The following is a 143,128-nucleotide window of genomic DNA, read 5'->3' on the forward strand; positions in this document are numbered from 1 at the left end:
TGAGTTTGGGGAATAAGATGGCACACGTGGCTTCAATTTCTTTTGGAATGGTCTGCCTGCCCCAGGCAGGCTGTGTTCATTTTCTGATGCTGTGTAACAAACTACCACCAATGCAGCAGCTTAATGCAATGCACACATGTCATTCCAGAGTTTCTGTGGTTCAAGGCTGGGGGCATGGCTTAGCTGGGACCTCTGTGTCATTCTGGCAAAGTTGTCATCAAGGTGTCCGCCAGGGCATTTTCCCTTGGAGGCTCAACTGGGGAAGAATCTGCTTATTTTATCTGCGTTGTTAGCAGAGTTCATGTACTTGAAGTTGTATGCCTGGGAGCCTGGCTTTTGCTGGCTATCAGCTGGTCATGGGGGCTGCCCGCAGTGTTGCCACATGGGCTTCCTCAACATCGCTGTTTCCTTCCTCGGGCCAGCAAGGAGAATCTCTTGATTAAGCCTGCTATGATAGAGTCTTCTGTCAAGTTATGTAATGGTGGAATGACATGCCATCAGCTTTGTCGTGTAATGCAACCTAATCGAGAGAGTGACAGTCCATCACCCTTGCCGTATTCTACTGGTTCAAAGCAAGGCAGGTCCTACCTACACTCATGGAAGGAATTACAGAAAAACAGGGACACCAAGAGGCAGAAAAGCACAGAGGGTCACCTCAGCGCTTGACTCTATGGAAGCATGTGCCATACTCTGCTTCTCTATCCAGAGGTTTATAGGAATGGCCCCCACAGGGGAGCTGCTGTCACAGATTGCTGCGTGGTCCTGAGGAGCTGGACTGTATGGATGGAGGTTTCTGGGACTTGTCCCGCATAACGACCAGCCAGACCTGCACGTACGCAGGCAGGCTAAGGAATGTTGTTTGTGAGACTCCTACGGCATGAGTGACCTTGGGAGCCTGGTTAGTTGATATTTATCTGGCCTCCAATTCAGAACCGGCCCTTCTGGTCTGGATGCCAAGAGCTATAAATCTTGCCTTCTGTCGGCTCTTATCTCCAGGCTCTGCTGACCCTCCAGAACGGAATCTGAGAGAAGAGCAGACATCCATAGCCCAGGCTCCCTGAACATGTAAAAACATGATAACATAGAAATGCTGCCTCCCCTAAAACTTCGTTTGCTGCCCACAGAGGCAAACGAACCTTTAACTTCAAACCCTGTATTTGCCCTATAAATGCGGCCCTTCCGGGGATGGTCAGTGGGAAGTGTCACTTAGGGGAGGACACTGTGCCCAGGCCTCTGAATCTGGACTCCAGCCCTCTGTCTCCACAGGGCTTCCTCAGCTAATGAGGTTGGATGTTTTAAGTTCCTGATTTGATGTAACTCTGCCTTATTCATATTTACTGCTTACTATTGCCCTCATCTATGTGTACATTTCCCTTTTTTCCTTTCTGTTTTTACTAGGTCTTTATAATATCAGTAAAGTGTTTTTCCCTTTCGAAACCAAAAACATGGTTGTTGTGCATCTTTTTTCAGAACAGGAGTAAGAGGTTGGTGACTCTGTATAATTCAGGGATTAAAGTATTAGAAAACTCATCGTTGTCACAACTAAGCCACATTCTCCAAACAAGCTTTTTATCAGTAATATGGAAACTATTTTGATTTCCTATTATATAGATGATTCTAGAGTCTCTCACATAATTTAGAAACCAGTTGGAGAATAAATGAATGCTTTGTTTCTACTCCCGCAAACCCAACATCCCTACCATTATTCTCCACAGAGAAGACAGAATGATCTCTTTAAAAACTTAAATTATGGGGGCACCTGGGTGGCTCAGTGGATTAAGCCTCTGCCTTCGGCTCAGGTCATGATCTCAGGGTCCTGGGATTAAGCCCCACATCTGGCTCTCTGCTCAGCAGGGAGCCTACTTCCTCCCTCTCTCTCTCTACCTGCCTCTCTGCCTACTTGTGATCTCTCTCTGTCAAATGAATAAATAAAATCTTTAGAAAAAAAAACATAAATTATGGATATCAGGAAGAGAACAAGAAAATATTATGAACAACTTTATGTCAATAAATGCAACAACTTAGATGAAATCGACAAATCTCTTGAAAGACACAAACTATTAAAGTTCTTTCAAGAAGAAATGGGTATTCTTATATCTAAATAGATAGTTGCCTTTTTTTCTACAAAGAAAACTCCAGGCCAAAACTATTACTACGAATTCATACTAAAGAAAATGAACTTAGACCCATATCTCACACCATAATAGAAATTAACTCAGAATGGACCATAGGCCTAGTGCTCTCTCTTCCTACAAGGATATAGATCCTATTGGATCAAGACCCCATTTTTATGACCGCACTTAGCCTTAATTACCTCCTTATAGGCCCTATCTCCAAATACAGCCATGTTGAGGTTAGGACTTCATCATATAAATTTTAGAGGGACACACTTCAGTCCACATAGCACATAACTGGAGCATAAAAACTGCAAGATGAGCCTGGAACATCTTGCTTTTGAAAAGTGAGGAAGTTCTCAAAGAAAGAGAAGTATCAGAAATATACAAAAACCAGTTTGAAGGGGATCATAATGACCAAATCTGGAAAAAAAATGAGCACGAAACGAAATAGTATGCACCTAAAACTAAAATAACATTGTATGTTAACTATACTGGAATTAAAAATAATAATAATAAAATTAAAAACACTTATATCTTAAAGAAAATAAAATTACTTGAAAGACAAAAAAGAAAAGAATTAATAAAATAGGAGCACCTGGGTGGCTCAGTGGGTTAAGCCTCTACCTTCGACTCAGGTCATGATCTCAGGGTCCTAGGATCGAGCCCCGTGTTGGGTTCTCTGTTCAGCGGGCAGCCTGCTTCCCTTTATCTCTCTGCCTGCCTCTCTGCCTACTTGGGATCGCTCTGTCAAGTAAATACGTAAAATCTTAAAAAAAAAAAAAAAAGAATTAATAAAGTAAAATATTAAAATCCTTTGGAAGAAATAGAAAACAATGAGTCACTGATATAAATAAATAAATAAATAAAGGAAGGAGATATTACATTGTTTCTAAATACCTTCTCCCAAAATACTAATTTCCAAAGGGAGAAAGAGTAGCTTTATGGAGGAGAAGGCTGATAGACCCCACTTTAATCAAGTGATCAAAGTTAACATCATTGGTAGCTGAGTGAATAAAAATCCTGTGCCACCTATAAGATGCACTGAGAAGAACATAACATCACTTCTGTGATATTTGTACAAAAGTTTCATAACCTAAATACAATCATGAGGAAACAATAGTCGAACCCAAGTTGAGAATATTCGACAAAATAATTGGGCTGTAATCTTCAAAAGTGTCAAGATCATGAAAATCAAGGAAAGATTGAGGAAACCTTTAGATTAAAAGAGACTAAATAGACATGACAAATCATGCAACATGGGATCCTGAATTGAATCTTTTTGCTCTGATGAACTCTACTGGAGCTACTGGAGAAGCTTGAATAGGGTAATTACGGCAATTCAGGCAAACTAAGACATCATGGAATCAGCCATTTCTCTAAGAAGTCCTAGTTCCTTTACATGAGAATGATATTTGGAAGCCACAGTCTGGGTGCTGTGTGTGCTCATTTCAGTGGAGGTGTCGCTGGTCTCAGCTCACAGCCCTAGAGAACACATGCACGTGCTAGCATGCACACATTTCAAGTCCCAAATCAATGTTCATTTTGGTTTTCTCCCTTTCCGAGTTTGTAACTCCCATGTCCAATAATGAGAAAACTAGCTCTGTTAGGCTTAAATCTTAATTTACTTGTTTGATCAATTTCCCTACATGTAACCAATCTCCCATCCCTAGTGGAAGGATCCCTTCCTCACCCCTTTTGAGCTCCAGTGCAGAGCTTGCACAACTACCCCATGTGGATGGCTTCTTCAGCCTGTCTGGGCTCCAAAACTGCACACTGGTCCACCCCTTAAATCAAAACCTTCCTCATTCCTCTCAAGCTCTGATACTCATGCTGGGATGTCCCAATCCCCATGTGAATATCCTTCTCATTCCTCTCAGACTCTGACACCCTGCCCCGGGTCACCTTTTGATTCAAATGTCCCCTTCATCCTACTCAGCTTAGGACATGCTGCACTGGGCTATACCCCGTGTGTGTACCATCCTGACTCTCTTGGAGTCTGACATTCTCTCCTGTGTGGACACTCCTTCCTTACTCTGCTCAGGCTCCATTATCCTGTGCTACCCACTCTCTATTGCTGTCGCTGTCCTCAAGCTCCGATACTCTGCACTGGATACTCCCACTTCCCGGTGTAGACAACCTCACTTTGATCAGGCTCTCCCATCCCACTCCGTGACAACACAGATACCTCCCCTCCTCCAGGCAGACATCAGGTTTGTTTGGCCTGTCTAATTGCCGAGTTGTTCTGGAAGGCAAGGGAAGAAGCAGTGGAAAGAGGAAGAGGAATCTCTTATCAACTTTTGGACAACTTCTTCATCTTTGGGAAATTGAGTCCTGCCTCTCCAAGACAGAGCCAGAAATTCAATTGCCTCTTCCAGCCTCCCCTGAAGCTCAGGCACGGATACGTGACTCTGCCAACTAGCTGGACCCAGGTGAGGTTTAATTCAGAAGCGAATGACAAGAGAAAACAGAATCTTCTCCTCCCCCTTCTCTTCTCCTTTGGTCCCTCCTCTTTCTCCTCCTCCTCCTTCAGTGAGAGTGGGGGGGGAGTCTCAGCTTCTCATGGACAGCAATGGTTGCATTCAGTTCTCTGTATCATCAGGGAGGCTGGGACAGTGGTGTGTTCCTAGGAAGACCCCGCAGGGGGTTGGAGGCTAATTGTGCAGCCTCTGAGCCCACTTTCCAGCTCTTCTAGAGATTCTTTGAATTCTCTGAACTTTTTAATAATCTCCTTTTCTGTTTAACCTAGTTAGCATAGTTAACTAGGTTAAAACATAGTTAACCTAGTTTAGTTGCACTGTTTGCAACTAAAACACTGATTTTTGTCTCTCTTATATCCCGGATGATGACACATAAGTATTTGTTGATACATTAATTCTGAAAAACTTCACTTTCACAAGGGTCTCTTCTCCACTGAGTAATGTAGAAAACAAATATTTACTAAGTCAAACAGGCCGTTTAGTCAAATAAACAAGTTGTACCTAGCACTCTAGGACTTCAAGTAAATAGGATCTATGAGGCCAGTGATACTGAAATGTCCTTAAAGAATATTCCACACTTCATTGTTTTCAAATCAGGAAGGAGTACCTATTAGTATCAGTGAGAAGATTTGCTTTTTCCCCAAAATGACTGGGCCTTTCCCAGGGAAATTCATATTTGGTATTTAGTAGGTTTGAGTTGGGGGCCCAGGAATGTATGCTTTTTTTTTCTTTTTTTTTTTAAGATTTTATTTATTTATTTGAGAGAGAGAGAGCACAAGCAGGGGGAGTGGCAGGCGGAGCAAGGAATCCCATGTAGGACTCAATCCCAGGACACTGAGATCATGATCTGAGCTGAAGGCATTTGCTTAAGCAACTCAGCCACCCAGAATTTATGCTTTTTGAAAGCATTCTAATTGATTTGGATTTACCACCATGAAAGAAACAACTGAACTAAAAAGGCATGTAGGTCACAGAGATTGTGGGAAGAACTCTAGGTTGAGAGCTGGCTCAGAGGCTAGGCAATCAGATCAAGAAGTCAGGAAGGGGCACCTGGGTGGCTTAGTGGGTTAAGCCTCTGCCTTCAGCTCAGGTCATAGTCTCAGGATCCTGGGATCAAGCCCCGCATCGGGCTCTCTGATCAGCAGGAAGCCTGCCTCCCCCACTGCCTCCTGCCTCTCTGCCTACTTGTGATTTCTGTCAAATAAATAAGTTAATTAATTAAGAAAAAAAAAAAGAAGTCAGGAAAAGGGGTCCAGTGTCAGCTTAGCAGCAGTTGACAACCCTCTAAACACTTGGAATTAAGGTTGCCTCAGAGATAACTAATAAAAACAACTTCTAATGGATATGATTGTAGGTCTGTGAAAATAAGTTACAGGGTGAGACTGAAAAATTTGGGAACACCCAAAAGTCCATTCAAGAAGGACTCTGGGGGTAGGCCTGAAATATGACTATAACCTAACCCAAGGATTAGGTTACATTATTGTATTATTTTATCCATTATTGTATCCATTTTATTATTGTATCCATTTTAAAGAAAATGTGTCCATACTGAAGAGGATTACTCAGGTTCCAACCAGAGTATCACTGGCCACTTTGGGTGGCCTCTGCACCCATTAAAACTTCCTAGAGATTCTCATAATCTGTATTTCTCTCTACTCATTATGGCAGCTGTTCTTTGCAAAGCTCTTCTCACTCTCCTTCCAGAACATTCCGACCCATCTGGCTTCTTTTGCACTTCTCTCTATCCCAACCCTCTGCCTCTTGCCTTCCGAGCCTCTCTTTTCTTTACTGGTGCCATGCCTCTTGTAACAAATCTGATTGACTTTTACATTCTTTATCCCACCCATACCCTAAGTAAAAAAAGGGGGTGGGGATTTTCTTAGAAGGCAGAGGGATGGGAAAGACTGTGAAGACATTAACATTTTGTCCCTATCTAAGATATGACTTTGGGGTGCCTGGGTGGCTCAGTGGGTTGGGAATCTGCCTTCAGCTCAGGTCATGATCCCAGGGTCCTGGGATGGAGTTCTGCATGGGGCTCCTTGCTCAGCCGGGAGCCTGTTTCTTCCTCTCCCTCTTCCTGCTGCTCTTCCCATTTGCGCATTCTCTCTCTCTGACAAATAAATAGATGCAATCTTTTAAAAAGTAAATAAAATATGACTTTGTTAGTTAAGGTTCTTTAGATACAAGTAACCCAACCCAACTCAAGCTAGTTTAAGTCAAAATGAGAAGTTACTGGATTCATGGAATCCAAAAGGGAGTTGACAGTCGAGGTGCCTGGGAATAAGGGAATAATGCTAAGCAACTCTAGAGGCTTAACATCAGATATTTGTGGGTCCTTCTTCGAGAGCAGGGATCTCAACATTTTCCACTGTGACTCACTGAAGAGAAATGGAAACCTTGAAACCTTTCAATTATTCCCAATAGCCAGAGGACAAAAGTCAGTGCAGGCTGAATTATCTCCGTACTCATAAAAATCCAAGGGACAATATGCATGCATTTGCATATGCATACATAGAGGCATGATGATGCCATTTGAATTATAATGCATAGTTTTAAAGTCTTATTATTGAAAAATGATAGGTCCAAAAGATCACTACACACAACAACCACAATAAACTAAACTGACAATTATAAGCTCAATAATCAAGAAGCCAAGTTTATAGTAATTTATAATTAATGTCATTTATAATTAATGATCAATGTAATTGAGTCATCAAAACCCACAGTCGATTCTAAACAACACCAATAAAGCACTGATGGTAAAGTGTCATTACTCCAAATTGCAGGAATTCAGCTATCTGGGTGCCTGTGCTGTGAGAGCATCACTTCATTGCCAAGTTGGCCCGGCAGACAGCTTCCCCAGCACATTGACGAATTAGGGTTCTCAGAACACCCTTCTAACAATCACTTTAGTTTATGAATCCCAAGTTTTAGTAACCCATAGTGACCCATTCGGCAGATTATTAGAAAATAGTCCCTCATTATACAGAAAAATTTATGGCAGTATATACTAAAGTCATTTGCACATAAGAATATGAACGGGGTTGGGGGGGCGCCTGGGCGGCTCAGTTAGTTAAGCATCTGCCTTCAGCTCAGGTCATGATCCCAGGGTCCTGGAATTGAGCCCCGCATCAGGCTCCTTGCTCAGTGGAGAGCCTGCTTCGCCCTCTCCCTCTGCCTGCTGCTCCTCCTACTTGTGCTCTCTCTCTCTCTCTGTCAATTGAATAAATAAAATCCAAAAAAAAAAGAATAGGAACAAGGGCTTGCACTTCGGGTCATTTTGAGGCTCCCCAGGTGTTCCCATGGTCCTTTGGGAGCCACAACTCTGGAAATCTGCCGTAATTTCCAGCTACTAATAGCACCTCTTCTTCAGACCAAAATCTCCAAATCCCAAAAGAGATTCACATTGGCCCATCTTGAGCCAGGTGTCCAGCCTGGAAACCAACCACCCATGGGGTTGGAGAGAAGGGAGGAAGGAACAGGACCTCTTAATAGAAAGCAGTTTGGTTTGTTGGCACGGCCCCAGGGGTGTGGAGGGCAATTCGCACAAAAGAGCACTCCACAGCGGACAGCATCCACTAAAATAACACCATCAATAAAAACTGAATTAAGGTCAGAAGGCTTACACCATGTCTTAGACATCCAGAGGGAATTGGATTCTTTATTTTGACTCCAGTGTGAAAATGCTGTCTCTCAGCTTCTGGAGTCTTTTTCCCACTCACCCCTTTTCTACTGCCCCCCTTGGAATCATATGGTGGTGACCTTGGTTTCTGGAGTCTCCAGGGCTTTGTCTCTGGCTCCAGTTATGGTCACTGCTTGCAGTGCTGAAATCTGGCAACTAGGAGGATTTGTGATCTGGTCCCTCAGGCTGTTCCGGGCTCTGTGTTTCTCCTTGGCAAGCTCAGCTCCACATTACAGTTGCTGGCTAGGTGGGGATCCTTCTGAGCTTCTGTCATGTGCCCTTACTGGCTCCCCAACCCTGGGGATCCCTCCTAATCTTCTCTAGACCCTCATTCTGCCTGACGTAGCTTGGTTCTCATTAGCTATGCTTTGACGCATGAGGTCTCTCTGTCATTAGTGCTTTTCGTTCTCTGGATGTTTCAGGTCAGTCCTAATGGTCGTGTGTGTGTGTGTGTATGTGTGTGTGTGTGTGTGTGTGTGTGTGTGTGAGTGTGTGGTGTACGGTTTGCATGGTGTGTGTGGAGTGTGTGATGATGCATGGTGTATGTGTGTTTGAATGGTGTGTGTGTATGATGTGTGGTGTAAGGGGTGTGTGTGGGGGGGGCAGTTTTCTCCTTCCTTTCCCACCTCCTCTTCCCATAATCCCTCAGGACTGAAAGGAAAGGCTTTTATCACTTTCTCTCTGACATATCCCCCGTCACCAATGAGAGAGCTTCATGGCTTCATCAATACTCTAAGAGCCTGTTCTTGATACGCTAAAGAGGAAGATAAAAGAATTTTGAGAACGATGCTTACTGAATGCTCGCTATGTCCCAGACACTTTCTAACTACCTCTAAGTGGTACAGTGCTTGGTAGCTAGAGGGAACCCAACTTGTTGAACGCACGTTTTCTGCGTACTAGCTGATTAAATGCTCCAAACAGTCCTTGGAGGTAAGTATTATTACTCCCATTTTACAGATAAAGAGAGTAAGTCATAAAGAGATACAGTAATTTGGGGGCACCTGGGTGGCTCAGTGGGTTGAGCCACTGCCTTCGGCTCGGGTTGTGGTCTCGGGGTCCTGGGATTGAGTCCCGTGTCGGGCTCTCTGCACAGTAGGGAGCCCGCTTCCTTCTCTCTCTGCCTGCCTCTCTGCCTGCTTGTGATCTCTCTCTGTCAAATAAATAAATAAAATCTTAAAAAAAAAAATAAATACAGTAATTTGCTGAAGGTATCATAACAGGTAAATGGAAGAACCTGGGTTTGAGCCCAAATACTGTACCTGAGAGTCTGTCATTTTAGCCAGTTGGTGATTGTAACTCTCTCAGACAGGAGCCTGGATCTAAAGATAAATGTCTTGCTGAGAAATCTCATTTTAAATGCCAATAGCAGAATATTAATTCTTTATTTCTTTTTGCCTCCTTTTGTAACAATTTAATCTTTCCCCTGGCAGATGGGTGCTTAGGGCTAACCACGGGAAGGCTGGCTTTCCTCTGAAAGGCGAATAGAGGAAAACACATTAATAATTTTTCAAAATACTGCCCTCTTGCTAATCATAACGACAGCAATAAGGACATAGAAGCATAACAATAGTAATGTCATGGGGCAAATAGGGACGGTATCCATCTAAGCACTGTTTTGGGAAATGAGTTCTTGGCCAAGCAGGCGTACGCTCAGATCTTCTTGACAAGGGCCACTTCTGAAGCCACGAGAGGTCCTCAAGCTACTCAGCTCAGAGATCTGCTTCTAGACGGTGAGATCCAACTGCTTGGGGATTCGCTGCTCTCAGAGGACTTTCCGGCCACGTGGCCTCTCGCGTTTCTCACCTACAGGGAGAAGACACCCTGGCTAGGTGCTCTCGAGTCTCTGGCCAGACTGACAGTTACATTTTCTGTGGTGACCAAATAGATGGTGACACAAGCTGCCCCTGGAGGGAACCCCCTATTGGGTTCTAAAAAAATCGAATCTCTGAATCAACAAGGCTGAGGACCAGACATGGGGAGCGGCACCTTGCAGGGGACCACCCCCCCCCCGCCGCCCCGGGCAGTCAGGCATTCCTAGTGGTCCCCTTCTCTGTCTCTGAGTCTGGGGTCCCCTGAACAACAAGCCAGAGACTGTTTTCCCTGGGAGGTTTTCCTAGAGAGTGGGGGCCAGACAGCCTAGTGAGAGAGGGATGGAGAGACCTCATTCAAATACGTCCTGCAGGGCAGGCCAGCCGCTTCCTGGTGGCCTGATTGTGTGGGGCTTATCTACAAACTCACCTGACAGACATCTCCGAGCTGTCTACCTGGAGGAGAAAGAGAAAGGTCTCATGCCTCAGCAGCCATCCTCTCTGGTCAGAGGTCCGTCCCTCCAACAGCTGGCCAAAGAGAAGTCCCCAGCATATACAGACAAGGAAGTCACCCCCAGGATGCCAGCCATGCTGTGTGGACAGCTGTTGGCTTCAGCATGAAGACTCTTAGCTCGCAGAGGACCAAGACTGCAGGAAAAGGCAGGGTGAGGCCAGCCGTGTCTGAAGAGGAGTGACAGCAGCACCTACCTTCTTTAGACAGCTGCACCACCAGCGGTGTGAGCTCAGGAGGGTCACTTTACACCTCAGGGCTTTGGATTCCTTATCCATGAAGATTGGGGGGACCCGGGATATGAGGCAGTAAACTCGGTCATTAAAGCTCCTTTTGACCCACACTCCACATAGGACAGAACTTCCAAATAGGATCTGAGGAGAAAGAATGGGCCGGGGAGCAGACAGGTGGGGAGGAGCAGGCCACCTGGGGAAGGTACATCTTGGTGGGGGTGGGGGGGTATGTGAAGGGGTGGGGGGGTGGGGAGACAGCTGAGGCAGAAGATGCGCAAAGGCTTAAGGGACATGGGCACAAGGAAAATTCAGTTTGTGTAGAACTGTAGGTGATCTGGGGATTGAGTGGGAATGACAGTCTCTAAGGGTAGAGGTGATAGCCTAGGGCTGGGGTACCCTCCTTAAGTGGAAGCTGGCTGGGGTCCTCCAGGAACAAGGATGCATTGTGGAACTGCTGGGCAGTGTAGCGAGTGAGGAGGACACCAACACCCTCTAGGAGGGCCAAGAGGAGGCCCCCCATCATGCTGAGTCTACTATGGCCATTGGGCCACTGCGGGCTGCCAGCACTGCCCCGGTCAGTTCTCGGCTTGTGATGGAGTTCCAGGGATCTTCTTTGCCCTGTGGCACACCAGGCCACAGTTGATGGTGGAGAACAGCCTCCCCCCACACCCCGCAAAGCTACCTCCAGTCCGGGGGGCTCGGATCCCCCCAGCGTTGACACACTAGCTCTCAGTCAGTGCAAATTTTGACAGGGGCGTTGTGGAAGGCCTTGATGGCCTGGAGGATTCCACCGCCGATGAATCCATAGGGAAAGCAATCTACTACCATTCACCAGGGGCGAGGATCCCGAGTGTACTCCTCCACCGCGCTGGCGTCCGGCTGCATGGTCTGGCTCGGTTCAAGCTCTCTTTCCACGATGCAGAAGTAAGGCAAGGATGTGACTGTCCAACCAGACGCCATAGTGCTTAGTCCACTTGTCTCTGGCTGGGCCCAAAGGACTAGCTCTGGCCAAAAGAACCTAAGTAGAAATGATGTATCTCATTTTTCAGCTGAGGGGATTATCAACGGTGCTTCCCCCAACTGCCTTCCCTTCCCTAGCCTCCAGAGGCTTTAAGTTCAAGATGGCAGCATGATAGCAGGCCAGGGGACCTGGATCCCCAAGCCCTTGCCTGGAAGACAGCTGCCCAGGAACATTGTCATCCGACTTGTCACAAGCAAGAAATACATTTGCCTTGTGTTAATCCAATCATATTTTGCAGTCATTGTCATGGCAATTAGCCTATCCTATCTAGGACAACTATACTAGGAAATTCCAGGAAGCCGCAGAGCAGAAGCTCAGCTATTTGGTAATCCATAACTTGGGGAAACCCAAGGATGAGTCCACTCTTCAGTCTTGGGTGATACTGATTTTATTTATTTACGGAGAGATGACCACATGCCAGACCCTTTTCTCCATTCGGGGGATGCAATGCTAGGATGACACAGCCCATGGTCCTGTGTGGCTTACACGGAAGAGAAAGATAACAAGCTGACATACTAAGTGTATGACTTGTAGGATCAAAGCACAACTGGACTTTGTCTTGCCCTGCCTGTCCGAAGTAAATTCAGTGGTGGTGAGATTTTCAAGCAACAGAAATGTGGGCAGATCTATTTTTTTTTTTAAGATTTTATTTATTTATTTGACAGAGATCACAATCAGGTAGAGAAGCAGGCAGAGAGAGAGGGGGAAGCAGGCTCCCCACTGAGCAAAGAGTCTGATTGGGGGCTTGATCCCAGGACTCTGGGACCATGACCTGAGCTGAAGGCAGAGGCTTTAACCCACTGAGCCACCCAGGAGCCCCAATGTGGGCAGATCTTGCAATTGTTCTGTCCACTCCTAGGTCGTAGACAGTTCTTCCTCTTTAAGTTGTAAAAGAGCCTCAGTTTAATAACTGGAATTCCTGGCGCAAGATAATAATTAAGTTCTTTGATTTCACCCGAAGGTTGATGGCTTCTGGACTCAAGGGAAAGGGGCGAAGCTGGCACCTGCTTTCTCGTATTGCAGCTTCTTCCCATTCTCAAGTTCTCTGGTGTTCTGCTCTTTTCAGGTGGGAGTTGTGTGCAGGAGGGGCAGGAGGGTTTGTGGTAAGGGGGCAGAGCGGTTCTTTCTAGACTGGGAGATTTTGTGTCCCCTGGGCTTGGCAGATGGTTAAAAGTGACTCCTTCTTTGGAGACTGGGAGTTCTTTTGGCCCAGGTAGCTTTATCTTAATGGTGAGGGGTATTTTCTACTCTCCCTTGGCCTGTAGGAACAGCCTTCATGCTCAGCTTCTTGTTGCTGGGATCCCTGCACCTTCTAGAAGCCCACATTGGGCAGAAACCCAGAAAACCCTTTTATGATTTTTTTCTTGTGGTTCACATTGGTCCATAAGAAAACCTCAAGCATCACTGATCCCAGTGGGTTCTGGATGTGTGGACTGAACCCAGGGCAGCACCCTCTATCCTCTTTTCCTAGATTAACCACTTTAGGTTTCTCAGGTGAGTCAATATCTGACACCCCTCCTCCCCTCTCACCAGCCTGAGAGATCATACCACTCAGAGAGTGGTGCTTTTTCTTTCTTTCTTTTCTTTTCTTTTTTTTTTAAGATTTTATTTATTTATTTGATAGAGAGAGAGGGAACATAAGCAGGGGGAGTCAGAGAGGGAAAGGCAGACTTCTCACTAAGCAGAGAGCCTGATGCGGGACTTGATTCTGGGACCCTAAGATCATGACTGAGCTGAAGGCAGATGCTTAATGACTGAGCTACCCAGGTGCCCCTGAGTGGTCCTTTAAAACCCTCTCTCTCCACACTTGGGGGATGTGGCTGTCACCATCTTATTGCCCTTTCCCTTGGGTGGAAAGAGCTGGCTCTCTTAGGACAGCTCCTTCCAAAGAAATCCTCTACAGATCCCTCCTTCTTCATTTTCTTTCTTCCTTTCTTTCTTCCTCCCTCTTTCTCCTTCTCCGCCTCCCTCTCCTTTTCCTCCTTCTCCTCCTCCTCCTCCTTCTTTTAAAGATTTTATTTGAGAGAGGGCGAGAGAGAGAGAGAGAGAGAGAAAGAAAGAGAGATCACAAGCATGGAGAAGGGTTAGAGAGAGAAATAGACTCCCCGCTGAGCAGGGAGCCCAACGCAGAGCTCGATCCTAGGACACAGGGATCATGATCTGAGCTGAAGGTAAAAGCTTAATGGACTGGGGCACCCAGGCATCCTCCTCCTTAATTTCCTTACCTCTTTTTTATATGCTTGATCTGGCTGAGGGGACCAACAATCACGGAAATGTTCTTGGCAATTGCCTTGTAGATTTTGTAGACAGCAATCTAGCTTTAAAATTCATGTCTATTGTCTCTTGGTGTTTTTGGTGGAAACTTCTAGTTTAATGTTGGGTTACACAGGTAAACAGACAAAGAGAAGGTAATTGAAGGCAGAGGCTTAACCCACTGAGCCACCCGGGTGCCCCAAGAAGGTAATTGTAGCTAGTAATCAGCTGCATAAAGAAATGAAGTCGGGGTGATGGGACAGAAAGTGGCCCAGGAGAAAAAGAGCCAATTTAGAATGTGTAATCCAGGAAGGCCCTTAGCTTTGCGAAGGTGGCAATTTGAGCTGTGACCCGAAGGACAAGGAACCTGTTTTATCCAGATCTGGTTATGTCCTTGGAGAGAGGGGAGAAAGTATTTCAGGCGGTGGGAACCGCAAGTGCAGAATCCTGGGTGGGAACAATTTGGTGTGTTCCAGGAAGGCCCTAGGGCAGGACTGAATCAGCAAGTGAAGAGACAATTGGAGAAGCAGGCTGGGCCAGGATCCTGCCGGGTCTCGGGTGTGGCAAGGGCTTGGGATTTCATTCTAACTCCTGGGGAAGCAATTGCAGGGTTTTGAGCAGGGAATCAACTAATCTGCTTAAAGAGATCAATCAAGGGCATGGAGAGAAATGAGGGGAAACTATTTTAAAGTAGAAGAACCTTAGGACAGCTGGGTGGCTCAGCTAGTTAAGCGTCTGCCTTCTGCTCAGGTCATGATCCCAGAGTCCTGGGTTTGAGTCCCGCATTGGGCTACTTGCTCAGCGGGGAGCCTGCTTCTTTCTCTGCCTCTGCCTGCCACTCTGCATGCTTGTGCTCTCTCTGACAAATAAATAAATAATCTTTTTAAAAATTTTTTTTTATTTTTTATAAACATATATTTTTATCCCCAGGGGTACAGGTCTGTAAATCGCCAGGTTTACACACTTCACAGCACTCACCAAAGCACATACCCTCCCCAATGTCCATAACCCCACCCCCCTTCCTCCAACCCCCCTCCCCCCAGCAACCCTCAGTTTGTTTTGTGAGATTAAGAGTCACTTATGGTTTGTCTCCCTCCCAATCCCATCTTGTTTCATTTATTCTTCTCCTACCCACTTAAGCCCCCATGTTGCATCACTACTTCCTCGTATTAGGGAGATCATAAGATAGTTGTCTTTCTCCGCTTGACTTATTTCGCTAAGCATGATACGCTCTAGTTCCATCCATGTTGTCGCAAATGGCAAGATTTCATTTCTTTTGATGGCTGCATAGTATTCCATTGTGTATATATACCACATCTTCTTTATCCATTCATCTGTTGATGGACATCTAGGTTCTTTCCATAGTTTGGTTATTGTGGACATTGCTGCTATAAACATTCGGGTGCACGTGCCCCTTCGGATCACTACGTTTGTATCTTTAGGGTAAATACCCAGTAGTGCAATCGCTGGGTCATAGAGCAGTTCTATTTTCAACATTTTGAGGAACCTCCATGCTGTTTTCCAGAGTGGTTGCACCAGCTTGCATTCCCACCAACAGTGTAGGAGGGTTCCCCTTTCTCCGCATCCTCGCCAGCATCTGTTATTTCCTGACTTGTTGATTTTAGCCATTCTGACTGGTGTGAGGTGATATCTCACTGTGGTTTTGAATTGTATTTCCCTGATGCCGAGTGATATGGAGCACTTTTTCATGTGTCTGTTGGCCATCTGGATGTCGAACTTGGCAAACTCAACACCCAAAGAACAAATAATCCAACCAAGAAATGGGCAGAGGAAATAAGAATCTTTTTAAAAGAGCCTTAAAGAACATAGTGAAACAAATGTATAGATCTGAAACCACGCCCTATAGTTAAGGAGGTTAAAACTCACCAGCAAGACTCCTACTGACCCGTCTTTCTCTTCACAGAAATGCTAATCTTATCTTTTATTTATTAATTCTTTTTTTAAAAGTAGGCTCCCAAGGTTGGGGACCTTGGGAGTCATGACCCCTGAACTGAGACCAAGAGTCGGACATTTAACCGAGTCACCCAGGTATCCCTAACCTTATCTTTCAGAGACAAACCACAGGAAGAGCCTAGGCTAGTTTGAGCTCAACCACACACAGCGGCGCAGATGATGGCTTGTCCCAGTTACCTCGGCCTCGTTATAATGTCACAATTTTGGCCCAAGGAGGAGCACGAGCTTCATTAACATGACCCCAGATGCATTATAGGCATGTGTGCTGCCTGCCTTAACTTGCTGTGAGACCACTCCCCTTTCTGAATATCCATCCTAACCCCAAATAAAAGGAACCCGGGGCACCAGGGTGGCTCAGTCGTTGGGTGTCTGCCTTGGGCTCCCGTCATGATCCTGGGGTCCTGGGATTGAGCCCCGCATTGGGCTTCCTGCTCAGTGGGGAGACTCCTTCTCCCTCTCTCACTCCCCTTGCTTGTGTTCCCTCCCTCGCTGGGTCTCTCTCTGTCAAATGAATAAATAAAATCTTAAACACACACACACAAAGGCACCCACTCACACTTGCTCGGGGAGTCAGGGTTTCGGAAGTTATTCCCTGTGGTCTCTCTATTTGCTGCCAATAAAGTCTCTTATTTGTGATAAATCCACCTGGTCTAGTCTCACGGAAGAGCCAACTCATATTAGTTCTGTTTTAGACCTAGGCTGGATCCCTATTCAAACTAGCTGTGAAAGAGATCTTGGAGACAACCGAGGAAACTTGGTATCCGTTGATTTTAAATAATTATTCTTAATTTTGGTAAGTGTGATACTAGCATGACCCTTAGGTTAGAAGGAAGTCTGTATTAGTTTGAGAGGCATAATGCACAGGTGGTTATGGGTGATAGGCCATGATATCTAAGACTTGTCTTGACACATCCCACATGCACAAAAATCAACAAACCTTCATGTTAGGCGGTGCCTACGTGGGGGTGTCTCTTGACCCAGTGGGGGCCCCCAAATGTGGGGCGATGATTGGCAGAAGCGGGTGGCACGGGGGTGGGGTGGTAGTGGAAGAATTCACCTGAGGCAGAACAAAGGAGCTACAAGGGTATGGAATCACCCATGGCAAGGGAGCCGTGGGCAGGACAGCGGAGGAGAGTGGTCTGCAATGAGGCAGTGGGTGGGGGCCTTTTTAAAGGGAGAAGATAAGGAAGTATCTTCGGCAACAGGTGGAGTCCTCCCTTTTTTGGTAACTGTGCCTGGTTGTAAGCAGCCCATTGGTCAGTGTGGGCCTATGGATATGCTGAGGTGGGTTCTCTGATGGTCTGGTCTGTATCCAGCCCTTGGTACATTCCATTGCTCAAGCCTGTTTGCCTAAAAGTAGTCTCTCCATTTTACTTTGCTCTCTACTTAGGGATGCTTTTAAAAATGCATGTTAAACATTACAAAGTAAATAATTCGGCTGTAGTGTGGAGAACGGGTTGCAGGAGCAAGAGGGGAAGCAAAGAGACCAATCAGGAGGCAGTCACCCAAAGAAGGGAGAGAACAGATGGTGAATTAGAGCAGAGTGATCCAGTGTAGATGGAAATAAAGACAGAGGTTTTAGAGATAAAGTCAACAGAGCTTGCAGATCCCACAGGACGGCAATGGTGGTAGCCTGGGCAAGAATAACAAGAAACTGACTGGGGGGCCAATGAGAGAGCCCATTATTCCAAACCACTGCTTGCTTTCTCCAATCTCTGCACTAGACTGGGTGGGGGGAAGTGGGGAACTAAAGCTCTCCCAGTTACTTCTGTCTCATGTCAAATTTATACTCTTGGATTTGGGGCTGGGCTGAACCCAAGTCAGCAACGCAACCATGAGGAGCTCGCAAAGAGGCTGGGGAACAGGAGGACTGGCTCAAACGTTTAGAATACCTAGAAATTCTGGAATTGTATGAGGTGGGCAACTGGAAGAAATCACTACCCGTTCAGAGTTGTGGTCCTCAACCTTCAGGAAGACCTCTTGGTTTATCCGCTCCTGGAATGAATGGGTTTTTCCCCACTAGGCCATACCAGGTGCATTTCAGCAGTGGAGTCCAGAAACACAGATCTCAACCCGCCTCTTGGTTGGATCAATTATGCAAACCCCCGTCTAGCTGCTAGAACACTATGTCAGCACTTAGAGAGCTTTAATTCAGCCATAAGTGCTGGTCCCAGCAAGGGACCTGCCGGCCTGTGATCTGCCCAGGGGCAAAGCTGTTTGTTGGTAGTGATTTGTTTGGGGTGTCATTCTTTTCTTTTCCTTGCGGTACAACCCAGAAGACAAATGGAGATGTGTGGCTGTCACTGTGGATCTATCAACGGCTTGAGTTTTCTGGATAGAATCTTGTTTAATGGAGCCAGCCCTTTCTTGGCCTTTTTCCCCTGTGTGTGAAGCATTTGGTTGCTAAAGTGCTCTGATGTCCTCACACTAAAATACACACACAGAGAATACAGAGAATTCTTACTGATCACTATGAGCAGAGTCTCTGAATGGTGCTTGGAATACAGTTGGGGTGGTGTTGAGTGAGATGGACCGACCTCATAGGCAGGAGCTGCTTGCCCTATTCTGTCTTCCACCATCCTACTGGATCCTTGATCGCCCCCGCTTTGGTTGGCCTTCCTTGTCATGCTGTTTTCTAGAAAACCATGTCACCCTGTGCCTAACTTTCCCTTGGCCAATAATTTTTAGCTGCTTATTGAGCTGGTGGTGTTTTATCTAATCCTTGCTCAGCCAACCCGTGTGTGCTGCCATTAGAAAATGCCATAAATCATCACGTAAGCACCATAATATCCACTCTAATGGTTAGAACACAAAGTGGTCCTCTCCCTTGTGACCAAGTGGCAGCTTGCAAGATTCTGGAATAGGTCCCCCATTGTCTTCTTATCAACTTCCGGTGTCTGCTGAGTTAGAGTCTTGCATCTCACTACTCAGAGCGCATCTTTCTTTAGAACCTGTCCATTCCCGTGCTTTCTCTGCTCCCAGAGATTGGCACCTGCTCCCCCAGCTGTCACTTATGGATTTCCCAGTAGGAACCAGTCCTTGCAAGTTGACGTCAGATGAGTCATTTCATGCAGTTGAGCCATATTTCCTTCTTGGGCAAATGAGAGTAACATTCCTCCCTTCCTCCATTCTTGGTGTTGTGCCAGGGCTGGGGTGTGTGTGTTGGGGGAGGGATGAGGTGGCTTGGATGATCCAATAAGACATGACTTGTGAATACCTTTTACAAGATATAAGACCCTGCACAAAAGCTGGCAATCGTAATAACAAAAAGTGTCGGTAGAACTGGGAAGTATACACACAGCAGCAGATAAATGTGTCTTTTTGATTCAACAAAACTGCATCGAGCATATGCCCAAGCACTGGGCTGTATAGAGATAAGAAAATAGGTGTTTACAATCCAGAGTGATGAGATCTATGGTAACGCCAAGCCCCGTATGAGAGTGCACGGAAAATACCTCTAACCTGGACTAAGGAAGGTTGGAGAAGAACCCCTGGAAAAGGTGTTGGGCACCTGCAAAGCTGAGCGAAAAGAGAGACTGACAACAGTGGCTTCCAGGAAGGGGAAGCTGGCTCTTAGAGTGAGGTCAAGCAGCAGGGCTAGTGGGGTAGTTGGAGTCGAGATTATGGAGGGTTTGGAACATTTTGGAAAGGTCCTAAGAGTGACATGATCAGAATTGTCTGAAAACCATCTGGGGAATATTTTGGGAGGAAGAAGATCAGTGAGAAGGCTACTGGGATAAGCTACTTAAAAGTTAATGACCGCATGATCTAAGACAATGATGGACAGTTGAAGAGAACTGGATGGATTCAAGAGATGTTCAGGGGGTACAATCCATGGCATTTTTTGTTGGACTCACATAAAGATGGGAATAGAAGGGACGGTGAAGGGTAACACCTATTTCTAGCTCGGATGGTGGTGCCATTCATTGAGATCAGGATTGTGGAAGAAGAAGAGTTGCCATATATAAAGACGATCATTTTAATGGGTGCAACGATTCATTTCCAGGGGCTGTGGATTCCGTGTAGAGATAGACATAGTCTTTGGATAGTCTGCTACTTGTTCCATGATGCTTGCTCCAGGAAGGAACAGAATTACAGACTACATGGTCCTCATATGACTGCCAACGCCAACTAGAAATGGAAGACAGGTCAGACACAAAGGCAGTGAGTACATTGGCTGACCGGTAAATTTTTGTGTGTGGTCTGGCCCAGTTATCCAAGCTACGCCAATCAGATTTTGTCTCTGGAGAGTTTCAACCAAGCCACTGAGTACTGCCAGTCATTAATGGACATTGGTGTTGAAAGGTTTTAGAGTCAGAGGCCGTGGTAGCAGCCACTGGGGCCACACGTAAGGTGTTGGGAGGGTACTAAAGGTTTCAGTGTTAAATAAACTCACATTTAATTCTTTCTTTCTTTAGTAATTTCAAGTGTTTAACCAGAAAAGTTACAATTAGAATAGAAACTGGTACCAGGAATGGGGTTCAAAGTGATAGAGCCCTAATACACGAGACTAGCTATGGTATTGTTGGGATGAGATACGATACAAAACTGTTTTCATTATAGGCTAGGAAGTTTGCAGTCTGTGGTTTCTGGTGGAAAAACAACTAATTAAGTTGTCATCTGCTGTCCCTTGAGACTCAGACCATATGCATACCAAAGGTGAAGCTTTGGGAAGCTTGATGCCTGAATGTAAGGATAATGAAGCAGATTATTTATTGCTTATAACCTTAGATAATGGCCAGCAGCAAAGAGAGAGTTTTCTGTCCAGAATGCCTGTCTAGGAGCAAATAAGAAAAACAGGGTGATTATGTAATTCTGGTGCAGAAAGCCCATTTTGCCTCTAGCTGGAGCTCTCTGATTACTTCAAGCCAAGCCCAGAAACCAATGGGCCTTGCCAAACTGTGGTCTGGTCCCAATTTTCTGCCTCATTGAATTTCTAGTGACAAAGTTAAAGCTCTGATTGACAAAGATGGATGTTGAGACCATTGGAAAGGCATTATTTGGGAGGAGAAGTTGCTGGGGATCATGACACCTCCACAGGCCCTTTTCAGTATTTCTCACTCCATCTTCCCCACGAGAGAAGGGGAGCCTTCCCACTGAGAGGCAAGTCTCACAGTGAGGGTTGGAATATGGATAAGGACAGACAGACTAGGAAAGATAAACCACCTTCACCTACATCCTTCCTGTGCCATGTACTATCTGCTATCGAGAGGACAGTCAGCTGGAAGAAGCTAATCCTGGGTTCTAAACAACAAAAGATTTGGGAGCCTGGTTCTCAGGGTTCATTTGGGCTGGTAAGAATAGCACCCCTTCCAAGGACATCGGGTTTACTCTGACAGTCAGGGGTCCCCTGTGGCTACAGGGTTTGACATACACTTGGACCAGGAGCCACTGTGTGGTTCTTGCCTCAGAGCTCTCTTCCTTTTCTCTAGTTTTCTCTTTCCTTCTCCTGCTTTTCCGGGTAAATTCCACCCCACGGCTGTCATCTTGGTTTTCCTTCACGGCCGATGTTGGGGAGATGGCAAAGGTGAAATTTACCATTTCATTCATAGATTGTAAGAGAGTAGGCAGGTACATTGGGACAGGATCCCACAGAATGAGAAGAGGGATGGACTGCCCCTGAATATTGTGATGCTGAGGCCGGTGGGCACCCGCACAGCCGTCTCACGACACTCCCTGACTCCAAATGGGGAGCAGAATGTGACTTCACATGCTGGTGGGCAGGTGCATGGTTTATAGCTGTAAACGACTATAAAGCTGATTTAGAGTTGTAGATGGGATCTGGTTAGATAAGAGTATCTTTGCAAGTGTCTGAATAGGGAGCAAGTTACATGTGCCGGCAGGGCAAGCAGAAGAATAAAATTGATAGGCTTTTATTATTTGTCCCTTCCAGTGGTGCCACCAGGGACAGCTCTAGAAGCCACATGATCCCCTCCATGTCTAGAACCATAGCTATTGGACCTGCCATAGACCTCTAACCCAAGGGGCCATCCTGTGTCTTTTGCTATCTGGATCAAATGGATAGACTCATCTCAGAAGACTCTTCCTCCCAACACTTGAACAAGGAGACATGGAATCTCTCACCATTGGGAGTAGGCTCTAGACCCAAGTCTATATATACTTGGAGTCTTATATACTTGGAGGGTGATAAGTAGGCAGGTGGTGGGGTGCAAGAGAACAGAGCAGACCTTGGAGCAGGAAAGAGAGTCACTGCTTCTGTTCTTAATGGGTTTTCCCCAATATTAAGTGTAGACTGTCTCGGATCTGGCAAGGAGTTCTGTCCTTGGAGTTCATTGAATTTCTGCTTTCTTAAAATAAATCCCAAACTGTAGCAGACATCTAGAGTTCAGGAGAGAGATCTGGACGGGAAGTGATTTTTGGGCCCGTCTACATTGCCCCGGAATGAAGACCATGGGAGATGATGAAATCACCCAAGGAAGGGATGAAGGGAAACAGACAATGTTGCTATTCTGACATTATAAATACTTTACCCTTCAGGCTTGAAAAGACACATAGTGCTTGTGTATATTACTCTACTTACCCTTCTAAACAACCCTGTGAGATCGCTATCATTATGATCCAATTTTTACAAACAAGGAAAGGTGGTTAAAGGGCTCAGTCCCATTGCTCAGGTCACATAGCCGATAGCAACAGCAGTGATGGGCCTGTCTTCCGGCTGGTCCATGTTTTAGCTGCCATTCTCCCCTTGAGGTGGGCACCACTGCCACTGCCTGATATTTAGAGAAGCTGGCGAGAGAATCAGAGAAATGAGGGATACTTATCTTCAGAGCCCCCTTGTTTCCCTTTGTGGGTCTCACCCTCCCTGGCCCCCATGACCTGCTCTATCTACAGCCTCTCTTGGGGAGACGGCTGATGCCGCATCATCAGAGCAGGGAGGGGTCTGTGTTCCCCATTACCTCTCCCGAGGTCAATTCCCAGGGCCTCAGGGCTGTGTTGAATGCTCTCAAATTCTACTGGTTGGGGTGGCTAGTGGGGAGATATGGTAAGTAGTATTTTGTGGAAAAAAGGGTTACAGGATCAGAATCAGATCGTTGGGGGAAATCCTGATTTAAAGCAACACAAAGACTCCTTTATGCTGTTTTCAGAGCATTCAATGTGTTAACGTGCATCTCCCCGAGGGACCTATCATCGGAAGACTTGCCCAAACTTACCTGACTGTAGACTGACTTCCAAATATGGTGGTGTTCAAAGGAAGGGGAGAAAGAGCGAATGGAGGCAGGAGGCCAGAGGCTTACAAAAACATCTCACACCTACCTCCAGGTTAGTGTCACCTGCTCCCTGTATGCTGGGGGCTGGCCACAATGGGACGTCTCCCCTGATGTGTGTGGGCTTTTGTGTGTCCCTGCATCCATGCAGGTAGGCGTAATTCCTGCCTCTCAGCTCAGAGGCAGGAACCAGATTGATTTTTATCACGTAGCTCTTAAGGTCTCTCATCCGCTAATACGTGTTCGGGTCTCTCTGGGGACTCCTTGCTCAATAAAGAAGCACAGCCCACCTCTCTCAGGCTCCAGTTGGTTGGGGTGCAGCAGAGGCCAGTGGGGAGCTTATTCTCATCCTTCCTTCCAAGGCCAGGAAGGAGAACTGGCAAGTTAAGAAGGTACTCACCCCTACTGCAGACCTTGACCCTGGGCGGCCTCTTTCTTGGGCGTCCCCTACCTAGTGGGGATGTGTTGGGAGAAGCCTTTGCAGAGAACTTCTAATTGACACCCTCTGTTTATTTTTGCACCCCTAATTACCCTTTCAACTTGCCATGGTTTATTTTTAGAGGTTTCCCATCCACCTCATTAACAGCTAGTAAGAGCTCCTGTCTCATATTTTTACCATTCCTACCCTTAATTAAACACAGTGGCCTTTGTTATCTCTGAGTAGTGGCCTTGTTAGAATTTAAATAGGATCACTTGCAGCTATTCTTAACTGCTTTTTTAAGCATTCCATCCCTTTCCTCCGCCCCTTTTGTGCACCACTGGGCTATCTAGAGCCCTGTCTCCCTGGGGCTTTCTGTTCCTTTGGTTTAATTCCTTTCATAATCAAGAGCTGGACTGAGCTGAGTGTGTATCAGAAGGTTTGGGATCCTGGCTGTTTTCTGTTTGGTGGGTTGGCTTTGTTTTGGTGTTTTTCCATTTTTGGTTTTGTTTTTTGTTTGGTTTTGGTTTTGATACCCTTGGCCTCCTTCCTCTCCCCCACCCAGGGTGAGGGAAGAGGTTGGTTGGGCTTTTTTCAAGCTTTGCCATCCAATGTGTGAACAGAACAGTGATACTTAATTAAATGCACACCAGGACTCAGATCCCTGACCTTACACCTGCTGATCCTCCCACTTCATCAGGAAAGCGCTGCCTAATTACCTTTTCCTGCTGGCCCAGTTTGTTTTCAAACCTTTGTAGTGGGACTGGCCAAAATATTGAAGGCATTATCGTCCGAGGCACCTGCTCCCAGGTACCACCTTGCAGGGAGAGGGAGGCTGGCGGGTGCAGAGGCAGTGCTCTGTCTGGGGATACACTGGCATGGGACCAGGTGGCTGGGATAGGAAGGAAGCTGTTTCCCCAGCAGTGTTTGGGGTGCTGGGGAGGAACCCACACTTTGGTCAAGGAAGCGCAGTGGTCTGTCCTTTGTGGCCTGGGCTCAATCTGCCTGTGGAGCTAACAGACTCTCTGGCAAGAAGAGATAAACATGTTGTTGCCCCAATGGCTCAGGGAAGCCAGTGGGGTACAGGCTGGGGGCACCCAAGCCCTGCAGAGGCAGGACAGAGCAGCTGGGGACAGAATCCCCTTGGCCTGAATCCTGGCTCTTCCCTTTGGCCTAGGGCAAGGGACATGACTTCTCTTACTTGTTTCCTTGTGTGTTATGAAACAATACTTATGTTACCTCCCTCATGGCACTGATGTCAGAACCAGTCAGCGAATGCAGGAGAAGAGCCTAGTGTGGAGCTTGGCCATTGACCAGACATTGACCAGAAGATAGCTGCTACTATTAATGTTAGTGTTATTGGAAAACAGTGGCCACTATAATCCTCAGGGACCACTCCAGACCACTCTGGGCAGTGGAAGTACTTCCAGAACCTTCCAAATACGGATTCTCTTTAGCCTATTGCTCCTGGAAATGACCCTGTGTTCCATGGATGGTGTAAGATAATTCTGGGTCATTGTGAGGGTATTGATTTTAGCTTATAGGAGAAGTCATCTACCCATTCATTCACGTTCCCAATTTACCCAACAAACATTTACCAAGCACCTTCTATATGCCAGGCACTAGGCAAAGTACAGTAGGGACATCAGCTCTCAAGTGGCCTCTACTCTTTTGGGGAAGACCCTAACTGTGATGTATATAAGAATGAAATGTCTTCTAGAAAGAAGAAGCAAACATTGGACTTACAGGGACAGAGAAGAAGGAACTGACCTGGGTCGCGCAGAACTCAGGGAAGATGGAGGGAGGACACTTGGGCAGGAATGTGAAGGACAAGAAAGGTTTTGAGGGGCAAAGCAAAGGTGGAAGAACGCTCAGGACGAGGGAACAGTGTGAGCAAAGTCGTGGCAAAGTGGAAGTGCATGGGTGGTTGGGAAGTGCCGCCTGTGTGGAGAGAGGAGGTGAATGTGTAGGGTCACCTGGCACTGGCCTTGAACGCCACAGTAAGGAATCTGAAGGACCTGGGCAGGGGCATCAAAGAGAAGTGACATTGGACCTTTGTCCCAGAGACTTTGCTAACCAGGATTGTGTAAACATAGACTGGGTCTCGGGCTCTCATGACCTGAAGAGCCCTTTCATTACTGGACTCCCCCAGGTCTCACAGTTTGAATTCACTTGTGTGACAAATCATCTCCACAAGGCTGTATTGAAGTAAATGTACCATTTCTAGTAGTTCTTTTAAATACTGAGGATCCCTGGATAATCTGAAAGGGTCACTTTGGGAACCAAAGTGGGTAGAGAAGTCAAGCAGTAGAGACGGGCTGGCTCCTTCGTCATCAGGGTCACAGGTGCAAGGACAGAGCCCCTTCTGAAAGGGCAGTTTCTGAAAGGCGGGACAAGTATGAGATGGACTGTGGGTGGAATGGACAGGACTTGGTGAGTGACTGCGCCAAGGAGAGGGAGGAGTAGAAAAGGATTCGGAGGCCCTGGGCCTGGGGGGGTGAGAATGTTAATGGTGCCATCACCTAGACTGGGAGCCAGAGAGAGGAGCATCAGTGGAGAGCAGAAGGTTCACCCGTGGTCATCCGCCTGGAGATCTCCAGCAGGAAGCTGAGCGCTTTCCAGGCATCTCCGGACCTTTTCTCATGGCAGGAAAACTGAGACTCAACTGCCTTCCCATCCTCAGACTCCGGGCACAGGACTCATGGGTGGCACTACACCCCCCTCTCAGGCTCCCACCTTCTCTCTTACCTTCTGTTCCCTGATCACAGGTCAGTCCATGATCGCAGAAGCTGCCCTAAAACTCTCTAGTGTCTGTCCCTTGGGGCTTGGGTAATGCTTGCTGACTCTAAGAAGGAAAAGATTGGGTTAGGGAGAGGGGAAGAGGTGCGAGGCCAGGGTCGCACTCTGCCATAGCCTCCTGGCCCCTTTTGTGCCCAGGCTGCGGTCAGCTAGCTTAGAGCAGATGCTCTTGGTCAGGGTCAGCCTGGCTGCCTCTGCTTTGGGTCTGCGGCGACACAGGACAAGGGTGCGGGATTGAAAGCAGCTGGCCTGCCCTGCTATTGTCGATGGCTGAATTGTAATATCATGGGGCTGATTACGTGAAGGGAGGCTGTTAGAGCTTCCACACCGGGTGCCTTTGCTGCTAACCCCCACTCCTGTTCACACTGACAGCGTGCTGCCCATGGTGCTGGGGCGGCCAGAAGGATACCCAGGGTGGGAGTCATCCCTCCCCAAGACTGTCCAGGAAGAGCCCTCTGTGACTACCTTCAGTGTGGAATTCAGAACGCAATCGCCTGTGAGCTGGGTCTGGATCAAGGTCTTCACGATTAAGAACAACTGTCCCACTTCAGGTAGAGCCAAACCTCTAATTCTGGAAACAGCTGCTCCTCAGAGCCTGGGCCAGGGTTCCTGGCACCAGAATCACCTGCCTGCTTGTTGATACATGTATTCCTACGTCCCAACCCAGGTTTAGGGCCACAGGATGTCTGTGGTAGCTATTTACACTTTTAACAAGCTTTCCAGGTGGTTCAAAGGCACAGTGAGGGCTGAGAGCCACTGCTGGAAACCATTATCATAACCATTACCCTTGGGCTTCTTGAAACTATTTTCTCAACCACACACTTGCTATTCTGAGTCTGGGTACTTGACTCTGGTTTTGGCCAGTGTGTCCTCCCTGGCGGGAGATACTTCCCCTCTGACAGGCTCTCGTGATGGGCCACCTGAGTGTGTAGGGCGGTGGGAAGGAGCCAAATAGTAGGAAATCTTTGATCCTTGCCACAGGTGGAGGACAAGAACACATACATGCGTGGAAAAAAAAAAAAAACAAAACAAGACAAGGCAATGTACACCCGCACACGTGGTAAGGGAGTCTGTGCCAGGAACTGCTTGGGAACGTGGTGGGGGACACTCCCCCATGTGCCAGGCTGGGGAGGCTTTTCCAAGAGGAGGGGCTGGAATTAGGTCTTGAAGAGTAAATGTTATGTTTATATCTTCCAGCGGAGGGGAGGGCATCCTGATGGCAGAGTCTGCATAAGGACAGCATGATGAGAGGTGGGGTTGCCTATGGAAACGGTGGCAGGGACCTGCGAGGGGCCCTGAAGGCCAGATGAAGTCATTACCATTTCATGTAAGGCAAAGCCCCTGATGATACTTAAAATTTTATGCAAACTATAATCATTCCTTTCCCCCTACCGTGGGCAAAAGGGGAGTACATTTTGGAGTAATGGTGCAATGTGTACTAAAGGTGTTGGAATTGGGGTACCTGGGTGGCTCAGTCGCTGAGTGTCCGACTCTCTATCTGGATTCAGGTCATGATCTCAGGGTCTTGGGATCGAGCCCCACGTCGGGCTCTGGGCTCAGTGGGCAGTCTGCTTGTCTCTTTCTCTTCCTCTCTCTCTTCCTCTCTCTCTCTCTCTTTCTCTCTCCCACTGTCCCTCTCCTTGCTCTCTCCCCCTCTCAAATCAGAAAATCTTGGGGAAAAAAAAAAAAAGAGGAGTGCCTGGGTGGCTCAGTGGGTTAAGCCTCTGCCTTCGGCTCAGGTCATGATCTCAGGGTCCTGGGATCGAGCCCCGCATCGGGCTCTCTGCTCAGCGGGGAGCCTGCTTCCTCCTCTCTCTCTGCCTGCCTCTCTGCCTACTTGTGATCTCTGTCAAATAAATAAATAAAATTTAAAAAAGAGAGAGAGAAAGAAAGAAAGAAAGTGTGTCAGGGTAATGAAATTACCAGGAAAGTGGAGACTGGCTTTTTAGGGGCTGAGAAGTAGTTGTCCAGGGGCTGAATCTGATGAATATGCTAGTGCATTTTTTAAAAATTTCAATTTAAATGTCTTTAGATAGAGCTTGCTCCCTCCAGTGCCACAACCTTGACTTACAGCTTCACATATTTATGCTATCTGCTCAGCCGCCGCGGTTTCCGAATTTCCAACCCCCAGATCGGCATAGAGGAGGGTGAGAAGTGGAAATCCCAAGCAGCAGAGGCCATGGGGGTAACCCAGGAGGGCAGTGATGAGGGTCTGGGGAAGGGGGCAGCGAGCCAACGCAAAGAAAGAAAGAAATGTGGTGTCGTGGCTCAGGCAGGGAGAGAAGAGAGTTCCAGGATTAAACCCATGGGGGAGGGCTATTGAAGTTCACAGACGGCAATGGGGCCCGCTGGGCTGCCGCGGGACGTCCAAGGGCCTTGCTTAGGGCAGGTGGCCCCTGGGAGAGTCATGGCACCTGGGGATGGACGAGCAGCAGCACCGAGGTTGGAAGTGATTTGGGGAAGCAGGGGCAGAAATGGTGTAGAAAGTTGGCGGGGAGGCCGAGGACTGGGCCTGGGGGCCTTCTCACTTCTAAGGGTATATGCCTAAAAGTTGGGGTGGCAGCAAAACTGGCTCCATGGCAGAGGCCAGAGTCAGGAGAGAAGCTCCAGGAGGGAGGGCAAGTACATCTCTGCAAGATGGACTGGAACGCTTGCCGCATGGAGCCGGGCTTTGTGAACTGGTGGGAAGGCAGCAGGGGAGGGTGTCCCGGTGGTTTGGCTCTGCTCTAAGTGAGAGCACACATAGGTGGTGGGACTCCTGTGTGTTTGGCTTCGCCTGGGGGGCTGGCATGGACTGCCTGCACAACCTGGCTTTGAACCAGACAGTGGAAGGATGGCTTCCTCTGACATGTCACCGTGTGCTCTGTGTGCTCCCTGAAGAACCCAGCTTGGCCAAGACTGAGCTGTTGTCTTTTATCCTGAGCTGGCTTGCCCCGCCCTGCTCCCAGGCAGCCTAGAACACCACGGCCTTCTCTGCTCCGCAGGCCGGAAGCTGAACTCCGCTAATGAGCAGGGCTTGCAGAACTTTGAAGTCTGCCTAGCTCACTTAAACCACCACCAGCTTGTTTTCCATTTGGCTTTTAATGGCTCCTTCACCTTGCTTCTTGGCACCCATAAAGTAGGCGAGATTGGCCGCTCAGCTGTGGATGAAAGCGGGGAAGCTCACGTTGGGGGTTCGGGACAGAGTTTGGGATGAAAACTGCTCAATGCCGCTTGGCTTCGTGATTTTCCCCCAAAGTGAAAATCCAGCTGGTTTGTTCCCCAGTTTGTCTCTGAAGCAGGATCTGGTATTTATAGAGGACTGCACCAAGGGCCAATCAGCTCAGAATGGAAATTCCTGAGCCTGGAGTTCTCTGGAGCCACTGGCTCTTGGCTTTCTCTCTCCCTGGAGTTCAGCTAAGGTTTTCTCCTGAAAACATAAGCTCTGAGAAGTTTGACGAGGCATAAATGCAGGATCTCCATGAAAACATGGACGTCTTTCTCTTAGCATGGGTGTGTTGTGTGTTTTTTATAGCTAGTGGCAACAAGATGGGCGAAAGGCAAGGAGACAGGACCATGGGGGCCCCAAGGAGCAGCTGCAGGCTTGGGCTCTCCACGGGTGACAGGCATTATCCCCTGTTCCTTCCGCCGCCAGGACCTCCTGCTTCTGAAATTCTATGCCCGGGCTAACCCACTGGGCAGAAACCTGAATGGGTTGTTAGCACAAACCTTCCAGCTGTAAGGCAAAGGGATGGCGAGATAGCTGACATTTCTAAAGACAGCTGGAATGAGTGAGATATCGACGGACACATTCGTTAAATGTCACTACTTTTGTTTTCTCTGCAGCGTTCAGGGCTTAAGTTATTCCAAATTAATTACCCAACCACTTGATTTATTCTGTACATTCCCCCTCCCTGCTCCCTCGCACCCTCCCCAGATTTCAAAGCAGCGCAGTCTTATTCCCTGTGTTCTCCAGCTATTCGCTGCCAAAGGTGAACAGGTTTCTAAGGAGGGAGGCCGTGGTCCACACAGCACTGGCTTCTGAGCTATGCTCTTGGGCTGCAGACCAGAGCTAAGTCCGCCCACTCTGCCTCTGTCTTGTAGACAGTGGGGTGGGTGGGGATGCTGCGGGGCAGGAAGAGGCTCAGAGAGTTTACATGACTTGCCCAGGGTAGACTGAGGAAGTTGAAGAGCCAGGGCCAAACCCAGATCTTCTGGCTCTTGAGTTTACCAAACGTAATGGTGTTGAAGAGTTGAATCCGTCCCACGTGGCAAATGTGGCAAGATATAGATTTACAGGTCAGGTAGCCACCAGGATGGAACAGAATGGAAAATACCATTCTGCCCTAGCTTCCTGGCCGGGGAGAGAGCAAGCCAGGAGCATCAGGGCCGTCTGACGGTTCAAGATCAGGAGGCACAGGGAGAACCTCTCTGCGTAAGAAGCCAGGTATATTTGGACCATCTGGAAAAGAAAGCCAGTAGTCATTGAAGGAGGACAGTGTGTGGCGCTTGTCTAGATCTTCGATTTCACCATCCGCTTTCACCGCAGTGTGTCTTCGTCAATAATTTCTCTGGGGAGATGAAGGACCACAGCCCTTTCAAATGTGATTAGCAAGTCCTCTGTCATCTCCAGGCCTCATGTTTCCAAAAACACTGAGAATGCCTAGCCACGGGTTTTCATTCCTCATCGTCCCAGCTCTGTCCCAGCTCCGACACAGACCGAAGCCGCACAAAGTGAAGCCAGAGAGAAAAGAAGCAATGCTACATATTTTGGGATGCCCGAGGCGCCTGCCCACATGGGTGTTCTGTGTCTCTCTGGATAATCCCTGATGTGTCACCAAACTTACCCAGTCTGTACCGAAAAAAAGAGTCACCTCAGGGGAAAAGAGTCACACATCTCCCCACTCTGTCCCCAGGACCAATTTACTGCCAGGGAGCCATCCTCCGCTGAGGCTCCTGCAGGAGGAGACTCAACCCTCCGGCACTGAATGTGAAGAGATTCAAGAAGGCAGGATAGCTGAGCTAGCCCGTGGGCATTCCTGAGTTTGCAGAGCACCTTCAAACACTCCTAGTTCTTGTGTCTGCCCCCTCCCATGGCAGCTTATTTCCCTTTATATCGAGTCTGATGGCATAGGCTTTGTTTGGAGCTGTGTATTGTAGAGTGACGAGCCTTCCTGCCATTTCTGAGCTTTCTGGTAGAGCTACTAAGTTACAGCAAGACTTTGCTCTTCCTGGCATTGGCCAACACAGGACACGTTTATGGGGTGACTGACTCGGGTTGAGGGTGATGAGTGGACTCCATAATTCTTTTTTTTTTTTTTTAAAGATTTTATTTATTTATTTGACAGAAAGAGATCACAAGTAGGCAGAGAGGCAGGCAGAGAGAGAGGAGGAAGCAGGCTCCCTGCTGAGCAGAGAGCCTGATATAGGGCTTGATCCCAGGACCCTGGGATCATGACCCGAGCTGAAGACAGAGGCCTCAACCCACCGAGCCACCCAGGCGCCCCAGACTCCACAATTCTTTAGCTATTCCTGAAGGAATAGCCGGGGGACGGCAAATGAATGTGCATAAGTCCTGGTTCACGAATAGGCCATTGCAGGGCTGTCTCCTGGAAGGAATGAGGCTGGGATCTCGGAGGGTACACTTAAGGTTGCACTAGGAAGGGTATACACATAGGTGGGTCGCTTAGGCAATCCTTCTCCAGGCTTACCACATTGTAGTAATTGCCTCTTTGTGTGTCTGTCTCCTCCTCTGAATCATGAGCTCCTCGAAGAGATGTGTTTTCTTAGAAGGCAGCTCAGCATCGTGTTGATCAATGATTAAGCATCACGCTTAAGCAGGTGGACAATGGGATTTAGGTATCTGGATTTAGTTGTATGACCATGGGCAGGTTTCTTGACCTCTTAGAGTTAAAGAGAAAATTAAGTGAGGTAATGGATATAAAGCACTTAAAACAGTGCCCAGCATAGAAGCGTGTAGTGTTGGCTAGTTATTATTAATTGCTGTGTCCTCAGCCTAGCGCCTTATCTGATATATACTAGGTGCTCAACAGGTTTGTTGAGTGAATCCCTCCGCTCATTCAGAAAAAGAGATGAACCTACATTCATGGGAGTTAGTCTTCTGAAGTTTCTTGAGTGTTCTAGGGCCAAGTAGGGCAGGAGAGAGAAGCTGGGAAGTAGGGTTGTGTTTGGTTGGCACGTTGGGAGTTGGTCCAAGACATTTGCAGTTGTGGGAGATGAACTCCATAGGAAATTGGCAAGAATTGGGTAAAAAGTCTAGTTAGCTGGTTAAACCTCCATCACTGTGCTCGGTCCTGCACCAAGTAGCACAACATATGTTTATCAGCAAAAGCCCCAGAGATGAGGATGTGTTTGCAGACAGAATGTCAGCAAATGGCACCTTATAGGTGATTCCTATAGGATATTTTATAGTGTCCTCAAAAATTGAAACCCTATGAATATATCTGAAGCTATCAATGGATTCAATACAATCCCTCTCAAAATGCCCCCCCCTTTTTTTGGTCGAAATAGCATCCTAAAATTCATAGGAAATCTAAGGGACCCTGAGAGGTCAAAACAAATCTGAAAAAGAACAAAGTTGGAGGATTCATACTTCCTGATTTCAAAATTACTACAAAGCTACAAGTAATCAAATTAATATGATACTAGTATAAAGGCACACATATAAACCGATGAAACAGAATAGAAAGCCCAGAAATAAACTCTCACATATAGGTATGGTCAAATGATTCTCAACAAGGGTGCCAAGATCATTCAGTGCGGATAAAGACAGTCTTTGCAACAAATGATGTAGAAAAAACTGGATATCCATGTGCAAAAGAATGAAGTTGGACCCTTACCTCACAACCTATACAAAAAATGGAGTGGATCAAAGACCGAAGTGTAAGAGCTAAACCTATAAAACTCCTAGAAGCAAACATAGGGGCAAAGCATCATGGCACTGAATTTGGCAATGATTTTTTTCTGGATACGACCCCAAAAGCATAAGTAATAACAAAAAAAAAGTAGGTAGATCAAACTACCTCAAACTTTTTAAAATTTTTGTTCATCAGAGGACATGATCAACAGCAACCCACAGAATGGGAGGCAATACTGTATTTGTAAATCCTAAATCCGATACAGGATTTATATATCAAATATATAGAGAAATCCAAAAACTCAACAACAACAAAACAAACTAAAAAATGAGCTATAGTGTAAAAATCTCTATATTGTACTCCTGAAGCTAATATAATACTGTATGTTCACTACACTGGAAGTAAAATTTAAAACTTAATAAAGTTTTTTAAAAAATGAACAAAGGACTCGAATAGATATTTTTCCGAAAGAGATATACAGATGGCCAGTAAAGATACTTGACATCAAAACTTTCAGTTGTATAACAAATAAGTCATGGGGATATATAGTTAATAAACCTGTATTGCATACTGAAAAAAAAAAGATACTTGACATCACTGATCATTAGGAAAATGCAAATCAAATCACAGTTAGATACCATTTCACACCATTCTGATGCCTGCCATCAAAAATATATAAAATAACAAGTGTTGGCGAGGGTGGAGAGAAATTGGAACTTTTGGGCACTGCCTGTGGGAATGTAACATGGCGCCACCGTTATGAAAAACAGTATGGCAGTTCCCCCAAATATTAAAAATAGAATGACCATCTGATCCAGTAACTCCACTTCTGGGTGTACACCCCAGAGAAGCAGAGACAGGAAGAGATCTTTGTATGCCCACATTTACAGAGGAATTATTCACAATAGCCAAAAGGTAGAAGCGACCCAAAGGTCCACCGACAGATCAATGGAAAACAAAATGTAGTATAGTCATACAATGGAATATTATTTGGCCTTAAAAAGGAAGGAAATTATGACACATATACAACATGGGTCTACCTTGAGGATATTCTGCTAAGTGAAATAATCCCGACACGAAAGGACAGATACAATATGATTCCACTTACATGAGGTATCTGAAATAGTGAAATTCATGAACACAGAAAATAGAATGGGGTTGCCAGGGGCTGGGGATCTGCTGTTCAATGGGTACAGAGAAGAGAAAAGTTCTGTGGAGGGCCAGTGGTGACGGTTCCCCAATAATGTGAATATATTGAAAGCTGCTGCATTGTACAGTTAAAAATGGTTAAAACGGTAAACTGAAGATAAGTATATTCTACACCCCTCACACCAAAGGCAAGAGCAGAGGCGAGGGGAAGGAAGACGAGGATCCCTGCCAGCATGGGGGGGAGCAGACTTGCGACTCAAGCGATGTCCAAGCACTTTGGATGAACTTGTGAAGAATCATTTTATGAGGCCCTTGACTGATCTGTTTTGTTCATCCCCATCCTCATTGATCAGCTTTGCTTGGGCACACCTCCATTATCATTCACATCACTTTCTTTTTCCTTGACCTCTAAATCTTGATGGTTCCCCAAGAAGCCCTCTTTGAGACTCTCCTTGTCTGCTTGTACCCATGTGGTTGTGTCAGACTCTTGGCTTCACATCTCGTTCTGGTGCATAAGCTTTCTAGAAATTAACATCTCATGCCCGACCTCTCTGCCAAACTGCTTCTCAAACTACGGCCGTCTGCTGCTTATCCCTTCTGCATCTCAAATTCAGTTGACCCAAACCCGACTCATTGCTGAGCCCAGAGCTGATCTGTTGAGTCTCCAGGTACTATGGAAGGCTCCCTCATTTTTTTGGTGCCTCAAGTGTGAGAACATTCAACTCTTGAATCTCCCTTCCTTATCCCTGCCTTCCAGATCTGCTAAGCCGTCAGCCCTGCTGTGTGGTCCACCTGTGTCCACTGTGTCCTGTACAGGTGCCCTCGTTTCCCTGTGTGGGACCTCTGTCTAGCTCAGCCCTCCGCCCCCTCCTGGGTGAACGGCTGTAACTGCCTGCCAGCCTCTTGGCCTCCAATCTCGCTGGTGGGCTTGCCATGGCCATGCTGGGAGGGCTGCTGTGAGCCAGCCAGAGGAAAGCCATGGGGGGTTCGGGGGGAGGCCAGTCCTGTTCCCCTTCCTAGGCCATCAGACATCTAGATGGGGCTCACTGCAAAGAGGACTGGGCCACAGGACAAATCACGAAGTCCTGAGTGGGCTGTGGCTGCAAAACTTCCCGGGGAGGGGAGGCTGGGTGAGTGGATGATGTGGACAGCTAGACAGTCTCAAAGTCAGGCAAAGCTTGCAGTTCGGGGGGGATTAGCCCACCCAGGAGCAGAAGCCGAGCCAGCAGTGGAGGGAGGAGGGGCAGCGGGTCCATTTCGTGGAGGCACCTAGCAGGAACGAGGCAGGGGCCAGGTCTGCAGCCTGGTGGCATGGTGTATAGGCCCCTCAGCCCAGGATGTGTCCCCTCCTCACACCTTCCTGTATCCCAAATCTGAAGCGGTCATTCTGCCCCGCTGTGATCTGCTTTCTCAGAATTCTGGAGCCTTCTATTTCATCTCCCGTCCTGTGCTCACCACTTTCTATCTCGGACTATAATCACTTACGCTGCCAGTTCACCAGCCAAAAGCTTTTTGCCGGCAGCATGCGAGTCTGAGGCTGGCCCAGTCCTGGGGCTCCATCTAGTCCTTGAGTTCACTCAACAACTAATGGACTGTAACTTCTCTTTGTTTCTCTGACTCGGCCAGGGGCAGCTGTCACCCTCCATGGGGCTGCTAACTTCACTGTGGTCATCCCAAGCACTGGACAGTGATTTCCAGTTCTTCTTCCCCTCGGGTGCTTGAACCCCTGTGTTCTGGGAGGCCCCATGAGTAGTCGTGGGTCATGGACGGGGAGGGAAAGGGACACGTGTCTTCTCTGGGCCACAGTGTTGAGGCCAACAGAGAAGCTTCAGAGTGCTCCTTTCCCTCGGGTGTGGCAACTAGCCATGTTGGAGATGTCAGCTGCTCTGTCATTCTGAGTTCCCCTGAAAACATCTGATGAGCAGCGATCCCCTTGCCGACCTGCGACTGGCATGGGCACGAATGAGAAGCCTTTGTTGTTCCCAGCCACGGAAGTCTGAAGGTTGTTCCGGCTGCCTGACCCAGCCCAGCCAGCCAGACCCATTTGCCCCATCCCGGGATCCGCTCCAAATAGGAGCAGCGCATCACGGCGCCCCCCCTGCTGATGGGCGACCCCTTGGCCCGGGGAAGCCCTGGGAGGCTGTGGGTTTGGGAAGCAGAGTGCTTCCCTCACCACCTGGGCTCTCTCCACGGCAGCTCACTGCCGAGTGCCAGTAATTTAGATGCAGATGTGCAAGAGCGGACAGTACCTTCCACGTTCCTCCCTATGGGCTGCTTCCTAAATTAATTAAAAGCTGGGGGTGAGCACAGAGGATATTCTATTAAGTCAGAATGTTCTTTTTAAATGTTCAAGTCTGCAGCAGGATTTTTCTCCTCACTCGGCCAAGTGGTGTTTTACGAGAGTTAGCGGGATTCCTCCCCTGGTGGGCGGAAGTGTTGCACTTTCCGGCGATGAGCGTGCAACCCGCTTCCCTAGAGAAGCCTGGGCATCTGGAGGGGCCGCTCGCCGAGCTGATCAGCTAGGAAACAGCACAGCCCCACGCTCCAAATGCTCTGCGAGCCATAAGCCTGGCAGAACACAGGTGGATTTTAGCTTCGTGGGGTATGCAGGTATTTTCTGGGCAGCACAAAAAACAAACAAGCCTTCCACGGGAGCTCCGATGGAAGGGAACTGGTTATCTACGGGAAACAACGCTTAAAGACAAAAGCGGTGCGGTGTCCTGTGTGTATGCGGACGGCTGAGCCTCAGGAACATATGATGACAAGAGAAACGGGCAAGACACAGAGATTTAATTGAAGAAAAACTCCAGGCTGTGACGGGGCGGGAAACATGAAGCGGTACTTAACAACATAATTATTTAAATGATGTTGCAATTAATTAATATCCTGAGTATGCAAAGGAAGGGAGGGCATCTTTCAGCCCAGAAAAACTGCTGAATAAAGAAGAGAACTAGGCATTTTTTAAAAAACATCAATATGCAAAAGGCCTTGGTTATCATGACTTCAGCAAAGCTCAAAACACCAACCCAAGAAAAAGGCTTCTTGTGGCAGAGAAGCTAACAAATGAATCGACTTTGTATTCCATTTTATTCTGAAACTTGTAATTCATTTTACTCTCATCTGCGAGGAAGAAGTATTGGGCTAGATAATGATGTTGACAGGCATTCAGATTCATTCATGCTTTGGGTGGAGGACTAGTCCCCCCAGAAGACACTGGGGGTGGGGCTCCTGGAGCCAAGAGCCTCCCTGGGGTGGGCTTCCCAGCATGTAGAAATTTACCAAGACTGCTGCAGTGGGAGCGGCAGCAGCTGGGTAGGTAGTGTGGGGCTGACTATAATCTGCTCAGGAAATGATTTCCCAGAACCACTGGGAGGTTCACTTGTGTGAGTTAGCTGCTTGGACATAGAAGGGATGTCTGAGAGCAGTAACTATTCCACGGATCACCCTCCCTCCTCCAAGAGTTCAGTGGTCATCCTCATGTGTCCAGGGATATGAAGATGGCAGCTGGACGTGCGTTTTGAGATCACTTCCGGAAAGACCCTCTCACACTCATTTCTGGGCTGCTCAGGGCCCAGGAAACTCAACTGTCCCCTTCCTAGTTGCAGGGACCCCACAGCCTCTGCTCAGTGATCGAGATGGCCATCTTGATAAAGTCAGTCTGGAGTCAAGAGACAGAATGAAGTTTATGGCCTGCTCTGAGTCTTGTCGTGACTGGGTTTTTGTCTCACTCTCAAAAGAACACCCAGCTCAGTACAGCCTGACAAGGATGGCCTCTCAATCACAAGATATTTGGGGAGAAAACTATCTCTATACCAATGACACATTAACTCCTAGCCTAAGGCTCAGTACAGAGTGGAATTTGGTGTATCTGCCTTTGCTTCTCTAAGCTGAAAACTTCTCTGGCCACAATATCCTGGTCATCCTCTCACCCAATCTGAACTTTGGGTAGAAGATACTGCCCACAGTTCTACCAGCAGAGAAACCTGATAACTTGGCTTAAGGGGAGGGTTACTTTATTGAGTTTCTGCTCCTAACGCACGCGACATAAAGACTAAGACACAAGGTGCGTGAATAGCTTTTCCCTTCTTGACCTTCCCCTGGTGGAAGAAGGGCTTCTTCAGCAGACTTGCCTCTTGCCAAGTCACACACACAACTCTGGAAGCTGGCATTGTGTAGTCACAGATAAAGTACAAACTCACCTCCACAAATTTACCAGGGCTCTACAGACTGTGAGGAAATCAAGCGAGTTATATGTGGTTGGTGGGGAGACCACTACGAACTCAACAGAAACGTACCATTACAATACAGAATAGTTGAAACTTTCTTTTTTTTTTTTTCCTAAACTGAATTTGGCCTAAGATAGAGATCTAAAGGGCATGGGGGGAAAGCGTTCACTACCACTAAAACAAACACTGAAGTACTTAGTAATCTATTGAACTAAAGTTTAAGATGAATACTGTCCCAGAGTCAAGGGGGCTGAAATAGGCTTAAGCTGGCTTTGTTTCAATCGAGAAGATTCTCTTCACAGAAAGATGGATTCCAGCTGTGACTTGGATTAAAACACCCCATTCCCCACAGAACATTTTATGCAGGTGTTTCTTTGATCTGTGTAGGCATTTTTACACAGTTGCTCGATACTTCATGGAATTCATAAAGCTACGCACGACACAGAAGTCATTCTGAAACACGTGTGCCTTCTCTTCTTTACAACGGAGGTTACTTTTGAGAACAGAGACCCCGCGTTCAACCAAATACGGTCATTAACTGTGGTGTGCCAGAAAACATTCGGCATGTTTAGATTCAGCAGAATCATTCCTAAAGAGAGGGGCTGAGTTCTCAGGAGAAGTCAAGACATTTTCAAATGATGAGGAAAGTCGACAAGAAGTGGAGGCAGATGGGGACACAAGGAGCCCTGCACGACCAGCGGAGCTGCGTGGACACCTCGGAGCACTCGTGATTTCACCGTAGGACCGGGAGTCTGCATCGCGGTCTGTGTCACGGGAGCAGAGAGCTTCCAAGGGTCACAACTAGAGCTTTGTCAAGGCTCTTGGCCTGGTTTGCTCCTTTCTGCAGGCTACTGCAGACAGAGCCATGGCTCCATCCCACGTCCTTCTCCTCCAGGGTTGTGGCACTTGGTGGAGACACAACACTGAAGGAAATCGCACCACCTCCCCAGAAAAGAAGACTATTTTACATTGTATTTTATATGAACCAGCTTCTGGGCTCTCTAGTCTTCTTTTTCTCCTCCTCTTTCCCCCTTCTCTTCTTGGCAGCAGATCCAAAAAAAGCGAAAAACCACAGAAAACATCACCTTGAGAGACAAGAAAGACGAAGACAGGTCTGGCCACGCGGCCAGGGTCGTGGCCTTGACCCGCGCAGGAGCCGTTAAGACTCCTGCGGCGGCTGCTGCGGCCCCTGCGCGACACTGTGTTTGGACAGTTGAACGAGTGCAAAATGAGCGCCGCTGAGTCCCGCTGGTGTCGCCCAGTCGCACAGCTCATGGTGTGGGAGGTGGTTTCGGAGACGGGCACGAGCTCTCGCTGTCAAAGCTGGCAGCCCGGCCCTGCCACTGTGGAGAGGGGAGAAGGCTGGTTACCGACGGCCGAGGGGACTGGCATTTCAACTGTTGAAACTTCTGTGGCCCATGCACTGAATTCACCCTTCCCAGCTTTTCATAAGCTCACTTGAATTTTGCTGTCAGCCATGCAAAAACAGAAGGAAAAGAGCTGTAGAGCTTCCCGTTTGGAATACCTGATTTTTTTTTTTTTTTAAGACCTACTGCAGAGGTAATGAACACTTTCTCCACTGTGTGTGTGTGTGTGTGTGTGTGTGTGTGAATGAGATGCTATGACTGGGCCATTTCTGAGTGCTTCAGCCATTTTTCACACTGAAAATCGGATTATGTTAGCAGCAAAAGAGGCCGTCTACAGAATGTGCCCTTACTGCCAAGAACCCACGTCCATGAATTATTAGCAATTTGTTTGGGAGCTGTTAGTGCAGCTACAAACCTGATATCGCTCTAGCATCCAGCTCTCTTTCTCAGGCTTAATGCTTCCTGTGGGCATTCACACCCAGCTTGTGAGGAGCTGGGGGTATGAGGCGGGCAGCCCCTCGCCCCCTCGGGACCATCCCTTGCCTTCTCCTGACTCAGAGGTTGCCCTGTCAGCCCCACCCTGATCCTCCTGTCAAGGTGGGTGATGTAAGGAGGCATAACAGAGCGAAGAAGAGGCTGAGAGTGGATGGACCCGCACCTGAGCCCTTCGACCCATCCTTAACTGAAAAGCCAGTTGTGCTGGGGCACTGTTTTCTGGGCAAAGATCTGACCCCAGGAATCGTCTTGACCCATCTTGGGGCCATGTAACTTCAAAGTGAGGCACTGTTCACTCCATCCTTCCTGGGAGCTGAGGAGACCCAAACCTCTCCCAGGTGCCCGTGGGACAGGGCTCCAGAGGGAGTCAGGGAGGTGGTCACGGTGGTCTTTCTGAAACGAAGTACGGCCTCCTCTGCTGCCCCTGAGCTCTGGTGATCTCCACGATGGAATGATGGGCTGAGGAGAAGCTTCTCTCTGCATGAATGGGGGCGGGAGGGGGAAGGATGCCGTGCTCCCCACAGCACAGCTGTCTCTAGACAGAGCTGAGCCACCTAAGGAATAGAATGTTTGCCAGCCAGTGTTTCCTACTGGAAATCCATGGCGCTGAGGAGAGACCCCAACCTGCGGGACATCTCCACGCTCCCACTTCTACAGAAAGCCTCTGTCACCTTCCCCAGGCTCGGTCCCTTCATGTCCCTGTACAGGCCATCTGGCAGATCTTCACAACTAACCCCATGCTGGGCCATCGGGTACGGAGGAGGACCACCACTATGTGCTCTAGACCTGAGCAATCTTAGCATGCCCGACCTAGGGGCAGGCCCAGGGCGCCCTCCACGCAACTGTCCAGTTCTCGTGTATAACAAAACCAAGACACAAAGAAGTCAAGACACCACTAGTTAGGGGCGGAGCCAGCAGGTGAAACCAGGTCTCTTAACTCCCAGCTCGATGCTCCCTCCACTCCCTCCTGCTGCCAGCTTCGGTCCAGCCACAGCCGGAGGAGAAGGAGATGCACGGGGCAAGAGGAAACCTAACATCTTAGGGGCCACACCGGGTACTTACTCCTAACTCCAGGTGACAGTCTCTCTGGATGCTTGCAGCGTCCACGTGAATGAAATCACAACCGAGGGTTTCCCTGGTGAAATATTTTAAATAAATAAGTGCCTGGTTGTTGAGCCCATGGTGACTTCTGACTCAAGTGCCTCTTAACCAGAAGGCGACACAAGACGGTCACCAATGCTCTCCTCTAACACACCTCTGTCCTAGGGGATCTACTTTCTCTGTGCCAGCCTTTAGGGCCGCTGCAAGTTACACAGTGATTCCTGGCTTCTCCCCTGGTCAAGCATGCCACTTAAACAATCTTAAACAATCTGATTGATAGGCCAATGCAGAGGAGAAAAAGCGAAGTGGCCACACAGGGTACCTTTTTTTTTTCCTTATAATAGCCCAAGTCACGCGGAGCGTAACTGTCCATCCAGGACACATGCAGAAGGCACGCTGGCTTCCCTGCCAGCCCCTGACTGTTTCTGTGAAGACAAACAGAGGAAGGAGATGGGGTTCGGGGACAACGGGAAGGTGAAGGACTCCCGCGGGCTTAGCATGGTGGCTCTTAAGTCAAAAAGACTGGCCTCCCTCCCCTGGTGCCTGGGAAGGTGATTGTGCCAGGACGCCTGTGTTCCTTAAGACCTTTTGTTGTTCTGCAATGGGGTCACGCTCAGACAGATCTGAAATCTCTGGAAGCTGATCTCCACTTGGCCCTTCATGATAGAACACCTTGGAGAAGGCTGCTGATCAGCCTTGGCTCTGTGTGCGGAAAGAGCAGTGACACGCAGCACCAGGCAGCAGTGCCTGGAGGGAAGGGGACCACTGCCACCGCTGCCACCAGGGAAGGACGCTCGCTGGGGCTTAATACATTTCTACCCACTGAAAACATCCCAGCAGGGGAAAATGCCTTTTCAGTTCGTTTGTTCCACTCAACCTTATTTTAAAACCCTAAACAAGTGGGCAAGTAGGGTGCCCTCTGTAAAAAAGAAATGATCACGGCACTCGAAACTTCTCGAAGGAAGGTACAATCTAAATAGAGAGTACTTTATAGATGTGAGTACTTTATAGATCTTCCTGGGAGCGGGAGAGTGAGACTTCTGTATATAGGCTATGAATGGGAGAAGCATGTTCCAGGAGCAAGTCTCTTGTTCAATGTCCAGAACTTAACCAGGGAGGCAAGATGAGAGCTTTAAGGGTGATTGAGGGGGGAGGTGTTCGAGTGCAAAGCATCACTTGAGCCCAAAGAGGGTTTACTTCCTATCTGCCTGGTAGGGTTTTAAATGCAGTTTTATAAAGATACTCAAATTGTGGGTGCTAAAAGTGTAGGTGAAATCCTAGGTTGCCAAGATGAATGTCATTTTCAGCTTCTTCATACAGAGAAATGATCCGCTGAGCACAAAATGGTAGGATAATGAGAGGGGGAGGGGCGGGCTCGGGAGCTTGGTGTGCGAGGTCAAGAAAAAAGTAAACCCAAAGGATATAAATCAATTTATTCTCTTTTCGTTTTCCATATACTGTTACTTTCCCTTTACTGTCTCATCAAATATTCATTTTCAAGGGCTTGATTCTACTTTATCTTTCTTTCTTTTGTAGTCTGGACTGGTGAGTCAGAGTTTTCAAAGGAATGGGACTCGGAATCAATTATTTGGCTTAATTAGGTTGTATTCACCGTAGAGTGATTCTGGAACCAAGGGCCGGCACCTTCTGGCCTCCCTGCCCACACCCCCAACTCCAGCCACCACAAGGCCGTTAGCTTCAGTTTGTGCGGACAGGGCAGCCCAGTCACATGGGGATGATTATCTTTCTGAGCTGGTGCCATGGGAGTACTCACTGGTTCTATCCCCCATCACTTAGGGTCAGGGTTTCCTAGAAAAGCAGAGATGACAGGAGCCGACCCCCTCATTCACCAACCAAGAAACTGGAGAGGGGGGACAATGAGTTGCCTAAAGCCCTACAGCCCATCAGCTTACATGTCCCTGCCCCTAAATCACTCTGAACATTTTGGTATGCTTATTCTACTCTTAAATATCTCCAAGGGATTTAAGAGGGGGGAGGGGCACCCTTCATTGACTGAATCAGGCCTGCGTTCAGTGAGGCACAGGGTGTGGACCCCAGGTCATCTTCGGTTCCTTCCAGGAGCTGCCTCCTGTGGAGTCGGAGGGTGGTCGTGGGTGCCTCACCTACACCCTGTAGGGAGTCTTCTGCCTAAGAGGGGACAGAGGCTCCCTTGGGGAAAGGGAGCTGGAGAGCTGAAGGACAGGTCTCTGTCATCCAAGCTTCACCACTGTGAATCAAGGCAACCCCAAGACAGAACCAGGAGCCTTCCGGTGAACAGGAACTTTGTGTGGATGCCTTACTTCTCCATGCTCGCCCCAAAGACATGCCTACCACAGTAGGTAAATCAGTTAGCCTGGCTCCCAGAGCCCTCTCTCCCTCAGAGCCCTCAGTTTCTCCTAAGACCACTCACACCGCTGCAAGCAGGGAGAGACAGGCCTGGCCACACCGAGAAGAGAAGGCAGAGCTGCCAGGTCCTCTGGCTTTGCTGCTTGTGCCTTTCCCATGTCCCAGAGCCAGAAGAAGGGATTACAGTTAACCCTTGAACAACACTGGGATTAGGGGCACTGACCCTCCACACAGTCAAAGATCTGCTATGACTTTGACTCCTCCAAAACTTAACTACTCATCACCTACTGTTGGCCAGAAGCCTTACTGATAACATCAGCAGTCCATGAACACATACTTTCTGTGTTATAGGAAGTCTATACTATATTCTTACAATAAAGTGAGAGAAAAGAAAATGTCATTAAGAAAGTTGTAAGGGAGAAAAAACACATTTACAGTGTTGTTCTGTATTTATTTAAAAAAAAAAAAATCCATACACACATGGACCCGCACCATTTGAACTATGCTGTTCAAAGGTCCACAGTCCTCTGTTTTTAAGGTGACTGCTTTTAAGCTGAGGGGCCATGTGGTTGGTGTAAGAGTTAAAGCTTTATTTATTTTGTTTATTAGTCGATTTTCCCATTTTAACCTCTGGACTTCCTAGGCTTGAAGCCTGGGATGAACAAACAATCACCTATCTTTTTAGGGTATGGATTGGGGTATGAGATCCTCAAAATGAGGTTTCAGGCTCACCTGGCTACCCCCACATCCCAACCCTTTGAGAAAAAGCAGGCCTGGGAGCCACCAGGATGATAATTCGCAGGATCTTACACTGGTGCAGTTTGGTGAAGGGGGAGCCGGCTGTAAAGATCACGGGAAGGGACATTTTCTTTTGCCACTGAGAGAAATGACTGTCTGGAGATTATACAGCAAGTCTGAAGGGGCCGAGTTTGGAGCCCAAGGCACAGGACTCCTGGGTAGTGCTCCACATGTTCCATCCCTGTTAGGATCCCGTCAGATAGCGTGACGCCTGGAAGCCATGCTCTCTCCAGCCGCGGGAGAACCAGCTTTCACGGCAGCAGGATCTCGTCTCTGGCCATCCCCATGGAGGCCATGAAGACTGCCTGAGGACAGCCTGGCTAGAGCCTCAGGGAACATAGTGATTCAACAAGGGTAGAATTTCTTGCCAAGTTCTGAGCTCACCCTCGTGGGGCTTTCTCCCAGAGGACCGAGTTGGCCCTGGGGCTCTGTGAAAGCATTCCGGGCCTGGCACCGGGGAGCCGCTGGGAGGGCTTCCTCCCGGTTTTAATTTTCCATTTAGGACTCAGTGTCACTTTCAATCTACTCAGCATCAGAGGCTTTCTGTCAGGCAGCTCCCCCCACCCTTCTCCACCTCCTTCCTGCCGCTTCCGCGCACCCCGGGAAGGAGCAGCGCAGGCGAGGTCACACAGCGCCGACTGCCATTCTCCAGCCCGCGTGGCCATGCAGCAAACATGCCAAGGGCCGAGCACGACCTCACCCACCTCTTTGAAGGATTTCTTTACCTCCACCAAGGAGTGCCAGTGTGCGATGGGCTTCCGCGGGTATGCCAGCATCTCGTTCCAGTGGTCCCGGCCCAGGCCCTCAGCATTGATCCCCACACGGCAGACTCCTATGATCTCATTGTGGCCCACTCTGGGGGAGAAACAAAGGGCCTGGAGCTGGTGTCTGGACATGCTACCAGAAAGGGAAGTCCAGGGGTCTGGGATTCTGCCTGGCGGGGCTAACTCAGAGTGCTGAGCTCTGGAAATAGCTGCTTGGCAAGGCCTCTCTCGGACTACCAGCGGCAGTGAAGCTTTGCCCAGCCTCCTTGGGTGGACATTGACTCAGACAGATGAGAAAAAGGTTATAAACGCCTTTGGGATCTCAGGAAATGGTGGGCAGATGGCCTGACTTTAGGGAACAGGAGAATTTCAGTCTTTTCTCTTCTTTGACTCAGCTAGCACATCACACCCTCGCTCGAGACATCGGCATTTGGATATAAATCACCCTGCTCTAAGCACCATTTCTCCATACCCCCAGTGGTTAGAATGTGATTTACTCACTCAGCAAGAATATCAGTCTTCACGCAAATATGTTCAGCGAGTACCTAGTATGCCCGAGAACTTGTGTGCTAAAAATCCTAGATGAAGGCTTTACTGCATGTTTGTTTTGTGGGGTTTTTGTTTTTTTGTTTTGTTTTGTTTTGTTTTTAATTTCCCCTCCTTCAGCTGGAGTGAACGGGAGAGGAGTCATGGTAGCTCGGGGCAGAGGTTTGGGGGCGGGGGGTGTTGGGAAACATTTTTGAGCCAGCCTTGATGGAAGAGAGGATTTGGGTAAGTGTAAGAGAAAAAATCCATGCAAGGAAGGGGAAATGAAGTTGGATGATGATGCTGGGTCCAGATTCTGGAAGGTCTTGAGAAACCAGGGGAAGGGCCTGGATTAACAGGAACCACAGAGGGTTCTGAAGAAAGTGGTTTTTAAGGAAGGCGAGCCTCCGGTGCACTGGCTGACTTGAGTCAGGGAGTGATGGAGGCCGTCTGCTGGGAGGCTGCACAGCTGTCCGTCAGGGGGAACGGTAGTAGCATAAGAAATGGAGAGGAGAGGTGCTCGGACTTGGTGCCAGATGGAGGAAAAGGAATCAGCAGGAGCGCATTCAGGGAAACTGATGGGTGGAAATGGGCCTGCTGGGAATCAAAGCATGAGCTTCTGCTCAAGGGAATCCAGGCTCTTCCTCAAACTTCTGCACCCTTCTTGGGTAGACCCAGACTTGAGGCCAATGGGCTCCTGAAACCCAGCACTGCCCTGGCGTGGAAAGAGGCAGGAAACCTTGGCCCTCCGGGACCCTCACCTACCGATCATAATCCATAACCGAGATGAGCAGACTGACTTGATCCATGTTCTCGGGGGGGATATCAAAGATGATGGCTTCATTGTAGACAGGATTTAGAGTGTTTTTCTTTATGGTCGTTTTCTTCTTCTTCAGTCTCCGCCCGTCACAAAGCAGGGACACTTTGACATATGGATCTGCACCAGTGGGAGTGATGGTAAGGGAAGGGAGCATGTTAACCAGATGTCCTGGAACATCATTTGCAGCAGAGGGATGGAAGCCATGGACCTACTGTTGCTCATCGGATGGTACCAATGGGTTGTTAGGATAATTAAACCACCTTGTATTTATGCAGCGCACCTGTCTCTGAGGACACTTCGTGCTTCATAAAACACAGAGTCTTTAGCAACCTCAGGATTATTGGGAGAACGCCTAATGGACTTTCACCAATGGTGAAGTTGGCCTCAAATCAGACAGGACACCTGCCTGTGGGGATGCGGTTCACGGCCCCACCTCCCAGCTCCATGATGGCCAGCTGGCTCCGAAGGGTGGCGAAGCTGAACAAAGGCACCCTTCCTTTCACCTGCTTGGAGTCCTTTCCTCTGGGGGTTCATCAGCATTATTAACCAAAGGATAAGGGGAGGGGGTAAAAACAGAAGTCGATGACACCCAAGGAGTCGCAGCTGTCAGAGTAAAGGCATGGTGACAGTCGCAATGCTGTTGTGTCCTCCCACCTGACAAGAGAATTATGGGTCTCATTGTCCCAGCAAGCTCATTTCCAGCTGGCATCAAGAAGGACCCTGCTCTCTGCTTCCCCGGAAGCCGTTTCCTGCCCACTTTGGGGCAGAGGAGGAGGACGGAGCTGTGCTGGGGCCCAGAGTAAGGCGGGTTCCTGAGATTCAGGGCAGCCCCGTGACATTTCACTGCCCAGTGGGACCTTGGATCCTCTCCATTGCCAGAGGAGATAGCTTTTTACTGAGCCTCCACATGCCCCCCTCCCTGTCCCTTCTTTAGCTTTCTGAATACATGTTTCATGGTCACCCTTCTACCCTAAAATTTCCCACTCATCTGAGTGAAGGGACACCTATTGTAGCTCATAGCACAGGTGTCTCAGGCACCATCATAATTGTTACTTATGCGTCACAGCTCAAGAAATGGGAGAGCGACTCACAGGTAATAACAGCTTCTGAGATGCTGATATACTGAGACACCTTCTTGCCTAGGAGCCAGGGTTCCTGGGAAGCCATGGGGGCGGTGGGGGCCGGGGGGGAGGGGGTTGTGGGCCAAGTGGCTGCTGCCTGGAACCTTGAGGCCCAGGCACATGGTTCTATCTCCTGGCCGCTGAGCACCTGCCAGGCCCTCACGCTCCCTGGACATCGATCACAGGGCAGCTGAGGCACCCAGCTCTGGGGAAGCTAGAGAGAACTATGACATGTGAGTGGAGACACCAAGCCTTGAAGGCATTGCTGCAGACACCCAGAGGAGCTGTGGACTAACTAACATGACAGGGCAGCTATGCCTTAACCATGGGGGCACTCAGGTTTACGAGGGAGCTGGCAAGACTGTGATTAAACAGTGGTGTTTAATCGACCTGCTGTTTCCAATGACCCATTTGGAAGGCCCTGCTCTCGGGGGTGTTGTCAGTAAAAAGGAAGGTGGGGTTCCTAGAACCTCTGTGAGACAGTGTTCTGATGTTGGAGGGCTCTATTCTCTATGGATATGCCCAGGGCAGGGTAGAGGTCCGAGCAGTCAGGTGGAGAAAGCTTGTTACAAGACCCATCACTAACACGGCAACGTCTACACTCCGTAAAGTGGACAGTGCCTTGGAAAGCGTCTTCAGGCTTGAGGCTGCCCGAGTGCTTTCCTAGCCCTTGCCATGCCCATTCCCATGCATTCCCACAGCCCAGCGGTGTCCCATACCACCTAGCTTGGAAAAAATATGCCAGAGCCAACTGTCCCAGAGGCCACTAGGCAGATAGCTGGCTTATCACCAACTGGGAGAGTCTCAGCTTCCTTCCCCCCACCTCTGTTCACTCCTACGAGGCATATCCATTTATAAAACTCAGTGGGTGTAGCTCCCTTGGAGAGACCATCAATCTCGTGATTGTCCAAGAGGCTAAGCAGAGGGATGACTGTTCCTTAGCATTCTCTGGGGCCAAAAAGTATGTGGCTTCCAGCGGAATGCTGTCTCTGTAAGACCTTGGAGGTTGTTTGCTCTCTCAGAGCCTATGATGGTCCATGCAGCTGAGGGAGGGGGCACAAAGCCTGGCCGTACCTTTCACCCCATTGTCACGGGAACCATTACAGTCTAGCATTCAGTATGTGCCAGGCACTGTGCTGAGATTTATGTACCTTGTGTCTTTTTTTTTTTTTTTTAAGATTTTTTCTTTATTTTTCTGACAGAGATCACAAGTAGGCAGAGAGGCAGGCAGAGAGAGAGGAGGAAGCAGGCTCCCTGCAGAGCAGAGAGCCCGATGCGGGGCTCGATCCCAGGACCCTGGGATCATGACCTGAGCCGAAGGCAGAGGCTTAACCCACTGAGCCACCCAGGTGCCCCAGTACCTTGTGTCTTTTAAGTTTCCCACCAATGCTATAGAATATCTATCATCATCATCCCCTTTTACAGATAGGGAGATGGAGGCTGGAGAGATTCAGGAACTTGCCTCAGATTTGAACCTAGATTGTCTGACTCAAAAGTTTACATTTTAAACCACTAGACTCAAATCAGTAAAGACCAGATGTGGGAAAGATGGGTGCTGTTGCTCACCACCCTTTTGCGGTGTCCTGATCCTTATTATTATTTTGTGATCATTCTAGTGGATGGGCTTAGAGAATTGACTCAGGACTAGTAAAATCAAGGAGACTAGGTAGACCCTCAGGTTTGGTGGTCAATGTCATAGAAATCAAGAACAGACAGTGAGCTCCACTCACTCCCTGCTTTAGCCCAAGATCCAAGCAAGTCTGGACCGACGGCAACCTCAGACTCATCCTCAAAAATAAGAGATCCCGTTTGAGAGGCCCCCGGCACACATGCCCCATTGTTTCACCCTCTGACAAGGCTCCTTGCACTATTCATTCATTCATTCATTCAAAATATATTTATCCAAAGCCTAGTGTGTTGCATGCTCTGTTCCAGACACTTGCTTACATCTGTGAACCAAACAGGCAGAAATCCCTGACAAAAAGAGGACCCCTGAATTTTCAGAATCAAACTGAGATTTAACAGCAGATTCCAAACCCAGGTAGAAAAGAGGGTCAATTGCAAGAGGAAGATTAGAATTTAGCGTGAGAAAAATCTCTCCCCCCAACCCTCTGATGTGGAACGGCCGTTACGATTACCTCAGTGGCTTTGCCGTAAGCTCTCTCTCTAGCACATCCATTTAATTACACCAGAGAAGATAGTGTGGGGACTTAGGCAGCAAAATCCTATTTCCCTCAGCAGCCTTGACAGTCCTCAGCAAATTTCTGTCCCCAGCATGCACTTATTTTGATATTGAAATGAAATCTACATTGGCTATATTTTTGGAGGACGCCGACTTGGTGGGGCCTGAGAGCTTTGCACACGTCGGGAGAGGCTCTTTAAGCCCTTCCCGGCATCCTCCCCGAAGTGCAGTGGGAGCTCCAGCAGAAGGAGCATTAGGGTGGACGCTACCTTGGGGAGCTTTCGGCCTGGAAGACACAAGCGCTGCTCAGAGATGGGGGGCTGGGAGCAAAAGCTCCGAGGGAGTCAAAGCGGCAGCAGACACACATTACCTCAGCGTTTTCCAACTACCTTTCCCCAAAACCTAATTTTTCAAGGTCTAATACCTCATCTTCTTCCAGCTACACCAGGTCATACATGGGCCCGGAGGTTTGCAGCTGGACCATCCCCTCTTTATAGTCACTGTGCTGATACTAAGGGGTTTTCGAGGAAAATAAATAATGAATGAATAAAAGGAAACCGGCACCTCTGGAGTGACACTGCACATCTGTTTCATCAGAAGAGCCCCTTGGGTGATGGGTCTAGGGAAACAAGCCTTTCCCTACATTTGCAACTCTGAGCACAGCCCAGGCTGTTCTGCATGTCTGCTCTTTGGGATATTTCTCGGGCTAATGTGAGCCGACAGGGGGAAGGAGGCTCCTGGGACTCAAACAATGCCTCTGTTGAATCAAAACTCCGATTCTTCCTCTGACAACGACTTAAAGAATGATGGAAAGGATCACGACTTACAGAATCACAGAAAGGATCAGTCTCTGCAGTGGCCCCCAATCAAGCATGTCCTCAGTTGCTAGAATGGGACTTATTCTGTACCTAACAGTAATCCTGGTGCAGGGGCTGGGGCCACGAGCCCTGCAGAAAAAACTCAGATATAAATACACTTGGCTTTGCAGGGGCTTTGCCCCCTTGACTAGATCTGTGGGGCTGCCGCAGGTCCATGCGGACCTACAAACATTTGCACGCTCAAACTTGACAAAACCCTTGAAAGTCCTGGGGCCTCATGTAACTAGAAAGAATTTCCCGTTTTTTTTTTTTTGTATTTGTGTTTGTTTTGTTTTTTGTTTTGTTTTGTTTTGTATGTTTTCCCCTATGTGTTTATTTCTTATTCTCTCTCCTTTGCGGGAAAATGACAGGAGGAGCTAATGTCAATTGGCAGGCCACTTGGGGAGAAGAGGTACCTGAGTAGCCTGTGATGTCCATTGCCTTGAGGTTCCGACATTTGATCACTGTGAGGGTGAGCCGGCCTGCTGTTGGCAGGTAGCACAGGGAGAACATGATCTCTCCCAGATCCACGCTTTCCTGCAAAAAAGCAGACAAGAGGGCACATGAGCGGAACACGGCTCCCAGGGCCGCTGCTGAGGGCCACTCTGGGACCTAGGAGAAGGCTCTTTGAGGCAGAGTGCCTTGTCTTTTGGACCTGAGGGTCTGGCCTCCATGCTGGGAGTAACTGGGAATAAAAGACAATGAGAATGATGTTCCTCTTCAGTTGAATCTGCCCTGTGCATTGTTCCTTCTCAACTCTGCTCAGATGCTGGTCCCAGTCCTCGCCATCCTGCTGGGTCCTGCCCTGCACTCCATTGGTCCTTGGCTGCAGCCTCCAGACCAGCAGCCCCGGAGTGGCCCAGTCCTATTCCCCTCCAGTTTGCCCTTCTCAGCCACTGGTCCCCTTTGACTCCACACCCCAGGCCCTGCCTGGCTGTGGGCATGACAGTGTCCCACACAAGACACACTCCGGCCAGCCGGGGCTCTCTCCTTGCAGGTCTGCCGCCAGCCCCCAGGCTCAGTTGTCCCTCACCAGTCCCTCTGCCCAACAGCTTCCCCACCTCTCCGGAGAACCACCCAGCACTCTAACCTCCAGGCCTCGGCACGAAAGCACAAAGGATCGTGACCTTGCTCAGGCCATGCTGCCTAGCAAGGAAATGTACACTCCCCATCCCGGGTCTGTGCCAGGCCTCGGATCCACCTTGTCCTTTTCCCTCAAATGTGATCATCCCTCGAATATGACCCGGCAGGGAATATAGCACCTCCTGCCCCCAGGGGCACCCAATCCTAGGAAGTTTCTCAGTAAACTTCAAAGAGGGTAAGAAGAATGTCTGTCTGTCCAGTGAAACAGCACTTGGCTGGACTGCTTCTTCTCCCTGCTCCCCACTTGATGGAGGAGGATGCTGTTGTTGCCAAAACTACCCCCAGGCTCTGAGGCTGGTCTGGTGCACCCCTCCCTGGCCCCCAACCCTGGGTGAAGGAGGAGGGCAGGGTTTGGAGGGGCTCTGATTTCAGATGGGGCCATCCGCTCACTAATTCATTCATTCAGTCAATCAACAAATGTTCACTGAGCGCCTGCTCTGTGCCAGAGTTGTTCTGTGTGCTAGAGATACGGGAAAAAAACAAAATACACAATCCTCCCCCCCACCCCCGCCCCAACTGCCCTGCGGAGCTTACATTTTATTCAGGCAAAGGACAAGAAAAAAGGTAAAAAGTTAGACGGTGAAAAGTATCGAGGAGAAAAATGTAAGGCAGGGAAGGGGGATGTGTCATGCTCGTAGGGGAGGCCATCGTTGTTTGAATTTTAGACGGGTTGGCCAGGGCAGGCCTCCCTGAGGAGGCAAAGTGTGAGAAAGAGAGCAGTCAAGGGTGACACCAAGGTTTCTGTCCCTTCTTCTCATGAAGAACCCCCCTTGTTCAGGACTCCTAGAAACACCTGACACCTGGCCCCAGCTAGAGATGAATCCAAGCCTCTCACCGCCTTCCAGAGCATATGGTCCCAGGGCTCTCCTCTAGGCAGGATGGGTGCCCACCCTCGCTCTAGCGCAAGACTCAGCCTTGGTCTTTTTATTTGTCTCCACCGTTGAATCCCAGAGCAGCAGAAGGGGAACCCCCCAGCGTCCCAGGAGTGGGGCTGGGGGGGCAGCCCGTAGAGGTACACTCCTTAGAGGTGGGAACCCCTCCAGCACACAGAACCCCACAGCAGTGCAGAGCCAGCGAGCTGACACCCACAGCCATGAACTCTCATGTGCACAGCAACTCTGTGAGGCAGGAAGTGTCCTTATTCCTTCCACTTTACAGGCTGAAGACCTCAGTGTTCCAACACAGGTCTCAAAGCTCTGCCCAGGCTTACACCGCTGGTGGGAGACGCAGCTGGACTCCCGACTCTTAGGAGGGCACTCCTCCCACTCACTTTATCTTGGAGCACCGTCGGGCTCACCCAGGGAGCACCTCAAGGGGACCCTGGCTCCTCTAGCACTTGGCTCCATGCTCTGTGGAGATAGAGTCCCCCCTCAGCACACACACGGTCTTGGGGGGTGTACAGTTCGAAAAAGGTGTCAGGGTCCCCATCTCCCTGACATTGAGAAGCACTCCTTCCAGGGCTCTCCTGGCTAAGATAGGGCCTTGAAAGGGCCACCTGGCTAAGACAGGTGTGTCTCCTGTCCCCCTAGTCCCCTAGTCCAAGGAGGGAGACAAAGGAAATGGCCCTGTGACATGGTGTTGAGGAAATGCAACCTTCCCCTCATGTAGCAGGTCCCTGGTGCAACTGGCTGGAAGTTCTACCTCTGACCAAGGCACTGAGGCATGAGGGGGGCCCCCAGCTCCCTTTATTTCCCTCATAAGCCTCGTAGGTTCATTCCTACCCTAAGCTAGAGAAACCTTTCAGACTCAGTCATGTGTCTGCCATATGCCAAGTCTTTTGCCAAATCATCTCAGTGAGTCTTACTACAGCCCCCCAAGGTAGGTGCTCTTATCCCCACCGCAAACAGGAGAAAAGGACTGTTTGGTGAAGTTAAGTAGCTTGCCCAAGTTAAGCCACTTGCGTGACTAGTGAGTGCTCTGGTGCCAGTTTTTACGGATCCAGGCTGCTGCTCAAATACCCTCCGGGGCTCCCCCTGTTCGGCTTCTGGAATCAAGAAGCTTGCGTCTTAGCTTGCATTGAGGGTCCCATCTTACTTCCTCACCTCACTTCCTCTCTACTCCTCTACACCAACCCTCCATTCCACAAGACTGGTGGAGCTTCGGTCCCTTTTGCCAGAATGTTTCTCCTCTTGTCCTGGCACAGGCAATGCTATGCATCTTGCAGGGGTCCTCACCCAGGGTCCAGCCCACGGAGAGCACCTCACCCCCCCCACCCTGGCTGCACCTTCTGCCCCTGAGTCACGGTGTTACCAAGTCCCCCCCTCTGCTGCCCCCGTGCCCGCCCACTAACCTCTGGTGACTGGAGGCCCCTTTGGGTCTAGCTTTGCTTTACACCGACCCCTGCTTCAGAAGTGGCCACGTGTGAGTGGAGCTCCATGAACGCAAACTGAAACACAAGGCCCTATCTTAGCCAGGAGAGCCCTGGAAGGAGTGCTTCTCAATGTCAGTGGCCCCTTCTGAAGGGGCTGATTTCCCTGCCACTGTCCCCCTACGATGCAGAGTGGCCCTTTCAAGGGCTGTCTTATCTGGGGGAGTCCGAGCTGATTTGCTTTGGACTCGGGAGACTGGCTTGGGGTGTGGGGGAATCATGTGCAGCTCTCTGCACTGCTCTCAAGGATGGCTCCCTCCAGGGGAGCACCAGCCCAGCAGGGCCCCCTCTTTTCTTGACAGGACAGTGGCATCTGGGCAGCACAGGGGTGCTGAGTCTATGGCGTGGTATGGGGCTCCCTACCCCCATGGTGGTCCCTGCTTCTGACTGTGAACTCCTTTCTTCATGCACAGTAAAGAAAACAAGCCAAAATCTGCCCCCATGACTTGCAGGCAGAGAGACAACAGGAGCGAAGGGGCATGCAGCTGGACCCAGGACCTTCTGCCGTGGGTGACTGGGCCTCACGGAGCCCGACCGCAAGTTGGATGCCCTTGGCTCAATGGACGGAGGGGGGTGTTGTTCCCCTGCCCATACAGGCAGCAGAGGACTGGCCTGTTTGATAAAGGAAAATAAAGAGGTTACTTTTGAGTAAAGAGAGGGATGGGGGGGCTAAGCAAACACAGAGTCAGCATCTCCTGGCAGTCACCTCCTCTCTGGGAAGCTGGGCCCCAGCTCGGCCCCTTGGGTGGCCTTGCCAGATCCTTGCTCTGCCCCACCCCCTCTCTTAGGAGGTTTCAGCCCCAGATCCTATACTCCTTGCCAGTCCTTTATGCTCATTAATGATGCCTGAGACTTTGGCTTTAATAAAACCAGGGTGACCAGGGGCTGCAGAACAGCCCGCACATTATTGCTTTCATCTTCACTGGCTGTCAGGGGAGGCCGCCTTAGGGCCCCTGATTGGAAATGAGCTCCCCAGTGATGGAGAGGTCACTGCTGTCCAGAACTTGGCAGAAACCAACTTGGCCCTCTCAGCTGCTAACCTGCAGGCTGAAGGGGGTGGATGGGGGTCCAGGAGCACTGGCTCTCAGTCCTGGCTAGAGTTTGGAGAGGGCAGAGAGCCGCAAGATTCTGAAGGGTCCCTCCATGGCACACCACTGCTCTTGTGGGTTGGCCGGTAGGCTGTCTGCAACAGTCTCCTCCTCTTTGATGCGCTCACAGAGCCCCAAGCACAGAAGAGAATTCCTCTCTGGGGGCTGCCCAGGAAAAAAACAGTGAACCACAAGTCAGGAGCCACCAATCAGCCACGAATCCTTCAGCCACCAATCAGCCACGAGAACTTGGGCTCGTCCTTTCACATCTCTGTAACATGAGAGGATCGTCCTAAACATTCTAGTCCCTCCCTGCCAGCCATAAAAACCAAGGATCCACACTGGAAATCCTACGATCAACATCACCAGAGGAGACCACCCTCTGCCTGACTGTTGTCTATAACCTGCCTCAAGGAATCTAGCAACTTCGCCTTGAAATCCAAACGCTCTCATTCCTTCGGTCCCCACTACCCCCAAGTGTTTTAGTCTTTTCCGGTGCTAGCCACCTTCTCTTCCTCCCAAATAGGCAGTGAGTGGCATCCATGCTCCGGGTCTGTCTTGGGAATCCAGGATAAGCGAAGTAAGAGCCATGCTTCCCCATCTCTTAGAGAACGCTTGTCTCTTAATCATTAAGTGGCCTGTCGGAATCTCTCATCATCGGCAGAGAAGTATCTGCTACACTTTTAGGAAGGCCACAAGAGACCGAAAAGGATCTCTGAAGCACAGGGTAGGAAGTGCGGCTAAGCTACCCCAGGGCAGGGCGGCCTGCAAGAGAGACGGGGTGGAAGCCACTTGCCTCCAATAGGTAGAAAAACATCCAGGGAGCAATCCCTCTGTGAAGGCCTGCGGCTTGGAATCGGGGTAGAGCTGAGTCGGAGGTGGAGGCTGGCTAGCTCTTGGGGCTGGGCCCTTTCCTCTGCCCCCAAAGTACCCCAGACCTCCTCTTCCGTAGCCCAGGCCACCACCCTAACTTTCCTATCGCTCATGCAGATTCTGTGACAAATGCTCAGTTTGTCTTAGATCGTGGGCGCTTTGAGGGCAGAGATGGGGGTCTCTGTCGCACCCAGTCCAGGGCCTGATCCACAGTAAATGCTCAGTAAGTACTGGCTGATGAGAGAAAGGCTGAGAGTATGGAATGGGGCTCAGTCAGCTCAGGGCGGGAGGTGGGGGACAGGGGTGGGGGGCGATCCAAGCTCCAGCTGTGATGTTAATGAGCAGTGCAACTGACTTTCCCAGTGTTGGTTTCTTAATCTGTAAAATGGGGCTAATAACACAGCAGCCACCTCTTAAGGTTGTTGTTAGGATTCAATGACGTCATCTGTGTAGAGTGCTTGGCGTAGTGCTGGGCTCAGAGCAGGCTCTCAGTGACTGTTCGCTGCTATTAAAATTATTACTTCCATCTTTGCAAATATTATAAAGATCTCCCAGTCCTGGGGCAGGGACAGGGAAGAGAAAGCATAGAAGAAATCTGCTGGTGTGATCCATGCTTTAAGACAGGCTTGGGTGAGATGTAGGGGGAAGGGGCGAAAGAGGGAGTAATAAAGTGCCCTGGGGTTACAGGGTAGGCTTCCAACAGGGTCTTTGGCAAGCTAAGCCAAAGGAAAACGAGCAGAGGAAAACGAGTGAGGCCATTCCAGGCTGAGGCGGGGATGTGAGAGATTCTGGATCAGAAGGTGAGATGCAGGGTGGGGACTTCCGCACGTCCATGCTTCTGCCTTGCTCTTGCCACTGCCTGAAATCATCTGTCCCTACCTCTGATGTCCCTGCACGACACTCATCTTTCCAGGCCAGCTGCTCTGTTCCCTCCTCTTCGGTTGCCTACGCTCACCCCCCCCCCCGGTCTGACTTGGGGTTCCCAATGCCTCTGAGTTGAAAGATCAAGTGTTACAAATGCCTTGAAGCAAAGGCAGCACGTTTCTGAGACAACGATCAGCAGGTTCTAGTGACCCGCTGGATGATGGGGCTGCAGGGGCGGAGAGCAGAGAGTGACACCCCGCCTGCCCAGCGCCCCTGGATCCCAGGGGTGGGCGTGCTCCTCCTCAGCAGCTTCCAGGACTCCTGCTGTGAGCGGGGGGTGGGTGCTCGGGGAGGGACTGAGGCTGAGTTGGCTCCCTCCCTGCCCTTCCTCAGGCCCAAGCTTCTAGGGCTTTGGGGAGAATGCTGGGGGTAGCCAAGATGGAACGCGAACAAGGCTGCTGTGATGCTCGGGTTCCCTCCAGGGGGCTAGGGCAGCTTCCATTTGTTCTGTGTTCCATCTCTGCCTGCTTGTTCTCTCAAGTGCTTTCTGCCCCGAGGGCTTTGCAGCAATGTGAATAAATGATCTGGCAGGAGAGAGATGCCTTATATGAACTCAGTGGACTCCAGCTGCAGCCTGTGGCGTGGACCCTGAAAGTCCTGGATGGCCCCCGGGAAAGAGGGAGACCCTCCGGCTTTTGGGGGGGCAGGGCGTGCAGGAGGAAGTCAGTGAGATGCTCAGGCTGAGCTGGGTCCCTGGGACCTGAGAGATTAAAGCACATGGCGGGGGGAGGGGGAGGCAAATGTTGCCGTATCTGAACATCTTCAGGGAAACAGATGGTTTTATTTAGGAAACTTTCTCAGCCTCTCTTCCATGAACCTGCCCTCGAAAAGAGGTTTAGTGTTTCACATGCACCATTACTTTTGGGCAAATATCCGTGAGTCAGAATCACACTGGGAGGTACAGATCTCTTCCTAATGACTTTTTAAAAGGTGGGCGGAAAGGGAGAGGGGCTGTGAGGGGGTGGAAGGAACTTGAGGAGAGTAGAGTTTGGGAAAGTTCTAGAAGAGATGGAGGCAATGTCTGGTCAAGCTGGAAAGTCTGCCGCATGGGGGCTTGTCCATGGGAGGCCAGGGACTCTGCTCTGGTCTTCCACTGGCATCACATTCATGACAGGAATAAATGGCACAATAATGAAGTTAACAATGAGAATGGGTTCTTCCTTTCTAGCCTCCAGGTGTCCTGCTGTGTGGTTATCAAACCGCCTTCAGTCCTCCCCTCCCCCCCCTGCCCCCCACCCAGAGGGTGGGCATCTTGGCTGTGAGTGATCTAATCTCTGCCCCAAGCAGGGTGGTGGGGGCAGGGGCTCTCAGCAGGAGGGAAGATGCCCTGGTCCCAGGGCCATTCTCTCCTGGGGTAGCTGAGGGGCATTTCTGCAGACAGGTGCCCTGGGGATGCCTGTGGGCAGGGCTTTGGTCTCCGTCACAGCCACATGCTCGCATGGCCGGTGACAGGGACTTTAGCTTCCTCGTTTCTTTGCTGAGCTGAGGGTTCAGGTCTTTACCCCCTCCTGCTCCGACACACGAGAATCTCTCGGTCTCACCGTGGTGTGGCTGCTGTGTGAAGAGGCTCTCGGCAGCCGCTCCTGCCCTTGACTCTCCTGCCCTGGGGTCTCCTCCCACCTCTCTGGCTTCTCCATCCCAGCTCCTGCTCCATCCTCCTCCCATCCCTGCCTCTACACTGTGGAATTCTAAACCCCCATTCTCTCTCTCTGCTCATCCATAATGTTAATGCCCATTTGCATTCTCAGGACTCCCAAATTTATGGCCCTTTTCGGACCTCTCCTCTAGACTCCAGACTCATATATCCAACCCAACGTCTCAATGTGGACGTCTCCCAGCAATCTCAGATCTCTCAGATGTTCAAAGGTGAACTTCGATCTGCCTTGTTTTGCCCAACGGGGGAAAAACCCCTGCATCTTCCCAGTTGCTCGGGCCAGAAATGCGACAGTCTCGTCAATGCCTGCCTTCTTCTCACCTTTGCATGTAGTCCCTCACCAAGCCCTGTCAATTCCACCTCCAAATTCAGTCTCAAGCCTGCCCACTTCTCTCCATCTCCATTACCACACAAAGGGCAAACCCATCTCTCACCTGCCCACTTACAGCCGCCTCCTAATGGACCTCTCTGCTTCCCATGTTCGCGCGTCCCACTTTCCATACAGCAGCCTGAGTGTTCTTGCAAAATTGTAAGCTCGAACACGCCACTCCTCTGTTTAAAACCCTCCAGTGTCTTCCCCTTGCATTTGGAATAGAATCTAAAACACTTATCAACACCCACAGGGAGGGCCTTACCTGATTAGTGTCCAAGTCCCCGCCCTCGCCCTCCCGCAGCAACTGAAGCGTTCCGGGGTCTCCCCACTCCTGGGACTCCTCACATTCTGCTCTGTCCATCTGAACATTCTTTCCCCAAGCTCTTCACATGGCAGGTGTCCACTCACCCTTTAGGCCCCTTCCTCCCAAGCCGCACCCCTGCTCTGGACAGTGTGTTCCCGAAGGACAGGGACTGAGTTTTGCTTCATCAGGAGTAGGACAAGGGTGAAGCAAAAAGGGAAGGAGGCCCTCCCTCTCAGGTTCATGCATGCCTCCAAGAGTGAGGGCCTCCTTCAGTCTTGTCCCCCCTAGGCACCTTGTTTCCCTGACCCTAGTCCTGGCTCCATATTTCACTCCCCACTGTATTCCCAGGACTTAACACAGTGCCTGGTACATAACACATGCTCAGCAAATAACCACTGAATGAATGAACATCTTAGCTTTGTGGGATGTACCCGGTTAAGAAGGTGGTGAAGGGGGTGGGAGACAAGAGTGGACCTTGGTTAATCTCAGTCTCTGGTCTGTCCAGGGGGGATGCCCCCTGGGTAACTAGATGGCTTCAGGGTTGAGCCTCATAAGGTACACCAGACTTTCCTCCAGGGAAGAGGAGACTTGATTCTTGAGCTGTGCCCAAGACAGACTGAGTCAGGACCTGTGAAAGTGGGCTGTGAATGACTGAGAAACTCCCCAGGTCATTCTTGGATATCCTCGGTTTGCAGCACAAGGGGAATGAGGGGATTCTGAAGCCACCGTAGATCAGACCCTAGCAGAATCCCTGTGAGATGGAATATGACCAAGTCATTTGGTATTAATGGCACCAAGCAAAAGTTAGGAGGATGGAAGGGCCCCTTCCCTTCTGTTGGGTGCAGACAAGGGTTCTGATGGATCAAAGCCATGCGAGATCTTCCTGGAGCAGCGTGTTCACTCTTGCTCTTCACCTTTCCTCAATGCACCATGCATCCCCCAGATAGCTAAGTTTTAGCAAGAAGGCGCCTGTCCCAAATTTAGAGTTTAAGAAACCTGGGTAGGGCTTTAAAGATGTCTGACACTAGTCTGTAAATAGTCCTATTGCAGTAGTTTTCCAAGGGTGTTTCCCTGACCAGCAGCATTGGCAGCACTTGGAACTTGCCAGAAAAGCAAAGTATCACCCCTCCCTGCCCCCGGCATGAGCACCACTGCCTTTTCCAGTTAGCAGAACCAATCGCCTTTTCCAGTTAGCAGAACCACATGCACGCTGTGGCCAGGATTTTGAACTTTCTTTTACTTCTTTTAACCTACTTCTCTTGGTGACCAAAGCCAAAGTCAAGAGAGAAGGCGACTAACAGATAGGGAGCGTTTGGATACTGGACAGATATGTTCTTCATCGCATTCATATCACATTCCTTGCAAGAGCCCATGACCATTGCCATCTTGAGGTTCAGAGAGGTTAAGTAACTTGCTAAGCTCTCGGAGTAATTGGCCGAGCCTGGGTTTGGACTCCTGTATGCGGACACTGAAGACTTTGCTCTTCCTCACCCCGTCACTCAGAATCCTCTGGAACTGTGCACGCGCCACTCACTCCCCTCCACCCTGCCTGCAGAAAGCTGGACTGGCGGTAGGCAGAAGTTCTTGTCTCCAAGCAAGGACCCGAGGCTTTCTCTACACGTCTCTACCCCCTGAGCTAGGGTGCAGACACCGGGACTGGGAGGGGGAAACCTTCAGGTGGAGAAGTTGGTCTCCTGCAGAACGGAGCTATTTTCCCTCACTTTCACCTTCTTGCTCCCCTAGGTTTTGGGTAAGGGGCTGGTTTGTGGTCCCTGTGGGTTTCCCAAGAGAAGTGCAGGTGCCATATCTGGAGATTCATGCCCTTGATGTGGGATCTTTGCCGATCCAAGCAAGGCCACTCCAATCACATTCTAGACAGCGAGAGATCACAAGTGATCGGTCAACTCATCCAGTCCCAGCTTCTAAGCAGGACTTCTAAACTCAACAATGAAGCCCCCATTTAAAAACATCTCACACTTTTCTCAGTCATTCCACTATCTTTGAACTCAGGAAATTCTCCTTGATGTCCAGGTCTTTCCTTCCCTCGCTGAGAGGGACTTCCTGGAAGAGCACAGCCTGGCATGGAGGCAAGGCCATACCCCCTGGCATCCCAAGGCAGGTACACCCTTCCCTCCCAGTTCCCGCCTACGATTGCATTATGATGCAGACATTACGCCCTCAGGGTCTGGAAGACTGTGTCAGTTTTCACTGTCTTCTCTTCTCCAAAGCCCAGAAACTCAGTGTCTTTGGCCTTCTACAGTTTCCAGGCATTTTAGTGGCCCTCATGTAGACCCAGAATATTCAACAAAGAACTCTTGACTGGGGGTCTGGTGGGAAACTAGGGTCTTGGTTTGTCATCTCACCAGAGGGGGAGGAAATCACTAGTCTGCTTCAAGGGAATTAGTATAAACAACCCAAGTGGGGAATGTGCAGGGTTTGGGGCATAGCCTGGGGTTCAAGTCCTGGCTCTTCTGTTTCCCGACTGCATGACTGTGAAAGTCATTGAACGTCTTTGACTTCGTCTGATCCTGAGTATCAGCCATTCTCAGGGGTCTCCCCCCGGGAAGCTGCTGTAAACCCTGATCTGGAGACAGAAGAGGAGACCACAAGGTAAACTTTGCCAGTGGCCAGGAGAACTACTGAGGTGCATACGCAGCAAGCAGGCAGAGTATAAACCTCTTACTCTCCAGCCCCACTGGGGCAGGTGGTGGCCCTGCAGCCTAGGGACAGGCTAACCAAAGCCCCCCTGGGAGGCTGAAGGGCCATGTGTGCCCCCTGGACATCTGGGTCAGCAAGAGAAGAAGGCGGGGAAGCCACCTTGGGCATGTTCCTGGTTGGAGGGCGGCCATGAGGACACCTTCTAGCCTGGCTCTCAGAAGCCAGCTTCTAGCTTTGGGGCCCACATGAAGCCATGCCAATTTGTAGGAGGCCTCGTTCCTCTCTCCCAGCCTGGGCTTCCCCACCCATCATCACCTGCAACAAGCAGGGTGAGGGAAGACATCTTGTGTGTCCTCTCAGCCTCCAGGTTCTTCCGCACTAGGATAAACTTAGAGCCGGGAGGATTGGGTTCTAATCGCAACCCCGCCACTAACCCGCAGAATGATCTCGGGCAAGTCACTGTGCCTCCCAGAGCTGCGGTTTCCTTGGCTGTGAAATGAAAGCATTGTAGAGGCGGCCTCACCTTCTCATCATAAAAGGGGGTTAACGGCTGAATGATGTGTGCACTTTCCCCTGCAGGACAGACTCTTGGAGCATTTCTGCAAACTTCCAACCCCCCTCCTGCTTTGTCCTGCCGCAGAGCTGCTTCTGGCAGCTGACTTCTACCCTCTTCGAGCAGCATTCTGACAACACATCCCAGGAGGGAGAAGCCAGTAGTGGGGGAGGCGGCCAAGGGAAGGGGAGGCCCAGCTCCCCGGCCCCAGAAGATGCCCGCAGTGCTCTGCACTGGCTGCTTGTTTGAAACCAGACCCCAGGCCTCTCTCTCTTCCCTCTCTGCTCACCCAAGAGTGCAATGATGAAACACCAAATTAGCTCCATTATTGTAACTCCTCCAAAAATTATAGGTCGTGTGTTCTGCCAGAGCCAGCTAATGTCTCCCACTGGTGAGCAGGTGACACTAATGGTTCTCCCCTCCCTTCCAGGCATCAAGTGGAGAGGGGTAAAAGCAACATGAGGGTCAGACGAGGAGGCAGCTTGGAGGGTGTGGGAATCCAGAGAGCCCGGGCTCCTGCCTGCCGCCAGCCCAGAGCCACCGCTAGTGGGTCCCTGAGCCCCCCAGCAGAAGCTCTTCCAGGTCTTTCCTTCCCTCACTGAGAGGGACTTCCTCTTGGCACTGAATGAGTCTGGAAGAGCACAGCCTGGCACGGAGACAAGGCCGTACCCCCTGGCAGGGGCTGGCCTCAGCCTCTGGGCTGGGCATCCTCGGGTTCCTATGGCTGCTGAGGCTGCTGCTAAGGAGGCAGCTGCCCCATGGATGACCCCATGTCTTGGGCTCCTTCCCCAGGCCCTAGGCCCTTGCTGCCCAGAGCTTCCTGCCCTCCCAAACAGCAGCCAGTGCTTCCTTCTTACCCCTGCCTCCCTTCCAGCCTCCACCTGCGTCTCCTCCTACCCCAGAAAGAGCATCTCCTGTCCTGTCAGCTGAGGCCACGCTTCCTCAGGTGGGGAGGACCCACATGGGAGTGGAAACACCGGGTTCATAGGCAGACCCAGGCTCCTTCCCGCCAGGCCAGGCCAGGCAGTGAGAAATGACAGAGCCTGTGTTCACTGCCATCCACATGGCTCACGGCCCTGCAGAGTGCCTGACGACCCTTTTCTAGCCCAGTGCCTTCCTAAAGACGAGGGTGGGATCTGGGTCTCTAAAGGATTCCTGAACCTTCTGCAGTTAGCAGTTCCTGAGTAAACCCCTCTCTGTGATAATCAGGGTAAGAGCTCAAGTGGCCTCAGATAATAAAGATCCTCTCTCATTTTACAGACCAGGGAAACAAGGCTTTGAAGGGCCGTGTGGCCCAGGTGACGCTAGATGGGGTTTCCTGATATTAGACCACTTTGGAACCCCTTCCTCTCACTTTCCAATTTCACCCCACATGTATAAATTGAGCACCTACTAGATGAAGGGCAAGGGTTAAGGGTTAAGGATTGCAGGGGACATACAAACAAATGAGATTGAAGGGTGGCAGAGGGGCGAGAACCCCCCAGATTCCAGAGACTGCCCACCTCTACCACAGTTAAGGAGGGCTACAGGGAAAAACGTTCAAGAAACTCCTCACAGCTGACACTCACTGGGCACCTGCGTGAGAACGCTGCGTGTTTATGAGTAGGAGATATTCTTACCCACATTGTACAGATAGGGAAGCAAGCGCAGAGATAGCAACCAGAGATTTTAACTGAAAAAGGAGGGTCATGTGGCTCGAACCCACACACCCTCTGTTAATGACCAGGCCAAGCCAGCTTGATTTTGTGCAAGGCTGTCACAGGGATCAAATTCATTACACTCATTACCCAGTGTTTGGGTTTCCCCTAATACTTCTGGAGTCCTGATTGAGGAAGGCATGACAGTGCTTTCGTACACTACCCCAGCTCCTCATTTTCATAAACCTTTTCAAGAGATTCTCGTTTGTCACAACAAATTTAGGAACTAGATCTTACGATTACCGCCACATTGCAGATGAAGAAACTGAGGCCTCGGTGGGGGGCGGGGGGTGCTAACAAGGTTTTGGAATTCAATGGCCATGCCCTGGACAGACCTCGTGATGTTCATTATTCTCTCCCGTGCTAAGACCAGGACTAGCTTTGTTTTCCCCAAGCACCCAGTCTGTATTTACTTCATGGACACAGAATTCCGGGACTAGGTTTCCCTCTTTGCGTTCGCAGCTAGAGTGCTTAAAGGGAGCTGTGTGCATGACGGCAGGGCACGCGTACGGTGGCCTCTCTGAACTTCAGGGGACTGTCTTGCGTGGATCCCTTCCCTAACATTTGCATGCCATTTTAAACTTAGCTTTAATCGCATTATAGGTCTCGTGGGCTAGCTAAATCCTTTTTGGAGCAGCACAAAGTCACGGACAAAAATAAATGACAGTTTCTAGTACTTGCTGTGCAAGACTTCAGATGGTTCTCTTTGTCTCTCTTAGCTTATTTTCTCTATCTGCAGAATTAAAGACTTGTTGAGGATTAAATGAGACAATGTGTGAAAAGCCTGGTCAATTCCATAGTGCCATATAAAGGTAATAAAATAGACCTGTCAGTAACATTGTTATTAATAACGTGATGGGTCCTTGCCCCTGGGCACTTGCACCATTTACGTTCTGGACCCTGGTGAAGAGGGGCTTGCTGGCTGGGACCCAGTCCCACGTAGTGGGAAGGCTCCCACAGCTGTGATGGGTGTCGCCGAGGGGCCTGATGCTGCTCTGATGGGGGAACAGAGCTATACCAGACCTCACACCTCCCGTACCTGGAGGCAGGCCTCGGTTAGAGCTGTCCCTGCTGCGCTGCCCACTGACGAGCTGACTGGGGTCCCCCAGGGGAAGGCCAGCAGTTCACCGTGACGTTGTAAGGCTCCCCAGAATCCTCCAGGCTTGTGTCAGCCTCGTCAAAAGGGAAGAGGAGACTAGCACAGCCACTCCTACTGCTCATACCTCAGGAAATGAAGGCGTTCATTAATAATAGATAAGGAGGGGCCACAGTCTATGGTGAGAAGTAGGCCTGGGGCCCACCAGACCCGTGAGCCCGTCATGACTACCCTGAGCCTCAGACCTACAGGCCTAACCATCTCTTTCCTTCTGTTCCCCACACACGTCCTGCCCTTTTCCCCAGCATTCTTCCAGAATCACTTAACCCCAGAAACTTCCAGAAATCCCTCACTGAGCCAATGCAGCCGCACTTCCTGAGTCTCCAGCACATCCCTGCCTCTCCCTGCATCCACGTGATCTTTCTAAGAAATAAGACTCTGCAGTCCGTGAAAACAGTAATGGTGGTTACCTTGGGACAATGGGCTTGGGTGAGGAGTGTTTCTTTTTTGTGTGGCTTTCCGTATTTTCCAAAGTATCTGAAACATTGTAATAATCTGCCTTGAGGCAAGAAAGGAGGAAATATCTTACAGCTATCCAGCCTTTAAAGACAATGATCTGTTTGGGTTTTCTGTTTTAGCATCTCACAGCCACATGACTCCAAAAATTTCCTCAGTTTGCCTCATCCATAAAATCAAAATAGGGATTTCTTACTGTTTCAGGAGGTTAAATGAGGTAATAAACTCAGACGATGCTTTGGAAACATGTTAGGTATTCCTGCTGTTAGCATCGGGGGCTATAATCTATGGTAAGAACCCAGGAAGGCCCTTTCTCGTTGATATCTAATACCTCCTCATCACAACCGTGTGAAATACAGGTAATTTCTCAGTTTTACCAGTGAGGAAACAGAGAGGTAATGTGATCCACCCGAGGCCACTCAGCAGAGGCAGGATTCATGCTCCGGTCTCTGGCCTCCAAGTCCGGCTGATCTGAGAATCCCTCAGGGCGGGCTCCATGTCTGCCCAGTGGGCCCATCTATGGGTCCTGACCGACGGGCCTTCACAGACTGCTTGGCCTTGAACAGATGCCTTCCCTGATCCTAGGCTTCCTCACCAGTGAAACCAAGAGGTAATCTTTATCCTCTTTTATCAACCCGTGGGAGATACAACCTAGAGCAGAAGCCACCATGGGCTTTGATAACCACCTGTCCGGGTATATAATAAGCTACATAATCTTTAGGACACAAGGTGTCCCCCAGATTATCCTTTTTTAAATGTGATTTCTTAGGGCCACCAAGAGTGTCCCACCCGGGACAGCCGGAGCCCTGGGAGCAGGGAAGGGATGCAAAGCTAATCAAGCAAGCTTGCGTCAGGGACCCAGAGAGAGAGAGACAGAGTGTGTGTGTGTGTGTGTGTGTGTGTGCACGTGCGCACACGCGCATGTGCAGGACAGGCTGCAGGGGTCTGGCCCAGGGAGGCCCAGGCTGACTCCAGCTGGGCACACGGGAAGTGGCAGGACTCTGCTGCACATCACCCTTCTTATGTCCTGCAAGAAGGGACAACTGCTCAGCCAGAGTTCTTCTGTAAACAGTGCCCAAATAGGGGTGGGGGATTATTTTCTCTTAGGGAACACTCACTCCCTAAAGAGAGCTGGGTGGCTGCCCAGTCTTGGATAGGATTTACTAATATATTTAAAAAAAAAAAAAAACAAAAAAAACAAAACTCTGTCAGCAGGAATTGGAATTATAAAGGCACTTGCTGCTTGCCTTTCCCCCTGGCCTCTTTTTTACCCTAGAACTACCAGAAAGGCCCAGAAGCAAGAAGGAAGTTCAGTCTCCTGGTTTCTCCGCTGAAAATGCACCTCGGAGCCCTAACCGCCGCCTTCAAAATGCCTGGGGAGGGCAGCTGGCGGGCTCCAGGATTCTCCCCGTCCCAGCCCTCTTCCTTGCTGCCCTGAGGCTCTCAAACTTAGCTGTTCTAGGCCCTTCCCTCCTGCGTGCCTACCTTCGGCTAGTTGCAGCTGAAGTAGTGGGGAGGGTTCCTCAGAGTGTCACTCCAGCAGGGGCCTTGGGGGATTGACTTGGATGGAGATGGTTTCTGGGATGTGGCGAAGTATTTTTCAGCAGGTGCCTCAAGTCCCAAAGCCAGCCTGTCCCCAGCTCGTGGAGAAGGGCAGTGCCTCTCACGTTTGCATCATGCCATGCCCCCAGAGCTGTTTTTGTCTCTGGAAGTTGGACTGTTCTTAGCACATGGTCCCAATTGTGTCACTAAAGATGTGAGTCAGTCAAAGACTCCGGGAAGGCGTGGACTCCACCAAGAAGAGGTCCCTAGACAAGGAGCCCTCCACCAGTGCTCTTCAAGGGGGTGGGAGGAACAACTCTCCCCATCCTGCCCCTCAAAGACGGGGCTACCTTATTCAGAGGGAGGGGCTCCAGAGAGGACTTGCCAGGGGAGTAGGGGCTGAAAGGGTAGCTCCCTTCTTGCCCCCCTGAGTGTTCCCTTCTTTCCTTCTGGGCTTTCTCTCTGGTCTAGCCGCTCCCATCAGGTTCTGCCCACACACTCTCTTTAAAGCTCCAACCCAAGTACAGACCCCAATCTGCTCTAATCCCGGCTCCCAGCATCTCCAAAGTGGCTTGGCCATACACAAAGCAACTTCTCTAAATACTGAGAGCTAACAAAAGGAAATAACCATGGGCAACACAGGTGGAACGTGGGGCTCTAGCCCCAAAGGGCTGGGACAGCTTCCCAGACCCCTCCCTGGGTTTGTCCCTGGCAGCTTCTGCCTGTTTCTGGAGAGTGGCATCCTTGCTTTTCTCAGCATTCATCTGTGGTCTCCTAACAGCCCATACCCTTCCCAGCTGAGGCCCTGCCCAACAAGTCTGTCAGTCTGGGGCCTCCCTTTCAAGCCTTATCCTTGTGGGAAGAGCTGTTTCCTTCTCAACCCACAGGCAGAACTGGGAGCGTGGAGATGGAGGGTGGCTTCCCCTCTCCCATCTCGGTGGTAGCTCCACCTAGTTCCCCAAAGAGGGGCTTCTTCCTGGGTCTGTAGGGATGGCCCCGCATGCCCTTTTGTGGGCTCACAGAACGCCAATGGCCAGAGAAATTCTTAGGTAAGGAGAGAAAACAAATGTTACTTAAAGCCTCGGTTGCCTTCTCTGGAGGGTGGAGCCTGGTACCGGCCGGAAACCGATCTCAGGATCCCACGGCTCCTGGTGATGGCCGGTCATGCCAACCCCAACCAAACACCCTGTGGGGTTTTCAGGGTTCAGAGATGAGCTGGAGAGAACGACTTGCCCAGGGCAATTTAAAGAAGGCCTTCCTTCGTTTGTTTGTGCTTTGAGGCTTAGAAGCAGGCAAGGCGGAGAAGAGCCCCGGGGAGGATGGGAGCCAGTGCCTTCCGGGAGGTTTGGCAGGAGAGCCCCTCAGGGAAGGCACCCACGGGGGTCCACTGGGCAGTGGGAGGAGAAATACCCAGTCCCCACGACAACAAACCTCCAACTGAGGCACAGCAACCCACTTTGTGTCCCTGGGGGTGGGGTGATCTGGGCTCGTGTCCCATGACTGGTCCGTGAAGAAAGAGCCACCAGAGGCAGAGAGGACATTTCAGAAGAGGAAGAAAATTAAGAGTCAGAGGAAGAACATCCGCTGGCCCATCCTCAGGAGAGGCAGGACCTTGGGGAGAGCCCTCCCTAGCCAGCTTTTAAGAGGCCGTCGAGAGGAGGACCCGCAGCACGTACAGTGGAGCCAAGTCTCTCGGTTTGACTCCTGGCTCCCCATCTCCTTGGCTTTGCACCATTGAGCATGCTGTCCCAGTCTCCCCATCTAGAAACTGGGGGTGACAACAGTGTCCACCCTGCAGGGGTGAGGAGTGGTGAGGATGAAGAGTAAGCTGCGTCCCTTAGAGAAGGCGGAGAAGCCCCAGCTGATGGCGGCTTCCATCTGCCATAGGATTGGGGCCAGACAGTCATCCGAGCCCCAGTCTCCAGCCGCTTCCCCTTGCACCTTGACCCTGCCCACCCTGCGCAGACTCCAACACATGCTTTCCGATAACGATATAAATTAGTTCCGGGAGAAACCAGTGTCATAGTTGAGGACACTGGAGCCTCCCTGAACGCCGGGCTGTGCCAAGGCCAGCCCATCAGCAGGATAGAACATGGGAGTCTACTGAAGCCATCACTGGGCCATCAAGTCTGAGAGAAGTGGTGGCCAGAGGAGGGTGAGCCTTCAACCTTCAGCCTCCTCCTGTCCTGGGATGCTCTCCCTGCTCTAATTCCTCATCCCTGTGCCAAGTGGACTCCACAGAAAATGCTCTATCCTGAGTTTTGCTACAGCCCTAGAGACTTCATCCAGAGAGGAAGACATTGATATTCATGGAGAATGAGTATGTGGCAACTCAGACCTGAGAGGAAAATGTGGTTAGGGACAATGGAGGAGGGTGAATGGGGGGCATGGGCTTGATGTGAGAGTGGCGTAGGGGAGGCTATTTGCTCGAGAGGCCGCTATTTCCACATAGTTGCTGACATGAAAACACCCTAAAAATATGCTAGCAACAGGACAAGGTTGACCTGGACCCTAGTGCTAGCCTTGTCTCTGTCTTGTTCCAAAGTATAAATATTTATGTGCGATAAGGAGGTCTGAAGTCAGGGTTACTTGGCTTAGAGTCTGAGGCACTTTGGGAAATGGCCTCTCTTCCCTCCTTGGTTTTCATGCTGACCTTGCTTGTTGGTTTGCCCTATTTCCAGTCTCAGTGGAGACCAGAAGTCTCTTAAAGAGAGGCTATCTGTTGGCAGTGGTCTTTGCTCTATGGCCCTTGACACTTCTTGCCTTGGGCTTCCAGTCTTCCCTTGGGCCTCTTCCTTGCAGGATAGAGAGACTCACAGGCATGGAGTGAAGACGGCAAGTGGGCAGTGGCTTTGGAAGGGAAGGAGAAAACCCCCCAAAACCTAGAGATATTCAAGGCAGTGGGCAGAGCCCAGGACTAGGTCTCATGAGACCGGAGTTTGGTGTCCAGATTTGCATGGACTCTCCAAGCCACCCCAGTCGAGGGAGACCTCTCTGGTCCTGACTTGCTCACCGGTAGCAGGACCCTGGGCCAGATAATCTTGGAGAAGCTTTCCAGCTCTGACCTCCCCCACATCCATGAGAACATGGAGTCCTAACACTGTGTGGTCCACAGGACATTAGAAACCCCTCAGGGACCGTGCCAGTTCTCCCAAAGTGGTTGCTATTCTGGTCAGAGTAACACCCAGCGACCCCAGTCTCTGAATTTATGCTGATCTAGGAGACCCAGTTACAAGCCCTTCCTCCTGAATGAATCCTGGAGTCTGAACGCCCTTGACAGTGTCCAGAGGGAAGGTTTGGCGGTTGCTTACCTTGTGACCAACTAATCTCTCTCCGGGAGAAAATGTCACTGTGGGTTATCAGGTGATAGAAGCGACAAGACAAGTGCATATGCTGCACGCAGCAAGGTGGGGGAAGCCCAGACAGCACCCCAGTGTTTGAGGAACAGATTTTTGTTGATGCATGAGCTCCCTGCCTAACGATTTCCCATTCATTCTCGTGTAAGGCAAAGATCAGATTTTATACGATCACGAGGCACAGCATACCAATGAAGGGCACGTGGGCCAGGGTTGAGGGGTGGGGGTGGCTCAGCATGCTCGGGGCTGCAGCGAGGGACTAGCAGGGGAGGGAAGCAGGACGGGCTCCGGCCAATTGCCAGTAGGAGCTAGGCCCTGCCAGAAGCCGGCCAGAGCGGGCAGGGGCGCTGTCTTGATGCTAGGAATTTATCAAGGGTGAGACTGGGACTGTCTCTCCTGGGGTGAGCCTCTGACTGGCGGCCTCTTAGGGCTGTTTCCTCTGTAGCCTCGGGGAAAGACATCTCATGAAGCGGGGAGCACCCAAGGCCAGCAGAGCGGTTACTGAGCAACTCTGCCCACAGCCAGGTCAGGGCCCTGTCTGGACCAGTTAGCTTTGTTTTCCAGCACCGCATGGGAAACCTTGAACCCTCTGGAGCCAAGAACGGCTCCTGGTCCCAGTGGGCCCGAGGGAGAGGGGGTGAAAGGGCAGGTGCACGCCCATCACCTCTGCTGAAAGAACGCACAGACCTGGATGGAGGCTTCATGGGGGCGCGCAGGGCCCTGCTGTCACTCAGGGAGTGTGTGCCCCGTCTCCCCAACATGCTGCCTCTGGGGTGGAGCTTGGGCCCCACCCCCTGCCACCTCCTCTTGCTGGGTTCTTGGCAGGTTTTCAGCAATGTTTTTCTAGACAAGTCTTGGCCCCATTGACTTCAGAACCTGGAGCCTGGCAGGGTAAGCTGCATTCTAAGGACCTGAGCTTTGAGCCTGGAGGGACCCCTGGGTGCCCATCCTTCCAGTTGGCTCCCGGCCATTATAAGACATGAGCTCTGAGGGTAGGGCTGTGGTTCTTGTTCTGGGCGGGAAAAGCAGCTCCAGGCTTTGATGTTCCCATCTGACCAAGACTTCCTCACAGGGTGGCAACGAGGCCCTCCCTCTACTCCCTTCTGCAGGGAGGAGACCAAAGGAAGGGTCTCCCCCAGCTGTCTGTGCCCTCGCAGGAGCGTGGTCTGGACATTTCCGCCCACCACCTGAGGGTGCAGGAGGAGAGCTCAGGGCTTGGCATTCCAGAGAAGAAAGAGCACCACGAGGCCAGACCTGAGGGAGTGTGGGGGTAAATGAACAGCAGCAGGCCAGGAGGCAGTCCCACTGAGCAGCGTGCAAACAAGGGAACCTGGCTGCCCCTCTGAACCCAGGCAGCTTCTGACTCCAGCGCAGGGTCAAGCAACCTGGAGCCCTCACTTCGGGACAGGCCGCCGGAACAGTGGGCAGGGCTGGTAGGCTTCATACATTATTCAGAGCCTTGCTGGTAGAAAGGCTTGGGGAGCCGTCTTCGTGGTTTGGGCAAGCAGCCCAGGCCTGGCCTTGCTCCTCACTTCTCCCGTGGCTTCTGTGAGACCCTGCTCTGCCCTATGGGCCTCTTTTGGGAACCTCTCCCTCTCTGCTTTTATCCTGGAATGATCCTGCCTGCAGAAGTCCAGACACCTGGGAATTTAAGGCAGAATTCTAGAGCTACTGAGCCCTTGTTGCAAACTCCTGATGGAATATGTCATCTTGGCCTGGGCTGCTCTGACTGGGCTGCAGCCACTCACCTGCCCCCTGCCCAGCCCAACCCAGCCTTACCAGAGTCAGGACCCATCCCTGGACTCAGCCTACTAACTCGCTGCAAAACCTGCCTTCTTAGTCCTTTAAATCACATTGCAAGGGTCAGCCACCCAGTAAAATTTCCCCCAAACGATACAATCCATTTCCCAGTCTTCCACATGTGATCTCTTCCCCAGGTGGGCTCTTGTCACATGATGCTGAGCAAAATGGGGAGCCCTCAGTCTGTCTCTTTTGGGGTCCACCTGGTACGTACGGTTGGTCTTTGCCTCTCACCCTGGAAATGCTCACTTTGCTTCCCAGGACCCTGAGCTTCCCCCGGTTTCCTCCTCCCTCACTGGCTCTCAACTGTCAGTCCTCTTGGCTGATTTTCCCTCCCAGTCCCCCCACCGAACAAGACAGTCCCAGTCCTGAGGCTCAGGCTGAACATGGGTCTCCAAGCAGGGGGTCTCAACTAGTCTCATGGCTTTTCACACCATTTCTATGCTGACTCCTTTTTTCTTTAGCTAAGGCCTCTCTCCGAGACCCTGGACTCTATATTCACGTCCTTCTCCAACAACTCCATTGTGATGTCCCAAAGTCATCTCTGATATAATGTGAGAAAGTCTGAGTGCCTGGTCTTCCTCTTCAAATGGAGTCTTCCTCCAGGATTCCCCAATTCAGTGAATGGCGATTCTCTCCCGAGCTGTTCAAGCTGAAAACCTTGATTCTTCTCTTTCTCCATATCCCCAACCCTACCCTCAACCTGTCAGCAAATTCCACTAGTTCGGCTTTCAAGATAGATGCAGAATCAAGCCAGATCCTACACCCCCACCATCCTTGTCCAAACCACTGTGGTCTCTTCTGGCAATGGTCTCTCAACTGATTTCTGTCTCTGCCCTGGTTGTATAGTCTGCTCCCAACCTTCCAGTTACAGTGATATTTAAGGGCTTCTGACTGTAGAACCCCATTAAGCTTTCCTGCCCCTTCACCCCTCTCACCTCGTCTTTTGCTCTGTCCCCTCCCTAACCAACATCTGCATCCACCATACTGGCCCTTGGATGTTCTCTAACCAACCCACGCCACGTTCCTTGCATTCAACTTTCTCCCACCCAGATCTCCCTTCTTCCGGATATCTGCATGGCTCTCTTCTTGTCATCCTTCAGGTCTACTCAAAAGGCCCTTCTCAGGGAGGCCTCCCTTGACCAGCCTGTTTCCCGCACCTCCTCTCTTTCCACCATCCTCTTGTCAAACCACCCTCCCCACCACACTCTCCTGCTTTGCTTTCTCCACAGTATCTCTCTGATGGTACTATTTACCTCACCAACTCATTTGTGTCCCTCAACCTGAGTATAAGCACCTTGGGAGCAAGGCTTTGGTTTAACATCACACCCCAGAGTTCAGGACTGTGCTCGGGACCTCACAGCTGGTCAAAGAGATCACCACTGAAGGCGCCATTCTCAAACAACCCCTCCTCTCACTTCCTCAGCTCTTTTTTCTCTTGGGTCTCCTCCTGCTTGCTGCCCTTTGCTGGCCCCTCGCCTCCTCTTCCGTGACTGTGAGTCCTCCGCAAAGTTCGATTCTTGCTCCCAACTTCTCCTTCCACCATCTGTACCCTCAGCCCACTCACCCACTCTCCTGGCTTCCAAAATCACCTCAAACCATTGTATTCTTCTGATCGCATTCCCTTGCTCTGAAACCTTCACTCAACGAGAAGCCCCTTGAAAGCCAGGACTCTATTAGTCCCCTCAGCTGTTTTTGGACCTAAATAAGTTCTCTGACCAATCACTGAAGACATGTTGAGGGGATCAAGAGTCCTCACGCTCCCCTCTTGCTGCCGTTCGCCTCCCAGCCAGGATGGAACTGAGAGCCTGAGCTCCAAGGTGCGCGTTGCCTCAAGCTGCTGGTCAATGAGCCTTGGGGAGGCTTCATCCCACAGTGATTTAATGAGTCACAGCGGATCAATTTAGCTGATTCTTTGGCTCTATTTGAAGAGGCCTTTTGTGGCTACCCTTGGATCTCATTTGACTTGAGTACGTGGGCGTGAGAAGAGGATTCAACCGAACTCTTTTCTGGCAAGGACAGGCAGTTTCACTCCAGCAGCCCAGCCTTCCTCAACGTGCTGGGCTAGTGAGGACTCGCATAGCCCTCGGGACAGCAGAGCTACCTTCCTGCCTCCCCCATCAGACTGTGAGCCTCTAAGGACGGGACTGGAGTTTAAGCCCTCGTGTTCTTCATGCTAGCGTCCGGCCCAGAGTTCATTACACCGCAGCCAGTCTTGCACAAAGGAAAAAACCCAATCTGACATGACAGAAGTTCTTTTTAGACACTTCCCCCAATCCGGAGAAAATAAAGAAAAACACTCCACTACACCTGCCATCCCGACCTTTTAGCACTCTCTATCTTCGCTGCCATCGAAGTCTAGCCTGTAACTTTCCTTTTCTGACCCTGATTTCTTTTCTCCATTTCTCCCCAGCACTTCTGCACCTGGCTTGCTGTAGGCATGGTTTTGCTGCAAGCATCCTGAACCGGCCGGCCCATCCCCCACGCATGTGCCGTGTGTGCAAGGGAGGCGGGGTCTCCAGGTCTACTCTAAGGTGCCCGTCAGCCTGGGCGCTCTGAGGTGGAGGGCTCTTTCTCTGCCATCCTCCCCAGAGCCAGCTCAAGCTCCTACATTCAACAAGCTTCTACCTCAGTGATATAACTGACCACACATCCTCGACACTCGAATGTTTGTTGAATGAAAGAGCAGTGAACATCAGCCTACTGCCCACAGGAAGAATCCTGGGGAGATCGGAAAGGAATCCCAGTATTAGGGCAAAAGCTGCCATCTGGAACAAGAGGAAGGAGAGAACCCAACCGGGCCACAAGAGAAAACAAGAACACTCTTCTGGATACCTTGAACTAGCGGCACCATTTTGGAGCTGCCTTCTGCCCCAGGGAGCAATGTTATCCCGCCGTGCTCCTGCCATGCAAGGACCATGGGCTTGGTTGAAGACCTGGGTTTGAGTCTTGGCTCTCCAACACCTTCTCTCTGGGTGACACTGGGTGAATCACTTAACCCGATCCTTCATGTCTTTGTTTACATAAATGGAATGATAATGGGGCTTGTGGTGAGGATAAAATGTGATCAAGTTGGTTGTGCTCTAGGCTCCTGGTGGGAGCTCTGGTAATAAGCCCCATTTCCCCAGTAAACAGGGATTCGAAAGGAGGCAGGTGAGGAGGGAGCTAAGCACCCTCTTCCTTCCCATGGGACTGGGCCTCGTGGGAAAAGGAGGAAGACAGATTGTTGGTGGGGAGCAGGGGCTTCCTCGTGGCAGGACCCCCTCTAGAGGACACTTCCCAGGGGCTGAAAGATAGGACTGATTGTGACTGACATTTACGGGAGGAGGACACGTCTGGAAATTCTGCCAAGTGGCCTACTAATGTATGGACCACACTCCCAGGGCCTGGGTAGCTCTGTTCTGGAAGCAAGGGAACCAAGCACTTCTCTCCAAGAGAAGCCAGGAGTCTTAGAATCTCAGAATTTTGAAGCTGGTTTAACACTCAGTAAACTGCAGCTCAGAGAGGACAAGCCACTTTCCCAAGGTCACACAGAACAAAGGGCATGGCTAGGACAAGAACTAAACTAATCAGAATACCCAACAGCGTGCCAGAATGGATGGTTGGGACCAAAGCGGGGGCCAGGTCTGACAGTAGCACACACAGTGGCCCACGGGCTGGGCCAGAGGGAGAGTCACTGTGAGAATGGGGCCTGGGAGGATAGGGCCTGGGAGGATGGGGCCTGGGAGGCTGCTCTGTGACAGTGCCCACTCAGGCATCTCATGTGTGTTACTTTAGTTTTCTACATTTACTATTCCCACGAGCTATGCTACCCATTATGATCCCTGTTGTGCTGATAGGGAAACCGAGGCACTGTGTAGATGACGTCGCCAAGGTCTAAGAGCTAGAAAGAGGAGAAGCTAGAATACAACACAGGTCTGAGGGCACCAAAGCCAGAGCCTTTCTATCCAGCCCTGCTCTTCCCAGGCGGGAATTCCCACTCTATTAGGCCTCTCTTCCTTCCTGCAGATTCTGGATCCGGGCCCCCTGGAAGTGCACGAAGCCCACCAGCACCCCAAAACAACGCACGCACACACACACGCGCGCGCGCACACACACATACACACACACACACACCCGTTCTTGCTCACTCCGACCTGGTGGGGACCTGCTAAGGCAGGAAGATGGCCAAGTCCATTAACACCCCAAGCACAACACATATTTATGGCCCCAATTACAGCCGTCACCCCCCCTCCCCCCGCCGTCAAGAAGCAGGAACAGCAGCAGGAATAGTTGTGTGCAGTGGGGTCCGAGGCCCCTGTAGCAAGAACCACAAGATTACAGAGACGTTAGCAAACCCCGGGGACAGCGGCTCTATTATAATGATAAATCTACAGCTTTATATAGAAATAATGAGACTGGGGGCAGAAGACGGGGGAGGGAAGAGCAGGGGCTTTCAGCCAATCAAAGTTCTAGGGGGAGGGAAAATGGCAAGCCACTGGGAATGCCCAGGAGACCATCAGCGGTTCTCAGTCAAGCCAGGCGGCTTAGGGGCAGCAAGAGCAGGAGGGGCACCCCGGGCCGGAGTGGACGTAATGAACTGCCGTGATCCTCTTCCCACTCGGAGCTCCTGGACCCCGTGGATCAGAAGAGGCCTCCAATTTCTCTAACACGTCCAAGTTGCCTGCTCCTCACCCTCAGCCTGGTTTTGGGGGTGCTGTATACTACCTCCACTGCTCCCTCCAGGCTTTCCTCCAGAACAACCGGGAGGTGGGGGTGGGGAATGAGGCCAATGTCCCTTGTGGCTTAAAATTTGCAATTAATCAAGAGCTAGACTCCCCGGATGCCCACCTCTTCTTCACTAGCCTGGAAGCCCCTAATTCGTTCAACAGGAATGCTCCAGGCTTTGCTACTTGAAACCAACTTGAGCCATGGTGCTGGAGCCAAAATGAAGCACAAACCCAGTTCTCCCCCCACCGGGGCTGAGGGTAATGCTCCAAGATAAGCAGAAGGACCAACAAGGGAACAGCATTCATGGGCTTGTGTGACCTCCAAGCAGCCTGCTAAGCCCCCGTTTCTCACAGTTCCTCTCCTTCTCCTTAGCCTGTGCATCACTGACCCTCCGCTTACGTCCAGACTGTCTGATCCAACTGGTGAATCAACTTACTGCTCCAGACACAAACCGTCCACCTGAACCATATCTCGGAAGGAACGCACAGGCTCCGTCTCTCCCCACCAAGCCTGACTCTACCCATTTTCAAAATACGGTTTGACCTTCTCCTCCGGGAAGCCTTCCCAGGTTATAACCACACCCGATCTCCCCCACCCCCGCTTCTTTAATCATCCTTCGTGTACCAATATACAGTTTTAATTGAGTTAACGAAGCTGTGGAGCCATTCTACAAAAATGTGCTGAGTTTTTACATTTGCTTAAAATGACACACTCAGCCCAGAGGAAAAATACAAGAAAAAGTCAAATGTGGGACCAAAGGCATTCCTGAGCCATTGGGAGGACTTTGCAAATCTGAAGATGATTCGGGGTATAACTGAGGGACCCAGGAATAAATCCAGAGGAGCAATTCCTCTAAGAGCAGGAGGGCTCAGGGAACTTTGAAAGGGGGACCAGTTTGAGTCAAGCAGGGCAGTGGGGAAAGGCCTGTGTGACAGAGGGAAGCCTGTGAGCACAGGCAGGGAGCAGGAAGGTCGGGGATGCTCAGGGAACCAGGCTGCAGGACAGAGGAGCTGCCTGAGTTCCGAGCTCAATGAGGCCCACATGTAGCCCTAGACGTGGAATCTAGCACGAGGACGGATGGGAGCCCCTGTGCTCATCCGTACCACCCCCACCATGCTGGCCGCAGGATTTCACACGCACTCACTGCTTATCATTCTCAGGGACTATGACTTGGGCCTCTCTGACCCCAAATAACTATCATTTCAGAGTCAGCACCAAAAAACAAGTAAGAGCCCCCACTTTCTTACTTCCCGTTCCCCTCCTCTGCCTGATTCCTCGTCCACCAGGAGGATAAGCCAGCCCACCGGAACAGCTGCAGACAGGAGGGCCCCAGGGGCCTCCGTTGGCAGAACATCAGCTCAGACAGACTGCAAGCAAGACAGAGTGTGTGAGCACAGTCACCTGCTCTTCCCCCTCAGAAACTCTGGGGTCCAGCCTCCCTATGCTCCGGGCTAGGATGCTAGCCTTCCCTCTGTCACGCCCTATATACCCACCCCCCTCCCCATCTGGGGAAAATTCCAGGGCTGTCCTAACTCCGAAAGCAACCTCACACAGTCCACACTGTTCACTACTTAGCATTACCAGCTCCTGCATGGATGTCTCTTGTCTCTGGAATTCGATTCTAATTTTCTGTGGATCAAAGAGGCTGTCTTTTATCCCAGTCCTGCTCACTCCTCATTGCGGGGCACAGTGTTCTGCTCAGAGGACAGGGAGGAGGACTAAAACAGAACTGACTGAGGATGATGAGGGTGGTGACGAAGTGTCCAACACCTTTTGGATGACCTGCTGCGCTGGGGCAAGGGGCTGGGACGAGGACAGGGACAGCCACAGCCTTCTAGGGCCTCGGTAGCTGGCCTCCTAAGCACGCTTAGGCACAGACTGTCCAATGCAGGCCTGGGTCTTCCATCACGCCCACAGCTAAGGTCGCAGGAGAGGGAGGGGAATCCTCAGAGTCTGAGGCAAGCTCTGCTTCCCTAGCCCCCGGCCTCACCCCTTCCCACTCTCGGAAGCCCTGGGCCTCGACCTTCACACGGGGAAGACCGAGCCGCTTTTCTCTACCTGTGCAGCCACCATAACGAAGCTGCTGCCCAAGGAGACCATAAGGGAAGAGCTGCACCAGATGTAAACTTCACAGTGATTTATAGAGCAGAGCTCTTGGGCCTGGGCTGGGGCACAGCTGCTGCGCCAGCCTGCCCCGTCCACCCGCCCCGTCTGCCTAGCCCCGCGGCTGGTCCTATTTTTAGGGGTTTCCCGAAAGCAAAGGCAGGGGAGGCACTGGGACAGAACTGGTCAAAGTCAACCCCAGCTTGGAGAATGGGTGTCCCCGAGACCCGCCCTGGGGCAGAAACAGAGCCCACCAAGCTTTGAACAAATCAAGTTTCTTACAGCTTTCCTATCAGAGCAGGGAGGATGATTTCTCTGGTCTCTATCCTCACAGATTCAACACGGAGACCTTGAGAATGGACTGTTCAGAAGGAGGGCCTGCAGACTGAGTGGGGTGAGCCCCACCCCAGAGAAACAGTGCAAGAGGTATCCGGGGGGGCTCAACCAGTTAGCACTCAAGACCCCAGACACAGGGCCATTGTTGTCTGATGGGAACACCCATGCTGTGCTCTCAGCTGCCTGGATGGGCTTAGAGAGAGGCTCCCCTACACCTATGGGATCTACACTGGACTAAAGGGCTCTAGATATGCCCTCTTAATTCTCTGTGCCAAACCTGTCCTCCCTCCAAAAAGCCAGCCTGAGCCTCAGCTCCTTGAGACCTTCCCTGGTGAACTGCAGTGGATCATAAGAAGCCCAGCACCTCCGTCCCACGTGTGCATCAGCCAGGTGTCCTCTGGGCTGGCCTGGGCAGGGAATGGCCGTGTGGTAGTCACCAGTGTCGGTCATTGAGTGCTTCCAGTTCCCCTTACAGGCACATGGTAGGATTTCTTTGCCCTGCCCTCCTGAGATGCCATGTGTCTTGCTGTGGCTAACGAAATGCGGGTAGAAGTAACATATATATCTTTTCGTTGTGGAAGCTTTGAGAAATAGTACGTGATTCCCCACATCCCCTTTCTCCCGATGTGGTAACTATGGGAGCACATGTCCAAACGGAACCTCTATCTGCTCAAACCCCTGGGTCACAAGGTAACGTAGACCCCCCAGCCATGCTGCGAAGCATGGATAGCATGAACAAGAACTAGATCTTCGCTGCTCTAAGCTACCAAATCCTAGGATTATTTGTTGCTGCAACATAACCTCATTCATCCTGATTAACATGCCCTGTTCTTAATTGCCTTTTCCAAGCTTCTAGTACACATCAGTGCACTTGGCAGATGCTGCTGTCTGATTCAGTCTAGAGACCTGCCCAATCCTCTCCCATGATCAAAGAGCTAGACCTGAGGCCGAGCAGGTGGAGGGAACCACCCCAGAATGTGTAATCAGAAGCAATGGACAAAAATTCTCTTCGTTGCCAACCCACACCCCAATCTGGGGCAGTGTGCAAGGACCTTCCCAGGGCAGGCGGAGCCACTGGTCCGTTCCCAGAGTCGCCCTTCACATTCTGAAGGGCAAAGACCCACTTGTCTCTAGGATGGAGGAGGATAGGGACACAGCCCACTCAACCCAACCCTAGAAACCCTCCAGAAGCCCAGGAGGCAAGGCTGTACTCACACTTGTGGCATACTGGATGTCCTTCCAGATGGAGGTTTCCCGGGACAGGTCGGAGACCTCAAAGAGGTTGTCTAGGATGACCTCTCCGATCATATCATGGCGGGAGAAGCGATCGAAGTCAAAGACACTGAGATGTAGCTTGCGGTCGGCCAGCTCCTCATAGGGCACTGGGAAGTGGAAGTTCTCATCGAACGTGGGGTTCAGGGTCTTGCGGTGCACTCGGGTCTGCAGCTTGCACTTGCGATCAGGCAGGAGGTAGATCTTGACATAGGGGTCAGAGCTGCCACAGAAGTCCTTGGCAGGGAGGTCGAAGGCCTTCAGGATGCGCACGATCAAGGTCTCACTCTCATAGTCGTAGCGTAGGCTGAAGTTGATTTTCCCGCAGCTCTTGGCGGCTTCGGACTTGGCATCATCCCCGTCCACCGACTTCTGCTTGTAGAGTTCAGGCTTGATTCGGCCAATGCTGGTGGGCTGCTCTGCTGCCGGCGGCAGCTCGTTGCCGTAGTCCACGCTGGAGACGTGCATCTGCCGTGGCAGGTGGCGCTTGAAGGATGTGTGCCTGGCAGGGGGTTGGGAGGAGAGGGTAGGGAGAGGGTGGTCAGGGCTCTGCGGGAGGGGCGTGCAGGCCGACACCTGCCGGCTGCCCTGGCTCATCCTACCCTTTGTGGGCCCTTTTCCTCCTGCTCGCCGACCTTCTGTCTGTCTGCACACACTTTGTGCGCAGGTGGTCGCAAGCATTTCAAGTCCACGGATGGGAGTTGGAATGGGGCCTGTACATATGAAGTTCAATTCAATGGTAGCCTTTGCTGCCATTTTTTTTTTTTCTTACTTTCTGGGTTTCTTCCTAGTAGATGTGGCTCTGGTTCCCCCCATGAAACCATGAGATTCCTTAGGAGAAGGACCATCCTTTCTTACTCTGGCTGTGTCTGTCCCTTCGTTATCCTCACCAGCTCTACCACGGACACCATAGTTAACAGTGATTGGGCTTGGGAGTCAAACTGTGTAGGTTGATATTGGCTCTGCCACTGTCTGGCTACGGGACCGTGGTCAAGTTATTTAACTTCCTTGCACTACAAAATGAGGTTAGTAAAAGTAGCAATCGCACAGGATTGCTGTGAGGAGGAACAAGATTCATACACATAAAAAGCACTTAGAACAGGTGTATAGTAAATGAAACAGCGTCGGCTCCGGATTGTCAAAGAATCCAGCTCTGATGGATTCTTTCCTTGGCTCCTCATGGTAACCTTACCAGTCATTAGCCCTATTTTATACTTGGGAAAAGTGAGGCCTAGGAAAGGTGAGCAACTTGCCCGAGGTCATATGATAAATTCTGAAAATGTGACCCCCAGAACACTCGTTCCTGAACTCACAGCTGAAGACCTGGTCTCCTTCCCTTTGGCTGGTCCCCCGGGAGCCTGGGGAGACGTTACAGGGACCCAGGAGCCAGCCAGAGCCCTAGGTTTGAATAAATACGCACCACTTCTGTTTCTGAATTTAGAGTAGGTTGTTTGTTATTATGCGGTGGGAGTTGTTTTTGGTTTTCTCGGTTAAAGAATGCCATGGATACAGCTGCTGTCCGGCAGGGGACTGTGTCAAAGGTTATAAAGGAATCCTCATTCTCAAAATGTTAGGAACCTCTTGTCTTATATTCCATCGACAAGGCTTTACTGGAATATCCCTAGACACACCATGAACTTTTATGCCCCTGGGCCTTTGCATATTCTCTGCCCTCTGCCTGCAATCTCTCCTTACCTCCAACCTCCTCCCCCACCTCCCACCCACACACATCCCCGCACATGCCCCAGAGCACAGTGCCCCACCTCCAAGGTTCCCCTCTCCTACAGCCTTTCCTGGTACCCACCTCCCAGTTGGTTACCCACCGCATTCTCCATCACCTGTTACAGTCTCCAATCAGAGTACATGTGTTATTATTTCTGGCCTCTGCTCCTCAAGGGCTGGAATCTCATTAACGTCTTGAGTCAGAGAATGTGGGGGCATGGGGGTGAGGGAGGGGAGAGGTCCGCCCTCACCTGGTAGATGATGCTGGCTCCGTGGTTTGTCGCTGCAGCCGTGCATGACGCATGATGTGCTCCTTGACTGACATCTGCACCTCGGCCGGGATATCTGGGGATGTGTGGCTGATCTTCACAGCCGCCTCCAGGAAGCCCAGGGTGCTGCTGTCCTTCAGCTTGTCTGCCATGTTGCCTCTGGAGCCGGGGCCCTGGAGGGCCTCCGGGGGAGGGTTAGCAGAAGTGGGACTGGAGGCCTCCTTGCCCCTCCAGCGCGTCCAGCACAGCTTCCAAAAGAGAAAGAGAAAAACTGCCACCAGGGCCACGCCACACACAATCACTACCACTGCGAGGAGGCTGACAGAGGTGCCTGCCCTCGGCGTGAGCCAGGCAGGGAGGGACAGAGACAGACAGAGGTGGGCAGAAGCAAGAGAGGGTGTTGGCAGAGGGGGGCACACAGAAGGGACAAAGACGGGAGAAGAGAAAAGAACGCTCATGAGAAAGCTGCCCGCCAGAGGAGAGGTGGTTTTCGGGGTGGTGCTCCGCCGTCCACGTTGTGAGATGTCTGCAGCCTGGCACGGGCCTCTGCTGATCCCCCACCCGCAACCTCTTCTCCCCCTCCTTCCCTTGACCCTCCCCTCTCCCCCCTCCCCCGCTGCCTGCCCCGGGAGCACCTGGGCCGCCTCCCTTGCCGCCCCTACTGCCTGTCGTGGCATGTGGCATGTGCACCGGGAAGGGAAAGTAATTTAAATAGCAGCCTAAGCAAATGTCCAAATTCGTGAAGCGTTCACACGCGGATGCTGTTTGAATTTCTATTAGAGCTGTTACTAAGGCCAGACTGAGAGCAGAGTCATTTTTTGTATACAGCTCTCTTCTTCAACAGGCTGTGTGGCCTTGGGGACCAGAGGCTCTGCCAACTCCATCTCTAATGGTACCCACACCCCCACCCCACCGTGGAGCCCAGAGGCGGAGCTCAAGGAACACGGGCTGACTTGAAGTCAATGAGAGGCAGGTGTTAGGTCTCAGGCTTCTTTGGGACTCTCAGCTCTGCACACAGTAGGCTCAGTAAATACTTGGATGAAGTTGGAATTGAAGCCACACAGCTTATTTCTAAGCTACATACAAGTGATTCCTGTAGCCGGCTTTTCCCATTCCCATGGCCAGTTGAGAGCTTTGCTGTAAAGCTGATATTTTTGAATGTTGTGGTTGGTGCAGAGGTGGGCGCTCACTGCCTTGCCACCAGCCCACCCCTGTCCCCCAGCAGGATTCCTGGGATCCCAGGAGAGCCATGGGGGATGCCTCCCTCTGGAAGAAATGATTAAGCAGAGGTCTGCTTAATGGTTAAGTCATTAAGCAAAGAACTCCCCCCACCCCCCTCTGGAATAACCCTTAAAGCCCAAAGCTGCTTCTCTCTCTGAGAGGTCAGAAGGCTCCAAACCAATGGCAAACATGCCAGGGTTTGCACAAGGTCAAGCCCAAGGAGGAGTCTTGCATGGCCAGGGTGACAATGGAAAATTTGAGAAATTCCACCACCATTATCACCATCACACCAAATTTCTGGAAATTCTGGAAGAGGCTAGATGCCTTGGTCACTGGACCTGGGCTCCTGGGCTCCCTTTGGAGGGGTGTGTCCTCACCAGTCTCCCTGTGACCTGCGTGGCCCCTGCAGGCCTGTGGGTTTGCAGGGTCTGGATTATTCTGGCCCAGTGCCCCCAGGAATCTTAGGATTTAAGGTGAGAAATGACCCTACAAGTATTGAGGTCAGGCTGTGCTTTTGCAGATGGGAGAAGTGGTCCAGAGAAGGGACTTGTTTGGGGTCACAGGTCAGACTAAAAGCCTGGACCAGGGTCCGGATGTCCACTGCCCAGGCTGGGGGTCCTTCCACTATTCAACCCTGTTTGTTCCTGATTCGACTGTAGGCTATTGTAACCCTGTGTTTTTATATTTGTCTGACTTAGGGCCTAGCACAGAAACTGGCCCATGAGAACAAATGAGTGAATGAATGAATGAATGAAGGGCACATAAAAGAGCTATAATTATCTCTTAACAGCATTTACTGAGAACCTGCGGGTACCAGGTGCTAAGCTAGGCTTGCAGTACCAAGATGCCAAGCCCCCCCGGGGGCAAATCCAGAGTACTCTCACAGCATACAGTCACCAGGGAAAGCGGTCCCCCATCCAGAAGAACCTGGGAAGGCAGTAAGAATGTCAGCTACCCTCTCTGGGGAGCTAGCACCGCCTTCTGACTCCCTGACTGTAGGGTACTGGCCTGGATGAACTATCACAGACACCCACCGCAATCCCAGGCCTCTGCAGAGAGACATCAGAGCCTCTCCCTGGCCAAAGGAGCTGGGTGGGATTAGCACCTAACCCAGAGACTGCCAGGGATCTGGAAAGCCGACCCTAAGCTCATTTCTAAACTAAAGGTCTCTGGCATGGTGTCCGTGCATCCTGGGTGCACAAGAGGAAAAATATCAGATTGCTTTCGTATTTATCTATTATCTTAAAAATAATAAATGAGAATTGTAATATACCAGTTGGTAGCAATAGAAATGAGAGCGTTTTATTTTTGGACTTAGTTCAGTTTTGAACATTATGAGGTCCACGGTAAAGTGCTTTTTATGCATTCACTCGTTTAATACTCTCCAGTGAAAGAGGCGTGATTATTTCCATTTCGCAGATGAGGAAGGTGAGGCACAAAGGATGAGATTGTCCCGGGGCCCTATGTCTGGTAAGCCGTGGAATGGTGATATGACCCACCTGGGTATGTAACATGGGAACAAATATATATCAGAGGCATTAAATCGAATAATTTGTGCTGTTACGAGTTCATTATCTAAATGGTTTGGAGACTGTTTCTGTAGGCCCTTCTGCCCCTGGGGCTCTCGAGGAAAGCTTCCACAGATATACGGGTCCTTATTCTAAGTATCCGGGCATCTCGAGGACCCTCACATCTGCTCTCACTTACAGCTGTTCTGCAGGCATTATCTACAATGTGAGTCACCTTAAAACAAAAAGGTATTTCTAGACTTTGCTTTCCTTTGATCATACATCTTACTTGCTCTGGTAATAATTAGAATTTTAATGAGAAAGGGGGAGAAATGGGGGAATCCAGAGCATTGAGTGCATTTGAATGTTCAGCCTAACAAAAAACTGAATTCATAAATGAAAAGAGAGGTGGGGGAAGGGGGCGAGCGGAGGGAATCAGTTTTCCTCTGTGTGGCTGCTATTGTGAATGCTTGTGCATGTGCCCCACCACCACCACCGCCTCCCCTGCTGTTGTTCCCTGGGAGCTGTGATTAAGCAGGCAGAGGTATGGATTATTGGGAATCAGCACCCAGCATTCAATACTGGTTATATAAGACCAAGAGGCCCTTCTTCTGCCTGGACAATCTCTTTCCAGGACACCTCGCCTACAGGCATTACAACGGAGATTGAGGTCCTTTTCCTACATGGATTCTCCCCTGCCAGAGATGGAAGGCAGTGAGTAAGGCTGGTAAAGAGCAGAATTAGGCCAGGGCAAAGGTGACTGTACAGGATTTGCCCTTGTAAAATCACTACATGAGGCTTGAACTCAGCCAACCCACATAGTCTGAGGTTGGGAAGGACAGGTTCCTGTTTGGGCTAAGGGTTCTGCCAAGGGCCAGATCAGCTCCGATGTGCGCCTTCCTACCCCAGACCTGCTAGGACCAACCCACCAGGACATGTTGCCCTCTAGCAAATCACAGGTGCACGAGTCACCTTCAAAGCCTTTTTCCCACTCATCTTGTTTGAACCTCAACACTGCGAGGCAGATAGAATTTTGATGGGCAACTCCAGCTGCCTTTTGAGTCCTGATCCAGTTCTCTTCATATTCCATACGGCTATCATGCACTAGCTTCATGACGAGAGAGAAAGGCAACCCTCCAGAAAGGGAGAAAGTCCCCCCACCCCCACCCCCCAAATCTCTACATTCTTCCTCCCTTTCCTCCCTTTTTTCTTCCTTCTTTATTTCCTCTTCAGTCTGGAGAGTAAGAATCACTGTCCTAGGGTCACACTGGGGCCCTTCAACGTTCATCTCCACTGGCTTTAAACTGTGTGACTTTAGCAACTACTTAATCTCTCAAGCCTCAGTTTCCTCATCTGTGATATGGGTATAATAAGAGCATCTACCTTCTAGGGTCATTACGAGGTTTCCGTGAGATCAAAAGTGCCAGGACAGTGCCTGGAATGTAGTAAAAAATAAAATAAATACTAGCTGTTCCTAATAGAATCACTTAGCTCTGCCCAGTCTAGTCTTGAATATTCCCTCATCTGGAAAAGTTTCATTGGCAGAACACCTGCAAGCCATGAACACTAACAGACAGAGCTTTAATTTTGTCATTGCAAATAAGGAACTACCTTACTCGCAGAAAGTATACAAGTATTTCATATATAGGTACATGCCAAGACATAATATGTACTACATTAAAGATCTCACATCTCCGAGTTTTTCTGTCAGTACTCATTTGCTTGCTACTTGTCCAGTTTCTTTGGGACCATCACCAGCCATCTGGTGAGCAGGAGGGAGTGCCAAAGAAGTAAAAAGAAAATCATGGAAGAAAAATCAACAATTGAGAGGACATGCTATGGTTTTGCAAAGTTCTCTTGGAAATTTGGAAAAAGCAAGTCCAGTCCGTTACTTAATATTAGGTGTGAAACATCTTTATTCAGGTGTCAGAAGAATCCAGTATTCCATGGGCACCCAGTTTGGGAAATCATATTAGCCAATTATCCAGCAGCCTCCAGGAAAGCAAACAGCTGCACAGTTAAGCTTTGGAAACGCCCCGGTGACCTGGCATTGTGAAGGGGCAGGTGGCTTCTAGCCCTGGCAGAGGACGTAGACTTGGCTGAGTGCTCAGACCCTGGGCAGGTAGCTGAGGCGAGCACCAGCCCCAGAATGACCACAGAGCACATCCATCCCCATTGCTAATTGTGTGAACCTGAGAAAGTTACTTAACATTCTTCCAACTTTGGTTTTCCTCTTTGATTTCATGGGGATTCTAAAGATTTCTACTTTATAGAGTCATTATGAATATTAAATGAACTACGACTTTGGGCTTTGTTCCTGGTCCATGAGAAGGGCTCCCCAAAGGTCAGCTGCTATTTCTCTTGATGTGTTTGTTTTTCTGGTGGCAAATAACACAGAACAGACCCAAAGCTGGGCCCTCTAAGAAGGAGAAGGGGGACACCAGACCACAGGGCAAGGCATCCAAGAAACCTCAGGCCCCTCTTCTCAGGGAAGTGAAGAGCTCCCTGAAGCCCACGAGGGCAGGAATTTGTTTGTCACCTTCAGTGAGACTGTTTGCCAGGGGTAATGGCTCATAGCCTCCTTCCTTCCCTGGAAAATGCTGGGTTATTAATTAGTAACCTGGGGCTTTCTTATCTCCCCTTTCTCCAAAGACAGAGGCCTGGCGCCCCCTCCCCTTCTCCCCACCCAGAATGTTAGGATTCATCAGCAGCTCTTATCACCTGCTATTGTTCCCATTTTTCTAATAGGTTTCCATGTCAGGAAAATCCATTTTATAACAGTAACAGGCATTTTTGCTAACAGATTGTACCTGAAAAGATAAACTGGGGAGAGGAAGTGAAAAGAAAAGGACCATTTTCTCTGCTTCCCTCAAAGCTGGAGAAAGCTGGCTTCAGGGCTTCTAGTAGACCCTGGGAAATGGGTTACCGGCCGCCCTGTGTGGGACAGGGGCCAACCTGATCCAGGGGCCAACCTGATCCAGGAGCCCGCATTCAGACACAGAACAAGACACAGACAAGCACAACCCGGAGATCACATGGCAAGAAATGCAGAGACCTGAGAGCCTGGAGGGAACAGCACCAAGTCTAGGAAGGGAAAAGACTCTGGGCAGAATCATTCATATTAATACCAGTAATATTATTTGTTATTTCTTTTTACATGGTCAGCACTGTGTCCCTTATATTATCTCCTTTAATTTTTACTGCCTCTGTAAGAAATTAGTATGCACCTCTTAAAGATAAATTAACTCAGCTTAAAGGTGTTATTAACTAAGTAACTTCTTCAAGGATACATTGCGTTACACGAAGGAGCGGGGACTTAAACCTGGGGCTTCTGGTGCCAAAGTCGGAGCTTCTGAGCCGGGCCCCTGAGGGGGTTGAGGCAAAAGCTGGAGGAAGCTGGGGAGGCATTTTTTGTTATAATCAGGAGAGTGTGGGATATGTCCTCTACTATTTGGCCTGCTCCTCTGTGCCTGCGGGTAGAAATCTGGAGACTAGGATTCTGACCAACCTCATCCCCCACCTCTTTCTTCTTCCCCAAAAAGTATAGGCACTGGAGGTTACCCACCAGGTGCTGGGCCCATAACCAGCGGCCCCTGGAAAGACCTTGTCCAGAGATAGATGTCCCTGAAAAATACCCAAGAGTGCGCGCATGTGTGCGTGCGCGTGCGTGCGTCTGCGTGTGTGTGCGCGAGCATGCGTGCGCGTGCATGTGCGCGTGTTGGGGGAACAGAGGCTATTCTGTTCCCAGCCTTACAGACGTGGTCCATTAATAATAAACTCTGCCATGGCTTGTAAATTTATTAGAAGCTGGTGTGATTAAAATTCAGGGGTGGGGGGGGGTTGCAGGGAGCCTTTGCTTCCATTCCTTCTTTCAGAGATCCAGGCTGAACTGAACTACCGATGGGGATAATTAGCAGAGTCCAAACAGAGAAGGAATTAATGTCCCTGAAAAGCTGTGATGAGGAGAGACAATGCCGGGCTAATTATGGCCGCACCAGCTTTATGACTGGGCTTTATGACTGGGCACTGGCTTCCACCATCATTAGGGGATTCAGAGATAAATCGGAGACTAATGTGGAGTGCTGTAGCTAACAGAGCATTGGAATTAATTTAGCATTTATTAGTATTACTATTTTGGCAGATGGTAACTGTAACTTTCTGCCTGATTAGTCAGGGCTTGGGGCCTCTCTGAGTTGTGGACATCAAGGCTGGGGTGATGGGGGGAGGGGCAGACAGAGACCCAGAAATGTTCCTTCCCTCTACACCCCCCTTCCTGTTTACGCATGCAAGCACTGAGAGGATCGGTCTGTGGTCTGTTCAGGCCCACACATGGAGCAAGAAAAACAGATCAGCAAGAGAGAGAAGGGAGATGAGACAGTGTTGTGTACCTAGAGCATCCACAGCTGGATATCCTATTCACCTCCACTTTCAACATACCCTTGGATGAAAATTCCTAAATGTGACTCAGTCCTCTGGTGCTCAGAGACCTCTTTTCCTAAGCAGGACCAGCAGGGGTGCCATGGAGCTTGAGCAAGACTTTCCCTTACCCTGCTTTTTTCCCATGTCAGAGAGCCTTACTCAGATCCTAAAGAAACCTTGCCAGGTGCAGATGCCCCAGTCTTAGTCCTAGTTTTTTGCAGCCCTGTGTTATACCCTCAACTCTGTGGACAGAGGAACAGAACAGTTAGAACACTTCTTCCATATTGGAACATGGAGGGGATGGATTTACAATTCCACTCTTAAGGTTCCCACAGACAGAAGGAGAAGAAAACTTCTAGAACTGTAAACCTAAGTGCTCTATAGCTCCTAGATACTTTAACCTAGTTCTAGAATCTTAAAGCTGAAGACACGCCATAAAGTCAGAACATCGTCTAAGGGATGTATGTTCTAAAGGATCCTACACTGCACCTTTCCCCAAAAATGGCAACATCTGCGAAATGTGTTCCTGCCAGCAAGGAATGAGGGAGTAATGATTAGTTATAGAAATAGGACATTTGTCTTTTGATGAAATGCTATGCGTTTAACTTGCCATCACAGGCAGGAAAAATCTAATCTGTGCTGTGGAAGGCCAACTTCAAACCAGCTGAATGAATCACAGAACATCTCCAGAGTCAGTAGAGAAGTGAACCAACAGTACGTACATCTCATGGCCACAAGTAAGGCCAAGAATAACCATTCCTGGCCTTCAGCTTGGTGGGGACAGCGCAGCTCAGGGTCTCCCAACAGTTCCGGAATTTTTTTGAAATACCTCTGAACCTTTGCTTGCTACCTCAAATCCAGAACCCTCCTACCCACACGAAACAGTCTTCACTTTGGCCTAGGAGCAAGTTCATTAATCTCCACAAGGCAAACAGCATGAAGAAGAAAGAGAACCGCTTACCAGTGTCCACTTGCAGGGGTGGGTGGGGGGTGAGGGGTTTTGTATATTAAAGAGGATAGTAGACCCTTCACCTTCAGAATGTTTAAAGTAAAACAGAACTTGCTTCTATCTGGGACAGTTTGTTCAAGGTGTTTCAAGTCAGGAAAGCGAAGGAGATCTGGTTAAGGTTTCCTGTGCAATTCCTAGCACAGACCATGACATAGAGGAGGGTCCCAGGAAATGATAGTGGAGTCTGAATCTCAGTTGTTGAATCTCAGGGTGTTACTACAAAACCCATGAGCTAGAGACTTTCAGTAGGAGGAAGGCAGGGGGAAAGATACAGAGAGCTCAAGAGAACTGGGCATGCTCTAGTTACTTGCATTTTTTCATGAAAATACAAATGAAGAGATCCAACATTTCTCTGACTGGAGAATCTGGCAGTGGCTCTGGGATGCAGGTCTCGAACTATATATCTCCCCAGACTTGGGCTCACTTAAACCCCAAAATCGCAAAGCCACTCTCAACCACTTTCTTTTGCTATGATCAAGGGTCTCTTTCTGCCTCCTCCTCCTCCCTTTCAGCCCCCTCGCTTGACCCCAGGGGGCGGGAGTGCTTCCTGAGGCTTGTGACTCAGCAGCCAAAGTTCAAGTCCCCCTAGGGTTGACAAGTCAAACTCAAGCAGCCTACAGGGAAGGCAAGCTGATTCATCAGATGCTGCTTGCTCTCGCTCCTCAACCTTCTCTTACTCTCAGCCTGGTCACCAGGTTCCTGTCATTCCATACTGCAGGGTGTCCCTCTGGAGTCAAAACACCAGGGCCTCCCAGTATCTGAAAGTTAGACATACAGACACACACATACACCCTTCCCAGTACACAGCATTTCTGCTCTGGACAGACAGGGGAGGAGGGCAGCAGCCTCCATCCCAGGGGGAACTCGACAGGTGTGTTCTCACCCTGAATTACCCCCTTTAGGGTTTGAGAGTCAGGACCGGCATTAAGGCCCCCCACTGGCAGTGAATTGTTGGAGGAAAGGATAGAAGGGAGCTGGGTAGGCAGCCAGGAAGAGACTCTCTAACTTAGGGAAAATTGTGTGTCTGGGAGATACGGGAAGAGGGATGGGATAGCAGATGATGGCACCTGAGAACCAAAATCTAACAGCACTTGCTGGGCCTCCTCTATTCCGAGATTCTTCAATAGGGAGAATCAACTTCTCCAACACCCATCACTGTACCATCCTCTGAAAGTTCTTCTTAAGGTCTAACCTCAGTCCTTTTGCTGCAGTAATCAGCCCATTGATCCAACATTGTCAGGGCCAGGGAGAGTGCACGCAAGAGAGCAGCGCCCCCAACAAGCCTCGCAGGGCTGAGGTGCGCTCCACTCCTCCAAGGCTGCACACAATCCCCTCACACACACAGTCCTCCCCTCGGCCCACTCACTACCTCCCCTCTATTCCTCTACACCTCCCCTCTATTCCTCTACCCATCCCCTCACCCCCCCCCCACCCCCCATCCCCACCCCCATCCCGCCCAGCGGCCGGGTTTCTAACCCAGGAGCTTGCCAACAGTTCTGACCTTTAACCTCAAGTGAAAACAGAGCCCTGGAACCTGCGGTCTCTGGGGAGCTTACCCCACCTGTACCTGCTCCAGGAACCGCTGCTCCAGTCTCTGGCTTCTGGTCCCTGGAGACGCGCGTGGAGACGAAATTCCCGCCTCTCGCTGCCCCTTCCTCCCTTTCCCGCGTCGTTGGTGCGGAACCACAGGGGCGACCCTCGCCTACCCCGAGGCCCAGCGCCACCGGGGTCAGGGTCGGGGGACGAGGAGGGGCGGTGTCTGCGGAGCCGAAGGAAGCCCGGCGCCTTGGTCCCTGCAGGATTTCCCCACCCCCACTCCTCACCCTCTCGAGGCTTCACACTGCCCCCCCGCCCCTCTCCCTGGAGGGAAGGCGAGCCGACGCTCCCTCTTGCCCAGGACCCTCCAGACGTCGGCATTCCGACAAAGAAGCCCGGCCGCAGCGGGCGAGCGTGGCCGAACGGCGCTGGTGCGGCAAGTAAATACGCGGGCCCGCGGGCCGCCTACCCTCCCACGGCTCCCGCCGCCAGGGCGCGACACGCCATTGCCGCTGTCGCGACTCCCGAGAGACGCCGACGCTGCGCGCGGGGCCCGGGCCCTGTGGGGCTCGGGCTCCAGACTCACCGGCTCCGGCGAGCTCGCCTCAGCTCGGGCTCCCGCCTGGGCTCGGCGGCCGCCGGGGCTGCCCGCGCGCAGTCCGCGCGGTTCGGGCGGGAGGCGCCGGCTTGGCAAAGTCGGCGAGAGGCACCGGCTCAGTCGCGTACCGGCCCCGAGTCCGAGTGAGTCAGAGAGGGACCGAGGGAGCGAGTTATAGGGGCGGGCGCGGGGGGAGGATGCCGAGACACCCTCCCCCGCGCCGCCCCCAGCCCCCCGGCGGAGACGCAGACAGCCACTCGCAGCCGGAGAGAGGTACGGACACCAAGACCTCGTGCCGCCCGCAGACCCAAGTTTCTCCCTGACGCCAGGGGGCTCAGACCGCGTTCGCTGAGAGAACAAAGGGACGCGCAGACCGACAGACGGACCTTGGGACCTCGACACCCCCAAGAAACGAGTTACTTCTTCCGCCGGGGTGTCCCTGGTCCCCTAGTCGCTCCACAGACCTCTTCCCTGGCAGATTGCCCGCTGGGTGAGCGAGGAGAGACGCTAGGGAAACTGAGGCCCCCGTGGGGCGCCGCACCCCGGGAGCGCTGCTTTGCGCGACACCGCCGAAGAGTCACACGGGAGGGGGCTCGGGGAGTCTCTGCCTCCCAGGTCCCCTTTCAAATTTCTCCGCTTGCCCTGCGGGCAATGGAGCAGGGCACTGGCTAGGGCTGGTTTCGAATCCAGGATCCTGAGCTGGAGTTCTCTGCCTAGGTTCCGGGGCTCCCGGGGCCGGGGCTCTAGGAGGCAGGACCGCCAGGGTGAGAATCCAGGAGGAGAGGGGTCCTCGGATTTCCCGTTACCTGAGTCGGCCGCGCTCGGACTCCTCTCTGGGGGCTGTAGCTCGAAGCTCCGACAAGTCTCCACGTCCAGCCCGAGAGGGGGCGGCCGGGCCCGGCACAGCGAGGCCAGGAGCGCGAGCGCCGCCTGGCACCGAGGCCCTCCGGTCCCCCAAACCCCACTCATGCCCGGGACGCCCCGGCGCTTCAAGCAGCCGCCCGAACCGGTGCCGCCGCTGGACTGGGGCGGGGCGAGGCGGCCCCAAGAAGACCCTCCCCGCAGCGGCCCCCTGCGGCTCCGTTCAGCTTTTAATCGCTTCCCCGCAGGGTCTCCGCCCCTCACGTGGCATCCCGAGGCAGCTGGCAAGTCTGGCGCCTCACCGCCGCCCCCTCTACACCCAGGGACAGGTCTGAGTCCCGGCGGGGTTCGAGGCAGGGGAGCCCGGTTGTCCAGCACCCCGGAGGGTGCAAAGCCCAGGAAAGGGCCTGGCATCTGACTTCACATCCACTGCCTGGTGTGACCTTGGCCTATCCGAGCCTCAATTCCCCACTCTGTAAAAGGGGTATGATGATTAGGAGGGCTTCACGGACTGCCTGGGAATATAAAGATAGTGTTCGTGAAAACACTGGATAAATTGCCACATTCCACACAAGTGGCAAAGAAATAGAAAGAAGAATGACCCGGCTGGGAGTAGGAGAACCTTGGCCAAGGTTCCTAACGGGAGAAATTAGTCAGACTAGCCCCAAGTCCCAGCTTCGGAGGCAGGAACCCTAAAACTGCGGGGCTATTTGAACTGCAGAAAGACTTTCTGAGCCCCGCAATCCTGCGGTCCACGGTACCCGCACGTTGCTATGGCAACGGGAGGCAGCGGCCGTCTCTCTCCATGGCAACGGGAGGGGAAAGTTTCTCGCAAATAGGAATGGGGGGCATTTCAAGAGGGAGCTCCGCTCCCGCCGGACCCGTCTCCCCACAGCGGTGCAACGCCACCGGAGATAATGCGTCTTGCTATTAAGCATAGCCAGGGCCAGAAAGCCTGAAAACTAAACGGGAGGGTTGAGGCTAGACTTAAGGCAGACTTCCCCTCCAGGAACTGGGGCGTATGGTCTAGGAACAGGTTGGCGGAGGGGCTCGGAGGCACCTCACTCAGCCCTGGTGGTCTAGGGGCCGCCACCGGCGCGGCCCTGCAGGGGGCCCTGTCACGGAAGTCGCGCGTCCTCGGCTTGTCGGCCGGTGGGGGCCCCTTCCCGTGTGCGGCTCACCCGAAGGTCCAGGCTCAGGTCCCTTTGCCTCCCCCGAGCTGGGAAGGAAACTTTAGCAGGAGCCTCCGGAAGCCGCGGGGCTGGTGTGTACCCGGGTGGCTGGTGGGGGAGGAGGGTCTTTCCTCCTAATTATCACGCTAATTGGAAGTGGCTCGGGCGGTGACTCACGTTCCAGAGGGAGGAGTTCGGAGCCCTAGCTCCTGGCGGTCTCCACATGCGCCATCTGCGCCAGCCGCGCTAGCCGCGCTAGCTGGCTCTTGGACTGGAGAGCCCCCGGCAGCTAGTGCCCGGAGTACAGAGGGTCAAGCTGAGGCCTCAGAGGACCCAGGCTTAACCAGGTTTTTGCTCTCAGGAAGGGCTCCATGGCTCTGTCCACGGTGCTGAAAGCCCAGTCGGTACAATCGTAGCGTGGGCGGAGGGTTAGGGAAGGTGGGGGATGGGCAATTGTGCCGGGTTCACACCTTCCACCCTGACCTCCGGAACCTGCGATGGGAGAAGGCTAGAAACTCAGGCGGGAGGGACCGAGGAAGCGTGGTCCCGGGGACACTATGCAATCCAGGACGCCTTCCTGAGGGAGGTGCTCAGTTGCTGTTCCAAGAACAGGGGAGGCTGTGGAGTCCCCGTTCGCCGCCACCCCCCAGTGCTTCAAGAACGCACCTGAGGAGCCCAGAAGCCCTGTCATCTCCTGCTCCCCCACCCAATACAGAACTCAACACCGGGGAGGCCCCCTTGTTACATGCTCATTAGCTGTTTCCGAGGGAGCAGGTTTGTGTTTATGTAAAATACAAATGGAGAAGAACTGCTCTCTGCCTATGTTTATGGCAACTCTGTCACTCCGCGGCGATTTCTCCCTCCCCCTCCCGAGTTCCTGGGGAAATTCGCAGAACAAAGAGCCTTGTTTTGCCTTTGCAGAGAATGAAAAAGCACAGGACCTTCCAAGGGCCCAGGCCTGTGATGCAGGGAAATCAATATTTTGCTTTACAACGAGTGGGGGAATTTGCATCTAAACTGAAGGCAAAGGAGCCTGTTTGGAGCAGAGCAGGTGGCAGGAGCCGAGAATTAACAGATAATTTCTCATTGTTCCCGGATTCAGCCTCCACAGTAGGCGAACGGTTCTGCGGCTTCTCTGGCGCCCCAGCAGCTCTGGACCTGGCATTTCTCAACAGAACAGGGAGGAGTTTCTGCTCTGACAGGGCTGCGGGAAGGGGCTGGGGCTCCCAGGTCAGTCAATAACTATTGAATTTTGAGTGTGTGAATGAGTGTGCATGAAAGAGACAGAAATGAAAGAGACAGAGCTAAGCAGAGACACAGAGACGAGAGAAAGAGGCAGAGGACTGAGACATATAGAGACAAATATAGGAGACAGAGAAGAAATACAGAGGACAGGGAAAGAGGGGCAGAGGGACCCATACACGTATAAAGGGGCACTCATTCAGAGAGATAAAAGAGAAACATTTTTTTCCCTTATATTGGGAAAAAAAAAACCCACCTTAGTTATCTTCTTTGCCTTCTCTCCCTGCCCTCCAGGTTAATGGTGATACCTGCTGATACTTGTGCTCATGTAACCAGGCACAAACCAACCAACCAACCAAACAAACAAACAAAAAAACATAAAGGTGGGAACTATTCCTCTCTAAAACCCCTTTCCCTGACAAGCCCATTCCCATATGACGAGACCAAATTCAGACTCCCAAGGTCCCACCCAGACCTGAAGAAGGAAGGAGGTAGAAAGAAGTAGAATTGTTGCCCCTGAAGGCTATCTTCCAGAGAAAGACCATCTGAGTTCAATTGAGGGGTGGAGTGGAGAGGAGGAGGAGCAGAAACAGCACTGCATAGTGGCAAACAAGGGCCCTAGGCTGGGCCCCAGGAGGCTGGGTTCCAGGACTGGTGCATCAAACCAGCCATGGGGCAGTCTCATCCCTTGTCAGGGTGTCAGTGTCCTTATTTGTAAGATGATGAAGCCAGATGAGGAGCTCTTCAAGGCTCCTTCCAACAACAACATTTTAAGATTTTACATGAAGAGAACGGAGGGGGCTGAGTGGGGAAAGGAGAGAGGGGCAGAAGAACAGTTTTCCTGGCTTTAGAGAAGAGGGTGTCCAGACTCACTTTGGGCTTCCCCTCCCCTATTGCTCTCCTCTCATCTTCAACTGTGGCTAGAGGTTCCTGAGTCTGGGCCCCTAGTCCCCAGGCCAGACTGCTCAGAAGCAGGGAAGGGAACTGGAGGTGGGGTGGGATGCAGAAGGAGAGTAGATTTGAAGCAGAAACCAGAGCATCCTACTTCTCTGCCCTCCTTTCTTCGGAAACAGCCAAAGAGCACATCCCCTGCCCCCACCTCAAGTCTTCTAGCCAGTGGCCCGACTGCCCTTGGACAGGTCCTCTACTGTGCTCTGAGAAGCAATGGCCTTTTGAGTTATGCTACAAATAAAATAAATTAAAAAATAATAATTTCTAAAAAAAAAAAAATTAAACCTCGGTAGGAAATTGCTAATGCTGTAGGCGAGAAGAATGAGCTCCTTTGACATGAGTCGATGTGTCATATTGTCTTTCCATCTCAATGCAATTTCTAAATAGGGAGCCCTTTCCCCATTCCCTCCTCCCCTCCAAGCCCCCAGCAGAGATGTAAAGGGAGCAGCCTGACGTTCACAGCCAGATTGTCTGACGTACATGGAGAGACAGAGAGAAAAAGATACAAGCGTGCTCATGGCTTTGTCAGGTGGATTGGAGCCAAGAGGACTCTGACCCAACCTTGAGGGCCCCGATCTCCTGTCCCCACCTCCCCCATCTCCTGCTTAGTGAGGCATGTGGACGCTTTGGGCTGGGTTTTAAATTTGCTCTAGGAAAGCAGATATCAGTTGAACCTGTTCCACTGCTGGTGGAGAATTAAGTTGATGTTCTATATTGGGGATTGGGAATATTTTACATCATTATTTAAAACAAACACTGCTATGGAATCCCTATGAGGTTTCTACCAGAACAGCTTTATCAGCATTTCCAGCAGTCACCCCCTGACTCCCATCCCCTTGCCAACATAGCAACTCTGGCCAAAGCTGGGTGACTTCTGCAAACCATGCCATTCAAGCCATCAGAAGAGTTTTTAGGAATTCCTCTTTGCTTGAAAAGATGCAAAGGACATTGCAAAGCCCTGCATCAATGGCCAGGTATTTCTGAGAGTCCAGTCTTGCTTTTATTCTAAGAAAGGTCTTTAACAGTTCAAACTTCCTGAGCCAGGGTACATTTGCCTCTGTCTTATTCCTTCCTCATTTCAGAGGTCTTATCTCTGAGCTGTGCTTGCTGCTCAGGCACAGTGTTCCAGATCAGACTTGGGAAGACTGGACCGGTTTTTTTGCATCCATCAGGTCAGGGACTGGGGAAACAGAGACGAGTTCAAGGTCAAAGGCAACATCATCCCTGAAAGTTTTAGAGCTATACCTGAGTACCTGTGGTGTGTGAGGGCTTTCTCTGTACTACTTGAGAAAGAGAATGATTGGAGACGAGCTAGGAAGGAAGCCAAGTGTGTTCCTCTTCACACTGACCTCATGAAGAATAAAACGCACACGTTTTGGAGTCAGACAGACCTGTGTTCAATTCCTGGCTCTATCACTTACCAGCTCTATCACTTTAGGTGGCATACTTTAGCAATCTGAACCTCAACTTCCTCATCTGTAAAATGGAACATATAAGGCCTATTTTATAGTGTAAAAGGTTATATGAGTAAGGTTAAACATCTAATATATTGTGACTTATTCATAGGAGGTGTTAAAACAAATGAGGGTTCTTGTCCTCTCTCTCTGTCTCTCAGATCCTAGAGGGACATCTATGAGGAACACTGTCCAGAGGTCAATCCATATTCTTCCATTAGGCAAGGCCCTGAACATGGCCAAGGGGGAATTTATCTCTCTCTTTTCCTTTTAGGGTGGTGGGAGGGGGAGAGGGAGAGGGAAAGAGATAATCTCAAGCAGACCACTCCCAGTGTGAAGCCTAATGCAGGCTCCATCTCACAACCCTGAGATCATGATCTGAGCCAAAATCAAGAGTCAGGTGCCTAACCAACTGAGCCACCCAGGCATCCCAGGAATTTATCTCATTTAATTTTATTACAACCCTGAGAGACAGAATGGGTGGATGGTAAAAGTCCATTTGGCAAATGGGGAAACGAAGTGAGTGGTCCCGGCCACCCAATCTAGGAGGCAGCAGCAAAGGGATAGGATCTAGACCTTCTAGTACCCGATTAGTACCCTTTCCTTGTACTGGGAAGGATGATGAGAGTATGAATAATTTTTCTTCTTTTACAAAAACATTTATAATACTTTTAAATTGACTTTTATAATAAAAAATATTTGGAAATAAATTACAGAGCAGTGAAAGATTTACTCCTGTGTCTCTTCGCAAAGCTCTTGGCCCTCTGACCTTAGCCACCCCAGTTGCATCTTGTACCCAGTCACTGCTCTCGGGAACAGAGAGTGTCATTGATAAAACCCAGGGCTGGGGCAGGGCAGCTTCATGGCTCGGGACATGCTTGTCTCTTGACAGAGACAAGACTCCTCAGCGGGCAGCTCAAGGAGTCTCTGCAGCATCTGGGTTGCATTCCATGGTCCAGAGCCCAGCTTCCAGGAAAGGGCCAAACCAAGATTCCAATAAGACCAGGACCCCAAAGACCAGAATTCTCCCCAAGGAGCCTGGAGATAGTTTGCCATCTCAAGGCTCTGAGAGCTGCACTAATGAAAAGAAACCAGATAAAATGCCAAAACTAATTAAAATGACAAATCCAAAAGGCCTCTGTCTAAACGAGGAAGTCTCAATCTGTGATTTCACTGGAATGCAGGCAAGAAGAATCAGCAGAAGATGTTTGGGTCGGTGGCCTGCCGCCCTCTGTGGAATTCAGGGACTGAAGGCCCTAGAAAGAATAAACCGGTCCTCCGGTGTTAACCCCTATTCCATCTACAAACAAAACCCTTCTCCATCCCAGCCCCCAAGACTTATCCACACCTCTGCTGTTTGTTAGAGGTACAGGAAGTGGTTTTAAGACTCCCGCACGTTTGTGAAGTGTGATACAGTTGACACAACACTCTCCCATTTGTTACCTTGCTTCAGACGATACCCCTGGGCAGTGGACGGACACTTCTTCTCTTACCCAGACTTTGGTGGTGAGGTCGCAGAGAGGCTAAAAAGAACGGACTCGGGGTTACAGCTGGCAAGCAACAGAGCCAGAACCCGAGTCTGTCCTTCCACATCATTCATTCACTCTCTGAGCATTTACAGAGGTCCTGGACAGACCCAGGGCCACACCAGTCCCAGGAGAGGCGGCCCTGTGTGATGGCCCTTCCGCCCCCGCCTTCAGTCACATGGGGGAGCGGAACCCTGAGTACACAGACCCTGTCCTGAGGGAGGGCGCATAATAGAGAGAGGCCACATTTGAAATTGGTTTCCAAGGAGTTCTTTGACCTCTTTGCTGCCATTGCCCACATCTATGACTGTGAAATTCTCTCCTGTGACATGATTCTTTCTGGATTTCCCTCCCTTCCTGATGCTTTCACTCTTCCCCCTGTCTCCTCCCCGCCTTTCCATCTGCTTTCTCCCAGGCTCAGCTCTTGTCCCTTCTTTCTTCTGCCTCTGCATATTCTCTCTGAGTGACCTCATCCACTCCGGAGGCTTCAAAGCCTAAATAATACTAATGTTCTAGCAGTACCGCTGCACCTTTACCAAGCGCACACTCTGTTCCAGGACCTCCCCTGCTTGCTTCATGGGGACAATAGCATTAAATCCTCACAGTGAGCCTGTAATTATCTGCAGGTGACAGGGACCTGTGACAGAGCCAGAATGTGAACCCAGACAGTCCAGAGCCCAGACCCTCAGCACTCCCGATTCTGTCCTGTGGTTCTACGCGTGCATTTCCAAATTCCCATTCGAATACATTTACCCCAGACCTCCCGAATCCCCTACAGCCAACACAGAATTTATATTTTCCCTCACAAATCTGCTCCACTTCCTTAAAGGAGGACAAAACTAAACCAAACGAAACTAAAAATCTCAGAGCTCTCCTTGATTCTTCCCTCTCCATTATCCACCTCATTCAGCCTGGCACCGAATCCTCCTGATTTTATCTCTAAATTGTTTGTGGATCCGGGTGGCTCAGCCAGTTAAAAGCCTGCCTTCACCTTGGGTTATGATCCCAGAGTCCTGGGATCGAGCCCGACATCAGGAATCAGGATCCTTGCTCAGCAGCGAGCCTGCTTCTCCATCTCTCTGCCTGCTGCTCCTCCTGCTTTTACTCTCTCTCTCTCTCTGTCAATTAAATAAGTAAAATCTTTTAAAAACTAAAATAAAACATTTGAACTCCTGTCCTTCCCATTCCTGTCACTGACCTAGCTGGAGCACTCAGCATTCCTTTTCTGGATCATGACAGTTTCCTAACAGGGTAACGTGATTATGTCACCCTCTCATTTAAAATCCCTTGTAGAGGCTTTCAGATTGACGTTGACTGTCTCACACATGCATTCAAGGCCCTTCCAGACCTGGCCTCTGTCCATCTATCTAGCTTCCTCTCTCCACACACTCCTGGAATCCCTTAGGTTGCCTGTACTGTGCTCTCAGAGTGATAATTCCTGTCTCTCATTCTCACATCCCACCCAAACTTCCATGCTTTTGCTCTTTGTTCCTGCAATTCCTCTTCTTCTCCACCAGTGCCCTCTCTAGATTATGGAAATTTGCAATTGCTTGTCTCTGCACCCTGCACACCTTTCCTCTTTTTCTCATCATCCAGCTGGTTCCTACAGGATGCAATCAAGCACAGAGATTCAGAGTGTGGACTTTGGAGCCAAGTTGCCTGGGTTCAAATCTTAAATCTGCCATGTAGCAGCTGTGTGATGGTGGGCAAGCTACTAGACCTCTCTGTGCCTCAGTCTTCTTGTCCACAGAGTTGAGAATAGAAATACCGCTCTCACCAGGTTCCCGAGAGGTTTAAATGAGTTGATTATACAAGTACTCAGAACAGTTCCTTCCCGGACTTCAAAGCTGTCTCAGATGTCCCCTTTCTTATTAGCTCATTGTGCACAATGCCTACCTTTGTTGTAGAGTTTTGCAACACCACATTGTTGACTGTAACTGGACTGTGAGCTCTTTTAGCTGGGATCTGTGTCTTATCCACCTTTATACCCTCAGCGCTTGCCATCTCATGCACATTCAGCGAGTATCCACGGCTTCAAAGAAGGGTGAATGCCTGAATGTAACAGTGCAAAGTCAGTATGTGAGTGCTGGAAGAATTGGAGCTGAGTTAAATGGGTCAAATCAGGGAAGGCTTCCTGGGGGAGGAGAGTTTTGAGATTTTAGTCAGGTGAGACTGGAAGGAATTGGAGAACACAGGAACAGCCTGTGACAAGGCTTTGGGGCAAAAATCTGCAATTTATATAAAAGGAGAGTGAGCAGATTTTTCTTGGCTGGAACACGGATGAGGGCCAAGGAGAGAGAGAGGAGCCTTAGCCCACATATGTCCCCAATATTCACCACTGCATTGCTCAGCCTGGGCTGGATTCCTACAGGCGAGCCGGGTAGTTCCAGTCAGTCAGAAGGGAAGCAGAGGAAGGTACTGTCTCTGCCCTCAAGGAGATCATGGTGTCACTACAGGAAGCTGGGAGGAACTAGCTCCTTTGCTCTGTGAACACACCAGAGTTGGGGTCGCGAAAAGTATCTTTACGCAAATAAACTGTTCATTTTTCTCAAGTGTCAAGTCATCGCTGTGGAGGAAGTGTGTGTCTGCTGGGGCAGCTGACTGTTTTCCAGGATAAATTTCTGATAATAACACAAAGTCATTACTGTGCAATTAGCACCGCTAATGGGGAATGCAGAGTTTCCTTCCCACTCCCTCCCTCCCTTTTTGCCTCTCTCTGCTCTGTCTCGCCCCTGCATGCACATTCTTCCCTGACCTCTCCCTCCCAGCCTCCCAGCTGGCTGTGGGAGAAGAGGGCCTAGGGTGGCTCTGTCAGAGATTGGATTTGGACCCCCAGGCTTCCCAAATTAGCAAGGTGCCCATGGGGCTGGGGAGGGGGCAGAGAACAAAAGCCCAAGGATGAACAAGAAGGAGAGCTTGGCCTTAGAGGAGAACATCACTAAGGTTAAAAAGGAAGGCACCCGGTAGCCGTTGGGGCAGTTTGTCCTCTGGGGTAGGTAAAAGTGGTCTGCCCCCCAGGGACTCTGTCTAATGCCCTGGGAATAGGGGGATTTGATTTGCCCCAGCTGTGGGGCGCTCTCCCAGTGCCAAACCAGGTAATGGGGCTGTGGGCGGGTGATAGTGTGTTTGTTTAGACCGCTGGTAGGAACTGCAGCTAAGCTCAATGGAAACATATTTTGTTTCATTCTGGGTAATTATTTCCCCTATGCACACACATACACGCATACACTGTGTGCACATGCACACACTCAAGCAGTTAGACACATGCATAGACCACATTCAGACACAAACCCCCAGGGGGATTTTTCAGGCATACTCCTAAAAGCACCTGGCAGATTCTCTGACATGCTCTCCCTCTGGGAGGCCATTGAGATGTTAGGAACTCTCAGCAATCTCTGGACAGAGAGCAAGTTTTGAAACTACTGAGGAAATCCTGGCAGGGAGATGCCCAGAGCCCACTGCAGAGGGAGCCCAGCTTCACCCACTGCCCAGGGAAAGAGGGTGGGCAGAAGAGGAAAAGAGAACAGGGAAGAAGGAGGAAGCTGGTAAAGCCTGTGACTTAAGGAAGAGGAATCAGGGGCAGGAGGTTGCTGAAGTGAAGGGGCCAGGATGCAGACGAAACTTCTAGATAGAGCAGACATGGGGGGGAGTTGGGGGGGCAACGAGGCCACAGCTCCACAGCTTGCAAGAAGTCTCACAGAGGAATGAGTGCCTCCAGCCCTAGCAGGAGGTGCATTGGGTAGATTGGGTAGCCTGGCTTGCCTCATAGCCAATTCTTTATGATTCTTGTGCATGAGAATTGCTGAAAACCATCACCTTCCACACAGCTGTGCTCACCTGGGGTGGGGGCTGGTGGGGAGGGTGGCGGATGGGGAGGGGACTTTCATTACTCATTGGATTAATTTCGTAGAGCCAAGCCACACAACAACAAAGGGAAATTGTGCTTCCTCTGAAAGTTATTCTGATTGTCATCTGAGTTCGTAAGATGTCTTTCTGGTGGCTTCTGTGGCTTTGTGCTGCCTTCAGGGTTGTAAGTGGAACTCAGGCAATGTTTTCCTCGGCCCCCTCTGGCTACCCTCAACCCTGCTAAGGCCATTTGCTGTCCAAGAAAGCACCTGCATAAGTCTGCCTCAAAGTCTACCCTCTCATTCCCCCCGCAAAGCTCAGGATGCAGACTTGGACCCTTCCCTCAGACCCTCCTAGAGCCCTCTAATTCTGCTGTCTTCACTGCCCTCTGGCTCGTGGTAATTACTTATCAGACAGTCTGTCTCCCAGACCAGATAGGGGCAAGCCATCGGCAGTGTGAGGGTAAGAACCATATCTGTTCTGTTCACTCTGGTATTCTCAGCCCCTGCTCTTGTGCCCGTTACATAGTAGGTGTTCAGTCAATTATAATTGAATGAATTAATGGAGATGAGAGTTTCAAAATTTGGTGTTGGGGTGGGGAAGGAGGCAGTTTTTAACTTGATCAATTCCCCCTTGCCAGGGAGGGAACGACTAACCACGAAGTGTCTAAAGACAAACGGAAAGTTGGAGGGCCACAGAAGGGAGACGGGCCTGTCTGCAGACTGAAATTCCAAGAATGGCCACGTGGTCAGAACAGCTGCTTTGAAGGTCTTCCAGACCTTCCAGATCTTCCCAGAGGGCTGGGTCACCTGGACAGGGGCCACGGGACAACGCTCCATGGAAGCCACAGTGTTCCCTCTCTGATCTCCCTGGCACTGATACTAGGTGCCTCTAGAGAAGCTCAGGGCGGGTGCTGCCTGATTGGCTCCATACCATTGGGAATCCTCTTCTTGGAACCAGAGGCCTCATTTCTTTGCCTCAGTTTCCCCGGGAGCTGCTGCTGCCACCTCCATGTTCTGCTTTCAGGAGAGTTGGTCCATCCCTCACTGCTCCTGCTCAAGTGAAAACAAAATCTTCTTCTTTGGTTCTCCTCAGTGTGCAATGATAGATCAGCAATTTTTAAAAACAACCTCAGGGGACACCTGGGTGGCTCAGTCGGTTAAGCATCTGCCTTCAACTCAGGTCATGATCCCAGGGTCCTGGGATTGAGTCCCAAATCGGGCTCCTTGCTCAGCAGGGAGCCTGCTTCTCCTTATTGCCCCTGCTCATGTTCTCTCTCTCTTTCTCTCTCAAATAAAGAAATAAAATCTTTAAAATAAAATAATAAAGAAATAAAAAGAAAAAAGTTCAGGAACTACTGAGGAAGAAATTCTAGATCATGTGAATGAGTTTGCATGGGGGTCAGATCCTCAAGGTCACCTTCTGGTTGAAGAGACACTGTACACCAGCCTCTAGCCAGAAGGGGCAGGTGCCGGGGAAGGCAGGGCCAGTGGGGCAGGCCTGGAGCTGGCTTCCCAGAGGTCACCAACTAAATGGCAGGAATGAGAGGGTCCTGACCTTCACCTTAACCTCGGCATTGGCCGCCAAGTAGCCAAAGTCAAAGGCCACCAGGCACTGAGGTCCCAGCTGCAGACCCAGAATTTCAGAGGCCAGGAGGGATAGGGTCAACCCAAAGCAGACCAGACCCCAGAGGCAAGTGCCACCTAACGCTAGTGAATGTGTCAAACTTGCCCTTCCGGGTTGTTGGTGTGCTACGTGGTTGAGCAGCTTGAGTGAGATTAAAGAACTCAGGGTAGAACAGAAAACTTCCCCCTTTTTTCCCCTTGTTTCTGCCCATTCTCAGATAAACTGGTCAAACCACACCAACCTCTGTGATAAAAACATGAAGTCAGACCCCATTAAACTGCCGCCCAGAGTCGGACAGCTCTCTGTTTCAGCCCAAGACAACCGGCAATGGGCAAGACCCAGGGGAAGTTAAAGGTTTGGGCCTGGGAGTTACGGCAGAGATCGATCTCAATCCTGGGAGTTTGACCAATTCACTGACTATAATACCCGCCCTCCTCCCCAGCTTCCACTTTTTTTCATCTATCAAAGAGGCTCATTTGACCCGCTGTTAGAGGAGCCAGGAAGTTTAAATGTGGTAATACCTGAAAAAGACCTAGCTTACAGTAAAAAAAAAAAAAAAAAAAAAAAATGGTGGCTCTATGATTATTATTTAGACTTTCTAAGTGATTATTGAGTGGCCTCAAATACAAGGGGATGGCCCTGCTAAGGACCCCTGTCACAGGCTCTAAGTGAACACCTTCCCTACAGGACAGCAGTCACGTCCCCACAGCCGTTAAGTGTCCTCAACTCTAACAGGAGGAATCTGCCCTCAGGTAAGGCAGGCCTGGAACACTTCCGATGGCCCCTTTTCCCTCTCCACTGAGGTGGGCACTAGTGGAGGAGGGGGCCGCTGGTTAAACTGAGACGTTTACACATAAATTATGAATCGGTGACCTTTCCTGGCTTAATTACTCCCACTGCTGGGTGGTCTGGCTCTGGAGCTAGGCCCCGGGAGGGCAAATTCTACTCACAGTCAGCAAAGTCCGGGGCCTGGAGCTTCTGCTTTTATCCACCCTGGTTCGTGTAGTTATTTCTGAGGCAAGAAAGTTCGCTCAGTGTGATGAAGGTCATGCCCTAGACCAGGGGCTGGACCCCTTCGGGCTCTCTTAATCCCTTAGACCTTTGCAGAATCACCTTATCCTTCTCTTCCGCTTGATATCCTTGCCAATTCATTTAAAAAGTTTTAAACCTAAGGATTATTAACAAAGCCATCATAACAGATCTGCGGGTTCTTAAACTGATAAGCAGAAAGAAATATGTTCAGACAAAAAGTGCATAGGGCATGCCATGAAGGGGTGACGGTCAAGGTCCCCAAGGGGAATCTGTTAGCTTGCAGCTTTGAAAGAGGTGAAATCAAGAGGTTGGCTTTTTTTTTTTTTTAATTTAAAGATTTTACTTATTTATTTGACAGAGAGATCTTATGCAGGCAGAGAGGAAGGCAGAGCGGGATGGGTGGGAAGCAGGCTCCCTGCTGAGCAGAGGGCCCGATGCAGGGCTTGATCCCAGGACCCTGAGATCATGAGATCATGACCTGAGCTGAAGGCAGAAGCTCAATCCACTGAGACACCCAGGCGCCCTGGCTTTTTTTTTTAATTGAAATTTTCAAACATATATAAAATTAGAGAAAGTAAAATGAAATGCCATGTACCCATCACCTGGCTTCAAAAATTATTAACATTCTTCCAACCCTGTTCCATCTCTCCCTTTTACTTTCCTAAAGTATTCTGAGGCAAATTCCATTTTATTTGTTAGTTCTTCCACACACCCTTCTGATAAAAACTTCAAATACCTATACAAATATTTATCACCCAGTAAAACTCACAAAATCCTCTATCACTATTCAGTCCATGTTCAAATGACTCGGTTGTCTGAAAAGCATGTCTTTACATTTGGCCTATCTCAATTAGAATCCACATTGGCTGATTTTTAAGAGTTGCATCTGGCTTTCCCTATCCGAAGTCAGTGACCCAATGCAGTGGCCTAGCAAGCAGCCAGGCATGGGCAGTATTAATATAAAGTGGGGAGGGGGACATGGGAAAATCCTACATTTTCTAAAGACAAGACTTAAACACCAGAAAGTCATTTCAAGCTTGGGCTCTTGGGGGAATGGAGCCTTGGAGACAGAGATATGCCTTGGGTGTAGTGTTATTGCCATTCTCTGGGATGGGCCTTCGATGAAGACTCCAAAACTGGGCCTGGGGCTTTGTTTGCCAGAGACTTTGTGCTACCCTTGTCTCAGGAGCTGTGGCTGTCTCTTCCATTCCTGGATTTAAGGGAAGGTGACGGGCCCTCTGTTCTGAGCTCAGAGCTGAGGCAACATACAAGGAGCCGACGCAGGCTACAGGCTACAGGCTACTGGGGCTTGCCGGAAGACAGTATCTTAAGCCCCTTGTCAAGCGTGGGTCCAAATTGTTTCAGGCCTCAGAGCAGCCACTGAGTCTGCTAAGAAGCGGGCAAGGCTTCCAGAAGAGGCCACATTTTCAACAGATTCTGGAGATGCTGGGCTTTATGAGAAGGCCAATGCATCACAACTCCAGATGTTAAGCCAGAGACAGACACAGAGATCAGAGGGAGATCAAATATCTGCTTTATTACAGGTAAAGCCAAATTGGGGGAAACAGCTTAGATTGAAGACCTGAAGGGGCTCGCTGCTCCTCATCCTGAGTGATTTTAAATTAAATGCAATGAGGAAACACAGAGAACACAGACAACTGACTGCAATACTGAAGAAATAACAGACAGCTCATAGAATGTTACGGTGAACAGCTCAGAGCTCCGTGAGAGTAGACCCTGCGGGGGGAGGTGGAGAAGCTTGCCTTAGACAGCACGGGCCAGCAGAAACTGTGGATCGGTTCCGGGGTTTGGGGCTCCCACAAGAGAGAGGAAGGCTTCCTGCTGGTCTGTGGCCTCCACATCCTTGTTCAAGGTGCTCTCCGGCCCGGGAGCCCCCCCCCCCCCCCCGCACATGCTTTCAGCCGCAGCACAGCCTTCCTGTGCTCTTCTTCAACAATCTCTTGCATCACTTCTGTTCTCTGCATCAACCTCTGCAGACCCCCCCATACCACCCCAGAGAGCCCCAGCACCCCGCATAGGCCCTTCCACCTTAGTCAAACACCTGCTGCCAATGCTAAGTCATCTCCTGTGGACTTCTGGGTAGGGTCCCTGCCTCCGGTTTCTCCTGTGGCCTTACAATTCTCAGCACAGGTAACTTACTCTTCGCTTGGCAGGAGCCTGTTTCATTCACTAGTTCATTCAACGAAGGATCAAGCCACCAGCTAAGCACAGGAGACACAATAGCGGGCAAAACAAACTCTCCGCCTTATGAAGATTATAACATAATGGAGGAGACAGATGATAAGTGAATAAACAATTCTGTAATATCATGTCAGGTGAGAAGAGGTGTCAAGAAGGAAAATCTAGTGAGGGACAAGACAGAGGGTAAGAGGTGATGCCTTTATTGGCATCAGGGACTCAGAAAGATTTCTCTGAGAAGATGATATTTGACCAGAATCAAGTGAGGATGTAAGACATTTGGTCACTCAGGAGAATTAAATTCCAGACAGAGAGAAGAGCAAGTGCAAAGGCCATGAGGTGAGAATGTGCTTAAAATGTTCCAGGGAGCCTCAAGAAGGCCAGTGTGGCTGGAGCCAAGTGCGAGAAGGGAATAAGGTAGCAGGCAAAGCCAGAAACGCTGGGGAGGTTGTGCTATCCAATATGGTAGGCACTACCCACACATGGCGACTGGTCTTAACCAACTAAAACGGAATAAAATTCAAAAGTCAGTCCCTCAGTTGCACTGGCCACATGTCAAGTGCTCGAGAGCCACATGTGGCTTGTGGCTGCTGTACTGGATGACATACGTGCAGAACATTCCCATCATGGCAGAAAGCAAGTTGGATAGGGGATGTGAAGTCTGGTAGGCATCAGTGAGGATTTGGGATTTTATTCTAAGAGTGTTGAGTGTTCACGATCTGATTTACATTTAAAGGATCTCCCTGTATCTGTGGAAAATGCAGTGCAGGGGGGCAAGGCGGAAGTAGAGAGACGGTTAGCAGACCGCTGTGGTAATCCAAGAGACAGCTAATGGTGGTGTGGACCAGGATGGTGGTGGTGAAGGTGGGGAGACTTAGTTGGGGCACAGTTTAAAGATAGAATCAAAAGAATTTGCTGATTGGTTAGATGTAGGGTGTGTGCAAGAGAGGGGTTTTTGATCTGAAATACTGAATAGATTGTGGAATCACTGACTGAGCTAGAGATTCCTGGGAAAGAGAGGTTTACGTGGGGGCTGAAGGTGGTACAGAAACCATGCATCAGTGTGCACGTGTCAAGGACGAAATACCCACTGGACATCTGTGCGGGGACAAAAGTGACACCCGCATGAATATTCAGGCCTGGATTATAGCGGAGAGGTTAGGGCTGGAGATAAAAGTCTGGGAGACAGTCTTGAAAGCTGGGAGGCTGGGTGAGGTCATGGAAGGAGAGAGTGAAGTAGAGGGAAGAGGTCCAAGTACTGAACCCAGTGGGCAACCTGCACCACTGGGATGCCGTGTAGAGGAGCCTCCATAAAGACAACGGGAAAGGGGCAGCCAGTGAAGTGGGAGAACAGGAGAGGGTGGGACTCTGGGAGCCAAGGGGAAAAATTCTTTTCAGAAGGATCCGCCTTGCCAAATGCAGCTAAGAGGTTCAGTAAATGAGAACTGAGAGTGAGCCGCGGGATTGGGCACATAGAGATCACCGGTGTTATGGATGGAATGTTGGTGTCTCTCCCAAATTCATATATTGATATGCTAAACCCTAGTGTGATGGTATTTTGTGGTGGGGCCCACGAAAGGTGATTAGGTTAAGTTGAGGTCATGGGGCTGAGGCCTCCCCAGTGGGATTAGTGCCCTTGTAAGAAGAAAAGGCAAGAGGGCTCTGTCTGCCATGCAAGGGCACAGAGGGTGGCTGGCCACAGGGCAAGAAGAGAGCTCTGCCGTGAATTGGCCAGCACCTTAATCTTGGACTCCCCCGTCTCTAGAACTAGGAGAAAATAATGTTTGTAGTTTCGGCCACCCAGCCCATGGCATTCTGTTACAGCAGCCTGAGCTGACTAAGGCAACTGGGGACCTTGATTATGGCTCTATGGGAAGAGGGGGTGGGGCTGGGGGAAAAGCATGATGGGAGAGCGTGCAAGAGAGAACAGCAGGCGAGTGTGTGAAAATGACGGGCATGGTCACGGGTTCAAGGTTTGCTAGAAAGGGTCACAGAGAAGTGAGGCAGCTGCTGGAGAAGATTACTGGGCTAAGGGATCCCTTTCTTTTTAAGATGAGAGATTTACAGCAGTCTGTGCTGATAAGGTTGATCGGGTGGGGAGCCAAGAATGAGAGAACGATGATGCCGGAGAACAGAAAGGATGTCCTTGAGTAAGGGAGGGGGAGATCCGGGGCTGCGGTGGAGGGTTTGGTCTTCGAGGGTGGCATGGACACATCATTCCTTGAAACAGCAGGGAGGTGGACGCTGTGGGTTTCATGTGTTGAGGAGAATGTACAAAATAGTCCTCTTGGAGAGTAGGAGAGTGAATTAACTAGGTGAATGTGGGAGCCCTGCCCGGCAGCACTAGGGCTCACTGGAGGTTTGTGGTCATGAATTTAAAATGAGACAAATCAATCCGGATGTGTGTTTTTTCCAGCCATGATTGCAGGTGAGGAGCAGACCAAGAGTTGGATTTAATCAGGGTTGGAATTTTGCCAGGCGAATACCAAGAACAACACAGGGGCGACATGGTTTATATGATGAAGCAAGACAACGATTCTGCAGGTAGTGGGAATCTGAACTGGGTAAGGAGAGGGGCAGGCACAGGCAGGGGAAGGAGGGTGACGGGTGAGTGGGTCAATGGTTTGGAGCCCTGACTATGTACGGAATGACATGATAGGTAAAGATGAGTGGATGGGCATGGGTGGCTGAGGAGGGGGAGGGGGGGATTAGGGGCAAAGAGCAAGTCAAGGAACTGAAAGACCAGAGATATTTATATGGCTGTGAAGTCACCAAGAATCCTGACAGGTAGAAAGTGAAACCATAAAGCAGGTGAAGGAGTCGGTGAATGGAGGAGTGTTTAGGAGAACACCAGATAATTGCACAAAAGGAAGGAGGCTGGGTGGTACAGTCTGACAGCCTCTGCTTTAAGGCAGTGGAGGAACTCTATGGGGAAGGAGATTGTATCTCAGTTGAGGAAGACGGATGATATGCAAGTGAATAAATAAGCATACGACATCACAAGACGTGTCATGACGGCCATGGAAAGGGTCATGTCATTGGTCATGTCTGGCTGTGGGGTGGGGGTGGGGTGTTTTAGTTCTCGAGGTCACAGTGAGCAGAGGGAAAGGAAGCATGAGACAGGATCAAAAGCACAGTAGGCTTAAAGCAAGGTCAGAAAAGATCAGGATTCCTCCAGACTTAGGGGACTGGGCTCCGAATCTGAAAGGGGAACTTAGAGGAGCAAAGCCCTGAAGAAACAAGGATTGAAACAGGAATTGTTTGTCCGTAATGCCCAAGGATGTATTAGAACTGAAAATAACATTCTAGATGAACCTCTGTGTGGCTCAAGGAAATTATGGTTTTCCCAATGCTGCTTTTTTAAAGTTGCATGGTTTCTTTTTTGTTGGTTTTTTTTTTTTTTTGCCCTTAACCAAATTCTTCTCCTTTTGTCTAAAATCGAAGAACATTTTTATTCTGTTTGCATTGTTGGCTGAACATTGCATCATTGGTCTTCTTTCTCACTTGTTCTCATTTTTTATTTTATTGTTATTCAGTGCAAAACAAAAAGCTGTGATCGGGAAAAGACAATAGAGGGGTGGCTGAAGGAAGCTTGTTGAAATAACCTCTTGGTTGGTAGCTTTGCTTCTGCTTCTCCGAAAGACTTTCATGTGCATAAAAAGGCCAGAAATTTATCACAAATGGCAGAAAATTGCATTCCATTAATTTCAGAGCCTTTGGCTCCGACAGCTCGATCTTCAAGAGCGGTTGCTTCTAGGATGTTCAAGAAAACAGAGTACATCAGAATAAAAGCCATTTTGCTTATCTGTTTCACATTTTAGAAGAATATATTTCAGTACATGATTCGGAGAGCTTTTGCTCCCAATCTCCTCCATTTATTTAGAGTCCGCTTGTCGGCACAAGCCCTTGACATTCAACCTGTAGACAAAAGCTTAGACACCGTGGGTGAGGTTGGAGAAAGAGAGTTTCTTGGAGGAACCAAATTACAATAAAGTGAAACGCCTTTCAAAATGCATGAGATTAGGTGAGAAAGAAGCACTGAAAAGAACCTTAGAATTACTGCCCCACTGTATTCTGATATTTGTTCATTCAGCCTTTGCTTGAATTTCTCTAGTGACAAGGAACTCACTACCTTTGAAGACAAGGCCTATCTATTTTTAAGCAGTTTTAACTGGGAGAAAGCTCTTCCTCTGTGAGAGCGGAAATGGACTTCCTGTAGCATTCACCTGCTGATCCCAGTTCTGCCTTCCAGAACCCACACAGCAATTCCTCTCCTGTTACGAGGCAGCCTCCCTGTCTCCTTTGCTTCAGAATCTCTGATGGCTTCTCTTTGGGTTTGCCACTCTCCACCCTTCCATTGCTCATTGCTTTCTAAAATCCAAAACGGTGAAACTCCAAGATTCAAATTCACACACGTGTTTATGTCTTTGGGTGTAGGGAACATGGGGCAGGGTGACACGTGATCTGCCTCGGCTAAGAGCCTAGAAGCAACTGTCTGTCCCTCCGTATCTCCAGCAGATGGCAGGTGCTGCCCTGCAAACCCAGAACTCATTCCCAGCCCTCCTCCTGCACCAGGGCCAAGGCCAAGCATTACACAAGAATATGAATTTCTTATGCTTTTTTTGAGGTCATGAGTCATTTTGGAAAGCTGATAAAAAGCTGCGGTGGACACCCTCTCCAGACAAATAAGCATGCACATAAAATATTGCATTCAAGTTCATGAAACGTACCCATCCCACCCTGAATCCCATGCATGAATGGAATCCCCTCCCACGGGATGCATAGTGTAGACTCAAGGCTACAGAGCCCTCCCATAAACAAAGCCTGTATAGTGATATGTCCTCCATGGGATTTCCAACGTGTTTTCAGTTAAATGAGTCACTCCATCCACACATCCTTTCAATCAAATATGCCAAGTACATGTTATGTGTCCCACACCAGGAGGATGGCACTGAACAAGATGCGGTCTCCACTCCCCGGAAGCACAGTCCAGCAGGCAGAGAGCAAACAAGCAATTACATGTGCACAGTTATTCTGGGGTGAGGACAGCACTATGATAGATACAGGGCTGGGGCGTGCACAGAGGTCAGACACCCGACCTGGCCTGGCCTGAGGGTTTCCGGAAAGAATTCTCAGAAGAAATTGCAAAGCCCTTTAAAACTCTCATATTTAGATAATTCTTTAAAATCCCAGCTTAGGGGGGCCTGGGTGGCTCAGTCAGTTAAGCATCTGACTTCAGCTCAGGTCATGAGCTTGGGTTCCTGGGATCGAGTTCCACATCAGGCTCCCTACTCAGGGGGAGTCTGGTTCTCCCTCTCCCTCTGTGCTCCCGATTCCTCTCTCTTAAATATATAAATAAAATCTTAAAAATTACATCAATAGAGGCACTTAAAACAAAAACCCCCGCTTGGATACAAATTCAAGAGGCCAAACTGGCCACACTCTCAGGATAGCACAGACTCCCTCATTCGTCTGCCCCCCGGAGCTGCCCCCTCCCGCCTCACCGGAAACACTCTGAGAACAACTTCTCCTTGCAGATCATGTTGTCTCCTCCCTGGGGGCACACAGAGGGTAACTTCCTACAACTAGTGCTCCTTCCAAACACCACCGGCTCCCGGGCAGGTCAAACTGGGACACGAATCCAGTTGCCGGTGGAGAGATGATGCTTCTCTAATGGAAACAGGACACGGGCTGGGAGCCCACTACAGATGGGTCTTTCCCTCCTAGTTCAGCATTCCCTTTGGCTTCCCACCCATTTACTCAATAGTAGATGTGAATGAAGTTTGTTTCATATAAGACTCAGCTCTGATACATTCCTATGGAGTCACCCCAAAGTATCTCTCCTCTGGGGCTTATGATACCGCTTGGAACGCTTTCTAAAAATCAGGATGTATATATAATCTTTGCAGGTGGAAAACATCCCTTGTAACTGGATTCCCTTCTGACAGAGGATCTGCACTGGAATGTTTTTCTCAATGAGTCTTGCTTCCAGATCCTTCTCAGCATGATCCTCCTCACTGATTAAATCTATTCTTCAAGGCAATAATACCCAACTTCATCTACTTTTAAAAAAAATATATTTATTTATTTGACACAGAGAGAGAGATCGCAAGTAGGCAGAGAGGCAGGCTGGGGGAAAACAGGCTCCCCACCAAGCAGAAAGCCCGATGCAGGGCTTGATCCCAAGACCCTGAGACCATGACCTGAGTCAAAGGCAGAGGCTCCACCCACTGAGGCACTGGGGCGCCCCGAACTTATCTATTCTTTATGCCCACCACAGTCAGGAGGAGAGATCTCCTTACCTCAGTTCTTGGCAGGAGACTAGGAGGAGATGTTGTCATTTGCCAGCACAGAATACGGCTGACTCGGAGGAGTGAGACAGGTTTTCGAGGTGACTTCTTCATCACTTGGCTTTATCACCTGCTCATAGACTTTGCAATTTTTCCAAATATTAAGCATCGCATTCAAATGCATTTCAAAGCCCAGGCAGGATTTTTCCAGGCTAGACAGGCTCATGTGGGCAGCTTCTTCTAACACAGAGGGTCAAGAGCTGTCTGTATCTTGCCATGATCATGACCCCAAATGGGCGGGAGACACACAACTGGTGAAGAAAGAATACTGAAGAGTGGTGGCAGTCATTGGCCCTGTTGGCCAGGTGGCCCTTCTGGGTCTCCTTGTGTCTGGGCCCCTATGGTTGGGTTGGGCCAGTGAATTGTAAACAAAAGAAACATGTACCTCTTTCAGACAAGGACATTTCATTGATGGTGTGAGTGCCCCCAGGATGCTCCAGCTGGTGGAAGCTCTATCAGCCATGGTCCCTGGGCATCTGCAGTGAGCAGAGCTGCTCTCCCTACGTGTGCGTGTGAATTACACGCAAGTGCTCCCATAATAACTAATACTAATGTCCCAAGGGTGACATTCATCCCCAGTAAAAATGGATACAAACCCACATTTCAAAAAGGGTTTCTGATCATTTCTCTTTTTTTCTGCCCAATGTCTTGTCAGATCTGATTAGATCATCGTTGTTTTATTGCATAATGTGGCCAATGCAGAACTCACATCAGGAGGAGAAATGTCAGTTCTGCCTTTTTTTATTGCTTACTGAGGCTTAGATTATTGGTATTAACCTCAAACCACAGGAATCCTTTTAAACCATTTTTCTATTTTATGATGGCTATTTTAGTTACAACTAGATAACATAATCTCTGACTCAATAAAAAACTAAAAATAATGGATAAACAACAAAAATGCATTGACAAGCATTAATCCCTTTGGGTGTGGGACACCTAGTTTTGTCTCTGGGTCACTCTGGGCTATGCACGTTCAGAACCATACCTGTAGGCAGGAATAGCTCTGGTATCAGTCCATGTAGTAAATATTGGCAAGTGTAATTTCTTACTTTTTAAATTACAAAATACAAGCATTGCTTCTTATTGATTCAAAGACATACAGTATTTGTCACATTGTACTATCTCTGAAATTAAGATGCACCTAACAATTAATAGCAGGACGTAGTTTAATTGGTAGCTTTCAAAAAATTTTCCTAGTGTACATAAAATAATGGCAACCAGGGGCATCAGCAGAGATAATGAAATATTAGAGTAGCTAAAATATGTGACGACAATAAAATATATAAATCAAAATATGATTCTAGAATCATCTTCCTTCTACCTGAATGGGTTTGTGATCAGTGTCAGAGGCCACTTCTCTAGAGTCTTGCTACCTAAGATATGCTTTTTGGACCAGCATTCCAGGCATCACCTGGAAGTTTTTTGTTTGTTTTGTTTTTTAAAGACTTTATTTATTTATTTGACAGGGAGATAGAGCACAAGTAGGCAGAGAGGCAGGCAGAGGAAGAGAGAGAGCAGGCTCTCTGCCGAGCAGGGAGCCTGATGTGGGGCTCAATCCCAGGAATCAGGACCTGAGCCGAAGGCAGCTGCTTAACCAACTGAGGTACCCAGGCACACAGCTGGGAGTTTGTTAAAAAAGCAGACTCTTCTTTTCTGGCCCCACCTGAAACTACTCAATCAGATCTGCAGTTTAACAAGATCCCCAGGTGATCTGTGTGCATCAGGAAGTCTAAGAAGCCTTGCTCTAGAGACACTGAAATGTGAGTCTTGTCCGGCGGGAACTTAGACTGATTTGCAAGAGCAGACACACTTCAAGGGTAAGTATCTGGTCTACCTGGTTTGTGTCTACTCTCTGAGACTCAACTCTGGGGCATCCCCGCAGTGGTGTGCTGGTAAACACTTCACAACTGATTCTCTAGGAAAGGAAAGGAAAAAAAATCACTAATTTGTAGCATTCACCATTTTCCGTGATGGACTATTCCTCCTAATCCTGATTTCAAGTTACCAATGGTTGTTTGGGTGGTGTTCCCGGCAAGTGAGCAATCTGCTCTCCAGAGCCGGTGTGAATCACCTGCAGTACTTTTGCCCAGAAAGTCCTTTGTGACCGTTTCTCCGCTCACTTTTCAAAGGCTGGGTAGGAACCACCCCGCCTATATCATCCCCTTCAGGGCAGAACCACACTGGCCTACCCAACTTTACTCCATGTCTGTGTGATGGGCACATTAATGGTCCCCCCCCAAAGACATCCATGTCCCAATGCCCAAGATTTGTAAATATGTTATGCTGTGTTACTTATCAGCTGGCATCGAGATGGGAAGATTACCCTGAATTATCTGGGTGGGTTGAATATAATCACAGGGTCCTTACAAAACAAAGAGAGAGGCAGAGAGCCAGAGGGATGAAATAGGAGAAAGACCTGATTGGAGTCCATGGAGGGGACACAAGTCCTGAAATGGGGCAGCCTCTAGAAGCTGGGAAAGCCAAGAAAGCAGGCTGTTCTATGGAGTCTCCAGAAAGGAATGCAGCCCTGCCAACACCATGACTATAGTGAGATTAATTTAATGAGACTTATTTTGAACTTCTGACCTACCCACATAACTGTGAGATACCAAATTTGCTTTGTTTTACGTAACTAAGTTTATGGTGATTTGTTTTGACAGCCATAAAAAAACCAACACAGTCTGTCTCTCTCTCTCTCTGGATCAATGGTTCTCAATCTCAGCTCTATGCTGGGTTCGCTGAGACTATTGAAAAATGATACATGCTGATTTCATCATGGCTCACACATTAGAACTTTTAAAAGCATCCCAGAAGGCATGAGGGGGCACTGGGGTCCTGAGAACTTGTTAGATATGTAGAACCTCAAGCCCTAACTCAGATTTACAGAATCAGTAACTATTTTAAGAAGATCCCCAGGTGCCCTGTGAGAACACTAAATTTGAGGAACATTACTCTAGCTCGTGAGCATTTTGAGGACAGAAGCTGTGTTTCCTCACTGGCATCCCAAGCATCTAGTACAGTGCCTGGCACAGAGGAGGCTCTGAGAAAATATTGAATGGGTAACTGAGTTCTGAACAAACAAAGGTGGAATGTTCAAGCAATGTAAAGATCTAAGATGATGGTTTCCTAATTTTTTTTAAAGTAGAGGATCTTTTTTTCTCTTAACAGAAGTCTCATGTAGGACTTGAGTATAGAGAACAGAGAAAAGTGGCACCAATAGCTTTCCCTGGCTCGGTCTCTACCTGGGCGGCACCCTGGACCTCAGAGAACCCAGGACACATGCGGGAGGAGAGGACAGGGAAGGTCTAGACAGGATGCTGGGTATGAGAGGTCCAAAGCAAGAGCAGGCAAGGAGCTAGTGTGACCCACAGCAAGTGTCACTTCTGAGGGGTCATTGTACTTAAAAAAGCAGGGCAAGTTCATTGGCGTTTATGGGTCAAGCCTAATGGACCAAATAGGCGGACATGGAGTCTGAGCACCCAGACAGGGCACGGACCAGTCAAGAGGGAATGGGCAAGGCCGCGTGCCTGCTACTCATTGGTGTTTCCATTCACGTCCCTGATTCAAAGTTGAGGAAAAGAGTTCTATTGGCCTAACTTGAGGTTCACACCCCACCCCTGCTGGCTAGGGGAAGTGGGTGACCTCTCTTTACAATCCCTTCCAAATTGTATCCAGACAGAAATAAATAATTCCCTGAAGGAAATCAACATGCTGATAGAAGTGAGCCATCAAAACCGGCACAAGTCCATTGAGGTTCATTCAGGGTGGTCAGAAGACTTGCCCCATGTTTGCATAGACAGGAAGTTCCGGCCCTGCGGTTTGAACCCAGGGTGGTGTCCCGCAGTAGCTGGTACTCTGTCTGTGGGACAGCATGTTGTCTGGCAAGAGTCTAGTGCTTGGGCCTGAGGCATGTGGAAAGGGCAGGACTGCAGCCAGGCCAATGACGGGGATAACTAAGGAGTCGCTTAGTTCTGGGCCAGGACTCCTTCCGGGCTGAGCTACATCAGAGGTCGGAGAGAGGGCAGCAGAGAGGAGCCCAGCAAGTCAGCATGAGATGGGGACTCTCCTCAGCACCAGGTGACCCTGCTGATTCTAGGGGCTACTGCCCTTTGTCCTCATTTAAACGCCTGTATTAGTTTGCTACGGCTGCCATAAGGAAGTTCAACAGAGTGGGCAGAATAATAGCAGAAACCTGGCAACTTACAGTTCTGGAGGCCAGAAGTCCAAGATCAGGGTGTCTGAAGGTTTCGTTCCCTCTATGTGCCGTGAGGAACGAATCTGTCCCAGGGTTGTCCTCCTGGCTTACAGACTGCTCTCTTCTCCATGTCCACATTGTCTTTCCCCATCAGTGTTTCTGTGTCCAAATTTCCCCTCTTTATAAGGATATCAGTCATACTGGATTAGGGCTCACCCTAATGACTTCATTTTAACTTGATTACCTCAATATATTTTCAAATAAAGGCCCATTCTGGGGGGACTAGGATCTCAACATAAGAACTGGCTGGGTAAACACAATTCAACTCATAACAGCTCCTTTCTTGGTGCCAAGAGAAAATTCCTGGTTGTCATGTGCCCCTCCTTGACTAGAGGCAGGGCTAATTCCTAGGAGCACTGGGAACATTGGCAGGGTGCCTGGTGGTGAATTCCAGCCCCTCAGAGCTCACAGGCTTGTGAGGGGTGAAGACCTATGAAAGGACGATTCAACAAGCCATTTGCAGGGGTGTAGATGAGGTTTAGCAAAGTGGTTAGTGATGTGGAGAACAAAGGCAAAAGAAATATAGAAAAAATTAAATTTATTTTGCAGCTCAATGACAGATACTTGGGACAGGCAGAGTGACCTTCCTGCAGGAACTTAACTGCCTCAATATTAAAACTTTGTTAGAGGCAAAGGCAACCTTACCTTGACATTAGCCCAACTTCTAGGATCCTGTAAGTCTCCTTTAACATATAAAAATGCCTTTGGCGGGGGGCTGGCTGGGTGGTTCAGTGGTTAAGCATCTGCCCTCAGCTCAGGTCATGATCCCAGGGTCCTGGGAACAAGCCCCGCATCAGGCTCCCTGCTTGACGTGAAGCCTGCTTCTCCCTCTCCCCCTTGTTGTGTTCCCTCTCTCACTGTGTCTCTCTCTGTCAAATAAACAAATAAAATCTTTAAAAAGTAAAATAAATAAAACAAAAATCTCTTTGGAAACTACATTTATCTCTACCCACCCCTTCCCCCCAAGATACATGTTGGCAATCATCATCCAAGCATATGGTCCACTAATACACATCTGAAGGGTCTCATGACTATTAGACAGTAGTAAATGACCTCATCCTAATACCAGCTAGCCCCTCAAGGTCCTGGAAACCTTCCTTTCAAATTCCTTAGAGATTCATGCTCTCCCTAACCCTCTCCCAACTTGAAAGTATATAATCAGCCACTTCTCATGATCCTAGTGCAACTCTTTCTGTCTACAGGTCTTGTCCCCATGCTTTGATAAGGCTATGTTTTTTGTACCAAAGGTGTCTCAAGAATTCTTTCTCCTGGGCCCCAACATTTCACTTCAGTTAGGAGTCCAGAATCTGTGACCACATTGCACCTTAATGCCAGCTGTGTGACCTTGAGCAAGTCACCCAGTCTCTCCGCTCCTTTGTATTCTTGCCTATAAAACAGGCACAATAATAGTAACTACCTTATTCGTTGTTACAAGGATTCAATGAGTAAATAGTCCTAAAAGGGCTAGCAAGCACCATGTAAGTGTTTTTTTTTTTTAATTTAAATTCACGTTAGTTAATATATAGTGTATTACTAGGTTCAGAGTGGAGTTTAGTGATTCATCAGTTGCGTATAACACCCAGTGCTCATTACATCATATATCCTCCTTAATGCCCATCACCCAGTTACCCCATCCACCCACCCACGTCCCTTCTAGCAACTGTCATTTTGTTCCCCATAGTCTCTTATGGTTTGCCTCTCTCTCTGTTTTTATCTTATTTTTCCTTCTCTTCCCCTACATTCATCAGTTTTACTTCTTAAATTCCACAAACAAGTGAAATCATATGGAATTTGTCCTTGATTGACTTATTTTGCTCGGCATAATACCCTTTAGTTCCATCTGTGTCATTGCAAATGGCAAGATTTCATTCTTTTGATGCCAGAATATTCCTTTGTGTGTGTATATATATAAATAAATATATATGTGTGTGTATATATATATATATATATATATATATGCCACATTTTCTTTATCCATTCATCTGTTGATGGACATCTAGGCTCTTTCTGTAGTTTCACTATTGTGGACATTGCTGCTATAAACATTCAGGTACACATGCCCCTTCGGATCACTACGTTTGTATCTTTAGAGTAAATTCCCAGTAGTGCAATTGCTGGGTCATAGGGTAGCTCTATTTTCAACATTTTGAGGAACCTCCATGCTGTTTTCCAGAGTGGCTGCGCCAGCTTGCATTCCCACCACCAGTGTAGGAGGGTTCCCTTTCTCCGCATCCTCTCTAGCACCTATTTCCTGACTTGTTGATTTAAGCCATTCTGACTGGTGTTAGGTGGTATCTCATTGTGGTTTTGATTTGTATTTCCTTGGTGATGAGTGATGTTGAGCATTTTTTCACGTGTCTGTTGGCCATTTGTATTTCTTCTCTGGGGAAATGTCTGTTCGTGTCTTCTGCTCATTTCTTGACTATATTATTTGTTCTTTTGGGTAATAAGTTTGATAAGTTCTTTATATGTTTGTTAAATAAGGCTATTAACAGTGAGCCCAGGAAGCCAAGGACACACAGAGAAATACTGAACCCACCGAGAAGCTTAAAGGACTGCCAGGAAGACTATGCAGCTGTAATTTTGATGGAAACTGCTATGGAGGACAAATGGCCAGAGTTCTCCAGGGGCATGTGTAGAACGTCATCAGGGAGGGTGTGGGGATGATGGGACAGGGGCTCTGGCTCTTCTGGAACGTTTCCCCCACTCTTCTTTCAGTCACGCTGGGAAGGCCAGGCCAGCTCAACCACAGTCATCCTTGGAAGAGGAAGTGTCACAGAAAAAGTGTCGCCGGATCTGAGCCCGGTGGGAGGACTTCTTAATTCCAGAAAGCAGTGATGTGGTTTGAGGAAGTGGGGTTTGGAGCCTACAGCCAAGAAAGAATTCTTGAAATGTCTTCAGTGTAAAAAGTGGTTTTATTAAAGCTTGAGGACAGGACCCGTGGGCAGAAAGAACTGCACTGGAATTATGGCAATTGACTGATTATATACTTTCAAGTTGGGAGGGGCTAGAGACGGCACAAGCCTCTAAGGTATTTTGGAAACAAGGTTTCCAGGACCTCGAGGGGGCTAGCTATTGTTGGGAAAAGGCCATTTATTACTGTCTAATAAAACCTGAGTCATGAGACCCTTCAGATGTGTATCAGTGGGCCATATGCTTGGGGGATGATTGCCAACATATATCTTACAGGGTTAGAGATAAAGGAAGTTTCCAAAGGAATTTTTTATATGTTCAAGTAGACTCACAGGATCCTGAGGGTCAGGCTAAGGTTGCCTTTTGCCTTCAGCAAAATGTTAACATCAAGGCAGCTGAGTTCCCAGAGGAATGTCACTCTGCCTTTTCAAGGATTTGTCACTGCTGTAAGATGTAAGGATGTATAATTTTTCTTTTGCCTTTGTTGCCCATGCCAGTGGGATGGGCATCTCCCCTGTGCATGCCCAGGTCAGTTGCAAGGTTTTAATGTGAATCCAGCTGCCTACAGATACCCAGAGCATATCAGAGTTACCTCTGCCTGTAAGTCTGTTTACATCCAAGGGATCTTTAAAAATTAAGAAGCGAATACTGACTAGAAATCCAACCCTTCTTTAACGCTACCCCAGCCCCCACCACTTCCCACCACCAAATTTATCTTTAATCATTTCAGACTGTCTACAGTCACAGGGTCCTTTCTAGATAAAGTCGAGGTTGAAAAATTGTCCCTGTCCCAAGACCCCCACCCCCAGATTCCTACAAATTGGACCTCCAGCCACCTTTAATATGAGCCTGGCTGACACTAATGAGCATATTTGGTGGGAAGACGGTCACAGATACGGGGACCCATGAGGCACCCTCAGCAAACTGGGCAGGGAGGCGGAGGAAAAGTCGCAAACGCTCTCTAAAAGCCTGCTTTCTGGGATCTGCAGTCAGAAACCAAAACCGGGGCTCCCACAGGACCAGCCCAACCCAATTACAGGGTGGCGGTTGGGGATAGGGGGCTGTAGCTTCTGTTTACACGTGCTCTGAGGGGTATCGATCTGACGTTGAGATCTCTGATTAATTCCATTGTGAGGCTTGTTGAGGATTTGTTTGTGGTGCGGCCAGTGAACTCAGGACATAGGTTAACCGGGACACTGGCCCCCACGGGGTCCCCACCCATTATTTATGAGGTGACACACTGAAAAAGGCCTCCCAGCCTAGAGCTGGTTTCCTCCTGAGACGTCACATGTCCTACAGGCCTTAATGAGGCCAATGTGCAGTGAATAAGAAAATTAGTTTCTTGCCAGGTGTCATTATTGGTGAATGCTTGCCTATTGATAAATTGAAATTGCAACAGAGCAGCCTATTAAGTGGCTCAGATCTGGAGGTAACCACAGTCTGGAGTAAGGAGGTAGGGGGGGAATTGCCTGGGAATCAATCCCAGCCCACTGGGATCCCCAGACAAGCTGCTCTGTGCTCTGTCCTGCCATCCATCCCAGAAAGGAGCAGGCAAGGCACAAGAGAGGGGTAAGGATTGCCTAGAAGAGAGGATGCAAAAATGAAATAAAATAAAAATTCCTTCTCTCCTGCTCTCAAGAGCCAGGGGTATGTCTTTTATTTATTCCCAAGCTAACCTCTCCCCAATGCCCGGCCCTATCCCTATGCTCACTGAAATGGATTCACGGCTGGGGCAGAAGCTCTTGCGATGGAAGAGGGAGATCCCAGCTCAGCCCCAGCCCCCAAAGACCACAGAGGGAATATGGGAGGCAGGAAAAGTGGCAGTGACAGGGACTAATACTGTTCCTTCTATTTAGGGAGCCCTTTCACAGGGGTAGGTACTGCCTTAGGCTCAGTCCCCTGGAGAATACATTTCTTCTGGAATCCCAGAAGGGTCCTTTGGGGGTGCTTGGTCCACAGACTGGGGAAGGGGAAGAAGCTGGGGGTCACACCCACACACCTTTCTGCCTGGAGCCCTACACATTCGTTTTTGTCCCAATTCACCTGCATTGGGATGTTTTCACTTAATCTTCACAGCCACTCTCAGGGGTAGGAACAATGATTCCCAATTTACACATGAAGAAATGGAAACCCAGCAAAGTCAAGGGAATTGATGAACCCCTGGTGAGTTGTGGCGCTTGAAATCAAACCCCATTCTGCCTGTCTCCAAAGCTGCGTGCTCAGATATCCATTCAAGGGAGGCCCAAACATGAGGTAGAGGGTCTGGTTAATGGGAGCAGAAGAATGCAGGGCCCGTGTCTTCCCTGAGAGTGAGCTGGAGTTCCAGAACTTCCTCCGCTGGTCAAGGAAGCTAATCATTATGCAAGTGTGTGAGAGCCAGGCTATTGTAACTGTTCTATTCAAAGCTTCAAGTATTATTAGTATCAAATTACTTGCAACACCCTTCACAACCAATTGTAACACATGCCTCAGTGGTTCTCAAAGGAAGTGGTGTGTCAGAAGCAGATTCTCGTCCCCCACCCTGCTGATTCTGATCTGCCCCATCTGGGTGGCTCTCTGAAACCTGCATGGTAGGCAAGTTTTCCAGGCGATTCTGAAGCCTGTTTGTCCTCTGATGCCAAAAGAACTCATCTAGACCATGCTGGGTCTTCTCGCTCAAGTCGTGGGGTCAGGAGGGAAGGGTGTTAAGACTAGGTCCAAAGTCCTGAGTTCTAACCTCAGCCATCTGCTCCCCAGCTGTGTGGCCTTAGGCTGGTATTTCTGGCCTCAGTTTCCTCCCAGAGCACTGGATCAGATGATCTCTGGGGGTCCTTCCAGGTCTAAGAGTGGAGGTCTCTGAGGCAGGGCCCCAGCCGAGCCCTGCAGAAGTAGATCTCTGGCTTCCTTAAAAGAAGTGAAGAGGGGTGCTTGGGTGGCTCAGTCAGTTAAGGCCTCTGCCTTCGGCTCAGGTCATGATCTCAGGGTCCTGGGATCGAGCCCCGCATTGGGCTCCCTGCTCGGTGGGGAACCAGCTTCCCTGCCCCGCTCTGTCTGCCTCTCTGCCTACTTGTGATCTCTGTCTGTCAAATAAATAAAATCTTAAAAAAAAAAAAAAAAGAAGCGAAGAAAGAAGAGGCTGGCGAAACAGGTAAGCAGGGAGGAGGGTCAGTGGGCAGACATGGACCTGCCATCCAGTGAGCAAGGCCCCATGAACAGGGCTGCCCTGAGATGCTCCAGGGCAGCTGATTTACCAGACCTGGGATCCTGGAAGATCAGCGCAGCCCAACCCAAGGAAGATCTGGCTCCCAGGGGCCCATTCCTTCTGTCGACAGAGTTCTGATTAAAGGATTCTAGAGCTCCCGGGTCCTGAGAGATTTGAGGCAGGGGAAGCGCTTAGGTGGGAGTCAGAAGCCACGGGTTCTCTTTGCTCTTGCTCCAGCAAGAACTCGGGGTCCTTTCCCGAGTTCCTTCACCTGTTTGAGTTTCGGGTCCAGCAACACCATAAAACAAGGCTCTGGTACTCGACGGGTACTCAAGGCCCCTTGTAGGTCTATGATTTGATGATTCTGTGGCATCCTTCGCACCCTGCAGAACCCTGTGTCTTGCAGACCCCATCACAGCCACCAAGCTGTTGACGACAGCCTGGCACTGCTCCGAAAACCAGAGGTGAATGAAGACTGACAGGGGAAGAAAGTTGTCACAGCCTCCATCCCATATACATAAAATGTCTAAGCTCGGCATTGCCACTTATACCTCTGCACATGCTCAAAATTAATGTGCCATTACTACTCGACAGCCTGTTCCTAATACTGCAGCTGAAATCACTTTGCTCCCGAAGAGACATTAGGAGGGGCAAAACACAACACCAGCTGTGCCCATGGAAATGGCTTCGTGCTGGGAGTGAGCTTCCCTTCACCCGCTGTTAATCTGGGTTGCAAAGAAACGAAGGGGTCAGAGGCAGTGCAGGGAGAGCGGGAGGGAGGGAAAGGGACAGGAGCAGCCCTGTAACCTCCTTAGTTCAGTGTCTCCCTTCTCCCCCCTTCTCAGGCTTCTCCTTAGCCAGCTGTGGAGGGGGTGGAGGGGATGGTGGGAGCTGTGTCACCATCAGGCACCCACAGTCTATCCTCTCCTGTCCTGTCCGAGTACTGTCTGCCAGCACTGCAGCCTCGGGGACAAAAGCCACGAGGAAGCAGAGGATGTTTCTGATCATTGAGCTCCCACTTCCTGAGAGGCCATGGGAGAGTCAAACCCTGTGCTAAGTGTAAGGGATGCAAAAATTAATAAAATCCCATCCCTTTGAACTCCGGTTTGGAACCACATTCCAGCCCAATTTCTGCCACCAGGAATGACCTGCAGGGCGCTGGCTGAAGCCAAGGCTGATGGACATCACCATATGCCCCATAAGGAGAAGCCATGCAGGCAGCAGGCGAGGCAAGTTCATGGGGAAGTTCTCATTCCATATTACCAGGGCTAGTGCTCCCTGTTCTCCCCTCTCTCCTGACGCTGCCCTGACTCAGGTCCCTGCAAGTCCTCCCCTGTCTGTCCCACTGGCCTCTCCTCAGCTGTGAAGCCACGTTCTGATGCTCTAGGTTGATGGGTCAATGTCTCTGAACTCTGTTTTTATTTGTTTGTTTTGTTTTCAGTTTTAGGAGAAGCCTTGCTAACAAACTTCTTCACATTGTGGAAAAGGAGCCATGCAGAGGGAATAACACTGGGCAGGAACAACACTGCCCTGCTCCCCCATTCTGCTCCCACCTGGGGCAGCTTGGGGTGTGACTCCCACGACCTTCTCCCTTTCGTGCCCCTCAGCTCTGCCAGCCCGCTTGGACGGTCACTCTACTACTCACGGACCCCTCAGATTCAGGCTGACTTGCAGCAGTGTTTACAAGGACGGTGTCACTCCCAATGTGGACTATCTGCTACATTCCAGGAGCTGTTCTAGATGCTTCCATGTGTTACCTCTGGTAATCTTCCCCACATCCTACTAGGTGGGTATGATTACTGGCCCTGCGGTACAGGTGAGGAAAATGAGCTTCAGAGACGCTAAGCTGCCCGAGGTGAGAGTGTGGGAGTAGCAGAGGCAAGACTGGACCCTCAGCCCACGCCTTGCCACCACACCTCCTGTCTCACTGTCCTTCCACGTGTCCACGAGATAGTGCCACGAACTGGTCCATGCTGAGAGCAAGGCCAGAGTTAGGAGCCCCTCGCTAACGGCTAACGCAGAATTTCCCAAGGTGTGTTCTGTGGAACTCGTCCTTGAGAGGCTGGCGGAGACCTTCCCAGGTCGAATACGATAGAAGAGGTTTCCTGTCTGCTTCCTGCAGGTCCGCAATGCACAGCAGCCCTGTGAAGTTCTTCGAGAAGGGACCCGTATCTCTTTGATGGTGGGCCAGTTACTGAGATATTTCGTATTTTGTTCTTACTCTGTTGTTCCATCCCCAGTTCCTTCTTCCTGAGAAAGTAACCAGCCCTCTATTCCCTCTTGACTGAGAGGAGATATATTCTGTGGAATAAATCTCTACAGCCATTTATTGACAAGCCTTTCCTGCCTTTGGGAGAAATCCTGCTGGATCCTCTCAGAGAAGGAGGGGAAAGGGGAGTGTTTTTGCCTGGTGGAAAGTGTGGGGAGGCCAAAACAGGAAGTAGCTAGAAATTCTCCAAAATGAAAAGAGAACAGAGGTGGAGACTTCTGGGGAAGTCTGGTACCAGGGCCCGGTAGGAACTGTCAGGACTGAAAGGGGCTCTAGGTGCCCAGGCTCCAGTCCTGGCTAATCTCCCATGCCCAAGCCTAACACAGACAAAGAAAACCACTCGCCATCATATGGTCATGGGTGCCTACACTAAGGGTCCTGCTCTCTGTCATACCTCAGGACATTGTCATAACCATGGAGGAGGGAGGGCAGGATCGGGAGGAATTCTCCAGGATGACAAGGTGAATTTCCCATTAGCCTATTTGGGTGGAGGTTCAGGTTCAGAGTCAAAGTGACCATAAGAAAATAAGGTAATATGTCATCTCTTGCACATCCAAGTTTGGATTTAAATTCTTACCCATGAAACTTGATTAACTCTTGACTTGTCCACAGAAATCTTTCTAAACACATGAAGTCTGTATTAACAACTATTGGAATAGTTGGTCACTGGGAATTTTGGGAAATTCTGGGCTTCAGAACATTGGCCTCGACACTTCGGACTCCACGCCCCAGGAGCACTGGGCCAACAGACAAGAGGACAAGAGGGGCAGAGAGAAGGAGGGCAGAATGGCAGAGGGAGGGCAAAAAAGGAGCAAGGGAGAAGGCAAGGGGGTCAAAGGCAGGTAGAAAGGGATGGAGCTGCAGAACAATGGGGAGAAAGAAACAGAGAAAGAACAGATTGAGAGGAGAGGGTAGGGAAGATGGAGCAAGGAGGGAGGCAGAATCTACAGCTAGAGCAGGTTCGGAGTCTGCCGTGCTGCTCAGGACACCAGGCAGGGGGCAACACCCCACTTTACCTGTGAGTGAGGCGGACCCTAGGGGCTGCACACCAGATGGGGGCTCTGGGAGAGGGAGGAGGGGTCTGGACGTGCAGCTGAGAAGAGGTCCAGCTCAATTTTGAGGGCAGAACCCTGTCAGAGAACTGGGAATCAGGAGACTAGGCAGAGACCTGCTTCAGCCATTTGGCTGTGGGGCCTAGGGTTGGTCACCAAACCAATGGTCCCTCTGTCCCCAGGGGGCCAGAAGGACAGTCCCTCCAGACACTTCCTCCAGAGGGTGCCTCCCGGCTCTAATATTCTATGGTTCCATAAATGGAATGTGATGGAAAAAAATCAAGTAAAACTTCCAACCAAATCGATCCATAGAGACATGGGATGCCCGTAGTGGTTACTGAGCTGGATAAAGAAATGGTCAGCAGTTTATTCAAAGGGCTGTACCTAATGGTACTTTCCCCTTCAGAACAAGAGTTTCTGGAGTCACATGCCCATTGATGGAGCAAGGAGAGAGGAGAAAGGAGAGTCTGTAGACTCTTATTTACCCCTGAAAAACACACACACACACACACACACACACACACACACGAAAGGAGGGGCCCTCTGGCTTCTACTGGCCTTCAGGCTGATGACAGAGTCCCAGCGAAAGATGTGACATGATGACCTAACCCCAAGTCCCTTTTGCAGGGTAGCATACTAGTCAAGACTTATGATTATGAATGTCAGGCAACCAACTCAGACTAGTTGAAACAAAAAGAGAATTTAAGGGCCCAGGTAACTGGGGCACCCAGGGCCCATCTTGAACCAGGAATCAAACAATTTCACTAGGGCACTCTCTTTCTTAACCATTGCCTATTTCTCTTTGGCTCCATTTTTTGCACCTTATTCCCACATGGTAGGATTGATGGCTACTGCCTCCTGGGCCCATACTCCTATCTACCCCGTTAGCGGCTGCAGCAGAAAAGAATCTTTCTCACCAGCCCCGTTAGCAAGATCTGATAGGCCAGCGTGAGTCACATGCTCCTCCCTGATTCAAATGCTTTGAGCAGGCACCCCAGTGGTGGGGAGGATGAAGTCGAGGTCAGCCCCACATGAACACCACAGAATGCGTGACCCGCAGGAAAAGAAGGGACTAAAGAAGGAATTCTGGACAGATGAAAACATCAGATTTCCTCAAGTAGATTGTTTTTTGTTGTTGTTGTTGTTGTTGTTGTTTTTGTTTTTAAGCCCATTTTACAGAAGAGAAAAATGAGTACCAGACTGGTTAAATAACTCGCCTAAGTTCACAAAACTAGGAAGTTGCACAGCTTGGACCTAAAGTCACATTTGTCTGCCTCCACGGTGCATGTTTTAACCTCTAAACTCTGTCTAAATTGTTCAGAATCTCCAGGAGAGCCATTATTCCTGCTCCAAATACTTGGGGCGTGTCATTCAGGGTTCCCAAAAGAGCTGAACTTGCAGGCATTAAGTTCAAGGTCAAGACCTCTGGACTCTCAAGGAACTTACTATTCTTCTCCATTGCCTTTCCCCAATTGGAAAGAGGGAACTGGGGAACCACAAACACGCCTCTCTTCACCCTTTCCAGGGATGAACGCACAATACGTAGAACAGCAGTATCACCATGTAAGGAAAAATTTCTCAACCACGGTGTGTTCGTACTAGTGCAGTGAATCATTGGTAAGGTGGCTCATGAGTGATTTGTTTTATTAATAGTTAAAATACTGGAGTCTGCAAAAGATTTACCTTTCTGAAAAAAGAAACCGCAGAAAATTCAAGGTTATCTCTATAAAAATACCCATTGTATTCACTTGTATTTTATTCTTTCTTGAGGGGGAGAGAGATGAAGTCAAGGCAAGCAGACATTCGCCATTACCTGGAATTGGCACGGGCGATTTTCTTCCTTGTCTGCCCTACTGGAAAAGGGGCTGGCAATTACTGACTTAAGAAGTTCTGCCTACAAATTCCTTTTCAATACCTACTTTCAATGCCACCAGCTAAAGAGGTATTGGTTTTAAAAGCCAAAAAACCAGCATTGGGTAGGGACAGTGCTCAACAGTCACTCGTGTATTTGTGTGAATATAGGCTACCCTTGTTCAAGAGTAAAGTATTCTGGAGATCCCAGATGAATGGAGACATTTCTGAATACTTTCAGATAATAAAAACTTCTGAAGGACTAAAAAAAAGTCAAACTTTAAAGTGGAGCTTTAAATAGAGTTGAAAGCTTTGAGTTAATAGATAATTTTATGCAAAATAACTTTCACACTTGCGAGCAGCTTCCAGAGTGAGTGACAAAGTAGGCAGCAGATTTTTTTTGCCATTGTGGCAAAGTGGAGCTTTATCCTTTCAGTTCTTTTGGCTTTCTGGGTAATTTTCACACACCTCTAGTATAAGAGAGAGCCCGTTGTCCATCCATGTTCACTGCAGCATTATACACCAGCGTCAAGGGGTGGAGACAGCCCGAATGTCCACCAACAGATGAGCGGATAAAGAAAATGTGGTTTGTGTCCACAGTGGAATACCATTCAGCCTTAAAAAGGAAGGAGATCTGGACACATGTTACAACACAGATGAAACCTACAGGCAACGCACTAAGTGAAATAAGCCAGGCACAGAGAAGGACAAATACTGCACGATGCCACTTCTAGGGGGGCATTTAAAACAGTTGAACTCATAGAAACAGAAAGTAGCATGTGGTCACCAGAGGCTGGAGGGAGGGAGGGGGGCAATGGGGAGTTGTGGTTTCATGGGTATGGATTTTCGGTATTGCAAGAAAAAGTTGTAGGGATCTGTTGCTCAAACTTGTGAATACGGTTGTTACTACTGAGCTGTACATTTAAAGATGATTGCAATGATAAGTTTAATGGTATGTGTTTTCTACTGTTTTTTTGTTTTTGTTGTTGTTGTTGTTTTAATGTTGAAAGGAAAAAAAGAGGGGAGCCATGGTGGCTCAGTGGGTTAAAGCCTCTGCCTTCGGCTCAGGTCGTGATCTCAGGGTCCTGGGATCGAGCCCTGCATCGGGATCTCTGCTCAGCAGGGAGCCTATTTCCCCCCTCTCTCTCTGCCTGCCTCTCTGCCTACTTATGACCTCTCTGTCAAATAAATGAATAAAATCTTGAAAAAAAAAAGATATGGCTAGAAAAAGAGGGCTGAACTGTGCAATCATTTGAAACAAAACAGAAAAACAACGGAAACAAAAAAAGTAGAGGGAGGCACGACTTGGCCCCAAAACCTAATTCTAGGAACCTCTGGAAGCTGAAAGCGACCCCTCTCTGTAGAATAAATGCCTAAAAAGAAAACTACATATGGAGTCATTTATTTCAAGAGAGAAACACTCAGAAACAGAGAGAAGAGAGGAAAGGAAGGGAGGAACAGTGAGAAGTGAGACTCCAAGCAAAAAGGAATGGTTTTCAATAATACATAAAATAACAAGAATAATGCAGTAATACACACCCACCATTGTATAGAGGATAGAAGGGCTTCATGCTGGGGTGCCTGGGTGGCTCAGTCAGTTAAGCATCTGATTCTTGATCTCAGCTCGGGTCTGGATTTCAGGGTTGTGAGTTCAAGCCCTGTGTTGGGCTCCATGCTGGGCATGGAGCCTACCTAGGAAAAAAAAAAAAAAAAGCCTTTCATGCTGCTGGCCAGAAGTGCTTATGACTAATTGAAATAAAATCTCACCAATCACCATGGTGAGGGTTTTGGAATTTAATCAGATTGCTTTCCCCACATGGCATGAGGAAATGGAATGGTGATAAAGCATAATTTGAAGGCATAGAGCCCTCTGAAGACAAACAAGCCAAAGCCTGGGGTTTGAGCCCTCAAAGGAGGTTTGTGGGGTAGGAGTGAAGGGGGACATTATCGACAGACTGGGAGAGGTAGCAACAAGGCATTGAAAAGAAGGTGGAAACACAGCCAAAGACCACTTTTATCGGGAGGAAAATGAGTTGTTGAAAGTTGGTTCTGCCTTCTCACTTTTAGAAACAAATAGTTTTTAATTCGGTTTATTTAGTTCCTTCTTCCCCCACCTAACCCTGTACGGACAGTAGAGGGTTAAGACAAGACAAAGACAGACCGGCCATGGGAAGCTGGCTCTGCAGCAGAGAGGGAACATTCCAGAATTGCCCAAGGCTAGCCTCAAGGCACACACAGGAATGTGCTGGGTTATTGATGCCATGAATTGGCGAACACAAAGGCAGCTTGGTGGAAACTCTGTCACACAGATGGCTACAAGAAAGGCAGCCTGGCCAGCAGCCACACACGGTGTCATTTTAATGTGCAGCCCTTCTGGACGGGGAGAAGGCTGGGGAAGGTAGCATTCCCCGAGGGAGGCTGCATTTATCCGCCCACTCTGGACGCTGGGATCCTGTCAACAGTACTTAGGTAGGGCTCTTCTCCCCGTTGGATTCCATTTATGAAGGCACTTAGAAGTGTTCTTTAATTTAGACTTCAATAAAGATAAGACCCAGGTTAATTGAGAATGGCTGAGTCTCACAGTATGTAATGAGAACTATCTAAAATTTACTGCACCGTTAACCGGGGAGACTGCACCTGGGTTCCGATGTTGACTTTCACCCCATCCAAAGTGAGGAACTGATGAATCCCTGGATTTTATGTTATGCAGCTCCAAGAAGCTGCTCTGCTTCTGTCCCACCTGATTCTTGGCTCATATTGGTCTAGGTTCAGATGGTTACTTCTTCTATCAAAGCTCTTATTATTAACTGCTGACAATTCTCGATCTCTAGATCTGTAATCTCTCGACGTTCAGATTTTTCCCCTCATTTATAATTTTAATCAAAGCATTGCTATTCATTTTTTAAAGTTCAGATTTTAAATAACAAAGGTTATATCCCTTGATATCTAGGGAGGCTGCCTTTTCCACTGTGTTCTGCAAAGTGCCTACTGTTGGTTATTTATAGCCCACAAATGGCTCTTTCTCTACTTGTAACATGCTCTTCTGTTCCATCATCAGCATCTGCTTGCCTCTGCTCGGCTACCTTTATGGTGGGTTGGGCTGGGAACTGGGATTCTTGGTATCAAGAATTACTTCCAGACTGGGGCACCTAGGTGGTTCAGTCGGTTAAGCATCTGCCTTGAGGTCAGGTCGTGATCCCGGAGTCCTGGGATCATGCCATCTGCCATTCCCCGCTTGTGCTCACTGGCTCTAGCTCTCTGTCAAATAAGTAAATAAAATCTTTATATGTATGTGTGTGTGTACACACACACACACACACACACACATACACGTATGCATAAAGAATAACTTCCAGGCTGAATACGATCTTCCTCTTCGGAAAGAAATGTAGATTCTGGAATACGTCTTGAACACCACTCAATATCCCCTTTGGCTGCAGATGGTTTAGTGTTTTACTCTTTACACGTACTTCACGTTTATAGATGAGGACAAGAAAGAAAGGACTTGGACACAGCTGCTGTGTACGGACACGAGCTTATACACTGTGCAAAGGTGCCCAGCTAAGGAGGCAAGTAGGGCTGAATTCCAGTCCTGCAGGGAGCGATGTCTTTTCTTTGCACAAAAACAACAGCTTTCCATGGAGCCATCTGCTAGCAGAGTGTGTCCACACAGAAGGGGTATCCTTTTAGAATTTACACACGCTATAGGCTGGTAGCAGCCTTCCCTGAAACAGATGCTGTGGGATGGGGGAAATTGGGTTTTTAAGGAGTGTACAGAAAAGTTTACCAGGCTTGTGAATGGAGGAGAATCAGCCTGTTTTTTCCACCCCCCAAATGGAAGCCAGCAAATGGCAATCAAAAGGCCACAATTAAGAGTGTGAATTTTTGCTCCTTCGTGGACTCTCCATGGGGACGTGCCTCAGTTTCCCAGCCTAACCTCTTCCTTTTCCTCTCCCCTTCCATTATTGCAAAAAAGGAAGAGCTGATTTTTTTTTTTTAATGTGAAATTGGAAGGAAGAGGCTACGGTAAGACAATGAAAACTGCAGATCATAGTAGGTGGTTCAAAGATGCTTTACCACCCCACATAAAGCCTACTTAGCCAGTGGAGGGACTCTAGGACTGATGTCACTGAGCCCCAGTGAAGGTGGCCAGGGCCCTGATGTGCCAGGCTGACGCACAGCAGAAGAGGTCTTTGTTCAGTACGGCGATGTCTGCCCTCCACTCCTGCTTCCTTTCATTCCCTCATCTTCTGCTCATCCTCTCTTGCTGCTCATGTTCTGTGTTCTGGAATCCTCACTGCCTCCCAGACTCTGCAGTTGGCTTTGATGGATGCTCTTTGTTCTGCGTGTTAGTGGAGTGCTGCTGAACGGAATAATACAGTCTCTAGCCAGCTTAGTCACTCCTTGGCTCCTGCTTTCACTGCTCAGGCACAGCAGTACATGGGGGAACAGAGATTTCAGAGCACCTACTACTTTCCCAGCGTGACATGATTCCAGGCACTGGGAATACAGTGGTGATCACAAGAGCCCAACTCCTTGCTTCCGTGCAACCTATATTGTCAAGGTGCAGAGTAGAGGCGGAGAGAGGTGGAAATAAAGTATCTGTGAAGTCTACAGTGTGTCAGATGGAAACGGGAGGGCGTGGAGGTGGGGCGCTGCTGTTTCTACGGACTGGCCGGGAAGGTCCTCCGTGATAAGATGACATTGACTACAGATCGGAAGGAGGTCTGTGAGTCATGACATATCAGAGGAAGAATTCACAGTGTAATTCTTATGCCTCTGATTGGCTACTCTGTGATTATATTTTCCCAATTCATTCCAAACGTTTAGTTAGAGCTTGCCGTGAAACAACTCATGCAAAGCTTAGATTTTTATTATCTCGTAGTTGCTGTGGGTCAAGAATCCACACGTGGCTTGGCTGGGCTCCTCTGGCTCTGGGTCCCCCTCAAGGTGGCAGTGAGGTTGTTGGCCAGAGCCACAGTCAGTCCAGCTGGCCAGAGCTCAGCTGGAAGAAGACCCACACCCACGATCACTCAGGTGGTATTGGTGGGTTTCAGGTCCTCACTGGCTGCTAGCTGGAGACATCGGTTCCTTTTCACTTGGAGCTTGCAACACAGCAAGCCAACCACAGTGTGAACGAGACAGAAGTCACAGTCTTCTTATACCCTGATCCTAGAAGTAATCCTAGAAGTTGACATATTTGCCATATTATGTTTGATGGAAGAGAGGCGTTAGATCCAGCTACACTCGGGGAGAGGGGGTGGATTACAGGAGGCAAGGATCACTGGGGGCATCTCAGAGGTTGCCTATAGCCCCAAGAATAGAATAAAGTCATGCACATGCTTTGCTGATCACTTGGACTACATCTCCCAGTCAAAATCCCTGTAACCACTGGAATGATCCTTATAAAATGTAGGTGAGAGTATCTTTCTTACTAGCCTTTGATAGTAAACCTTCCATCACATCTTAGAACAACATCCACATTTCAAATTCTGGCCTCTGCCTAGCTCTCCCAACCCCCACCCCACCACCCACCTGACTCATGCTGCAGTAGCCACAGAAAGCTTCTTGCTCTCCTTGGAAAATAAACCCATTCTTGCCCTTTGCACAAGCTCTTCCTCCTGCCGTAAGCTCTTCCAACACGGTCCTCTTCTCTCCCATCCTTTGGGTCTCTGCTCAGCTGTCACGTCCTCAGTAGGGCTTTTTCTGACCACCCCCATTGAAAACATCCCCCTATAGCTTCCCCTCTCCCCTTTTATTTTACTTCATTTACCTCAGACCACATATCAGTCTGAAATGGTATGTTTTGTATTTGTCTACTGTCCATCTCCCAGACTAGAAGGTAAGATCCATAAGGCTTTTTGTCTATTTTGTTCATAGCTATGTATCCCAGTGCCTGGAATTTAGGAGAGTCTCACTTAATGTTGCCAGAATGAATGAATGAATGAATGGCGTTTGAATGTAGGTAAAGATGAAATCATCTCTAACACAGTAAGAATAGTATTTTCCATTTGGGGGTTTATGATACCATAGGCAATTTAGGAACACAATTTCATTTAATTCCCATGAAGCTCCCATGAGGTAGGTACTCTCATCATCATTTTACAGAGAAGGACACCGGGGCTTGGCAAAGTCAGGAGACTTCCCGGAGATCGCACAGTAAAAGGGAGAGCTGAGATCTAAACATGGAGCTGTCTGACTCCACGCTGTCACCAACGGGGTATGTCGTCTCCCCAGCAAGAAAGTCACAGGCCACCACAGGAACACCCACGGGACTGGGGCCCTGCCACCAAGGGTGATGTGGTGAGACTATTGCTGACACTGCTCCCTGGGAAGTCCCGATGCACAGGCTGGCATCAAAATCTTGTCTCTGAAGAATCCCCTTTCACACCTCATGGTCCAGTGAAAATATTAATGCAGTGAATACCTCAGTCTATAATTTAGCAGACATTTATTTAATCCCAAGCCAGCTTTAGGCAAAACTGTGACATTGAGCTTGGGGCTACCCAGAGACAGAGCTAAACCTTGGAAGCGCTGGGCCTCTGCCCTCCTCACCCACACTTATCCACTCTGTGGCCCCCTCCCTCAGGGTTCTGGGCTGTGTCTCCAGGACCATGAGAGGACAAGCCAGGCCTGCCCCATCCCACCCCAATGCAGAGAGTGCTTAACCTCTTGTGTTGGTCTAAGCTCCCAGCCCTCCATTTAGCCCCAGCTCCTTTCTTGGGTACAATGGACAGCAACAGCACTGACAGGTGGAGTCCCCTGCCCCCCAAGATTCCTTGCGCCCTCCTGCCACACTGAGTTCCTTTCAGTCCCTGAATTCGTGATGCTTTCTCACCTACTGCCTTAAGTCACGCTTGTGCCTCTACCTACAACAGTCTCTATCACCTAGTTCAAGCCTATTCACGTTTCTTGTCTCAGTATGGATGCCAGCTCTCCAGGAAGACTTCCCTAACCACCTCATTCCTGGTATTTGTTAGGTATTTCTCTGCTCTCCTGGCACCTGGAATTTCCTCTATGATAGGGGAATACCACCTTGCATTCACAATTTACCTTGTTATTCTACAGATGCCCCCTGAGATTAGGGACCATGCCTGTGCGGTACCTGTTGTTTGCAGTTCAACATTTATTCCCCCTCCTCTGAGCAACAGTTTGTCAGATTTCCTTTGGGAAACCTCCCTCCTTATTTTAGCCATGTGATTTGCGCGGGATTGACACCAATGCCCAGCTTCAGCTGCGGGGCTTAAATGAACGGCATGCCCTCCCTCCATTCTCCCAGCCACAGGGAAAGGCTCACGGCTGACAAGTGACTTAGGAAGGCCCAGTCTGGTTGAGTCTCAGGGCTCTGGCTGGAAATGATGCCCTCTGGTCTTTTTTTTTTTTTTTCCTACTGGACACGTAGCCTCGTAGGATACTGGAAGTCACCCAGGTTTGATACAGTTTATATTGGGGTAATCTGGACAGCAATAGAGCCAAGCAGAGCTACGAAATAGAGAGAAAGAAATGGACTCGGTCTCATTTATTGGAGTTCCTAGATCAAGCATTGCCTGACACTAGAGCTACCTTTAGACTCGTCAGTTACATGGACGATAAAAATCACTTTATATTAAGCCAAGTTGAAGATTTGGTTTGCTTTGTTGTTGTTGTTATTTGCAACTGAGAAATATCCCAATTTCAAATTCTGTCTGGTCACTCCTTATTCAGCCAGCAGCACAGTGCCTTTCACTGAGTTGTGGATGAATGCAGACATTCTTTTGTTCTGGGTAAGAACTCTGGGGACTGGCAACTATGAAGGTAGACACAGAGCAGGCACCAGAAGCACTCAGCTCTCTCTAATCTGGCACATGAAGGGGCTGGTTCTCCTTCTTTCTTCCCTATTTTTTTCAGGGGCCAGACAGACATCCTCCTCTCTGCTTGCCTGGGCCCTGCTGATGCATGAGTTCTTCTGTCTGGCTAAGGCACGATCCGCAACTCCTGGGCCCACTAACAGGATCATTCCTGACTCACTTCATTCAAGCCCCTTGCCTGCCTTAGCAGGTCTAGTAACCCAGGGCTTGTTAGGGACCATGGGGCCACTCAAAGTACAGATTAAGGCACTGTCTACTTGCCCTTTTAAAAAAACCCAGGCTGTGATTGGTTGTCTACTCACACCCTGAATAAATTCTGTGTCCTGTCTGTGTCAGCAATCTGTTTCTATCCCTGTTTTTGGAACCACCGAATTCGAAAAGGAAGCATTGAGGTCATCTGATTCAACCCCGCTCCCAGAGCACAGGCTACCCTTATGTCTCTGACTAGGCTTGACCGTGACCGGGGACAGGCTTGAAGGTGTGTAGCCTGCCTTGGCTTGCACATGCCCGGGGACCGGCTGCTCCATCCTCTGCGAAGCAGGCATATTGTCAGACAGCTCAGATTGTTAGAAAGTTCTTCCTGAAATTAAGCTGGAATCTGTTTCCTTGTCATTCCACCTAGTCCTGGATCTGCCATCTGGAGTCCCTGGCATCAGTCTGATCCCTCCCCCACATGGCAGCCACTGGGACATATGAGGACAACAACCATGTCCCTAAAATCTGCTTGACTCCAGGCGAAGTATCCCTTTGGATGGTCCTCACGCAGTCCTCATGTAATTTAGTCTCCTGACACTGCTCTAGCACACCTTCCTCTGGATGTGCTTCAGTCTGTGGTCGTCCTTCCGTGAAAATGTTTCCTTGAAGACGTCTCAACAGTCTAAGTATGGTCTCTCCGGCACCAAGTACCATAGAACCATCCGTACCTTGTTCTAGACTCACCACACCTACTAATGATGACATGTAAGCTTCCAATGCCATTTTTACAGCTTCATCATACTACTGTCTCAATGTAACATAATTTTAAAAATCCATTGAATTTTCCGCATTTGAACTTCTGGTGTATGGAGCTGTACACTGATTTCCTCTAAACCCTACCTTGTGGGTTTTAGACTGGGCAGGATCACTAAGGTGACCATATAATTTAGCATCCAAATCAGGACACTTTTGAAAATGAAAAGAGTGTTACCGTTGTTATTAATAATCCCTTTGAGACAACAGACACAACCAGGACTGTCGCAGACAAACCTGGACGCAAGGCCACCTCCGCATAGCGCTCAGGACCCCAGAGCCCAGGTTCAAATCCCAGTGGTATCATTTACCGGCTCTGCACTTAATCTCTCAAAGTTTGTTTCCCCAGCTTGGAAAGGGAGATAATGTTCCTACATTGTAGGATTATCATGGGCATTAAATAAGATCATGTGTGGAGAGCATTAAACCCAGAGTTTGGCTTACATTAAGTGCTTAGAAAATATCACCTGTTATTTTTAGCTTCTTGAGATCTTTTTTAATTTGACCAGCTATTGTGTCTTCTTTTAATCTAGTAAGTATGGCTTCCACAGCTTTGTCTGAATTATTGCTTAAAATAACCTGTGTCAGCATCCAGGACTGAGCCCTGTGGCACGTCACTGGTGTTCTCCTTCAGAGCTGATGTTGATGCATTGGTCACGATTCTTTGGATATGGCTGTTAAACCTGCTATCCAGAGGAAAGTGAAATCAGGATTAAGAGACCGCACAACACCTCAGAGGCTTAGCAGGTAATTTCTTCTTTTCTCACGTAACAGCATGGAGAGGCTCCAGTCTGGCAGGAGACCATCCTCCCACCATTAATCAGGGTCCCAGCCTGAGGGAAGCTCTTCTGTCTTCAGCATGTGATTTCCGTTGCTGGGCTGGTCCCCATTCAACCCAGCAGGAAGAGGAAGAGCTTAGATGAGCAAGTGGGACAGGTTTATGGGCCAGGCCTGGAAGTAGCGGGCACCACTTCTGCTCAGAGGCCAGTGGAGAAAATTTAGACACCTGGTGCGCCATATTGCATGGAAGGTGGGAAATGCAGTCCACCTGGGCAGCCAGGGCCACCTCTACTCCTGTTCCTATGAAGAAGATGGGAATTTGGTGGACAGCTAGTGGTCTCCCCCTCAACCATGCTCCTAATGGCACTGTCATTCAGGTCACATTTCCTATCTTGGCCTCAAGGAAATAAAATGAGACTCTACCAAATGCCTTATGAAATTGAAGACCTCTACCCTTCTGCCCCTGTACTGGCCTAGGAACCCTATCACACACAAAAAATTATTTCCAGGGTCTTTTAAGATGACACACAGGCAGTTCACATTATCTCTGAAAAATGGTTCCAAGTTTGGGGCAGTGAAATTCATTCAATTCCTTATTTATTTATTTATTTGATAGACAGAGATCACAAGTAGGCAGAGAGGCAGGCAGAGAGAGGGGAAGGGAAGCAGACTGAGCAGAGAGCCTGATGCGGGACTTGGTCCCAGGACCCTGGGATCATGACCTGAGCCAAAGGCAGAGGCTTAACCCACTGAGCCCCCTAGGCACCCCCCAATTCATTCAATTCTTTAGTTAATCCGTGTGGGGAAGAAATAAGGAGAATGCAAGAACACGATGGAGTTGAAAAATTGAAATCGAATTAACGCCCAAGACTAGGAGCCTTATGGGAGAGTCAAATACAAGGGAAATTCTATAAGAAAACTGAAGTAATCTTGTGGCTTGTTCAACATTCGTCTTTGAGAAGTTCTGAGTTCCTTGAAATAGGTTGCAGGACCCAGGTATCAGAGGCAAGTAACATAAGCATTACACTCAGCTCTGAGATCAGCCTGTAGCTATTAAATTCATGCACTGGGGATAAGCAAGCTCCTCCCAGAGAACTCAGGTGTTCACTCAACAAACCTGTACACAGAAGCTACTTGGTGCTGGGTGCTGTGGAGGGAATGATGAAATCAATAAGCAGTGACCCCTTCCCTTAAAGGTTTTGCAGATGAAAAGGTCAAAATTCCTAGTTGCAAAAATCAGAAGCTAACTACAGCTCCTCTAATTGGCAAATAGATTTATTGAAGAATATTAGTTAAATCACAGTATTTCTGGGAAAACACACAGCTAGGAATCACACCCCAAAACACTTCACAGAACTGGCTCCCCTATCTGCACAGACATGCAGCTTGAACTGATGACCTCAGAGGCTCTCATCAAGGTCTTTTGCCACCACTACCTCTGAGACTGTGGTAGATTCAAGCCACCTTTGCCAGAATACATTCCCCTGGTTCTCACTGCTTTGCAGTACTAGCTTCTGAATGCACATGTGTCGTCATATGAGGGTCTAGCTGCAAGGGAGGCTAGGGCAGAGTATATGCCTTCCACGGTAGGATATAGGGGTTCATAAAACAGAGAATTTCCCATAGGAAGGATGTGAAAGGTCCTGGGTGGCCAAAGAAATTCATGAGTATTCATGATGAGGTGAAAAAAAAATGCATGTGAACTCATCCATTAAAATGGAGTAAGTGTTTTATGAGCAACATGAACAAAGACTTGTGGAAATAGAGTGGACAGAGAAATGAAAGCTAATGGGGCAGGTCAGCAAAGGCCAATCTTCACTAAGATTCTCCAAGATTCACCGAGACAATCCCTACCTGTACCAACCATCTAACACCATCATTCTGCCCACATTTTCTATCCTGTCCTCTGAGTCATAAAGGATGAGAAAGAACTTTCTC

At 49.6% G+C, this 143,128-nt stretch overlaps 1 protein-coding gene and 1 pseudogene across 1 annotated transcript; both read right to left on the bottom strand.

Annotated features, from left to right (window-relative positions):
- Nucleotides 1-11,189: 11,189 nt before the first annotated feature.
- Nucleotides 11,190-11,788, bottom strand: LOC122899183 (annotated as a pseudogene).
- Nucleotides 11,789-39,905: 28,117 nt separating this feature from the next.
- SYT6 (synaptotagmin 6) lies at nt 39,906-94,744 on the bottom strand. The gene is made up of 7 exons (XM_044238958.1): nt 94,582-94,744; nt 83,467-83,815; nt 81,437-81,995; nt 51,544-51,664; nt 46,913-47,084; nt 45,563-45,713; nt 39,906-40,094 (listed from the first exon to the last, which is right to left on the bottom strand). The coding sequence occupies exons 1-7, from the start codon at nt 94,742-94,744 to the stop codon at nt 40,023-40,025; spliced, it is 1,587 nt and encodes a 528-aa protein (XP_044094893.1). The 3' UTR covers nt 39,906-40,022.
- Between the last annotated feature and the right edge of the window lie 48,384 nt (nt 94,745-143,128).

Source organism: Neovison vison, chromosome 2, assembly GCF_020171115.1.
Source record: "Neovison vison isolate M4711 chromosome 2, ASM_NN_V1, whole genome shotgun sequence".
Classification (NCBI taxonomy): Eukaryota; Metazoa; Chordata; class Mammalia; order Carnivora; family Mustelidae; genus Neogale; species Neogale vison.

Coding starts and splice junctions, on each gene's coding strand:
- SYT6 (XM_044238958.1), bottom strand. CDS start 94,744: ATGAGTGGGGTTTGGGGGACCGGAGGGCCTCGGTGCCAGGCGGCGCTC. Junction 83,816..94,581: donor TCCGAGCGCGGCCGACTCAG/GTAACGGGAAAT, acceptor CGCCGAGGGCAG/GCACCTCTGTCAGCCTCCTC. Junction 45,714..46,912: donor TCGGTTATGGATTATGATCG/GTAGGTGAGGGT, acceptor TTTCTCCCCCAG/AGTGGGCCACAATGAGATCA.